The 130,726-nt window shown below is 40.1% G+C and overlaps 1 protein-coding gene across 1 annotated transcript; it reads right to left on the reverse strand.

Moving 5' to 3' along the window:
- Positions 1-44,847: 44,847 nt before the first annotated feature.
- On the reverse strand, positions 44,848-121,452 carry MIB1 (MIB E3 ubiquitin protein ligase 1). The gene is made up of 21 exons (XM_074146128.1): positions 121,224-121,452; positions 110,980-111,151; positions 108,113-108,242; positions 106,260-106,364; positions 98,510-98,576; positions 96,389-96,593; positions 94,737-94,920; positions 94,279-94,423; positions 92,960-93,093; positions 91,787-91,894; positions 87,903-88,100; positions 85,309-85,460; positions 66,879-67,011; positions 66,409-66,495; positions 63,477-63,638; positions 58,298-58,479; positions 56,808-57,000; positions 54,686-54,764; positions 53,002-53,115; positions 51,771-51,871; positions 44,848-46,398 (listed from the first exon to the last, which is right to left on the reverse strand). The coding sequence occupies exons 1-21, from the start codon at positions 121,450-121,452 to the stop codon at positions 46,258-46,260; spliced, it is 3,021 nt and encodes a 1,006-aa protein (XP_074002229.1). The 3' UTR covers positions 44,848-46,257.
- Positions 121,453-130,726: the final 9,274 nt, after the last annotated feature.

Raw genomic sequence — 130,726 nt, forward strand, 5'->3', positions numbered from 1 at the left:
ACACAATTTTTCCTGATTTTCATCTTTCGCAATCATTTCTATTCCTGTAGGAAAAGCTTTGGAACCTCATGAGCATCTTTGTCCACTTACTTCAGTGCACATATAATTTTTCACAGCCCAGACCACCCCCATCCGCTTGCTACCCCCTTAGCTTTCCCAGACTGTTGCATTTCCAGATGCTAAACACTAATCACCAAGTGGGGAGGCGTGTACAACCATCAGAAACAGATCTTTTACATCCTACGTTATGTCATGACAAATGATTTGCCATTAACGAATTTCACCAGGACTAGAGGGGTGGTGGTTGCAGGTGTGGTTTTCAGAAGTCCCAGCAGCAGCTGCTTGAGGTATGGCCACCACAGTGCAATGGTCAGACCTGAGAAGCGACTGTCCAAAAGACAGAGACATGACCAGATGCAAGAGCCAGAAGGGTCTGAGGTAAACTTAGACAGGCATTGCTTGAGCAAATCCAAGCTGCATGTGAGACTTCTTGATTCAGGGTTCTTTTTTCCTCCTTTTCTGCTTTCTTTTTTAATACATCCTCAGCCATGAGGATGTATTAAAACATGCCTGATCCTTTGTTTTTCCACCATTTTCCTGGTCCATAGTTCCCCATCCCATCCTTGGCCTTTTATTTTTTCACTACTAGCAAAGTAAATCTCGAGCAGAGGCAGAACTGGTGGGGTCATTACAAACCAGTGCTCCTCAAAGTCTGTTCAGAGCTGGCTCTGCTTGTTGGGATGGGGTCCCATCCCAATGTTTTCAGTAGCAACGTCGATGGCACCACATTCCCCTGGCTGGATGTCCTGCAGCTTGTCAGCCCAAAGGACAGCGGAAGAGCCAAGGTTTCCCGCTGCCTTTGCGCAGAGCTGCTTATTCCTTCAGCCCCTTCACCCAGCCTCACCAAGAAACATCTTCCCTGGCCAGACATCCCATATTATGACTAAGGCAGAAGGCCACAGGTTTAGTCACTTTGTGTACAGTTTGCAATTATTCAGCTGTTTTAATGAGAAGAAAGACCTTGAGGCCCATGATGTCAGAGATAAGAAAGTGTGGAAAGCAGCAGATGTGTGACCTTGCTGCTCTCCTATTGCTTTCTCCTTTGTTCTGTGTGCTGCAGCACTTCAAGGTTTTAATACTGGGAAGGGGTGAGGGGAAGGTGAGATGCAGGTTTCACAGTAACTCAAACTCCCAGCTTGTGGAGCAACTCACTAGCTTTTAATACGTGCTGCTAATGGCCATTGAAATCCAGCAGCTGCTTGAGAGTTGGAATCTTGCTGGCTGCAGCCCTTTCCAGTATCTGGATATTTCTTCTCATCGGTAAGTTGCGATAAAAATACTCAGTATTCAGTATTTTCCTGGACAGTGAAGTTTTCAAAAAGAAAATCTTCATTTCATGGACACTGAAAGCTTTTTTATATACAGAACAGTTGACCGAAACATTTCAGTTTGACATGCGTTTGTGCCCTTTGGCCTTACTGGAAGGGTTGCACTGCGAGAGCTGGAGCCAGCAAACAGGCATGGGTACCTAAACCAAACCTTTACTGTCCCAGAGGCAGCTAAGTACAAAGGTTGAGTGCTCCACTTCTCTGCCCAGGTGCCACTATGCCCTTCAGACACCTGGGATATACCTGGCTTCTTAAGGCATGGCCAAGCTGAGTTGCAAAACACCTAGACCCTCTGGGTGTCTGTGCTAAGGTGTCCTCCCAGCTATCTCGCCAGCAGCATCTTCTCTGCTCAGCACAGCCTGGAAGTGGGGCTGGTGCTGTCTCACATGCTTCATAAAGCTGCCTTACATATCTTCAAGTGAAACACAGTTTTGATGCAAAACTGGTGGGATAAGCCAGTTCAAGGAGCAGCTGTTGGTTGACTGTTGTTAAAATGGGGAGAGACATGGAGAGGGACACAGGGCTGGTGTCTGGCTCTATCTGGCATCATTTGTCACAGCATGAGGGAACACAGACTGTGACCGCAAGCCTGGCAGATAAAGGTATTTAGGAAAGAGGACCAGAATTTTAAATTTAAAATAAGGGGGTAAAGGGGAAAAAATACATCATTTTGACGATTTAGAGAAATAGTGTGACAAAACTCAGTGGGGAAGAGTGCAAGGATCTACAATAATCCTTGTAGATTGTAGATCCTTAATATTGTAGATCCTTAATCTACAATATTCCTGCAGATCTACAATCTGCAGGAATAATCAGCTGGACAAATATCAAGCGGAAATGGCTGGTTAAGCAGCACTTCTGTAGAAAAGACTCTAAGTCACACTCTTACCAAACCCAAAACCAATAAAGCAAACCACATATTGGAAGGAACAATGATCAGCACTGCCTGTACGACGAAATCACCCTTTTGTTCAGTGCAGTCCTGGTATGCTGCTGCTGTTATAATAATGTGGCCGGTTTTGGGCAATGCATTTTAGGAAAGATGTGGACCCTTTAGAGAGAGCCCAGGGACAGCAGAGGTCTGGGAAACGCGACTTGCATGGGACAGCTGAAAGAACTGGGCGGCTTAGGTCAAGAAACAGACGACTGATGAGGATGGAGTAACAATTCTCAACGACATAAACCAGCTCATAGATGAAGAGGGGAACAAATCTGCTCCCTTGTTCATAAGGAACAGGGCGAAAAACCTTTCTCATGGTAAGAGAACTTCTTAGGAGAAATATAACACCTTTCACAACACAGCATGTGTATAATCGGTCATTTCTTGGGATGAGAGATGCTTTTGAAGACTTCTTCCAATCCTTCTGTCTATTTCTGTGCTCCAGGCACAGGATCCCCCCTCACATGCACGCAGACAAGCAGCCACCCTTATGAACCCAGCACCAAATGAGCATTCTCACCGCCTGCCTTCAGGCACCACTCCTTTTGAAATTATTCCACTTTGCACTGAAGGACGATGGAGCCATTTGTCCAGAGACAGAGATCACGCTTGACTGGCCCAGTCTTCGCAGGTCTGGTTGGAGCGGTGTGGATTGGAAAAGGTCGTCACAGCTGCCGGTCCCTGACGTGGCCAGCCAGCTACTCCCCCTGGGGTGTCGATAGGAAAGATAGGACTATTTGAAGAGTATTTAGAGCATCAGTGTTACCCCTGAAAATACTTCCTGAGAGAGTTTCTCTCCCTTCCTTGATTATGGAGGTAGCTAGGGTGATCAGGAGCAAGATAAACAAACTAAGTGCATTAGTTTATATGATCTCCCCCTTCCCCAAAATGCCCAAAAAGCAGCACTTTTTCATACACTGCCTGGGATGTTTAATTTTGTTGTCAATGTTTCTCTAAGTAAGATGTAGACTGTGTACTGTGAGGCGGAAATTAGATATTAAAAAACATTAGCCAGATGTGATATTTATTTTTCAAATTAAAATCCCGCAACAGCGCCGTATTGATTGTGGCTGGAAATCACCATGGCAGGCCATCCCCACTCACAAATATTTTGCCTGATACGTCAGCAGACAACAGCCCCAAGCAAGCCGTGACAGCCACTACACTGGGGCAAGCGGTGCTGGCTGCCAGCACTCACTCCGTGCCTGTGAGGGGGCCACCACCTCACCCCCGACCCCACCACCACCGAAGGGAAGAAGCAGTGGGAAAGGAGCCACCTTCAGGCTGTGATATTGGAACCTGCGCTCGTCCCCATCTTTACTCAGTTGCTACGCTCGTCAAGGCAACTTTTTAGGACAAGATACTACATTCACATCTCCTGCAGCACAATTGCCCCCAGCAAATCCCCTTATTCTAGTTGTGTGACAGCATTCTTCCACTTAACTCCCATGGTTTCCCCAGTAACTCCTCCTGCTATACCTTTAAACGTATACAAGAGGCCGGGGACTGGTGCGTTAAGCCATCCTGCGTGGTAGGGCACAGGATGGGGGGCAAACGCGGGTTGGGGACAGCCCTGAGGCCACCCTCTCTTGCCCAATGGAGCAGGTAGGCAGCCGGCAGGGCGCTCCCTGCTTGTGGCCCCCCCAAGCACCCCATTGTAATTCTTATCGGGCCGATGCACATTTTTCGCTCAAGGTGGCAAAACGCCCAGGGGCTGCCAAGCTGCCAAGCTTTCTGCTAAAAATACCCTTCAGACACATTTCAGCCTGGGTCCATTAAAGAAAAGAAAGAGCGAGCGTATTCTGGCTGCAATGGAAATGACGTGGACTAAGGCAGGGGAAGAGAGAAAGGGGAATGAGATGGGATGAAGGCTGGAGAGCTGCCCACAGCAAGTCAAAGCCAGGCTGAGCCTGAGGGAGGTGTTGGCTGTCCCTGGGGGCAATCAGCAATGCCACTGGTGTGCCATCTTGTTCCCCTTTCTCATGCTGTAGAAAACGGTTGTTCTTATCAAGCTTGCTACATGTGGTGCCACCACCATGGCAGTGGAAGAAGGAGCACCCACTGGGCTGTCCCCCAGGAGTGGCATGGACAGGCAGGGACCCTGCGTGAGGGAAAGGGGGACCGGGGTGAATGCAGGAGAGAGTCCCAGAGACCGAAGGGAGCCTGGACAGGGTCAGGACAAAGGTAGTCTGGTACAGAGACAGAGGAGGCTCAATGAAAGAGGCTGGGAGAGGGCCTGAAACCCATGCACAGCAGGAGGAACAGTGCACAGGAGAGGTCTGAAAGCAAAGAGAGGGTGATGCCAAATGGGTGGCAGGAGAAAGGGAGAAGGAAAGGATAAAAAAGAAAAAGAGGAAAAAAAGAACAAAGGATGATATAACACGTAGCATGAAAATCCTCTGGCCTCATTCTCTCTCAAGCAGGCTGTCATTAGCTCAGAGACCCCCAGAAAGATCCTCACTTAGACGGAGCCCCACAAAGTGGCAGGCTGTTCACTGACTTTCCCAGCCTTCATCAAAGCTAACCACCATTAAACATAGCTGATGATGTTTTATCAATATTGCAAATGGAAGGAGCAATTTTGGGAGGCAAGTTAGGAAGGGCTTTAGGTTTGTCAGGAGACAGACTAACAGATTTTGTTTTTCTTATTATTTTTAATGTACTCCTCTGTTTAAACTTCATGAGAAGCGAAGAACCTTCACTAACACAGGCTGTACTTCTCTCTGACCTTGCAGATAACCAAGAACCAAAACGTGCAGCTCTCTAATTGCTGTTCCTGATGGCGCTTTACAAGCTCGTGCTAAATTTAACAAGGAGGAGGAGGAGGATCAGGCTGAAAACTTTTTCAAACGTTTCCTTCCTGAGGCAGGGGAAAGGATTGGAGCTGCAGGAGGAGTCGCTGTGTGCCTCCTGTGGAGGGCAACAAAAGCGCAAGAGACACAGAAGTATCCAGAGGACCTGACTTTACTGCATGGAGCTAATCCAACCTGAGCCTGGAGTCTGCACATACATAGATATCGGCATTGATGTTCCCGTAACAGACATAATCCCAGGTTTCCATGTTGCCAGTCACAGTCCCCATGCTTCAGGTCCTGCCACACATGCCCATGAGGTTGGTACGACAGGGGAGGACCTGAGGCACAAGGAGCTGCTCCTTGGCCGGGGGTCCTCCTGCCCCGCCAGCCCCAGGGGGTCCCCGCATGGTGGCAAGAATGTGAGGTATCGGCCGGGTCCACAGGGACCACATGTGGCTCCCAGGGCTGAGTACTGGCCCAGCCCGGTGTTCCTGGCATGGAGGTCCATGCTGGGCCAGCCTCGGTGCCAGGATGTACCACTGACACGCTGTAGCTGCTGAAGGGGTTGTTGTTTGTTGGGTTTTTTTTAATTTCAGAGGATTTTTTTCTTCTTTTCCAATTCTGTCCCTTCTGGCCTGGTATGTTCCACTCTTGTGATACTTCAGAGGAAACAGATGTTGCTCTGACCACAGCAATTGTCACAGTGTTTAATTTTATTAGGCTCTTAGGCAAACGACTCTCAGCACCTTTCACAAGCTGCATACACCAGCCTGAGAGTTTCAGATGGTGCTGGAGCAAAACCATCCCTCAGGTGGATCACAGCATGACCAAAGAAAGACTTTACAACCGGAAGACATCAGATCAGCTTGAAATTATCTGTTTATTGAGTTGGTGCTGCAGCAAAAAAAAACCTTGCCAGAAATACACAGAATAAAATAAAAGTAGGGATGTCAAAATATGGTTTTAAACATTCACTGATCAAGTAAAAGAGGTTATAAAAATCACTGTAGAGTCAATGTCTGGTTCAGTGGGCAACTTAGAGCCCTGGACAGCCCTTCATGAGCAGGAACCTGGATTTAATTACTCCTCACTCTGGCGCCGATCTCTCCGTGCCTCCTCTCGCTGCCTCCATCTGTCTTGTCTAACAGGACTGCAAGTTCCTCAGGCCAGGGACTGTTTCTCACTTGAGTTTTGCACATTCCCAGGGCAGTGAAGCTGTCTTGGCTGTCTCCCCAATCAGAGCAGCGGCAGCAGCAGCGAACCAAACCTTTGGGCACACTCGATGTTGACAAGTACCACCGCTGACTGTGTTGACGGAGCGGAGACTTTGTACTGCATCGGAGCCCAGGCTGTTGTGTCTTTTCCAATTGTATTGTATTGTTTGGCTTCGGAAAAGAGGAAAAACACATGACTTACAGGGACATGGGAGATTCTCCCATGTCCCCACTGCATATTTCAGTCAACCAAAATTAACCTCTTCACAGGAGACAAAGATTTAGTGTGGGCAGAATTATGGTGAGCATAGTGGATGTGGCAAGGAGGAGCAGAGCAGAAACAAATCAATTCATGAACAGAGGAAACATAAAAAGCTGCTGCAGATAATTCTGTACAAAAAAACCCAACAAACCATGGACCAGCTGCAGAGAACTACCTGAGCTGGAAAAAAGACTCATCGGCCTGTGCAGTTTGTGACAGATGAAAATCAAAGCAGGTCTGAAGGATTAGAGAGCCACATACTTGGCAGGTACATACAGCCAGATGTGACTGTGGTAGCGACAGAAGTCACTTCAGCCTCTCAGGAAATATTTAAAGGAGGCCAGTATTTTCCAGAGTGTGACAGGTGAGGGCATGGAAGACATACTGAGGGAAAGGGCTATGGATGAGCTGCACGTGGGAGAGAAGCATTTTATAATACTGCCTTGTGTTGCAAAGATTTTGTTAGCAATTTATTTTTCCTGAAAGAGCGTTCGACCTTAGAATAGTGTAGGAAGCAAACGCCCACATTCCTGCAATGCAAGGAAACAGGCTGTCAGTAGTTAGAGTACCTGCACCAAGTTTTCTCCCAAAGGCTGTTGTGTTAAACTATCCAGCTAAAAACCCAACCTCCTGCCCGACTGCGCCAGGCACTTGCCCACCTTCCCTTCCTGCCTGAGCATGCCTGGGTGCGCAGCTGCCATCCGGGTGCCACAGCATGGGGAGATAATGTCAGCAGGAGGCTCAGGATGCCCTAACGCACCGAGAATTCAGCAAACTATCTGAACCCATCATCAGTACTTTCGGGAATAAGCAACATAAGGACGCAGGTCTAAAAGGTCCCATAGGTCTTTCCTGTCTCTAGCCATACGTGGATGTGCTGGGATGTAGTACCTGACAGAGCCCGCGTGAACATCTGGTTTCCTTTCTGAGCAACAACCCCAGCCACCTCAGGCAGCAGGGAAACAGCAATATCATCAGAGTTTGACCAAAATTATGGCCTAAGAACCAAAACTACAGCTCTTTACATCTGCTCATATTCCCTCCCTTCCTTGCCAGCCCTGGGTCTGAAGCCAACTTCTGTGGAAAGCTGAAGAAATTCTAACTCTGATGCAAGCAACAGCAGGAATTCGCACCCAGAATTAACCAGTTAATAATAATCTTTACATTTTTCCTAACTGCCGTGTTCCAGGGCACTTGAATTAACAATTCACCAAGCATGTTCGTTTTGAATGACTGCATTGAAATCGGCACAAACTCAAACAGAAGCCCTATAAAAAGCCAAAGCTTTATCGTGTGCTTGGCGGTGGCAGCAAGAAGGCCGGTGGGAAGGAAACAATACCCGTCTGAGCGGAGCGAGGGTTTATCTGCTTGCCATCAGAACAGGCCAGTCATGTTGTTTTTCCGTCCGTTCACCATGTGAGCAGGCTCCGGTGTACAGTACCAGGCTGTGCAAAAGCCCGTGGCCAGGTCCTTCTGTTTGTAGGGCTTGCTGACATAAGGTGGAGTTGAGGTTATTGTGGTGTGGGACGTTTCCTGCCCCAGCCGCTGATAACCACAAATCCCAGCAGCTCTACAGGCTCCCTTTGTCTGCTGGTCCAGAACCCCAGCTGTGTATAGCCTATACCCGTCCAGCCCGGGGCAGGCACGCTCGCATCCCTGTGCCCGAGGATGCTTCACTGCACACCGTTTCCCCAGTGAGTTGGGGATGCTGAAAACCCTTCCGCAGGCAGAGCCCTTGCTGAACTTCTAACCTCCAGGAGCAAAGGAGGTGGCTGAGGATGGATCTGTGTGGGGCAGTCCCCGCTGGCGAGCACACATTCCTTCACACCAGCAGTAAAAGGATTAAATTGACTGCTAAACCCTGGCATCATTTATACCAGCTGAGGTGTAAATGAAGGCCTTGCCACGAAGAAAACAGCATTAAGCTGGCTTTACATTGTCCAGCTCAGTGTCAGTGTGGATGGCGGCGAGGGTGACACCTCTGTGTCCCCTGCCAGTCCCCCTGCCTAAGCAGTCAGCATGGCCGTGCCAGCCGGCGCGCGTGGCAACATGACTCTGTGTGTGGCTCCTGCGAGCAGAAAAGCAGTGCAGGGGATGTGTTTTCATAAAGAGGTGATACAAGAGTAGGTGTGGACAGTCGGTCAGGAGAAAGATGAAGCGTGGGGCTGAGGGAGAGGGGAGTGCAGGCGCAGGAAGGTTTGAGCACCAGCTCCTGGGACGTGGGCGGCACAGAGGGGATGCAGCAGGCAGCGTGGAGGGAGAAGGACGGCTCTGGGACAATGATGGAGCAGCAACACAGGGTAAAACCAAAGTGTGTGGAGCCCTGAAAGGTTCCCTGAAGCCAGGGCTCTCTTTCAAGCCATGCTGCCTCCTGCCTGCTGCAGGATCACTGCAGGAACCTAGCTCTGCCGAGTGCCAAGTGCGTGCTGCAGCAGGGAAATAAAGGATGGTTACATCTTTCTAAGTAAATAAAATGCTCCAGGTGCCTAGCCCTGAAGCCTGCTAGCCCAGCGCAGTTCAGAGCCTCTCAAAACAGCCCAGCCACAACCGATGTGCTCGGTGGGCACAGCTTTTGCAAACACCTGAAATACTCTCATCTCAGGGAGGTGATAACTAGCATGAGCCAAAACCATGCAGGTACAGTGCTAGCAATTCAGTGATACAGAACAGCTACATCCTGGCCTCATTTAATTTATGGGCATAGATATTGCTGATGATGTGGAAGCTTTACCTGCTAGCATGAAAAAATTTCCTCTTTTTTGATCCTTTTTGTGTGTGGGTGACAACCTAAACTGGATGGTCCCTGAGTTGCCCTGTACTGATACTTTCTATGTCCAGACCCACCAGGCAAAGCATCCTCTGCCACCAGGCAGACCATCACTCCCACTCAGGCAGGCTTTGCTGCCCTGACCCCTCATGCCAGATGCATTGTGCTAGCCATGAAAGCCAAGGCTGGTGCTAAAAGAGATCGGCTCGGTCTGGTTAACAGCTTTAGCACAAGGCAGGGGGTCAGAGTCCCTCCCACCAGCTGGACATCAGGACTGTGCTGTGGGGAGCACCAAGCTTGGAGCAAGCAGAGGGACAACCTTGAAGACAGGCAACTCCCTGCTCTCAGGGTTGGTGCCGATACTTGGCAGGAGGGTGTTAACAAGTACTTTACCCAGACCTGCATGAAGACCTGACAGGCTGTGCTCTGTGGCTACGCTGTGCTGCCGAGACAAATGGCAGCCTCCCCATGTGCCCAGGGGCTTACGAGGTGTCCCTGGTGCCATCCCTTCTCCCAGCCTGCAGAGCTTCTCCTGTCCACCCTGCTCAGTGAACACACCCACTCTGCAGAGAGGATGAGGCTTTCACATGGCACCTGCGGAGAGGGAGACAGAGATGCTGCTTGGCTCCCTGTCCCTCGCCCCAGCACTCCAGCTGCTTGCCAAAAATCTGGCCATGCAATGGCTTTGGTGTGGGCCTGTGCACGGCAGAGCAGAGAGCGCAGTGGGGGAAAAGTAACTAGAACACAACTTGAGAGGCTCTTGGTGGGTAGACCTCACTATTCATGAGATATGATTCACTTCTTGCCTCCACAAGGAGCTTGGTGGCTCAGGACAGAGCTATAAGCTGTGGGGTGTTACCTTCCTCCTGCAGCAAGCCAAATTGGTGTGCCCTCCAGGTAGGAAGCACTGAAGACTTTCACTTTTATACAGTCTTTGCTTTACTGTGTTCACACCAGCTTGGGAAAACAGCACTAATGGCATCAACTACCAACGTCTGTCTCCTGTAATCAAATATCCTGCTCCCTGTGAAGCTCAGATGCTGGGCACTGACACTGCTACCCCCACAGGGGTGCAAGGCAGGAAGATCCCCCATCTTCTGAGCAAATTCAAGTGAGAAAATAACCTGAATAATGCATCCTGCTTGTCTCTATCTGCAGCCACAATGCCTCACACTCACAAATTACCCAGCCATGGGAATCAGACCAGATGCCGTTTTAAGCAAATGTTAATTTATCAGATGTTTCATCTCTCTTAAATGTTCATTTCACTGCCATTTGATCAGGCAGCATTCACTTCTTCCACTTGGGTGGGTGTTTCCCCACTTTTTGAATGCTCAGGGCTCTCCTTCCTCTCCTTGCTCTTTGTTGGCCAAAGAGTTTGCCAGATCCAGGCACCACTGTCCTCTCCATGTCCTCTCCTTGCCCCCTGTGGGGACAGACCTCTCTGCCCAAGGGATGCTGCTTCACGCATGGCAGCAGAGGCTGGAAAACACCTCAGGAAAAGGATGTGGCAAACACAGCTATGGTGAAGCCACTCTTGTCTGAAATCTGTAACACTAATAGCATTGTGAGTCAGACCTTGGAGACTCCTCTTACCTGTGTGGCCATTCCCCGCACACACACAGCAACGGTGGTAGTGGCTGAGCTGTGGCACGAGCAGTGGTTTCTCTTCCCCTGTCTCCACTGCCCTTCCATCAGCCAGGAGGATCAGCCAGCTTTAGTAAGCATTTCGCATGGAGCAGAGACCCTTTGATCCCCACCTTGTTGGCAGTTTTGTGGGTGTTATCACACCAGTGAGGGGGATGCCTGCCAGCCACATTTCAGCTGGAGCTTCTGCCCTGGCTGTGCTAGAGCCCAGCAAGCTCCTCTGAGCAGCTGGCTGTGCTGGCCTGCACACCGGCTGCAGAAGGTATAAATCATCCTGGTGCAGGTCCCACAGAAAAAAAAAAGGGGGGGAAATAAACAGGCAGAACATACAGGACTGGGAGCATACGCGCTGAGACTGCAGCAGACCCCTTGGCTGTGCGTGGTTTGGCTACGCTGTGTCGGGAAGAGGGAGCACAGGTTAAATGCTGCAGAGCGAGGAAGGCTGGGAGGGAGGGAGAAGCCTCAGATTAAATCACATTGGAAGGCAGTGAGCTGGGTACAATAAGCATACCCGGGGTGACAGCTCAATCAAGGCCAAACGCTCCATCCATCTCGCTGTGCTAGTCACTGCCGGCAAATTTTGCTCTCTGTGAATATTCCTCCCGGCTCCCCTGACTCACCCGGGATAATGGCATTTCTATTCAAGTTATTTAAACTAACAGCAGCACAATTCGCAGCCAGCGGCTTCCCCGCTTTGTGCTCATTTGCTCAATCAACATTCACCCCCTGGTAAGCGACTTTCAGAGAAAACTGTCACTGGCAGACAATGGGCTGGCAGTTAACAGCAGCAGCTCTGTGTCTAAATGTTTGCAGACGCTGGGGTAAAATGTCTCAACCCAAATTTAAAAGGACAGTCGTCTCCCTTCGGTGCATGGGGCCGGAGAAGGGAGATGAGGGTGGCTTTCCTTCGGCCCGATCCCTGTGCCGGGAAGGTCGGAGGAAAGCTTCTCATGGCGGTGAAGCCCAGTGCCACCGCTGATGGATGGCCTCCCGCCTTGCCCGGGTGCCACCGATGGGGAGATCCCTCTCCGAAGGACGTGGCTCTGCTTTGAAATACTGCTGCGAACACCCGCGCTGCCCGGGCTCGACAGCCCCCCGCCACCAGCAGCTCCCTGGCATCGCCCCCAAACCTCAGAACTTCATGAGAATAATTTGCCTCCCTCTCTGTGGCTCACTTAAAACATTTATTTTGACAATGAAAGCGATCATTAATTCCACCCATTGATTTATTTTTCCTAAAAGCCCATTGTTACCCCCTAAATGTGCATGATAACTTGCTATTTGAGATACCAGAAAGTGGTTTATAGACTTGTCTACCAGAAAAAGCCCTGTCAGTTTATAAATGGGCTGGTTAATGTGGCTCCCTTGTGGCAGTGTCCTCATTTTGCTTTGAAAGAGAAGTTTGATATTGTTTAAACTTTAGATGAATTATTACCTACTTACATTGATACGATTTTCTTGTGGAGCTAAGACCTAACACCTCCTGGTTTTGATCACGCCATACAAGTATTACATACCAGCAGATCGTCCAGAAGCTACTGTTGGATGTCAGGCTCCTCCTCATCCTTCTAATGAGGATAAAACCTCGAAATATTGTCCTGTAACTGCGATGGAGAACGGATCAAAAATTATGTAGCAAGAAATGCTTTCAGTGTGTTTCAGACATTTGTGCGTGTGTCTGTAGAAGTTCCCCAACCCTTTCCCTTCAGGCTGTGACTCTACCAAAGCTGCAACACAGTTGTTCCTGTCCCCAGCACAGCTTTTTGTGTCACTCAGTTCACAGAATCACAGAATCACAGAATCACAGAATATTTTTGGTTCCCTCCCTCCTCTCATCTGAACTCCCATATTAAAGCTTTGAGGACTACTTATTTTCTGTAGACAGGTGTGTGGATGTGTGGTTCCTTTCTTTTTCATCTCACCCTGCCAGCTTTCCTCTGAATCTGTCCAGGGAACCACATGGGGTAGAGCAGGACCATCCCTGATGAATGGGTGAGCCAGGAGAACAAGCTGAACATCTAGACATTCACAGAACGTTCGCCATATATATCATGGGAACTGGCTTGTTTGTAGGCAGCATGCCCTGACCCAAGTCCCAAGAAGAACTGTTTCTGATGTACTGGGGTGAGGGTCAGTGCAGCTGAGCTTCTGCAGTGTTGCCAGTGATCAGCCTTTAGTGGACACTGGTATGGCTTCCCCACGGCTTTAATTTGAGTCTTTTCATCAAATATCTCTACTTCCACATCTTAGGAAAAATAAGAGGACATTTCTAGCCCTTCTGGTTGCACAGTAAAGCTTGAAAGCCTGATCTGCTAAAGATTCAAAAGTCAGAAAGAGAAAAATGACGAGTGTCTCAGACTTTTCTCTGTTTCTTTAGATTTTCAAGAGCCTCCAGCTCTTTAAGCCAGACCAGATCGCTGCATGTGTGAGGCTCTGGCAGTGTAATCTGGCAGCCTGGGCTCCTGTCAGGTGATGAAGCTCCAGGTTTGACATAGCTTGAGAAAACCACGCCTGTTTGCCAACATAAACCACCGCATGCACCTTCTGCCTGCTCCCAGATGCACGGAGACCTTGCCTACCCCGAGAGCTATCGCCCTTCAGAGGTCCTCTCACTCCCTCTCCCCAGTCGTGCCACCAAGACCCTGCTCTCCTGGGGGTCTTTCCCTGGGGAAGTCCCAGGGATGTCCACCCCCATGGGGACTGGCTAGCAGATTGATCCCGGCTCCGCGACCTGGAGCGAGGAGCCTTCCAGGGCACCGTGCATTTTGGGAAGGTAAATACACAACCAAAATATCCAAGCTGTGGGGCGGCTTGACCTTCGAGCGACCCTTAGCCTGACCTAACGCTGGTCACTCTCACCAGCAGATTTGTTTATCTTGGGACCTGGAGGCTCCCAACCCGAAAGCACCGGGTTGTCTCCCAGCTCCGAGGCCTGCCGCCGCTGGCTCCTGGCCCCCATTAGGAACGCCCAACGAGATGCAGGTTTTATTTTCAGTCCCATCCCCAAGCCCTCACGCTAGGTGGGCAGCCGTGATCCTGCCAAAAGAGCCCCGGTAAGTGAAATCGGGGGGTGAGCCCCTTCCCCAGCCTGCAGAGCAGCTGTGCAGACCCACTCAGGAAACGGCTCTGAGAGGGGCTTTTCCTTTCTTCAAAGCTCGGAGGAAATTTTGCCCAGGGGTTTCTCCTCTTTTGGCCAGAGAACTGCAGCACGGCCGGGGAGCAGTTGGGGCAGCGGATGCAGAAATGCTGGGGGAGACTTTTTCTTACCATAAGAGAGCATGACATGGGGGGGTGGGGGGCAGCAGTGGGGACGCATCATTTCGGGAATGTCTGCTATCCCAGAAGTGAGTGGAAACAACCCATCTAAAATATGCAGAGCCATTATCAGGCCGGGGCTTAAATAAACTTTACTGTCCATTCAGTGATCAACCTCCCTGGGAGCCGCCGGCTCCATTCATCACTGTCACCTTTTCAAAGTGACTGTGATGACAGTTCATGATCATTAACTAGTAATGGTGTGCTTTGCATTAACAGGAGGGCACATCAAACGGGCAGGCTCCGCAGCTCCAAAGTTAACTAAATTATATAATAAACATTCTCCAGCTAACCATGTACAGATGGTGACAAAAGGTGGGACGAAGTGGCAGGCAGGAGCAAGCAGGGACAGGGACCAGGACGAGCAGGGCACCGGGAGAAGCAGCGTTTCGGTACCATACCTACCATGCTGCTCTCCTGCCCCGCGACTTGCTATTAATTAGGAATAAGGAAACGTGGCTCTCTGGCCGGACAGAGCAGAGCTGCTTGCTGAAGTTGCAGAACTTTTACTGTCAGCGAAGTTGCCTTAAGATTTCACAGATCTGCCGTGGCTGGGGGCTTTTTGCTGCGTTTTGTCTTTTTCCCTCAAATGGCATTCATTGCGGGCAGAGCTGAGGCACTCTGGGCACAGTTTGGATGGGCAAGACTGAAAATTGAAAAGAAGAGGACGTGAGGAGGGAGATTTCAAACACGTCCTTCATCTCAGAGGGCTGGGATGGCTCGTCACCACTTCCTACTGGCACAAAGCACCAGCTGCGACCCCTGTGCATCCTCGGTGTGTGCTCGGAGCCAGAAGGGCCCATGCTCGAGTGGGCCCACCAGCTCAGCTGGCTCAGGGAAAACAGCCTTGTTTGGAGAATAGCTTGGGAGGCGAGAGCTCCTAGCACAATTCCCAGTGCAATCCCTACTGACTGAGAAACATTAAAAAAAAAAAAAAAATCTGATTTTTTCCATCTATTCACTAGCAAAAAAGGCAAAAAAGCCATAAATCTTTTTAGTACGATTTATTATATTATACTTGTAACAAGATCTTTCACATAGACAAAAACAGTGCCTAGAGTCGGGTTCTTAAATCCATAATTCAGCACTTTTGGGAAATGGAAAATTATTTTAACCAGGGCTTCAGCAGGAGCTGTCAGATGCTCAGGGCTTTTACTAAAGTCCAGCAAAAGTCCAGCAAACCCACTGCAGCAAAGGGGTCTCCTGCCACAGACATCAGCAGCCTCTCTGCTTAGACGTTTAACTATACATTTAAGGGGGTTAGATTTAGGCACCCACTTTTAACCGCTCATCTTAATGTTTTAAATTAGTGCACAGTCATAATCAGGCAGACTTTTATATTCCCCGTGATTTAGAAATAAGGAAAAAAAACCATCAGTCACTGACTGTCTTCCTTCACACCTCAGTCCCTTCAGCAATCTCTCAGATTACACACTTTTCCTTCATTTACCCAGCTTTTGTATCAAAGCCTTCCCAGAAAGAAGTCCCAGGAAAGGTAACCTGGACTCAGCTTTTATCCTAACCTAAATGGTCGCTGCAGGGGAGGACAAGAAAAGAAGCCATCCTGATTTTTACAGTTTCTCTCCCAACAGTGATTCCTTCAATCTGCTCTTGAAGAGCTGACACCTCTGAATGATGCGGGAAACATTTTTTGACACTTCTTTTCAAAGACCACCAATTTTTCAATGGTAAAATTCTCTGCAAGGGGCATTGACTTTTCCCCTGTGCATGTAACCGCCTGTCTCCATGCTCCATGGAGCAGGGTGACTTTCCCAACGGTTTGCTGCAGCTTTGGGGAAGTTGTTAGAACCCAGATTTTCAAAAGAATCTTTTAAATTCTGGTCATTCACTATTAGAGTACACAATTTTGAACACCCGTGGCTTGACTTTCTGAGTTGCCCAGAGCTCCCGCTTGTGTTAGGTACAATCCCAGTGTTACCAGATTGGTGGGAATGCCATGGAGACTAGGTCACTCATGCTCACAGGGAGCTGAGAGACTTGCAGGCAGAAGGTCCTATCAAAGTGCTTGAGCAGACAGACAGCAATTCAAAGCATGATCATCAGCCATTGCCACCTCCCCTGTCCTAGCAGTCACTGGGTCCCTGCACTGGGGTGGCAGCAGGAGGACGTGAACTCTCCCATCTCAGCAACAATCCTGTCTGTTCCGGCTGCTGATAAAAGGGGGGCTGCTCCAATACCACAATCTGTGAACTGCTTTGACTGAGATACACCTCTGCCTCTGCTGCTGCCCCTGCACAAGTAGGCACCTTGGGGAAATGGGTAGAGCAGACGCCATCAACCACTTTGGCCACCTGAGCTCTTTCCCTCCCAAGGCACAAGCCAGAGCCCTTTGTGCTCCCCTGCCATGGTGGTCATTTCATCCCCAGCCTTTCTGGTTCTGTCCCGTGCTATAAGCCTGGATGAAAGACTGTACCTGGTCTGGGTCTTTTATAGCACTGCCTATCTAAGCACCCACGTTCTCTATTCAAGGAGGACTGGAACAGGCTGCCGAGGGACGTGGTTGAGTCACCATCCTTGGATGAGTTTAAGAGTCATTTAGATGTGGTGTTTGGGGATATGGTGTAGGGAAAAACTTTGTAGAGTAGGGTAGATGGTTGGACTCGATGATCCCAAGGGTCTTTTCCAACATGAACGATTCTATGATTCTATGATTCTATGACAGAAGAGCACAATAAACAGGTGTCAGACACTGAGGCAAAACATCACATTAAGTCAACAATTTAAAGAAGGAGGCGCAGGCACGGCAACACCCCTGTTCGAGGCTGAGGAAATCAGAGAGAGACTTAATTTTCCATACCGCTGCCCTTGTCTCCTTTAAGCTGCAGGAAAAGAAGTGACAGTGTCCAAACACTAGCAGGCCAGCTGGGACACCCACTGCCTTTCATCCCTCCTCTCGTGTCCTGCCAGGATCACAGCTGGGCTCTGCCGCCTGCCCAGCACAACATTTCTCCTTGGGAACATGTTGGGACACCAAGCGAATACCATCCTACGAGGGACGAAAGCCTTTCAGGAATCAGATAGGATGAAGAAGCAGCATTATTTTCTCAGGAGATTTATATTGCTCGTGGGATGTTGCTTAACAGATCTTTCTGTCCTCCTTCCCTGCTCTTAAAACAATGTTTCTGACAGAACAGAAAGGCGGAAAACTGCAATTGGTTTATGATTTGGTCTTTTATACATGCAGATGTTTCACAAACATTTAAAATAAGAGTCCACCCTGGGAACATAGTGGGTGAGAGAGGCAACACGGGCGAGGACTTCTGGGTCCTATTCCTGGCCCCATCAGTCGTCGGCTGTGTCATCTCACCCGAGACACTGCAGGATTACTTTGTGCCTCCACCTCCTGCCCCTTTTTCTGCTGCATTTCTTTAGATGGTGAGCACGTCGTGGGGAAGGAACTGTTTCTTTTAAAATGTTTGTACAGCACCCAGAATAATGAGAACCCTATGTGCAACTGTCTTGCAAATGAGATGCTTTGTATTTTAGTATCAACATAGTCTTTCAGGCAGCCCTAAAGCTGATATTGAATGGGAGCTGATGGACTCAGATGTACTTAAAACCAAACAAAAAAAACCAAACAAAAAAAACCAAACAAACAAACAAACAAAAAAGAGCTAAGCCATAGTGTAATATTAACCATATGCCCCATACGGAATTGACAGAGATTTTGCACTTATTCCTGAAGGTTTGTGCTGGGCTAAAGGTTACCATAAGCTGTAGAAATTCTCTGCAAACACCAACAAGTGGCCATGAAAGTTGAAAACTTGAAGTTACTATACAGTCAAAGGTGGTTAATTGCAGCTTCTACAACCTGTTTGCCCAGGTATATAGAGCATTCAACTGCTTGGTTACAAGGGATGTTAGCTTTTCTCCTCACACATGACTGACTAATTTTCTACATACCATTTAAAAGAAAATGCAAATAAAAGTGGTTTTCAAACAGAACAGGATTTCTTCTCCAGTGTGGCCTCTACAAACCTTTATGAATTCTACAGTGACTGGCCAGGAAGAGAAGATCAAGAGCAGAGTGGCTTAGAAAGGAAAGGGAATGGAGTTTTAAGCAGGAAAAGCAAACTCTGATATTGCCAGGAACTGTTTTCTGGTTATGCTGTAAGGTCTCCATCTATTTTACAAGCTGTTAACTCCTTCCACACACCTCATGCATCAGGCAACTTCCCTTGGCCTCTGATGTGGGCAAAGGCATGTGATAAAAACTGTATTTTTCCAAAAGTGCTCAACCCTTTTAAGTGCTATGGACATTTCAACCTAAATAAAGAGCAAGAATACAGGTGGACATCAAGGAACATGGATCCATGGAGGCTGCAGTTATACTGACAAGTGGCAGCTGTATATCTTCAAGGACTGTGAAAGCGGGGTGAAGAAAAATGGGGCAGGCAAGCACATCAGAAGTATGAATGAGATCAGATTTATATCACCGTATTGTGGGACCCACCTATAATAAACAGAAATGGAAAGAAAATATCTGTGTTGGTCTGCCAATATCACTGGAATGGAGCTGTGTTCAAACTGAGTGATAGGTGTCGTTCTCCCAGGCATGGCTCAAACTGTGGGGGAAGATGTTCCTCTGTGGGAAAGTGTCTCGTCATTCATAGAAACTAAATTAAGGAACATGCTGAGGTGAGGAACACCAAGCTAGAACGCAATAGGAAAGTGCCCCCAAGGCACTTATGAGACTTCCCCTGCTACTGGGAAAAATCACTCGAAATCAATCTGACATGAAGGTGGAAGGCAAAGTGGGAATCAGGACTCCCGACAGTATCATCAAGCGATTCTCATAAGAAGTCTTGGTTCAAATGTTCAAAAGCGGGTGGTGATTTAGGTTTTTAATCGCACCAGAGTCCACCGAGGCACCTCGGTCCCCAACGTGTAAGAAACTAAATAATCTGTCACAAAATGCCTGCCCTGGTATCTCAGCAAAGAGCTACTTCAAACCATTGGCTTCTTCGGAAACATTTGTCCCCACCCACAATTTATTCCTTCTTCACAAACAAAAAGCCAAAAACCCAGGAAAAGAAAAAATGGCAAGGCCATTCTCACGTGGTAGAAGATGTGAGAAACATTGCCGGTAAAGTGACTTGAGGAGGAAAGCATGTCAAAAGTTAATTTGTTAATCCAGACATAGTAGAAGACAGTGTGCAGGATTCTGATGCTAAGCTTTGTCCTAAAGGCATGGGAAGCACAGGCTGCAACTGAGCAAAAGGGAAAACAGAAGAAATCCTGAATACTGAAGTCAGGAAGGAAAGCATTGTCCACCCTGCTCAGTTGCAGATCCGACCCTTGCAGCTGGATTCTCACTTCCCACTTTGAGGAAAAATGCTCGGAAAAGACAAAATGGCAAGCTCAGTGCTGACTAGGAAACAGGTCTGGTTAACATTATGAAAGGAACTAAATTTCCCTTCCCCCAGCCTCTTCAAGGGCCAGAGATTTGTGTGCAAAATAGCTTGAGTTTTTCCCTGTGGTCACGGACTGGTGTTTTATTTATTTGCAGTCAGTAATGTTGGACTTCTGTCATATTTTGCTGTGGTGCTCTATTATTTAATAAAGTCCCATGGACACTGGCCAATGCCTTTGCTTGACAGGGACTGCTTTCTGACATTGCACCTGGCCAACAGGATCATTTTTTATTGACAGAGGAGGGGAATTAAAGGTACAACAAGAAATTGGTTTATAGCCCAAAGGAAGGGGAGTTGTCAACCCTCGCAGCGTTTAGATGAATACAGCTGCTGATGCCACAGAGCACTTGTGTGTATATATCAAGCTGCTTTTATATCCTTCTAAATGGTGCACGCCTCGGCGATTTCCCCTCGCAACTAAAGCAATAACATGCCCAGCCGCTGCTTGAGAAAGCACTGGGTTTTATCCTTTCTAAAAGTCCTGAGTGAGACGCCTCGAACAGCTCCTTATTCCCCTGGAGACAGGAGACAACCCAGCCCTTGCACTCCCCTGTGCTGATAGACATCCACCCTAATCAGATTTTATAGCCTTTTCTCAGGGTGAGGACCCTTACCGCTGCTCACCACCTGCCCGGAGCCCTTGTTCCCGTCCTGCAGACCTGAATCTTGAACATTATTAGACTTTTAGGATGGAGGCGTAATGCAGCAACACTGTAATACCAGTCCTTTACTGCAGGGATGAAGACTGTGGAAACAGGGACCTCTCTGCCTTCTTAGTGAGAACATTTCAAGACAGCAGCTACTAGGCCTGGGAAAATAAACCAGGGGAATTAGACAAGAGAAAATTATAAACTGTTGAAGTTCTGGAGTACTTCCAGGTATTCAAACAGGTAATAGATTTGTTTAAATAAGTGGAAATAGTTTCAAAACGTCAACTTTGCCACATTGTCTAGCTTCTCTTTTCTGGTCCAGCTCCAGTCTGGGAGGTTTCTTCACGCGTGAGCTCAGAAGAAAGCACCTACCACAGAAACGTAGCAAAACCCCACAGCATTTCAGCGGGAGATTTTCAGCTGGCACATGTCTAACACTTTCATGATTTCCTGTTGGGCAGATAGCTTTGCGGAAATGCTTAGATGACCAAAACAGTGCCCAAACAGCATCAAGGAACTACCCACAGAACTGAAAAAGCAAGCTAGATAAATGCAACACTTCTTACCCTCCTCGTTGCCAGAGTTCTTAAGGCTGTTGCGTTCTTGATAACCCAAACACAAATTTCAGCCAAAACTTTACAACCAGTTTCAATTAAGTAGGTGGCAATTAAGTAGGTGGCACAAAACAGCAGTGGCCCTACTGACTCCAAGAACCCACCAACAGAAATCAATGGGTGTGTCAGAAATTAAAAAAAAACACATAATAGTATTTCCTCTAGGACACAGCACATAAGTATGTTTGCTTCTCACAGGAATGACGACATTTCGAATCTACGTGGATACCCCATTAAATGGGCCACACGCCATTTATTTTAAGATCTTCCTACCTTCTCGATACCCAACATTAAATCGGGGTAAAGGCTGCTATTTGAATCTCTCAAAAACTGTTATTTTTCTTTGAAGCCGTGGCGAGCACAATAATAATATATTAATGAAGTACAACTGTCTACCTGTAAATATTTTATAAATACAAATGGACTATAACTTCAGCACCTCTGAGGTTCTGCAGATATTATCCTTGATCCAGAGGTATGGGAAAACAAGGCAGATAGTGATTATTGTTTACTCACGAGAACAGTTGCTGGTTAAGAGATGACACAGATCTCCCAATTCTCATCAATGTTCACAGACTTCAAGATAATCCCCCTTATTTATGTTAATGATCACAAATCGGCTGTAAGATTTGCACCATTTTGTATTTAGCTCAACATCCTATGGAACTGAAACCCGGGCAAACCAAATTTGACCAACTGAACTCAAAGTTATGAAGTTCAAAGAAGCTTGAGAAAAGTATACAGCTGCATAAAAGGGAGGAACAAGGGGGAGAGGAGGGTAGAGACCAAGAGAGAGAGACCAGGAGAGACCGGCGTCGTTCATTCATGGAACAGCCAAAGCTCAGAGAATCCACTCTGGCGAAAGCTGATGAAAATCTGACTCAGTTCACTCCATTGCTCAGAGAGTGACTTGTTCCTCCACATGCTCCATAACAAAAGCACTCCTGATGTCAATAACATGTGGAGAGAGCAAATATTTCTCAATTGCAAATGATTCATTGACTCAATAAGCATCTGGCCTAAACATCTGATATATATTTAAAATTCCATCTATTTCCTAAAAAATATTCCTTATTTTTCGAGTGATCAAAAGCAAACGACAACAATAAAAAAAGTTATCAGGATAGTCTTTTTTGATGCCGTTTGTGATCAGAGGCAAAAGCTGTTTACCATTGGTGTGGACCAGATTGGGAGCAATTCTTCACTAAAGCCCTTCAGCTGCTCCTTTCTCAAGCAGAAGAAACTGAACGCAGGCACGTAACTCTGGGCAGTCAGTGGCCAGCGATGCTACCAGGGTCTGCGGGGAACAGTTTGGGCAGGGGAGGTGCTGATAACATTCCTGTGCAGAGGGCTATTCCCAAAGGCAATTAGTGACTCACGCTGCCGCCGTGCACCCACCCAGGAGGACATGGCTCCAGCTCCAAGTCACACCCTTCACCGCTGGTCTCTATCAGATGACTTTTGCCATGCACGGGAACCGCCGTTAAGTTACAGATCAATTTATCACCACGGAGCTGGATCAAACGCCAGCCCTCCGGGTCACGGCGGCTCCAGCCACACATGAATCAACATTTAATATGGCATTAAAATTCTCACGCGATTGCTTTTAACTTTTGTGCAGCGCGTGCTCATGATTGCAGAGCAGGGGTCCTCCCGTGCAGCCAAAGGACTGCATTTTGAAGGCCAGCTTCAGCCACGTCTCTGGAGTTACATTCCTCCTCTCCTGGGTGATCCGGAGCAAGACACTTGAACTCCAAGCACCCATTTCCCCTCTCTTCTCTATCTAGAAACAAAGCAGCCTGGTCACAGGGATCACTGCGCACAGCATCCCTCTGTGGCCTGCAGCACGGTCGGGATGTGAAGGAGCGTGCCACAAGGGCAAATTGTTATCATGCACTCCTCCAGCATTTAAACTTCTTTTCTTTTTCTTCCCTATTTTTGCTGGATTAAGCTTTTCTAACATAACAGGGCTGACTCTGGGTGTCTGGGCTAGATTTAAAGTTCAATGAGGTTCTTTATTTTCCAGGAAACACTCTTCCTTCCTCTCCTTCCGTGATTGTTCCCACAGGTTTTAGAGTTTCTTGTTGTTGGGGCTTTTTTTCTCCCTTTCTGGGTTTGACCTTTGTTCAGTTGCTCTTTTAGCAAGGCTCTTGTGGGTCTCACAGAAGGTTTCAACACGGTGGTTCTCCCGGACCAAAAGGGGACTTAGCTGGGCAGATTGCAAGTCTCAGAGCTTTCAGCATGGGCTCAACCAGTGCCTGGTTCTCACCTTACTCCTCATGGAGATTTACACCTCCCAACAGACTGCAGAAGGGCTATTGGTCTCATCAGCTCCAGAGCTCCTTCCTGCCCCTGCCTACTGCAAGCAAGGATGGCTACAAGAAAGGCAAGGTGTTTCACCTTTGCTTTGCAAAATTTAAGGCAGCATTTCTGGGAACTGAAGCTCCCTATTGAAGCAGGAATATCTTCCTTGCCCAGACATATCAAGGCTTTTCATGATACCTATATGTATGTGTGCGTGTGTACAAAATAATATAGAAACAACACAGAAATAGAATCTGCCATCTTCCTCCATCACTTCCCACTCTTCTCCACTTGTCTCTTCTCCATCGCCAGGTAAGTAACTTACCATCTAGCAAACCTGACTATATTTATTCTCAGCTGCCTAATACCACTCTCCTGGCAGAGAAGACAAGACCTCAGACAAGCGTTATCTGACCTAAAGCCTCCACATCTTTTCTGTTCTTCTGGCACAGTTCATTTGGCCCATGGCTGCTCCTGCCCTTCTTTCCTAAGGATGCCTCAAACACAGGCCAGCGTTACAATGAATATTGCCCTGCCTGCCCCCAGCTTCACTGCCTGCTGTCTTTGCCGATCTGATAATCCGTGTACTAAACACTTTAAATGTTCATTGGGTTGTCAAAGCTGCTGATCTTGGATGCCTCATCCAAAACCTCACTGCTCAAATGGTGGGAATTTCCTTTTAAAACTACAGCCTGTACTCTTAAATCTACAGTTCATGGTTCTATACTAATTTATACTAATGTATATTTCTTATACTCATTTATACTAATTTTTTCTTTTACTCACTGTCCTTCAGTTCCAGTTATTCTTCTTTGCACCTTTCCCCTTCTGTTGTTACTGAGCGTGAGCGAAGCTGGTTTAGCCTCTCACAAGACAGGTTTTCCAGCCTCCTGGTTATTCTGTTAGCCCTGTGCTGCACCTACTTTCAGCACAGACTGTTTCTTTTTTTTTTTAATTCTTCCTATGAAGGCAGCTGCCCAGAGCCGTATGCAGCATTTCACATGGGGTCTCTCTCACCAGCACCTGGCTCGGCAGTGCAACTACAATGCTCCCCTCTTCCCTGGAAAGGGTTGCACTGATACTGCATCCAACTCCAACTTCCTGTGACTCACAACAGCACCCCAGCTTTCACCTCCTCCGAACCCTTCAGTTCATTGCCAAAATGTTTATTATTTCTCCCTAAATGCTGCAAGATCTTATCTTCTGCAGTATTACATTTCACGTCACTTCTGCTACTGTGATTATTTTGTTGTCCTTGTGGAGATCCAAATCCCGCTCTTTTTGGATAATGTTTCCCAGCTCCAGGTCATCAGCATACCCCTACATTGACACTTGGTGAAAATATTAATGCAACTTGGTCACCAGATTTATTTCATGAAACTCTGCCAAGAAGAGTCCCTCAAGTCTATTTTTTCTTTTTCCCACATAAGTCACTGTTGTTGCATTATTAGCCAGTTCCTTACACATGTTAAATAATAATTTTAGCATAATTCAAACATGATGAGAATAGAAATTAAAATATTATAAATGCTTAATAAAGTTGTGAAAGATGAAAAAAATGTGTATTTTCTACCTATAAATATGGTTAGATTACAAAAGGAAACAACCCTGCTAGTCTGTCATGAGTAGTTTTTGCTCTCTCTTTTTTTTTTTTTCCTCTTGGTCACTTGCCTGCGGGCATTTAATAATTCTTTCCCTCAGAAACAGTACTGAATATTTTTTAGCATTTGAGGCTGGATTGACAAGGGGATAGGTATTAAAATCCCATAACATTGCCTTCTTAAATATAGGTACTTACATTTGCTGTTCATTAACCACACATTGAACTCTCAAATGCAATAGTTTGAATCAATGTTCTAATAAAAATCGTGATCAATAATTTAATGTCTGAGTTTTTCTTAGTTTTGTGAGACAGAAATGAAGATGAAACAACTTCTTTCTATAATTATTCTATTGGTGTTACATGTGCCAGCTCTGCCTTCATCAACCAAAGCAAAAGGAACAGGCACTCTTAATTTGAGCTAGCTGAGGTAAAAATCTGTGTTTAAAAAATGATCAAACTTGTAGGTCTTTATGAGCCAGTAGGTTTTAAATTCTAATAACCAATTTCCCAGTCTTTAACTCCTCCTAATCTACTAACAGATACAAAAACTACAGTGTCCTTTCCTCGGCTAGACTTGACTTTGAGCTGATGCTGCACTAATACTCCTGGTAATGAGGAGAAGACCTCAGCCCGGCAACATCTAACCAAGACCCTCCAAGTCTTCCAACACAGTCTTTCTGGCACTTTTGGCCCACGACTCCTCCTGCCTCCCTCTCCAAAGAATCCCTTAAATACAAGTTGCATGAATTGCTTTGCCAGATGCCAGTTGCAATTTCTCCTGGGAAACACACAGGTTGAGGTTAATCTCCCACGACACTGGGAGATTACAGATATAATCCCTGCAGGGATGAAAAAAAGAGAGAACATCCTGATTTTCTGTTTCTGTCCTCATATAAATACGGTTACATGGAAGAGACAGACCCATAGGTCTGTTGCCTACTGAGATACGTCTGTTCAATCCTCCTTCTGCATCAAATTGCCTTAAATTTGTGAGTCTACAGCTATGGATTGTCCTTGTTTCCTTCATTCCCAAACAGGCTTATGGGTTTGGAGACATCTTACTGACCGAACACAGCAAGAAAAGTATTATCTCCATCTCTTTGGATAAGACCTAATGCTGGAGACTAAATTAAAAGAAAAGTGGAAAAAAAGCAGGTAGGAAAGAAAGAGAAGCTGCAGCAGCTGAGGACAAAACTCCGAGCCAGGACTTATCCAATATTACCACAAGTTTAACAATTCTGTTAAACTAATAAAATCTGCATCAATGTTAGGCAAGGCAAGGACTCGCACAACCTATCCATCAAGTTGTTGGCACCGATCCACCTTTCTGGTAACCCACCACACAGCCTCTGTTTCAAGCTCCTGGTCCCCAGTGAGGGCAACGTGATGGACAAGGGCCCTTCTCCATTCCTGCTGGTTTTCCACCATGGCCTCGTCACCCAGGGGCAGGCCGTTTAAGATGGGCACACGCATGCTCTGCCGCCGATATTCACTAGCAAAGACTCGACACGCTTGCAAAGGGAGGAAAACCGAGGTGGCCGAAAGCCAGCGAGCTCAGCACCCTTTCTTGGGGGGGTGCCCAGTGCCTCTGAAGATCAGGCCCGCAGGTACTCACGCCGTGAAGACATGAATAGACCTTTCTCTCTGCCCTTCCCGGAGACACTGGCAGCATTGTTAAAGCACGAGCGCAACCGAGTCTAACGTGGCTGAAAATTTGGCAGCGCCGCGCTGGCCTTTTTGCTCCAGTGTGATCAAATGGCAGCGTTGCTCCCCGAGAGTGCAGGGCATGAAAGGATTAGCCGCCCTCCCCCACCAAGCAGGTGAGCCCAAGCCCTTTCCAATTCACTACATGTCAGTTTACAAGTAAAACATAAGGTATAAATGCAGCTATTGTTAAGGTGAAGCAGCCATCCTGGCTGGGGAGTTAGATTAGCAATTTACCCTTTGTAACAGGATTAGCGGAGCCCTATTGTTTCAGTGTTTATTTATCAATTTGCATTTTTAAAAGAGGGCCTGTATCTGACAAGGGCCCATGTTCTCCACGTACCCTGGGCCACACCATTTTCTTCCAACTCCCCATTGCCAGAACCTACCCTTTTATAGACCAGAAATTGTGGAGAAAACGAATCTTTGGCACCGCTACTACTCACAGAACAACATTTTGTTGGGCTGGCCGGCGTTCATGAGTCTTTCAGCTGAGAGCAACTGCTGGGTTGGTTGCTGCTAGCCACGGAGATCAAACACCAGAACTGGTTTCCCACTTTTCCTCAGATAGCCGAGCTGACCACGTAGATATTTACAGCCCATTCACCATAGTTTCTAAGCACACGGGCTGCAGCACCCGGTTTGTGGCAGGTCTCTCCCTTACATGGATCACATACCAAAGCAATGAAGCCTTCAGATGAAGCATCTCCGTAATTAGCACTGATTTCACACTTGCAGTCTTCAAAGCCCCTCAAATAATTCATACAGCTTTCACTGGGATCACAAAAGCCTGGGTTTTTTTCACTGGTGAGGGTGGTGGTGAAGAAATTACTTGGCCCATTAAGCACAGAGGTTAGCACCAACGCAGCAGCTCCTGGCATCCCAACATCTCCAGCTGGTCCTCAGCCTAGGTCATGCGTTGGGCGCTTACATGGTCTTTGGGGGCCATGTAAATGAGTTTGGGGTTTTTTTTGCTGCAACGACTAGTTGAGTCTCGGCTCGCCGCAGGGACTCCTCAGCGGAGTTCAAGTGGAGGGAAGAGGTTTCACACAGAGCCGTTCACAGCCCGGGAGAGGGAGAGCGCCCCTCGCCCCGGTGGACTCGGCCAGCAGCCCAGGCTGGCCATTTGGCAGACAACAGCTGCTCGCTTGGATTAGGTAAAAATTCCTTCAGTAGAGGGAACGGGGATGTTTCGTAAGGTAAGTGGGAGAGCAGATTTTTTAATTAAAGTGACGCCAGTGCATTTGCGCTCTGCTGCAGCCCCACACCCCGCGTTTTCGTAAGACGGCAATTTAGGAAGTTATTCTTTTAAACCATAAAACCAGTTTAGAAGATGAACAAGCATCCAGCTGTGCTAAATTACTTTCCTGCTCCCCCAGGACCCAGCAGTAAACCATAGCATGTATTTTACAGGCATATGATTTATTTACATAGAGTAACATACAGGTATTGGTTTTGACCCATAAAACCCCTCTACGGCCAGGAGCCTACACATCCACAAGCCTTCTCCCAGCCCAGGCTCCACCGCCACAGCTGCGCCAGAGCAGGACCTCCATTCACGAGAGGGGGAGAAACAACTACAGGGTGTTCGCTGGCTTTTTGTAACTCCCTCCGCCCACCCATCTCTTTTTCTTTTTCCCAAACAATTCTAGTTTGTTGATCGTCAGGCATTTCACACAGGCAATTCATTTTTCCTGGTCACGGGGGGAATGAGGAGGCTCTGGTGGGACGTGGTGTAAAGATCTTAAAATATGTTCTGTGCTGCTGGCTTATTGCAGATACTCTGATTCATGGTCGAAAAGGGAGGTCACGAGTGGTCTTGATTAAGGACATGAATTTAGGAATCATCAAGGAACACATAAGGGAAGCGGTAGGCTTTCTGCTCAGAGGATCATGTGAAAACATTTAATAATAAAAAAACCCAAACACACAAAAGGAAGGGAGAGCGATTGTTTCAAATGCAAGGGACAGACCCGGTCCCACAGAGCTTACAATTTACATTTAGATTAGCACATGTAGCAGTAACATTGCAGGAAAGGTGGATAAGGGTTACAACAACAAAATTTCGTGGCTGGCCCACATTGTAATTTCACTAATTAGAAAAAAAATGAAATTTTCTAGTTAATAAATCAATGCTATTGGCATTTCCATAAATTTGAGAGAGGTATACAAATACCTATGGGATAAACTCTGATTGGATTTAGGCATTCTGCTCTCCAGAGCAATGGTTTTCAATCAGCAGTCTTTAGATCTGTTTTAAAGATATGCAAAAGGTATCTTAAGAAGAAACAAGCCCTAAACTTACATTCACTGTATAAACCTTAATGTTTCTGTGGGCAGGAAAGAACAAATAATGAAATATTGTAAGCAACTGCTCTAGAATGACAGATGGGGAGAAGATTTCTTCCTCTTCTTTCTCAACAGAGAAAATTGATTACCACATCCTCATGGACAAGGGCTGGCAATCTCCCAGTGCGTGGGGCTACTAACATCTCTGTAGGAACTGGACTAACAAGGCTAGCCATTGGTGAGCCTTCAAAAACCTGTAAACTCCAACCTACATATGGATGTTGCAAACTTGTGAGCAAGTCTTCTCAACAGATCTGCAGAGTCCTCAGTCATCTTTTAGACTGGACCAGCGTGGCTGTTACCAATAAATATCTAATCACACCTCAACATAGCAACGGCCCACACACATTCATCTATCACCAGGTGCCATGGCTACAACACAACACACCGCAGCAAAGCAATGGCACCACCATGCTTTTATCAGTGCTGTACCCACCTCCCTTCATGAGGCAGCAGCGTGCTCTGGGAAGGCGGTGGTGTTGGCACACACAATTTATTCACAGCTTTTCCCATAACAGGGGCCCTCTTCTTTCTGGTTTGCCAACGTTCCTCTCTCTATATGTGAGGGCAGAAGTGACTGCAAGCCTCCGATACCTCTTGACGCTCCTCCAAAGGATGGCAATAGCAGCCTAAAATCCCCCTGTGAAGGCAACCACCAACGCCAAGAACTGCGGTGAAGCGTAGTTTCCATCCAGCTCAACATTCAAGGTTTGATACTGCAGGTGGAATGACTACCAGGCATGGCTAAAATGAGAGCTGTGTGAACACGACTAAGTATATTGCCTGATCGAAAGAGGAACAGAAGGAAAAAGTCTATTACTCAGCACTGAGAATGCCTTCCCATTACGCTAGAAACAGACTGGAAATCTCTTCACATTGTTAATATTGAAGTCAGTTCATTTTTCTGTGCAGGATTATCATCAGTTTTTTTAGCCTTATCAATACTCTGCTCTCATAAACTTTCTGGATTTACATGAGAAAATAGAAATCAATATACATTCAAAGCCAGATGAGCTTTTGGAAGTCAACCACGTTCTGGCAATTTAGCAGAATTTGTGTAAGCACGTGTCTGGGATGGGACTTCTGCACAGAAACTGGAAACGGCTCCAAAGGTATCTTTCATTGTCATCTTTCAGATTCCCCTTCCACACCCTGTCAAAATTGCTCACGGAGTGAATGAGGCTTCTTGAACTCAGCAACTGGCTGGAATCAAGACACTTTCTGTTGTAACTCCAAAAGTACCAAAAGGCAAATCAATGATGGTTTTAGAATGCCCACAGTCAACTTCTTTAAGAAAAACAAGAAGCTGAGAACCATTTCTTGTTTGTTTAATTTTAAGGCAAGCAGATGGAAGAGACGTTGTTAGAAGAAAAAAAAAATCACAGAAAAAAATATAGAAAATCTTAAATATTAATAAAGATTTTGTAGAGATATCCAAATGGAGTTGTCCAAATATGTTTCTTTCAGAGAAGCAGGCAGGTAGATGGCATTGCTGTGTACAGTCTTCAGCAAAACCTGTATTTTTCTTATTTGCCTGCACAACACACTAGCAAAGTGGACTCTTAATCTCCTTCTGGAGCCCACAGATGTTCTGCAGTGATAATAAAGAATGGAAAACACAGTGTTGTGTTCATGAATCACTAAGGTGCAAGACCTAATGGACACACTGGACTCCACTCTGCCATATGCCGGGGATCCTATAGCACAAAACTGCAATTCTGCTTCCAAAAAATACTGTATTACTGGATGACCAGAGAGTATTTCATGGTCAAGGCTAAATGGACACCAGTGCACCAGGTAAAATAACTTCATCCCAGGCAAATATTCTAGAGAGTACCAAGACTACTGTTTAAAGGCAAACAGATAGAGTGAATTGATAAGACACGGGTCAACAATTGGTTCTGATATAAAACATTTCACAAAAAGCAGACTAGATCATGCTACAGTAACTTTTATTGCAGAGACCAGTAGGCCGGCACAGCTATTCACAAGTGTTGTATATACAAGTGCCTCACGCTTAGGCCAGCCAGCGTAGAGCTAAAATGGAAGCATATAACAAATTAGCGTTAATAAGCAAACAATCATTAGAAGTGTTAACAAGTGATGGTGGAGAGGCTCTGGTTTTCATTTTATTACTGATCTCTAGTAAGTGTTATTATCCTCATAGAATAACATTTTATTATGAAATGCACATGCACAGCACTAAAGCCTTTGATAGTCTAATGCTTGCCAGCAGCAGCAAAATTGTAAACAAAGTGAAAGAATCATTTCTGAAATGCCAGCAGCCATCAGTACTCACAAAGTTTATAGGATGCAGAGAGGGCCAATATGCTGCAGCATAAATAACAGGAATTTACTGTGACCTGGGGATCTAAGGAATCTATCGAATATTCAGTTTCTTCCTATTTTTCAAAAGAGTCTAAACATCCATGCTTAATCTCAGTAGATTTGTGCCTGAACTACGGTCTTGAGTCTGTTAGATATTTTCAGTTCTTTTCAGCCAATAGATTCCTTCGACATTGCCTTGTTTTATAATACAGCAAACAGCTGCAACTAATCATTTTTCATGATGGTTTTGTATATCTGTTTTGTTTTACAACAATTTTTACTTAAAACAACAAAAATGCAACTGAGGAACTTCTGCTTACTGTAGAAATGAGATTTTTCTGAAGATTGGCAGATACAGTTATGACAATGTGTTTATTTTAAAATATAGCTAGGAAAAGTACAGGGGTTGAGAAAAAAAAATAATTTTGAAATGAAGGAGCTTACAAGAAAAGAGAGAGAAAGACTTAATCTTTGCCTACTTTCTATTACTGTTCACTGTAACCTGAAAATTATTGACACATTTTACATGACTACCCATTTACCGCAGTCGTTTCTTCAGCTTTGACATCATACAATCAAAACAATAAGACAATGGGGTTTACATTTCTGTGTTGCAAATATGCAGCCTTCATCTATCGGGAAAAATGGCAACGGGAGCTGGATCTACAACACCCTACGCCATGACCGAGTAGGGGCACACAAGCCGCTTTACTGCCATGTGCAAAGGAAAGTTTACTGAATTATTAAATAAGCAATTACGATAACATAAGATATTAAATACAGATAGGGTTGTATCAACCCAGCTGTGAATTTTGGTTGTTTTTTTTTTTTTTTAATTTCCCACAGAAATATTAAAGTGCGATGCCTTCCCTTCCGACACGTACCTCTCTCTTCAGGAGATGGCTAAAAATCAGTAAAGAAAAGAAAAAAAAAAGAGCATAATACAGCAAAGTCCTACTGGGGAATAGGGTTTTTATGAACACACAAAGCAAGTAGGTGACATCTTTATCAGCCCTCATAAACCTTGATTGAATACACAGCGATAAGGCCTGTTTAAACTGTCATCCTCACGATAACATGGGCAGAGGCAACGCGGGCCTTAGCAACGACCTGTGTAAGAGAGGTCCTTCCAAAAGAGCAGGCACCGTTAGGTAATGTATATCATGTAAACAGTTCAAAGCCTGGGCGGCTGGCTTGTTTGTGCGGCGGGGGGGAGGCAGAGGGGAGGGCTGGCCCGGAGGGTCTGTGCTCATCTTCTCGCAGCACCAGCTCGGAAGGGCTAATCTGGTTTTGGGGATGGCGAGGTCTCTGGGGAAGATGGGCGTTTTGAGTCAGAGTGACCTTTAGCACTTAGATCTGCGAACACCAAGATTTTCATATAAGGGGTTTTAAAGTATTTCAGGAAAGCCTGCTCTGTTGGGTTGGGGTTTTTTTTGGGGTTTTTTTGTTTTGTTTTGTTTTTTAACCCAACATCATACTTGATAACAGCATAACGTTCTGCATTGGGAAGCAAGTGGGAGTTCGGGGCCGGCATGACTATAGAAGTCGTGTCACTGCCAACTTCCATCAGAGGATCTAGCCTTGGCCATCAGGGATCCTCATTTTAAAAAAAAATTTTTAAGCATTTCAAACCCTTTTAAGCACCTCCAAGAAACATCTTGGCAACTGCACAGTTAGTAAGCAAGGATTTAATTTATCTAGTTTTCTGTATTTACTTCTAGATTAAAAAACAAAACAAAAAAAAACAACACCCCAAAACCACTTGAACTTTTATTCTTCTTTCCCAAAATTGTTCTTCCCTCACTCCAATGCTTGCAGTGACACCCACTGGCTGTGGCAGGTCGAGTCGTTACTAAAATGCTTCAGCACACTGACAAGATCACCAAGACACTCCGAAAAATGTTGCCACCCAAAAGCTGGCATTTTGTTAACTCAATATAACTCAGTAGCTGCACTCAATACAGTTTTATTCCATTAATAGCTTTAATAAGTAAACAATGATCAAGGGTCACCTGTTATGTATAATAAAACATACATTTGTACCTAATTACTAGTAAATTAATAATTCCCACTGCTTGGGCAGTGGAAGATATTAGTTCATTTTAAGCCTATTTGGTCTCTGGCAGGACTGTGAAGTAGCACTAGTGCTTAGGTTTTAGTTTTTCATCAGGAAAACACTAAACTGACTGGTACACCATCGCGTGCCTGGCAGGGGAGGCATTTTAGCCACCCAGGAACTCATTTATGCTTTTGTGGGCTTCTTTGCATACACCAGCAGATTTCTTTTACTACCCCTATGCAGTATTTTTCTCATCTCACACGTAGGAAAGAGGCAAAACACAGAACTAAGTGACTTGAGGAAAGACTCACAGGAAACCCACGGAAACCAAATCTAAGAAATCCCAGTCTAACGGCCTCAATTAGAAGACGACCTGTGTCTTCAACTCTATTAGAGCAATTTCTCTATAACACACGCAGGTTCTAATGTTTAAACAAAATTATCCAAGTTTAAGCTGGAACACAAACAAATAGCTCCTATTAACACAAAATGTTCACCAAAAGAAAAGGCTAGTTTTTAATTTAACTACAACCTGATGGGTTGGGAAAGGATCAAGGGAAACTTCAGAAATACTTGGAATAAAAAATTATAAAAAGAAGAGAACTAATTTTCATCTGCTCTATGGCATGAACCAAGAGCAAATGGCTCCTGGCTGTGAGCACGCAAGGTGTGTTTACTGACTTACTCAGATTAAAGCGTTTTAGTCAACTTCACGATATTTCCCACATCTACGGCCACAAACGTTCTCTCCAGAGAAGGGTCAGAAGCAGAACTATCATATTCATGGAAAACACATTTATACAGGACTTCCCACAGAGCTGAAAAAAAACCAAACCACGTTATCCAATACCTTCCCAGCCAAACTTCCTCCTGAAGTGAAAAAATCCTTCCCTTTGATAAGCAAGCTGTGTCAGACCACATTTCTGTCCCTGACAAAAGAACCACTCTCCCTTGGCTTGCTCCAGCTCCGGCAGCTGTGCTCAGAAGAACCACGCTGCTCTTCCCAGCTACTCACCACACTTAACAGAGCCACCAGCTTATCTTTGACCCGAACAATAAAATAAAAATGAAGTATGCGCAAGCAAGCAGTTACCGTGGATAACACTACCCACCTCAGCTCCGAGGCAGGCAGTTCTCCTCAGGCTTAGAAATTCCATCAATAACCTAACACGTCGTTAAAGACCTCTCTCTCCTCCCCCCTCTCCCTCTTTTTTTTTTTTTTGCCTGTCCAGACTCACAGCTATCTACATAGGTCTGCAACGCTGCCTACACACTGTTCGCAGCAAAATAAGCTAGGCTTGTTAGCTTCCCTTCTTCCATCAGATGTTCTTTACCTACCAGCGGGAAATAAATTAATAAAGCGTGGGGAGGGACACTTTCACTCGCACATTGAAAGCTGGTGCCTTTTAGGTGCCCCTGTTTCTAATCCGCTGACAAGCGATCCAAAGATACAGACAGCTGCTTAGCAAAGTTTTTCTAGAGTTTTGGGATAAGGTACCAAGCACCATGGGGTGGTCTATGTCCAGGTTCTCTCTGGTATTCCTGACCTCCTCTCAGGCTAGATACCCTTCAAAAAAAAGCCAGATGTACTAACTCATGAAGAATGTTATCATGGATGTTACCATGGATGCACTGCACTTCTGCTCTCACCGCTAGCTACTACTGGCAGGGTACTGTGCCACGAAGATGTCTTAAGCTATATCTACCCTTCAAGAAAAGGTGTAGCACTACAGCTCGCGTACCATTGCCCAAGTCAGCATTTGGCCATGACAGGGAAGAGCTTAAGCTAGGACATGCTAAGGCCCTTACCTATCTTCCCTAGGAAAAAAGTGCCAGCCTCAGGCCACATCTATTAATATTCCTACGAGCATTCAAGCTGGCTAGCTTAATGGTTAAACACCTGTACCCAATAAAACAATCAGGCCTAATTGTGTAGGAAAGAATGGGCAAAATCCAAGAATTCCAGGCACAGCAGCGATGCCCCCATTGATTTCCTCTCAAAACTACATGCCATTTGAAAAAAAGTAAGGCAGCCCTACATCTGAGAGTTGAAGATGGACAGAAAGAAAAAGTTCAGGCCAAATCAACACGGGAGAATAAAGTCCTTTCCTTGTCTTAGGAAGTTACAGAGGATAACACTAGGTCTCCTATAACCCCACAACCTCACACCCTGTGGTGATGTTCTTGGGAGAGGTGGAGTGGTGGCAGGGAACACATGGGACAGACACATGGGATACATGCTTGATTTCAGCCAATCCAGACAGCAAGTAGCAATTACAGCAGCATTTTTGGCGAAATGAAAATTGGCAAAAGAAATGAAAACTAGGCACAGTTCCCATCCAGAAGAGGGGGAGAAAAAAAAAAAAATTTCCCTTGCTAAATCCTCCTGTCTAGATGGCTTTTTTTCTTTTCTTAAGACTATTTGACTACCTCCTCAAAGTTGAGAAACTCCTGCAAAAGCAAAGCTATGAAATCAGCCAGTGACTAATTTTTCCTGGAGTGCTCAACAATGGCTTACCAAATCTTGGTGTCACCATTCTATTCTGCATAGCAGATAAAGCCTGGTATCCCAACCTTGTTAATGAAGATATGCTTTTCATATCTAATTCATTTCCATGTGACTTGTCCTGAGCTGACACTGCTTCATAGGTAAGTAGATGCCCAGAGGGCTTGGCCCACTCAACCCTACTTGGCTGCAACACTAAAAGTATAAGTAGCCTCCAACTACCGCCTGCTGCAGGGAAAGGACCTCACACAGCTCATTACTGACCAGCTCATCTGCAGCAGCTTTTTAGACAGCTGCCCATTCGCAAGCACACACAGTTCACAGCAAATCCAAGTCAAGACCACTTCCCCCTTTGCATCTTTTTTTTGTGTGTTCCATAGGGAAAGAGAGAACAGCCAGATCCATAACTTCTGCAACAGGGATTGGCTTGTAACTCCCACACCTTATTTCTCCACATGTGGAACAGTTCCAGTTTAACTCCAGCACATATTGTTCCAGGGAGATGCAGCGTGGAGGGACATATCCACAGCGGTGGGACGTGAAAGGCAAAGCAGATGGCAGGGTTACAGCAGGACTCAGTGTATCCATGATACAAGCTCTCAGGAGAGGGAACAGAAGAATTCAAAGCTCTTCAAGAGACCACTCTGCTCACAGTCAAATTCGCCATCCGAGTTTGTCACCCCACAAAATTCCTAAGAATTAGGCCTATGACTGCACTTTAGTTTTAGGTTTCCCTGTGCCCTTATTCTAACACACTTTTCTATCCGAACAAGAAAGTGTGAAGTGCTTCCAGACTCTACGCCCTCCACATGAAGTGGTGGGAGGTTCAGAGGACAACAGTTACATGAAAACTCCCTCAGCCTTAAATATAATCAGAATGACCTGACCGAAACCCAAGAATAATATCAATTAGGTGCTGTAAGTGCCCTACACTATAGATCAGACAAATACAGACAAAAATCTTGGGTTTGATGCTTTGAATTGTGAAGCTATGCTAGAAACAACCGAACTAAGCCCTTTGCATTAGGCAGAGCAGCCTTGCCTACATAGATCTGAAGCAGTCTTCATTTTACAGGTCTTGTTGCAAAGAAAGAAGAGAGGAAGAATAATAGTATTGTGTTTCAAAGCCAACAAATCATGTAACACGCTCATTGGGAAACAAATGCTGTACAATTGCTATTTATTTTACGTAGCTTTCATACAGAATACCACAAAACACATTATGATCATGTAAACAGTGGAGATTACGAAATCTTAGTAGGAAGATTATTACTTGGAACATGGTTTCAGATGTGCTTTATTCAAAGAGGCAGAACATCTTCATACTTCTCTGCGGAGGCAGCAAGAAGCACAACAGAAACTTTCTTTTTCCAAACAACCTGTGCTCTTGCAAGCAATCCTACTGAACTGAACAGACTTTCTCCAGGTAACTTCAGTGGGCAAGATAAACACGACTAGGAGACAGTAACTTCCAGCCACAGTGAGTTTCTCTGGGAAGTACCTTTCCTCCAAAAACTGAACCTGAGATATGGTAACAATGGAAATTTCAGGTAGGAAGTTTCCTAAGGAAAAAAAATAAAATAAAAATCAACCTAGCAACTCACCCTGAAACATTTACTTATTTCTGATTTTCCTCCGGTGGTCAAGAACAGCTGTAACTAGATGAAAGAAGAAGCTCTACCATGCCACTACCACAACCGCTTAAGTGGTAGCCACAAAGATTTTGTATACTGCCAATATAGAGAAATAAGGATTGCTGATAAATGAATGTGAAATTTTGCTAAGACTGACTTCAGGAATTCCCCCTGTCGGTATATGCAATTAAGAGTGGAGTCAGACACAAGGATAGGGCCCCACTCCGCTTAGTGAAGGCACTGTGCCAAAATCAGTGCAATGGAGATTAATTTTAACGAGTCAAGGAAAGCACTACATTGAGAAAGGCCACATTGAGAAAGACGGGATGCACAGTTCTGCTACCACAAAAACAGACAAAGAATTGAAACGGAGGACTTGTAGTAGTAGTGGGACCCTTGAGTAGTGAGGGTCAGAAGCACTGAAGATATGAAACATGAAAACTGGAACAGATACAACAGAGAATAACAAGAGTTGCAAAACATGAAGGTAAGGAAGGTCCCTTGTTAACTCAGCAAGCCTTAAGTGAGAACCTCTGCCAACTTGAATGACACTGACCATACTTAAGATTCCTATTCGTGAAATATGACTTTGGAACAAGGGTTGGAAATTTTTGTCTAAGGAATAGCTGTCTGGTCTGTTTGGCCTCTTGGTAGAAAGATAATGAGTTACTTCAAACTTCTGTCTCCAAGTAACTCGCATACTCAGGGAAGCCTTGAGAAGCTGGACATTCCTTCCACTGAGCAGACTGATAGGGTTCAAAGCATATTTCACTATAAGCTCTGTTACTATACGGTGGAAAATATTAATCAGCTCTAGCCATCTAGGGAGACTGTGGTTATCATTAAGAATATGCGGGACACTCATAGAAGAATTCTTTCCCCCTACCCACTGGACAAGCTCTCTCACATATAGTTTATCTGCTCCAACCGCATGCTTTTGAAAAAAAGCTAGACTAAATGAATACTTTCAACTAGAGCTAAAGGTAAACACTCCACTGGAACTTTGCCCTAATCAATAGTAACAATGTTCATGTCACATGAGAGTCAGAGGATAGAATATGGTGCTTACTGAAGTCAGCAAACACGCTAATTATACTTAGCCTGCTTGAAGAAGGGGACAAGTGAGGTCTGGTCCACCCACGTATTAATGCAATCATCATAACCCTTATCCCCTGTTTGCTTTGTGCTTATATTACAAAAAACTTTGTCACAAACGGAGAGTGCTACTGACCCCTTGTGGAAGAAATACTCACACATTTCAGGATGCACAAGCATCGCTGGGGAAATCAGCTCAGATTTGTCTACTTACCTCCCTCGGATTTATTTTTAAAGAAAATTCAGTGAAAAGCTGTTACAGTGTTGCAAGGGGTCAGTATATTCTCCCAAGTGTATTTTCCTGATTTTAGGCAACTTTGCAGAAATTAAGTTTTGTATTACGTTCTTCATGGCAGTCAAGTAAGCCCTAACAAATCCTAACTGCAAGTAGTTAAATTTTACACTAAATTTCCTACAACCTAGTATCTTGCATTGTAACAGCATAAAACTTTTACATTAGCTAGCACAGTTCTTAATTTCTAATGTAACTTAAATTAATTTCAATCCATTATAGCATTACTCTTTAAAAAAAAAAAAAAGTATCTTCTGGATAGCCTGGACATACTACTCTCTCATCACTGCAGAGAGAACAAAGCATTTAAATCTCTAATGTAACTTTCATCCAAAATATTGTCATAAGCATCAAGAACAGGGTTGATAGGAATGCTTTTTACTTTGAAAAATGAAGCCTATGTGTGCTGCTTCGTTGACTTGAATCTGGCTGCACAAAGCACAAGATCTTCAATGATGTTGGTTCTGTCTGAAATTACCTTTCCATCTTGTGGGATATCAAGTCTGAAAAGGCTTATCACTTTTTATTCTAATACTGCTGCTAATTTTTCTTCCCCAAATAAAACACAGTACACCGATGAAGAATCACCCTCTGCATTTAACTATATGTCAAATCTGAAGGAAGTCTCCAGAGTTTCATCATCCCTGTCACAAACAGATGGCTGTCACAAACTAAACTGGAATTAGTTAGAATAGGAAAGTGCATTATACAGAGATTAATTATATTACACAGTATTTATATTATGAAGTGTTATAGTAATTTTATTATTTAGCATGAAGCAGCCTTCTCAAAATCTTAAAAACATCGATACCAAACACCAGCAAAGACAGCAGCTTCCATTGTGACCATCACCAGGGGCTGAACCCCTAGAGACCAAGCCTTAAGCCAATGCCAATGCTGTTACCATGACTCTCAATGAACAGGTACAGAGAAATATGCGAACTACGTGTAAGTCCCAAAGCAAAGAACAATGTATTTTTAACAATTTGCATAAATCGTTTTCAAATAAAAAATTTTAAAAGAAAGATACCTGAAAATATTATGTTTTCATACAGACCTGTCACATAAACCAAAGCTGAAGAAATCTTGAAAAATGAAAAGAAACCAAGAAAGAGAGCAACAAACTTTTTATTCTGTCAATTCATTTTTCACCTGTACACTATGATAAATTAAAACACTAAGTCTGGTTGGTTTTGTTGCCTTTCATTACATATATATATATAATTTTTTTAATGCATCCATTAAATTGAATCCTAAAAGTAGAAACTATGATGCAGCAACTGTTGTCTCAGAATATGGGAGTTACCGTATCTGGCAGGAGATTTCTAAATGATCACATTCACGTAGCCAGATCTGTAAAGGCCATTCAATTATGAGTAAACCCGGAGTCTAATACAAACTTAACAGCAGCTCTAATCAGTGTTATGAACTGCACATTTACAGAAAAATTTGCACACGTCATAGATAAAAATTTAAAATCACCTTTTTTGTTGTTACATAATCCACCCTTCATCCTTGCGCTGTGCTGCTTAACCGATAGCCCAGTGTCTGGGAGATTCAAAGGCACATCGCATTTCTGACGTTGCTACAAACTCACTCTTCAGGGATACATTATAAAGAACCAGAATTTTTTGAAGTTTGGATTGCAAACTTTCTCAAGAAATGAAGTCTGGTGCATTTTAAACATTATGTGTCAACAACTAACAGAGTTACCAAGCATTTGTTCACCCATTTGTTCACCTATACAATCTTCTAATTCCGTGGTGACATCTAGAACTAAGGAGGAAGTAGTAAAATGAGCCACCAGTCCCTTCCCCATGATGCGTGCACAAAAATCACTATTAATTCAGTCCAATTACACTTTTAAATCAAAGCTTTTGAAAAAGTCAACATATATAATGTTTTATTAACCATACAGTACATTTGCATTTCCTTTGAAAAGCTTAGACCTTGCTAAGCAGTTTTAATGAAAGCAATGATATAATGCTATCTGCATACAGAAATCCACTACGTTCACACAGACAACCTTAAATTTATCCAATAAACAGTCATGTCAAAATCTACAATTTACTGAAAATACAAAGTTGGTTTTAACAAAAGCAAAAATGCTCCTGTGGGTCAGTAAAACCTGTTTTCTAATATGAACAGTTTGCATTCATAAAGACACTAAACTTGGGACAAAGAAAGTATTTCCTAGAAGGTCACAATGAGACTTAAATTTTTGTAACTATGAAATGGCATGCAAACATACAGATTTGTGGCCGATTATTTCGCGCTCTCTCTCTCTTACAAAAGACTTACTGGGCCAGAGTAAAGCAGGTATTTTTACATGTTTGTTTACACAATGACCTCTCCCCTCACACTAAAAATGTCACATACAGAACATTCTATCAGCTGTCTTGTCCCAAATGTTGCTTCTGTAAATTTGCATACTATGCCCTTCAGACCCCTGTGACTGGTGCAACAATCAAACAACTTTCAGAAAACTTAACAAAACCTACATTTGCAGATTTTCCTTTACAGAAGGTATATACAAGTTTATAAATCCATGGCAGGGGTATTACATTAACATCAACTCATCAACTGGATTCAAAAGATACTTGCATTCTGTAAGGACTCTATGGCTGCTGCCCATTCAATAGTTCTATCAAGGCACTGTACAGTCATTAAATCTCTAATATTCTCCAAGATGTGCTGAAGAATATTGTGAACGTGTTTAAAGTTGTTAAAAAGCCCTGAGTCAGAACTTTTGTATTTACCACAGGCTTAGCTATAAAAATGGCACACACTAAAACTTCTGCAGATAACAGGTTTGCTTTGTCAACACAAACAAGTTATGAAATGCATAAAAAGATAATAGTACAAATTCTAGCAACTTATGCAAGAATGATATACAAAGTACATTGTGGCAAATCACACACTTCTATTGTAGGTAATTTATACAGTCAGTGGAAAACCTCTGCAATGTATTCAGACATCAAAACTGATGAAGCAAAACAGAACTGATGTGTTTCCCATCCCTTTCCAAAGACAAAGAGCAACTAGAGAGGAAATCAGTACTTTGACAGAAAGGAGGTAGCACTGCTAAAAGTTAGCCTGTAGTGTTGTTGGGTTGTTTTTTTGTTTTTGTTTTTGTTTTTTTTAAGTGAAAACTTGACCCATGCAGCACAAAGAACAGGATAGGCTCTTCGGTTCACCAGCTGCTACTGGAAGAGTAAAATTAAGTTTCTGACATTTAGTTTTGTAAAGGAAGCTTAGATCACTAGCTCAAAGCAGCTTCTTCAAACAATTTAGTGTTTACACAAACTGCAATTCTGCAATTAATACTGCTAAAAATGATTAGGCATACATAAAACTTCATCTCTACAAAATATCTACACAGTAAGGACTTAAATCAGATTATTTTTAAAGACCATTTCATGTCTTCAAAAGAAGCTAAAATGTAAGACTACTAACAAGGCACAAGTACTTGTGCAAATCTGCTATATCCTCACCCAGTCCAAGTTAAGAACACCACCTCCTAATCAAGCTTTCGCATTTACAAAGTAACTTGTTTATTCTCTCGTCAGTCTAATTTTCAGTATCAACTTCAGCAAAAAGGGATTCCTCCAAACCCCAACATACAAGTGCACAGTATTGCAACAAATGGAAAGTAGGTAATAATAGCCCAAATTTTGAGAAGTGCCGTATGAGCTACGGGTATTGGAAGTGATAGTAGGTTTGGGGAAAGAAAAATAAAATAGTTATACAAAAGTTAACAAGCTACAACTATTCAGCATACTGTGTTAGCCCCTTAGGTTGTCTTCATACTTTAAATCACCGTGTACTGATGTGACCGTTTATGTGTTTTAGTAAACTGAAAAAAATTAAGCGCTTTACTTAAATATCTGAGCATACCTCACATCTGGACAATATATATTATTAGATGTCTTCTTGATTGTTCCAAAAAACAAACTGAGATATTTCATCCAGTTTAATTTTAAAATGGCAATTAAATACTGGGGGATACTCAAAAATGCTTTCAAATCTTACATTTTCTGATTTTACAGTATATTGGAGATAAATGCCTTACTGATTTTTTCTCTCATTTGCTCCCTAACAATAGTTATGATAATAATAATAATGAGATTCACACTTCCATCTTTCACTGAAGGCAGAGACACAATGACATAAGACTCTCCTACTGGTTATGATCCCCTTTGGCTTACAACTGAGCTTCTGGTTTCCATCCTTCGATTATTTAAGTGTGAGCCAATTAAACATTTGCACTCTGTGAACATTGCACAGATGATACCAGACTAAATTGAGTGAATGAATTTACTAGCTTCCTCAACATTACTTCACCTCCTACATCAGAATCCAAAGGCAGTGTGTGAATTTAAGTATCTATTTCCGTCAGTGATACTGGATTTGCAAACATTTTTTCTCATTAAGTTTTTCTGAAGGCAAACACTGTGTAGCCTTCCCAGTAAGCTCTTTCACAGCTCTTCCCAGTAAGCTCTTCCCCCAGCTCTTTCACCTGTTAACGAGGCCTATATTAATAATTTAAGCATGTTGATTAGCTTGCCTAGTTTCTCTAATTCAGCTGTTTCTCACAACACCATCAAGTTAAATCCCTGACATTGACATACTTTAATTTCAGCTGGCACACAACATTGCCCAGTGAGTCCAAAGGTGTACGCAGTCACATACATCCAGTGTGACTACAGTGTAGAAGACTACAGTTGCTCCTACAGCGATACCTTCAGTCATGGTCTCTGTTTCCATAGGACAGTGATGCCATCCAAGTATTACAAGTATTAGAAAGTAACTTGTAGCTTCTCCGTTGAAACGTACAAGCCTAACAGAGCACTTGCCTTTCTATACTACTACCTGTGCCTCCTGCACACAAGGAGTATTTAACATTCGACTCCAGTTTCCCACCCAGGATGCTTTACATCTGTTCTTACTTAGCTGAATTATTCAGCTGATGCACAGCTGAAACACTTTCAAGTAATTCTGGCTAGTTCCAGTGACAAAGAATTAGGAAAATGCCAATTGGATTATCAAGAAGAAATCCACCCCGCCTTTGTGCTGACAACAGTTTAGAGAGGTCCCCTTGAAGAATAAATAGGACAATATTCAAAACATGTCTACCGGAGCCAGAGGAAACTGAGGTACGGATGTGATGCACCACAGAATAAAACTCAGAATGGACTGTCAAATGGCATGTCCTACTACAAAATTATTTTTAGAGGAAGACTGACAGGAAACTGAAGCCTACTGCAGAAAGTTCAACTGTCAAACATGCTACACACAAAAAAAGTTTAAAAAAAACAGTGACATGCACATTGGCCAAATGAAAACTGCAACCAACACTGAGGTGCACTCAGAGCTTAAGAGGAGACAGTGAAATGCTGAGAAAAAAAAAGCCTTATATCAAAAACTTTCCAAAGCTCCTTGAAGTCTTGATATTCTAGAATAAGGACCCAAGAAGCAAGGAAAGGGTCTATTTCATTTGGCCAAAAAGACAGATACACAGATTATCTGGAAACGGATGACAACTAGTATACAAAATAAAACAGACTACTATATTGACTCCGGATTGAGATTGTGTCCAAGAAAAAAATCACTGGAAAGAATGATGAACATTTGCAATTCTGGGTCAGGATTAAAGATGGCTATAGAAAGGCTGTGTGTTACATCCCTTTGCTATGTTAAAAAACACTCTACATACATTTTTCCAATATATCACTGTAGTTGTTTCCTAGAAAACTCTATTCAGTGTTTAAAACTTACTGGTTAAAAGTACACCTATCTTTACAGTTTACTAGTAACATTCTTCCAAGACTTTTGCCATTGTTTGCACAATTCAGGCATATCAACAGAAGCTTCAAAAGACCAAGACTGATTTTGCCACACTTTTGACATATGCAGTGAGAATTAAATGAGAAATTAATCTTAGCTGCAAGTAAGGCACCTGAGTGACTCCAGTACGGATTTATTATTCTACAAGAGCACATCCAAATGAAGTCTGCACAATAGCGAAGAGCTACATGAACTACACACTCAGAAAAAATGCCGAAGCCCTTAGGAGTAAGCACACATTCCTTTTAGCTACAAGAGATCCTTAAATCAGCATACTTTCTTCCATCCAAAAAGATGGAAGCATGTACTTGTTATCATAAGCTTAATAGTTTGCAGTTCCTGACAGTAGCACTTTTGGGGTCAGGAACACTTCTTTGTGTCACATGAGTGACAGCCACCTCCCTTCAGCCAGCTGCAACTCACCCAGGCACAGCTCACAGAATTCACTGCTCTGTCAGCAGTATCACCCATTGATATTCACAGGTAAGTTCTGGTGTTAACACCCAACTTAAGATGAATAAGTAATATTAAAATCTTCTCTTTTGCTGTTAACAGTGTTTGCCTGGAGACAATAAAACTAATTTAAGAGAGGAAATCTTGCAAAATCTCTAGGTTTTCCTAATTCATAGACCCAGATTTTTTAATTGGCTCACTCGGTATATATATATATGTATGTTCCTCTACAACTGATCAAACTCACTCATCTGAAATGGATAACTGACTCATTGCTCCAATGTTTTCCTTCTCAGTCAAGTTAAAAGCAATTCCATACAAAATTATGTGGCTAGCAGAATTAAGGAGTTCACTATTTAATCTAGCTTGAACCTGGTAGACTAAAGTGCGGTTTTGGGAACATAATATTTCTAAACTAGATTTGTCTTTTTACTGTTTCCTTCCCAACTTATCCTTAGCAACAAATGGCACAATAAAGTTCGAATTACCTTAACATTGTATTTTGAGGCCTGATCTTATAGGAATAGTATTATATTTATTGGTACTGTGTATATGCTTTGTATTGATTTTGCATTACTGTATATTTCAAGACAGAAATTATTGTGAATCATAACGGTCACAGGAAATTTGAACATTCTCCAGAAAAGCACAAAAAAATCCTGAATATTTATATCTGATATTAACTGACAATATAAAAAAACCCCTTACATCACTTGACACCTGATACATACATTAAAATACATAAACAAAACCAAAGTACGATTGTCCCTTTACACTTTAAGGGGAAGAAGACAGAAAGAAAATGAAAAGAAAAAGACTGCTTTAAATTAGCTTCAGGCTTACATTTTTTTTAAGAGTAATGCTAAAAGCTGACTTTTCAAATACTGTTTTTGATGTATTCACAGTCTTTAAACAATTACCATGTAATAAACCTGTGCTAAACTATTAGAAATGTTTTCATTAGAACCCTTTACTGCCTTTCAAACTTAGAGAGATTCAAATCATCAAAATGTCCTTATTATTTCATAAGGTAATAAAAGACACTGGTTCCACTTCTTAATACAAAAGGATCCTTCGTTCAATTGCCTTGCGGCATATAGGGCATTCGCTCATTCGGTCTCCACAAAGCTGACACGTTCCGTGGCCACAGAGAAAGATCATATTCTTCAGACGGTCCAAACAGACAGGACACATAGTCTGTAAAAGATTTTGACACGTTACATAGTCAATGGCAATAGTGATAACAGTACCAAATATGCAATATATACATTACTGAAATTTAACAATATATCATATTAAGCATAACAGATCATTGCCATAGCATAACCTAGGCACTAAACTGAAAACTAAATTTTTTTTTCTTTAAAAAAAAAAATCACATTTAAACTTCACATTGACTTAGAATACTTGAGGTTTTTCTTACCCCATCATGACATAAAAACCATATAGCTTCTTTCCAAATATGATCCCTTTAAGTAAGGCTATCCAGTAGAAGGCTGACATCACATTTTTAGTATTATTACCCAAGTTTGAAACATTAAGACATTCTTCAGCAACATTCCCTGTTCTTACAGGGCACAGACAACCCAAACAGCTTTATGTGTGCAATGCTCAGGTAATGATTTACCTGATTCTTCTCAGGCTACCAAGCCGTTCATATACTTACCTTTAAACACCAAGCACTGGACATATGCAGAAGTAATAAAAATGCTGCATAATCAATATTACACATAAAGATTCAATATATTGGTAATTCCAGCCTTTGTTCATGGAAATTATCTATATTTTTCACCAAAAGAACACCTCAAGTTTCAAATTATGAATAATCTGATAAATCTGTGACCTTCAGTCATAACAGTAGCACAGCAAACTTTTAAAATCAGTTTTAATTGCTGAATATTAAAGTGACAGCCAATGCCCCAAAAAGATCCCCTGAAGTTCTTCAACAGCAAAGTTCATTTTGTACCAAGCCACTAAGGAGCACTGTTCTTCACCTTTTGTCACATGCAGAAATTGACGTTTTGATAAGGCATGTTCCTTCACCATAAACATACCGCTGCCATACTAGGATTTCATTTATAACAGTTTATCAAAGGTTAGTAAATGAATAGATGTTAAAACATGGTAATTGTTAAGACCATTCTACAGTCCAATAAATCAAATCTAAGACGTCCTCAGATGTGAGAGACACATCTGATATCTAACACTTATAAATGCTGATCTCATATATAATACAAAATCCTGACAGGGCTCGTGTTTCAAATGCAAATTCATTTTATCACCACCTTGCACCTGTGACTTGTTTCCATTCTAATCAATGGGGGTTTTACTTCAGTTTGCTCTTCTCATGAGATAGAGAATCCATAGCAGGAATCCTACTCACTATGACCTTAGAGCATACTTTCTATGGAATCAATAGGTATTACCTCCTAGGGTAGGTAGCTTAGTTGAAGGCCAAAAAAAAAAAAAAAAAAAAATATCAAAAAATCACCATCAGTCTGCTTAGATAAAAGTTTAAATTGGCACAGAATCCAGCCAAATGCCTATTTTAATCTCCAGAATACAAGTATAACAGACTAGCAGGAATGCAAAACTTCCCGATAAAACCTTATGTCAGTTTACATCTTAAAAAAAAGAAAATCCCTTCACTCTTCCCAAAAATCCTGTGCTCCAGCTTTGTCAGAATTTCCACAGTACTAATACAAAACACTCAAACTAAAAATTTGCAGAAGTCCAACTATCTATCAGTCCTGCTTATTTTTCCATTCACACCAAGTCATCACCTACACATCCCAAGAGGGCAATTAGAGCACTTTTCCTCCAGTAACCTACAGTCTTCAAATATCAATGAAACAGCTATTTCCAATGAATATATAGTTGTCCTCTGACAAATGTCTATAACCTGATAGTATTGACATGTTGTCCTTTGACAAAGGTCTGACAAAGCAAACCCAGATCTTATCTTTGGAGAAAAAACTTGTAGCCTTTGTTATATGTTTTTAGCTTAAATATTTGCTTTTGTGCCTAAACATGTCAGAATTACTGAAGTTACAAGGGTCTGCTCTTCTCCAGATATCACATCCTCATTTCAAAATGAAAATATCCAGCAAGAGACTCAGAATTAAAAAAAAAAATAAAAAAATCTGTTCAAACACCATTACTATATTTTCATTTTATAGATCTTTTCTGCAATTGCATGCAGTGTTAGCAAATTGCCCGCTTTCTCCAGCTTGATACAAATGCAGAGTATTAAAAAATAAATTAGCTGTTTAATTTCTTAATATGATACTATTTTAACATTTAAATTACTTCATACATTAGGAGAATTCAGTTGGCAGGAACAACCAAGCTTCCTGTTTGCTATGTGCAATTGTATTCTGACAAGGATTATCTCAATTAGCTCAGCAGTTTCCCAGTGGGATACAAGCCCAAATAACCGAGTTTTATCCAACTTTCAAAGAGCACTCATTACTAACCACCTGCTTATATGCACTTTTACAGTGGCAGAAAGTTCACTGCGTGCCTTATACCCAATTTGTGCCACAGCAACAGGAAATAAGCAGTTTATTCTGCTTATAATTAGAGCAATAATCTCTTTCTATTGTACTATTAGTTTATTAGAACGTTCTCTGTGTGAAAAATCACACTATTTTATCTGCATGAATCGTTTTGACTCCAATCTTTCAAAAGAAAACAAATGGTATAAAAAGGTACTATACCTGTTCTATGTGAGAATTATTTCTTTGGATAAGCAAAAGTAGCTTGAAAAAGCACTCATCGTTAACCTTAACTGGGTTTGCATTCAAATAAATTTTTACCCCTAATAAAGTGGTTTAATCTTCTTGAAATATCAATTCCTCATTACTAAAAATAGTTTTTCCAACAATATACAAGTGCACAGTGACAAAATAAATTTATTTTTAAGGAGAAAGAAAGCGATGTAAATATGGTGAAGGAACATACATAAGATATCAGACAGATGAGGGTGATTATGTATGAAATGGAGTGAAAGTATTGCAATTACAGTCAAAAGTGTTCACATTCAGGGAATCCCTGAAGAATGGTGTGGTCATCAGGTGTGGGAGATTCTGTTGACATCAGCATCACTTCTGCTTGGCACCAGAAATGGTTTTAAAAGCTTGCTGCACTAACATATTAGATTATCATTGAAGGTATGAGTTGAAACATACGATTATACCTGCTGAAAGAGAACAAATTAATTTTAAGTACAAAAATATCAGTGTAACATGAAGACTGAACTGTTCAAGCACAAATCAAAAGAATACACAGTTATAGTGGAATGCTGTGCATCATTTCAAGCACAAATTTAAAAGAGGAGATGACTAATTTTAATCAAGTCCAGCTTGCTAACTCATAAGTATGGCCCATCCCTGGAAGTGTTCAAGGCCAGCCTTTGAGCAACCTGGTCTAGTGGGAGGTGGCCCTGTCCATGGCAGGGGAGTTGGAACTCAACCTCAAACCATTCTATGATTCTAAGTATGATACACAACTTTCCCTGTCACAAGAATAAGCAGAAAAGACACTAAGGAAAATACGAATGAGTTTCAAGCCAAGATGCACACAAGAACAACCAGAACCACCTCCTTCTAGTCAGCAGCACTGAACAATCTCCAGTTTTATACTCATTTAAAATAATTTATCAGACAAAAGGGCATTCCAAAGCAAAAGAGTGCACTTAAACTCTCAAAGCATTCCCATATTACATCTTTCTTACTACGGCAAATGTGAAAATCAGAAAATACAACTAGAAAATGAGATGTATAAAGTAATTATTCTCTTCTCCCTAATACAGCATAACTTTCTGATATCAGAAAGCTTCCGGCTAGCAAATCCCAAAGGTAAGACAAAATAGTTATGTATAAAGGAGCACACTAGGAAAAACTGAAAAAAATGAAATCATATCTAATCAAGAAAGAAAAAACTGTAAAATGAAGTTTTCCTTTCATGTCCCTATACATAAGGCCATACCCAAAGCATACCCAAATAGAACTCCAATCTTTTATAAACTCCTAAAATAAAGTAACCAGAAAAGAAAAAAAAAAAAACATCTGAAGAAAATGGATTACTTGTATTTAAGCATTCACCTGCATGTTTTGCATATATCATTTTAAATGCCAAAGCAGTAACCTTATTCTTTTCATCCAATGTTTAAAAGTAAAACAGAAGGTATACAGTAGACATAAGGTATCAGAGATATCTAGAAACTGCAGATGTTATTGTCAAGACAGACATGCATTTTTCAAATGACAGTTTTTAATCCACATGTTCTTTTACAGACAAAAACTACAAAGGAATCCACTTTGAATTGGATAGCTGAATTTCTGTTACTGGGGTGTTGGCCAAGTCTCCGTACAACAGGAACAGCATTTCACAGACATGCCACTGAGGTTAAAACTTGACAGCATATCAGCTCTCAAAATTAAGGTACTGAGAGATAAGGGCCCTATAACTGGTGATCTAAACACTCTAGTCTTAGCTTTCACAGACATGAATAGCTGAGAGAACAACTACCAGGACTAGCTGTGATCCTGCCATCATTGAACTCTTACTGGCTGCTGTAAGCCTATAAGGAGAAAAGGCAAGTAATACACTAAGAACACTTCTCTGTTTCCTGTATCCATGAGAAGTTTTTTCCAATTGTGTTATACATAGGGAAGCCAAAATCACATTATCAGGGTTTTAAGCGAGTAAGTTCATACAATAGTCAGATACCCCAGGTCAATTACTGCTGAAAAATCACAAAATAAAGTTTTTCTTTGTTCAGATGGAAAAACAAGGAAACCATTTAGTAATTTAACCCAGGAAAGTTCTGCATATAGACAACTACTTAAGCACTTCTAATGGAACTAGACTTACTGACGTAACAAATTTAAATAGGTAACTGTCAGTTACCTGAAACATTAATTTTTGGTTTTCATTCAGTTTCTAAATTGCATGTAACTTAACCAATGAATAATCAACACAACCTATAGTCAATTTGTATAAATTTCCTCCTGCAAACACTCTCCATAATTACAAAAGACAAACCTTATAATTTGCATTCCAAATACTCATATTACACATACAGTACTTTCAAAGGTTTTAATTTTGCAGCCACACATTTTTTTGAAGAGTACATAAATTACAGCCTTCACACAACAGGTAAGTGCCAGCCATTGGTCATGAACAGACAAGTAAAGATGCAGAACAGTGAAGAATATCTGCTTGTATTACTGTTCTGTGAAAACAGTTTCTGCTGTACCTATACAGTCTGGTCAGCTCAACGGGCAGAGAACATACTGCCTGGGCAGTGTATCCTTTTTTTAGTCACACCAACACAGATGCTCTAATTGATGGATTATCAAACATGGACACTTGATTTTTTTTTTTTATTTTTTAACCTGTACATAGAAGACATATGAGCCACATCATACAAAAAAATATTGGATATATAACTAAAATTTAAGAACTGAGGCACTTCCACATGTCACTTTGTTTTAAATAACAAAAGATACCTGTCTTTTTCAATTATTCTAGCAGTCCACAAAATTTTTATCCAGCACTTTTACCTGTTCCTTGATGTCTTGTAACTGTTGCTGCAGCTTCTGTACATCCGCATTGACATTGGTGTTGTCTTTGTCCTTCTGCAAAACTGGAATGTTTCCACTTGCTGTGATTTAGAGAAAATAAAGACATGTGATTATGAAACGGGAATAATTATTTCCAGTGTACTAACTACAGTTCTTCAATTATCTGAAATAATGTTAGTCAAACATATTTGATAATCTAATTAAATTCACTGCAATGTCACTGCAGCTCAATTTATAAGGAACTTCGAGTTTAGTGGCAAAACTTCTTTGACAAATATTTCCTCAATAATGATGCTCAAAATGCCTGTAGCCCCTTAATGTTGTCAGAGGTCTTATTTGTCAGTGAAGTACCTGCAGTAAATTTTTTTTGCACATATAAAAAATAAAGTCAAATCCTTTCACACTGAAAAGACTTTATCTACACAGCTGATTCTATTTGGTGTTCAAAACTGCTCCAGCATCTTGGAAGAAGCTCGCTCAAAATTTGAACAAGTTCAGATTAATATTCCTGTATTTGACAGATACAGGAAGCAATGTTACTATAAGAAATAGAAAAATTAAGAAGTTATTTCAAATGACAAATTTTAAATTTCCCATGTGAATATTAAAAACTTGATTTTAAGGATTAGTCTTATATTTATCTACTTAGGAACAGTATTACTAGAATGACCTAATACTCCAATTCAGGTAAACTCAGTTCAAACACTGCATACCACACATACACACAAAAAGTAAATACAAATAATGCATAGAAATTATTCAGAGAAGTCACAAGGAGCTTAAAAAGTAGTCAAAGCAGGAAATGTAAAACTGAACAACCTGTCATGAAAGTTGCTAGTACCTAGATGCAAATTATTTACCATTCCTTTATCAGTCAGAGTGTTCCAGAAGTAAAAAAACCCAAACATTTATTTGCACAACTACAGACAGTCTTCAGCTTTTGCTTCACAGGACATTAGTGAGTGGCCAAGAAGCCATATATGCTTCAGCTTCTACTCTGGATGCTGAAAGTAATCCTGACTGCTACTGGAAGCATCACATCTGCTACTACCAATGTAGCAAGTACAAACGGCAAATGCATACCTGGCTTAATACTGTTTTTATTAAACTTTTCTTTAAAAAGGAGCTGAAAGATTTAGGTCATTTAAAAGAATGACGAATGAGAAGCTGATGGGGGAATGTGAAAGAGTATGGTATTGGAATCACTCACAAATATCATCAGTGGTATCTTCTGTACCTTTCCCTCCACAGCACATTATGAAAGGCACTCTTCGTTCAACCACTGCCCGACACTGTACACATTTCTTCATCAAGCTTGCACAATCTGAGAGAGGACAGAAAAATAAATTCTGAATCCTGCTATATCATTTTTCCTCTTCCTATCCATAAACCTGTTCACAGTAACTATATAGCAATACCATAATAGATGCTTAAAATACAAATAACTACTTGTGTTCATCTTCACATCATTTTCTGCAAATCACATCTATGAACAATGACTTGTTTGGGATTCACAGTAAATCTACTCTGTTTATGTTCTTTTAACATATTTCAAGTAAGCAGGTTCCTCTTCCTCCAAACAGATGTCTATTCCACAAGAAATACAGAAGTTACAAGAGTAAAATCACACACATTTGAGAGCAGAACTTCCAAGAATGTCTTGACTTCCTGCTTTTCCCCTTAGAAGAAAGGATCACACTTACTGTTCTAATACTCCAGGGGCAAACAGGTGTGGTTCCTTATCCTTAAAAGAGTAAACCTGTATTTTTTGATATAATCCCAGAAAAGAGGCTGTAATTTTTCTACAAAAGGCAAAGTATTATGTCTCAAATGCTGAAGGTTACTGTGAATCAGTAGAGCGGGTCCTGTATACTACACAAATTTGAAGATTCTCATCCTGCTTGAACAAGACTTCTTTCCAGATTATTTTCTGGACAGAAATCATCTACATCTGTTAAACCTTTTGGTGTCCTTGTTACAACTTAGACTTGGTGATGTGCACTGCACTGCTGAAATCCTTCACGACAGCTATCAATCTTTTTGCTGTCCTCTTCCTTGGAAACTAATCAAAAAAACTTCTCTCGTCATCTTCCAGCTGCAGACAGTGAAAGAGGCCAGATCAGGACAACTGTGAAGTCAGTGATTCAATGTCAGGTCTCTCAGCCAGAACAGAGGAAGAAACCAGAAAACTTTAGTGATGCCAAGTAAGCAGTTACGAATGGGGATGATTACCTTCCCTCTTATGAAGATCGTCAGCAACAAGGACAGCTCTTCTCTAGGCAAATGACCCTTCAATAAAGCCCTGAAATGTCTAGTGACAAGGTGATGGTTGCATTCCCATCCACATATTCTCAAACCCCCAAAAATTCTGGAGATCTCTTATGTCTTTTTTCGCTACATGAGATAAATTAAAGTGAATCGTAACTGGTGCTCTTTGCAAAGATACATTATGTGTCTTTTAGAGAAAAATACAGCCCTTGTGCAAATCTGTAGATAATTAATGAAGCATATTAAATATTTACAGTATTCTTTTAAAACACTATTTGCCCATCTGAAAGCCAAAAAAAGCTGCATCAAAGCAATAAAATTAATTCTAATTACTTCAGAAGTTTTAACACTATACAGCAGGCTTCTATAATCTAAGCAAGCCTATTTACAGTTAAATAATTCAGATGGAAGAGCACTTGCTTTCAGAATTTTTGAACATCTCCAGTTTGTCCTCCAATTATTTCATTACCAGCATGCCAAATAATGCCAAAATTCTGGCTATCACACCAGACTATCAAGTAAATGGGACCTGAAGTCAGATTACTAATAAGCTTTTAGCAATCTGATTAAAAATGTTCTGTTCCAAGATCACTTGAAAAAAATAAACTTTTGTCAAGTTTACTTACTCTCACAGGCACACATATGACCACAAGGCTGGAAAAGCACTGCTGCCTTTTTGTCTGAACATACTACACATTCTTCAATCTGTAAAGAACAATAAACACACATATGAGAAAAGTTTATCTCCTGCTCTCAACATTAATTTGTTTTCACACTCTTTGGCAAAGCACGTGGACTTTAAGCAGCTCTTTCTCGTGTTATTTTAACTAGTTCAGAACCTCAAAATGCAACTTAATGAGTTATCACACTGAATTCTAAGAACAGATATTTGCTGGCAGTATTTATATGTTCAGTACACTGAGAGTACAGTACACAAAGAGAAGCAGCTAAGACATTTTTTCTTTTTTTTTTTTCCCCTCCTTCTTTGTTCCACCATGTATACTTAAACTGGGGCTGCTCAGCCTGGGGGAGAGAAAGACCTTATTGCTGCCTTTCAGGACTTAAAGAGGACTTATATAAAAGCTGGGAATGAACTTTTTAGGAGGGCCTGTTGCAATAGGAGAAGGGGTAATGATTTTTAAATAAAAAAGGCTTGATTTGGACTAGATATAAGGAAAAAATATTTTACAATGAGGGCGGTGAAACACTGGTGCAGGTTGCCCAGAGGGGTGGTAGATGCCCCATCCCTGGAAACATTCAAGGTCAGGTTGGATGGGGCTCCGAGCAACATGATCTAGTTGAAGATGTCCCTGCTCATTGCAGGGGTGTTGGACTAGATGACTTTCTACGATTCTATGAAATTCACTTACAAGAGACTTTTATGGTAACTTGTTTTAATATTCTGGGTTAGGGTTTCTCAAGCCCTTTAATGTGATAAACTTCATATATAGTGTTACCAGAGACACCACATACCACTCCGTTCATACTGGCCTAGACCAAGTCTTCCACTTCACAGAACTGTCACCTAGGTTCATTCATTTCTTAGCCTTGCAGATATTACCGGAAGTTTTTATATAGAAGAGTATAAAAGAAGTATTGAACAGATACAATCTAATTTAGCAAAATAAATCAAAGGAAGGTTATCCACAAAGGTTAGCTTTCACTTAGGAAAGCTGATTTCCATAGATTAGCTTCTTTAGATGGATGAGTGGAAGTAGAAGCATTACTTTGCTGCTCTGAATCACCCAGTGGCAGAACATTTTCACTGGCTATAAATAAAGTTGAGAGAAAAAGAGCTCACATTATGTTAACATTTGGTCTTTGCAAATATGCATGGCAGAGTACTGAACAGTGTACGTAGTAAAAATAAGAGAGTGAACAGTAAAAACAGTAATCTACTCTGAGAGAGAAAAAAAAATACCACAGAAGAGGACTAGTCAAATCTGTTTGAAAAACATAAGAAGAATCAAGGGAGTTTTCTACAGATCAGGAAACCTGTGTGTGGAAAATGAGACTTTTTTTGGTTTTGTTTTTATACAGCCAAAAAGCAAGAAAAGGATAAAACTTGGTGATTCTGGGAAATTCAAACAGAAAAGCCACGGGGTTGCACCCATATAGTCACGAGTACTTGGGAGCAACCACTTGAGAAACTTACATCCCCAAAATAGGGCACAACCTGGTTGATACTCTGAAGGAGAAAGACAGCACAATGAAAGTCATGATGCCCAAGAAAGAGAAGGTGAAAGCTTAAAGTAATTATTAACTTCAAAAACAAGCACATATTAACTAACTCAGTTTACAAGAAAATCATCAGTCCAAGCAGCTATAAGGAATAAAAGAACTCAGAAGAACTGAATATTACTGAAGGAAATTATACTTTAGGAAAATCAGCAATTTACCTTAACACGGAAAAAAAAAAAAAATATAAGGGGCATGGTGGGATAAATCTATTTAAATTAAGCATCCTCAGGTGACTATTATGAACCCTGAGGACCTGAACAATAAAGACATTGCAAGGTGAGGCAAGAATGAAGGGCAGATAGGACATGAACACGGGCAAACAGAAAAGAGTAACATATAATGTAAGGACAAGATACCATTACAATGCAAAATTAATTCTATCCATTGAGACACCTGTAAGGCAAAATACCATTTAAAATACGCTACACTTCTCCTTGACCTCTTTTTTTTTTTCTTACTTTTCCACTGAAAACAGGAAGAGAATCAACAAACTTTGGAAGTTTTTACCTTTGTCCTAGACTGAACTTGTTCTTTACAGATGAGGCATTTTTTCACCCGTGGTGAGCACAGAGAACACGTGGCAATGTGTCCGCATGGGCCAAACAAAGTATCTCTCTTCATGTCCGAACACACCATACATTCCTCTAAGGTTTCAGAATCATTGTTGATCATAGATGGACTTCGGGAACCAACCTGACCACTACAAAGAAACCTTGCAGTCAAACTTAATTTTAAAAGATTTTAAAAATTATTAATTTAAAATACACATCAATTTGCTGTATCTATATATTCCTATGCATTCAGGCATCAGTGTATCATCATAAAGCAATCTGAACTGCATTTTCCCAAATGTATAGTTGACACCAGAGTGCAAGGTCACATGCTCAGATAAGACATTGTACAGAAACAAGCCACACAAGTTAGAATAGTGTCTCATGAAGGTAAAAAAAACCCACCTTCCCTCCCATCCTAAGAGCTGACATACCCTGTAGATTCAGAACTGCACAGCTTAACACCTTAATCTGGAATATACTTCCAATACTTGGCAAATGACAGGCCTGTAAAGGAACCCCCAAACTCCCGCAGCGAGTTCAGCTCGGATCTTCGTCCGACGCTGCGGCTCGCCCAGCAGAGGGAGCGCGTGTTGAACCTAACCAGCTCATCCCTACGGCCCTCGCAAGCCCATAAAAGGTGGCGAGAAAGAACCGCCGCAGTGATGAGGCCAAGACAGATGGACACAGGAACAGAAAGACTCTGAAGAAAATAAGCACCTTACACACCAGGGCAGCATCAACAAAACCAGTCTCTCTTCGTGACATTTTGAAAGTAATTTTGGACTTCCATATAGGAATTAAGGACGAGAATCATGTAAGCCACCGGCAGTAGCACTATTAGGACGAGTAGCATGCTGAAACTTCTTATACTGTGTGCACTTGATAACATGACATTTCACTGACATCATAATTCCTAGAGAAGTGCTTCTGAGCCATCAGACCTACCCCCTCCTCCTCTTTTTACAGAATGATACAATCATCAGGTTAACAGGTACTCAGGAAGTCACCTGCTCAAAGCAGTGTCAACACTGAATTCATACCAGGTTATACTGCGCTTTGTCCGTTCCAGTCTTCAAAATTTGCATGGACAAGGATTTGACAATCTCCCTGGCCAAACTGTCGCAATGCTTAGTTATTCTTTCAGTGATTTCTGCCCCCCACAGCTTTTCTGGGATGGTCTGGAATTCCACCTGCGCATTACCACCTTTCCCATTCTCCTCCCATATTTAACATGTATGAAAGTCCTGTAAGACCTGTGCGAGTTTCAACTAACATATTTGTAAATAGAACTCAATGTACCATAGAAAATAAAGTAGTAATTAAAAGTCAAGAAAAAGCTTGTATGTTTTAACACCATTACTCAAAAAGGCACACTGTTTTAAATACATCATTTAATCTATAAAAAGCAGAGATGTGGAAACTGCATTTTATGACTATACAAACCTGACTTTTTCTTTGTGACATTTAGCCAGTGCTTTGCAGAGACTGGGATCAGGGCAGAGATCGAGAGGAGACTGACCCTTCTTATTACGAATGCTGAGGTCAGCTCCGTTGGCTGCCAGGAAGCAGGCAATAGATGCTGCACTCTTCTTCTCTGCTCCCTGAGTGCCAAGTCCCATTATTAACTGAAAGAAAACAAATACGTAAGCAACTTGAGAGATTAAACAGTTAGGAATAGTCTGGCTAAAGAAAAACTACTTGACATGCACACATGCACATACACACAAACATATGTATAAATCTGTAAGCCCAAGAGAGCATCTCTAGAACTAAAATAGAAACAATCGTTGCTTAATTTTGAGTCAGCTATATTCAACTCTCCTTTAAGGAACTAAAATTCAGCAAGGAATAGTTCAGCTATTGAAGCATTCAATCTCCTGCACACCTACACTCACTTGTGAAGTGGCCATTCTTCTACATAAGCACTGTAAAGGGGGAAGTCCCACTGCGTATATTCAGAACACACTCAAAGTATACCGGAAGTGCCGAGTTCAGAAAAAGTGCTGAAACATTCGGTCTGAAAACATAGTTGGGCAGAGAAATGAAAACACACTTACTTTTAGTCTACTGAGAAAGCACCTGCCCAAGAAAGACTTGATTTCAGTTGCCTTCTCAGCCTGGAAGGATTTGAACTCACATACCTGTCCTCCTGCCCTAACCACATAATGCCCCTTTGCCCTTTTATAACTATTACTGTGTTTCTGTATTAGTACACCTATTGTGCACGATTCACAGGGCCAGCTAGAAAAATTAAGAGATAAGGCTCCCTTGCCATTGCCCAGCAAAGAGAGGATTCACCTACTTGGAGCATTCTGGGCCTGTTCCCAACATATTTTTGTATTAAAGCTTGATCAGTTAAAACGCCTAAGTATAATGCAGACTACATATAACGTGAAACTGCTGGCACCATTAAGAATCCTTCAGTAAACTACAGTAGCCTAAATTCAAAGGAACAGCTTTGGCACAGCTGGGACAGCTCCAATTCAAGGAGTTTTAAATGCTGAATTCCAGAAGTATAAAGACTTTGACACTAGGACAGAGGCAGGATTTTGTTTGTACCTCTTTCCCATTAATTGATCTAAGTGCCCAACTTGGCTAATGTACATCTTTTATGCCACTTCCAGTTTGTATAACCTATCCCTAGGGCTGGTCTTCCAAAAGCTGAGTGTCAAGTATGACTCCTCTAAATTAAGTCATTTTGGCTGGATTAAAAACTATTTTGTATTTGAAGAACTAGATGTGCTATTTCAGACCCAACAGCATACAGGAATAAATTTGAAATACCAGAAACTTGTCACCGCAGCCCTAAAGTTTGCGTATCTTGAAGTCTGAACTATGAAGAAAATGGTTTTCAAAACCCCTCTCTCTAGTTATTCCCCCCATCCCCCAGAGGTGACTTGCGAAAAAAAAAAAAAAAGGCTTGGGTTGGGTCCATGTCTTGCAGCACATGGAGTATGTATTAGAAACCTTTACACTGCCTTAATAACTGCAAGATTATCCTTTTCATCATCTAGTCAGTCAGTGTCCTAGGGAAGCATTTTTTTTAAACTTCAGTCTGTATGGGCTTTTTTTTGTAGTTAGGAGTTTTTATATCAGTAAATATTACTGAGGTGCTACAAGACTCTTGAAGGTCACCTCATGAATTCACAGATACAGTCCTGCAATTCTTCCTAATGAACAATAACAGTACAGCTTGAAAGACTTCATACCATGAAAGCCAGTAAGTTATGCAGAGAAATTGTTTTGTGGTGATCAGATCACAGAGTTTGACCATTTTTCTGCACCTCAATTACAGCATTGGCTGAAGTGAGGCGGAGTTATTATCTAGCTGCAGCCCAGGTACCTTAGACCATATCAGTAACCCAGCCAAGGTAGCACAACACCCAGTGAAAGCTGATTTGCTCTGGGGCTGGCAGAGTAGACATTTTTTGAAGGTACGTCTACACTGAACAATTTGCTGTAGTCCTTTCTTATTTGCTGGGACAAGAGTTCTCTTGCCATCCACACTTGCACCTTATGGGCTCTAAGCTGTTTCTGAACCAAACAGCTATTGTGTCTCCAAGAGGAAAATCAAACACAGATCATTTGCTTCACTTGGTGCAGATGATATACACTACACCAAGACTGGCTCCTCCACCTGGAAGAGTCATCAACATCATTCAAGAAAATCTTGAGTCCTAAAATGCCTCTGTGTGCATTGGGAATACAACACTTATTTAGAATAAAAAGCACCCTAGACCAAGGAACACTACATCTGTAAGAAAGCAACTGAAATTGACTTTTTTTGTGGTAGTGGGGACTGGACTTCAGAAAATTTCTCCTCCTCCCAGCAATGTGCTGGATGAAAAACTTCAAAATTATTTAAAAAAAATGGAGTTCATCGCTCACAGCACTTGAACATAGGAACATTTTTTAGATTGATACCTAAAACGTGTAGGGCTTCGTGTACTATTGAGGTTGTTCACTACATGTTTTAAATAGTCTATTAAAAAACACCTGAAGAAACCTGACAAAAATTGTTGTAGTTATGACAACTGCTTAATGTTGACATTCGGAAGGAACTACTAAAAATCAACGCTAAAGAACTCATTCCATATATTCCACTCATGAAATAAGTTCACAGTATCAGTAAAAAGTTTCATATTTTAAGCCGCACTCAAAGCAAAAAGCAACAAATGGTAAAATTTCAATGAGGGTGCTGTCTAACCAACTTCATCAAATATGAAAAACATCTAAAAGTCCTGCAAGTGAAATTTTTGCTCTTTTTTAGTTTATTCAACTGAAAAACAATAAAAATATCATTATTTGTTGAAGTACTATACTACAAAGATGCACTCTACAGAGCTCAGTAGGTTGGTGTCCTCAGGACAGTAGTCCAAAGTTAATTAAAATTTAGTCAAGAAAAAAAATTAGCTCCAAAATGCTAAAGATTTGTGTATCAGATTTGCTATCACATAGACTAAGGGAACCTGACATGTTTTCCCAATCTTTAAAGGAATTAATAAAAATTAATCCAAAAAATACAGATTCCATCAATTTAATCCATCATATTCATCAAAAGAAAGCCTTAATGTTTCCCAAAGTTATTAATCCTATTTATCTTCTATTATCCATCACCCTTATTTACAATCCTACACAAGACAAATTACAAATGTGTCCTTGGATAGCTTTAAAGGCCCAGACGCCTGCACATATTTTAGCAGCCTAGATCCTGCCTTTTTTTGGTATATGATTTTGGGCCAAAGGTGGCTTAGTATTAAAACTGTTTACTGGTAAAATTTGGTTTATAGCGTTTTTACATTACCTTTATTTAAATGAAGGTACCTAGGTACAAGTATGGTTCTCACTATTTTCCACAAAACAACATTTTCAAGATAGTCTGATCTGCCAATCATCAGAAAGAGTTTTCAGGTATATTTTAGCCAGGCTTTACTCCATCTTTTACATTTCAACCACGTCTTGTTGCTGCCACATAGAATTAAAATAAGCAAGTTCTCTTGCTTCTCTGAGGGCACATATCTTCTCCATACCACTTAAACCTCCCAAATTGGTTAGTTAGGCAAAAATTTTCTCTGCAGCTAAACTAAGCGCAAAAAAATGAGCAATAGTTTCATCAAACTAATATAGAAGGTACTTGTTGATTGTGATTTTTTTTTTTAAACATTAAAACATTTTTAGGTGATCAGAGATACAACCATGCAGGGATTTTGTTTGTTTGTTTGTTGTGGTATCTTCCCTTCTGCCCTTTCTTAAATTATTTTAATTGAAATAAACCAGAAGTGTAATTTTTTTTTTTTTAAACAGGGATAAATCTGAAATGAAAATAGAAGAAAAACTTAATTCTTTGAAACACAATCCCCCAAAACTAAAATTTAAAAAGGCAGGAGAAAAAAATCCCCCCTTCTTGTGTTAAAAAGCTCAAAACGCACAGCAACTCTACTTTCACTGTGAATGCCACTAATAAAGTGGGCAACAGAAAAACCTATTTATGAAACATTGAATCAAGGAAAGAGTATCTGCCATTCATTCATTTCACAATTAAATACATGCACACAAAGTATTTTAGCCACCTCTCACAGAGTCCATTTCAGATCATGGAAACAACTGCGCTGTAATTGCTTTCCTCCTCTCACTTGAGAGGACACAAGCATTTTCTTACATATGCCAGTCATATTTAAAATCTTTTTTCATAGCTTATTCCAGTGTATTTCAGTGAGACTAAGTAACCAGACTGAAAAACATTTGTTGTACAGTGGAATTACTGTTTTGAGCAAAGGCTTTTGAATGAAGTTGGTGGGGTTTATTTTGAATGAAACGCAAAAAAACTTACCGCTCACAGTTAAAATTAGAAAAAAAAAATATTACAACACTGGTAACTATATGATTCAGCAAATCTGACCCACTGTTATGTTGCGCATCTTTAATATTTAAAGAAAAAAAAATGGTTTTTGTTTTTCTCAGTCCAATCATTCCAGAATTTTATTTCTTTTTAGCCTATCAGCAAAACTATAAACCTCATCTTGTACATGGGGTTCACACAGCTTTTTGGGTGTGAGCATTTCTTTTTCAATAAAATATTTTGACCTTTATTACCTGGAGTTTCTTAGACTATTTCTTTACTAGACTATTTCTTTACTAGAGCACAATTCCTGAAATGAATTCTGTCAGAAACCTACATAACGATAAACATACAAAGCACAAGAATGCCTTGTTCTAACAGAATAAACTTTCAGAAGGTAATAGAAGCAGCTAAACAACTAAAGCTACAAAAAAACATGCAAGACGCTGAAGCACAGAAAACAATTTTAGTCTTATTCTGTACTGTAATACTGTTTATTTCTTAAAAAGCTACTTTTGATTTTTTTGGCAGCCATACACATTCACTAAGGAAAATAGATTTGTGAAAATATTTTGAACTAAATAAGCCTATTTTTCTTTAACAAAGATAATGACTACATGTGAAAAGTCCCATACAACAATATAATTTCTGCCTACTCTGCAGTTTAACGCAGGATGTCTACGTGAACTTATGCTGCCAAAAACCAGTTCAACAGTACAGAACTAGACAAAAAGACAAACGTACAAGAAAAAAAAAAGGAATAAATAAATGCATTTTATTTACTGTGTTCTTTGATGGCTCCCAAGCAGTATCTACCTTGCCCACATCTTGCATGTCTTGGAGTTGGCGGAGCTGTGACAGGGTGTGGTGTCTCAGGGCTTCATGCAGGGGAGTATCCCCATCTTTATCCTGAATATCCAGCTTAGCACCTGCACGGACTAAGAGCTGAAAAGAGAGAGAACCCAATTTAAAACTCATGAAAAGGCTATTTATGCCTTTTAACAAGAAATTTCAGGAAACTATGGTTTAGGATGCTTTAGGAGGTCCAAAAGGGTATCCTTTTATCTTGCTGCAATTCACATACTTGGAGTTAAACCCTCAACCAAAGCATTTATCTCTTTCAAATATCAAGCGTATTTCAGCAGAAGCCTAATGCTTGCCTGTGCTCTGAGGGAGCACTACAAGAGATGCTATTTTAGAGGACTCTTTCTACTGTCCAAAACCTTTAATTCTTACAAGATAGCCTACAAACAAACAATGTAACATATTACAGCAACATATCAGAAACAGAACAAGTGGGCAATACTTTAGATATGTATATAATCTTTACTATTAGGTTTCAATGACCTCAAAAATCACCACTTTCACACCATGCTAAACTTTACAACTTAATTTACAGTATCCTCCCATTAGCAAAGTAGTTAAGCATGTACTTCGGTTTACCCTTATTCAGCAGAAGACATAAAAAACCAATGACACTATTAAATACCATCTCAGAACGCTTCGGAAAGCAATGAACTGTAGGACTCATCTTTAAGGCTAATTTTAGACACACACTTTCCAGGTCACATGACATGAATACAAGGATAAGGCTGCACAGGCCCTCCGATTCATACTGCCTTTGCATACAGCCCTCCCATACTTTGATGCATGCACCAGAACTTTCATAAATATGCTGTTAAACAAAACAAAATCAACACGGGCTGGACAAATAACAATTGCCCCTAAAAATTAAACCCCGTCACTGTTGCTATTCAGAAACCTGTAGATAGCAGCTGAGGTTTTAACTTTAGTTTTGAGCTTCTGCCACTCTGCAAAATTTGGATTAGCAGCCATGACAAAAGGCACAGCCTGGAAACAGGAACACATGAAGGGGGATCTCCCTCTTCAGAACCTGCACGCTTGCAAGGATCTCAGCCTCTCAGAACCCAAGAATGTCAAGACTCTAGAAAAAGCTAAAAAGAAAATAGTTTAAAAGGAATTCAGAACTTGATTTTCAAGGAAATATCTCCCTGTAATCGGCTGCAGCTTACCATTTTCCCCAACCTTTCCTTCCACAAGCGAAACCAAGAAAACCAGCTAAGAGTTGCAACAGTCTCCCACCAACTTCTCACACTCTCTAAATGGATTTACTCTAGCCCAATTTTTTATTTCTCCTATTTGTATCTTGTGTCTGCCACTAGCTATTAACTGCTTAAGAGCTTCTCCTGAGAAGGAAAAAAAAAAAAAAACTATAAAAGAACTCTTTTCAGAGCAACCTGGAATCCCTAACACGGAAATTCAAAGCCTTTGCAGAAGTTTAAACGAAAAAAAAAAGGCAAACTACTACCCTTTGTCATGGCAGCAGGGCTTTTAAAAGAACCCTGCTACCTTTGACCACTATTCCAGAGATGCCTGAGGGTACAACCCAGCCCTGGAAGGTGCCCAATAGGAATTAATTTTGAAATACAGAGCCAACATGCTCTTTGCATGGCTGCATGAGTTATTTTAGGAGTTCTCAAAGTTAATCCAACTCTGAAGTACGGATACTCTACAGGGTCATTCACTTAAACTTTCTCAGATACTATCATGCAGTTCAATACACTTACTAGTTCTTCCACATGCCTACCTTCCTGCTCATCTGCTACATTAGCATTATATTCCCAGGTACCAGGTCTGTTCCAGAATGGCACAACAGCTCACCAAATATAGCTGCCAAATAGCTTGCAGGATGTGACACTGACTCTAGGAAACCATTCTTTTGGTAGCAAGCAGTTCCAGATATAGGGCCATATCACATGTTTCACTGTAATGGGATCACATCCATCAGCCCTTGGAGATGGAGAAACCTTACGGCAAAATAACGCCAAACAGAACTGCAGATATAGGTCTGCATAAGGGGGACAATTCTCTGTAAGCCTGAATAAGAGATAGGTTTTAATATGATTCTCAGTTTACAAAGACAAACTAAAAAAATTTGCGCTGAGGGCCAAGACCAGATCGATGTATTCACTCAGAGGGAACATCATCTACAGCACTGAGTGCTTACTCTGAGTGTCAACAGCCCACACCAGCAATCCAAACACAAAGTCACAGAGGTCCCGTACGGACAGTGCACACAGGCCAGAACAGGCAAGCTATGCCAGTAACATAGTTTTGTTAAACTGAAGTACTAACTTCTGCAACTGCGCAAGCAAAAAACAGAAATAGCATTACTTTCACTGCTAAGGTACTTCCGTTACTGCTTATAGCTCTCCCAAGCTAAAAACAGGGAAAATTACAGTCAGAAGACTGAAAAGTAGTTAAAAAACTCATGAAAAGATGTTTCACAACTACAATTTGCAAATCTATGAGGCAAGAGGCCTCATACAGCAAGCGGCATCAAAAATGCTGTTTGAAGGTCCCATCATAGGACAAGACTCCGACAAGTAACAGGGGAATACATTCTCCTTTACTCAACAAGGGCAGACACTGGAATTGGCAACCACATAGGGGAAACCATAATGTATGTGTACAAAGACTAAGCATTCCTGAAACATCCTTCATATTTCCTACTGACCTTCTGTGAAAGTTGGCAGGTTTCTGAATTTACCAAAATTAATCATACAAACATTCAATGGCTACATACCGTTAAATCATTTTTTAAATGTTCATGAAGTACCTATGTCTTAACAGCTACAACCAGCTTGAGTCAAGTACCATTAAGCACAAGGCTTACTGCAAATAAGGTACTTACCCTAACAATTTGTGTGTGCTGTCGTTCAACGGCAAGGTGCAGTGCAGTTTGCTGGTTAACATTCTGGATATCCAGGTTAGCATTGCCCTGAAAGACATTCAAAGCATTAGAGCATTATCATCCCAGCAATTCATCTACAGGCAAGGCAGTCAATTAGAGCACTGAATATGACCCTGAATATGATTCCTAGTTTGGAGATGTGAGAGGAGAAGTTATTAAATACTTTAATTATTTACAGTACAGATGTTGATCTGTTGAAACAAACTCGGTATCAAATTTTTCAGTCCCTCTGCACCATTAGGCCATTGTAATGATCTCAAAGGCGAGTTTGACCTTTAGAGCTCACCACATGTCCTTCCCTGCTCCATCGCCTCTGCATTGTGATTGCAGGCATCAAGAAGCAAACTATTTTCACATCAGATGGTCAACTGAAGTGTGACATTTAAATCCTTCCAAGAAAAGAACCCTACCTGATGCACCAAAAGTTCAGCCACTTCAACATGATTATTGAGAGCTGCCAGATGCAAGGCAGTGTAACCATCATCTTTTTTCTCATCAACAATCCATGGTCGTGGTAATTTGGACAACAACACACGCATTGCACTGAAATAAATATGCAGAGATGGCATAAATACATGTATAATGTATTTGCTGAATGACAACAGGACAACAGTAAAACAATATTCATTCTCAGAACTACACAGTAGTAGTAGCTAAAACAACATTAGTATTTTTTCAAAGAGAAAGTGGGTAAAAGCTATACCAACAATTCCAAAACATAATCATTTCATATTCAGTTCCTTCTAGTTAAAGCACACAACCAAGCCATACAATACCCAAAACAGTGCAAGAATTATATTTTTTTCAGAGGAAATGTTATCTAGCAGTAAAAATTACCTCTAAAAACTATTCATACAAATTCTGAAACACAAGCAACAGAAGTTGTTCTCACTGAAAATCCTTATAGTATTCCTTACTTAATTATTTAATAAGCAAGTTCCACTACATTAGATTTCTTTAAAATCTTCACTTCATAAACTGATGCCATTGGCTGTAACAGTTAAGACTTTCTGAGATAAAGTTAGAGTAAGACCTCTTAGGCACAGACAAAATAAATGCTGAAACTGTAAAACCAATATTAGTGGAATACAGGAATTTTCGTAACAGATAGTGGCTGTACATAACACGCCCTGGCAGGGTCTAGTACTCCACTCCTCTTTTGCACCCAAAGGAAGGGGATTTATTATCTTACACCTCAAATTCAAGGGTGGGGAAAACTAACATGATTATTAGAGTACTAAAGCAGACTAAAAGCCCTGAAGTCCAAAGACTGCAATACTAAGGTGTTAATAATACAACACTAGATAAACAAATTGGTCAATCTTGTATTCTCTCAGAAATACACTTTTTTTTTTTCCCAAGATCGTGTGTCTCCACTTAGTTTTTGGAATAGGTAAGGAACCAAACTTAATTCCCTTACTGTCTTATCTTTATAAGCAGCCCATGCAGCTCCCTTCTAACAGTTCCTCAGAGACAAACAGAAAACCAGAAACTGCTATAATCTCATGCCAGGAAACCTCTTCTATCATCTAATCTTTCCCTACCATTGAAGCAACATACTATTTACAAGACAAACACAGCTTCTTCACAAAATTCAAAATTTAAAATCCAAGCAATACTACCTAATGCAAGTGAAAGCACTCACTCACAGACTGCCTTGCAAGGCAGATACTATAATTGAATTGAACAGTTCTCCATTAACCACCTGATATTCAAAACATGGGATCCCAATAAGCTTCAGAAATATCCTCACAAAATAAGTTTCTCGGTTTTTAATTAAAAATATTCTCAACAGATAGCAATAAGCTGACTGCACTGCAAAGTGGTAACTGAGCTCCTAATTAATTCCAATAATCTGTTACCTTGAACATCCACACTGCTATTCACCTCCTAAGCTCTCTTTTAGAGTAAGCCAACAAGTTCCCTATTAAAAAAAAAAAACGACCACAAAACAAACAAAAAGTTGTGGTTCTGGGGGTAGCTAACTCCAATGAGCTCTCCTGAAAAGCAGAAGTAGGAAGCCATGAGGTAGACTACCAGTAAGAACATGAACTCCTTCCTACACATTGCTTGGGCACTATCCTAACTGACTTCTTCAGCATCTCCTCACATTCTCCTTCTACTGCACTGAGTGTGCAACATAAATCCTCAATTTCACACTTAATACACTATCCTGGCAGTGGCAGGATAGCAGTCACTTTTTTCCTCAGAGTGTCTGAAGAAACCACAACTAAGCAACTGTGTCTGCAGGCCACAGGGTCACAGAGGCCCACAGGAGACCCATGACCAACTGCTACGTGGAGCATCCGCACCAGGCTGCTCTGGAGGTTCATCACTTGGCCAGGAATCAAATGCATTTTGCAGTCTGTACGTTCTCTTAGTCTTTTCAGACTCCATCATAATCACAGCTTTCTCGAGGTAAGCAAATAAATAAGACCATTCTCAATCTCGAAGGATTTTTTGTTTTCCTGGCAGGACCAAGCTTCTCGCTTCCTCACAGTCCAAAAGCCTTATAACACAGCAAACTAAGACAACACCACTTGACAGATTGTACACTGCTCATTGTGAACCATTGCTCAGCTCCTATTCATAACGCCTTCTACAGCTTTGTCATGTGCTAGGAAAAAAGACTAGAATATTTAGAAAAAAAAAAAACAAAACAGAACCAAAAAACAACAAATCACCAACATCAATTCTTTGAGGGATTGACTTATGTGGGAATTTCCAAAATTAAGGATAATTTAGTAACACATAGGTTACAAAAGCTTCATGAAATGTAGCATAATATACAAATACTAGTTACATTGATAAACGTAATTTATTTTGTAATTAAATTATGTATTTTCAAATCTAGGATATAAATCTGTCTGTGGTTTGCAACACCAGAACTGTTTCTAGCTGCCTTCAAGAGGAACACATCCGGAGCACTGTGGTTCGCATCTTTAGGACTGTATCTGGGCACACCACCATCAGCTCTTTAGAAAGCTGGACTGATATGGAGCACACCCCAGGAGCACACGATACCAGCTACGCACCACTCTGGTCTACTTTGTAGAGTGACTTCCCACAGGGTATCATGTCATGTAAGCTCTTTATCTTCATCTGCCAGGCTCAGCGCTTCTAAAGACCCCATAAAGCTCTAGAGTATCTACCACGGATCATCTAAAAAGCACAACAAGAACTACCTGAAAATTCCTTATGACTAACAGAAGCAATATGACCACTGTAAGTCACCAGTAAAAGGTGGGGCAACAATGATCTAGGAAAAAATCCAAGGTCAAGAATTTTTTTTTTTTTTTTAAGCTGCAACTACAACTTGAGGAACACTATAGGAAGGCACCAACACTCAAATGTGCATTTCTCTAAATATAGCCAACTTGTCTCCAAAGTAGCTCTAGTTACTAAACAAGGAACCATCCTAACCAACTCAGATGATATTTTATATCCTTTTCTTCAGTAAGCAAATAAGGAAACTGCCAACTCCACAGATCTAAAATAAAATCATCTTTAAAAGTACATTCACGCACTTTAATAGATACATTGAGAAGTGAATACACTTCACAAACATTGCTGTTGCCATTTCTTTAACATCTCTCATCTTTGAAAGTAAAGTAAGAAATTAACTGACTTAATATTTTGCATGCTATAAAAAAATTCACTCATCCTAATATTTGCAAGAGCGCCAGCCTTACCAGATCCTCTTTCAAATCTTTTCCTATTTTGTTTGCTGTCAAATACCCGGAAGATTTTCATCTGAAGCTCAACTGTAAAATATTTGGGGCTAACACCGCAGCTTACTTTAATATGAGATGCCTGCTACATTTTTGGACGCTTTTAAAATGCATTAGTCCTACTAAAAGAACAGAAGAACCGATAAAAACCCAAACAGCTTCTATGTGTAACAGATTTTTTTATCTTGCTTTTTGCAGTGAAGAATCATGACTGTGCTAAGTTACTGGACAGCAGGATGGAAGGACAGCTCTATGGACATGACACCTTAAAATTCTGCAAGATATTAACATGCTACGAATGGCAAATTCTTTTAAGATGTTCAGTGGCTGCATCCTCCTCCTCATTAGCTGAGAGGTAGTTTCTCTCCGTGCATAAGATCCTGTCCCTTCATATCACAGCTTTCCTTCCTACAAGCTATTCTATTTTGCAGGATTTTCTAGAGCTGCTGCCAAAATTGTGACAATTTAGCTAAGTGGCTACCATTCAGAACAGTACTCACTGGAACAGTCATATTAATGGATTCATGTCACATGCCAATTACACAGTAATTCTTGATTTGCTTTTCCACACGAAACATTAAAGAAGCCAAGCGGTACTGCTCCATTTTCAGGACCACAACACTTGCTTTTATATTGTATACATTAAAACAAACCACAGACTACTTTCTCTTTAATTGTATTGAAAAAATTAAGAAATCAGCAAATCTAATGGTAACTATGACCATGAAATCAGCTGAAAAAAAACACCCTTCAGGCTGTCATCTTCAGTGCATTCAACTGTACAGATTACATGGCTAATTGAGTAGCTTGAAAGATTATTGATGATTAAAAGCCTTATGAAAACACTGATACTGTGTCATCGATATGCTATTTAAAGAGCATTACTAAACAGTTACTAATGAATAATAAAAATTGTAACAGGTAAATATCAGCATTTGCTGGTCTGCAGTATTTTCAGATTAGCAGAGGAAGTCCATAAAGATTTTGGGCCTCTTTCAGTTGGATGATCTTTTGCAAGTTCTGAAAATTTCTAGATGGGACAACAAAAGAAAAACTTCAGTGAAATTTTTTGAGGAAGTTGTAAAGTCTTTAAGGAGGTGGAGAAACTAGTTGTTCTTTCATATGAGCTAAACACCCGCTCAGTGAAAAAGGTAATAAGAAAGCACATGTATGTATAGGGGGCTGAGATCCAGGTATCTTCTGCTCTGCCAGGCCCAGCTTTTGAGGGTACAGCGATTTATAAAGCCCACCATAATTCATCCCCATAAAACAACAGTCCAGGCTCTAATAGGTAGAAGAGATTTGGCAGAAGGAACACTTATTTACATTGTGTTACATTTAATTTGAGATGTAGAAGAATAGCACCAAATGCTGCTGCTGAATGCACTTTCATTTGACCTTGCCATATGAGTTTTTTGGTTTGTTTGTTTTTGTTTTTTTTTTTTTAATTTGGGTTTTTAGACAGTCTGGAACCATGGCTTAACATATATATGATGTATTTAAATTATAAATAATAGCAGAATGCAAACAGCATGGATTTTACATTTGCAACATAAAATGCCTCACAGATCTGAAGAATACACTAATTCATTTTTAGCCACAGAGTAGCTGTTTCCACACCAGTTACCAACATTTGACTTACCACCCCCCCCCCAAAAAAAAAAGTTATGACAAGTTTTAACATATGGTATATCACTCATTATCAACCTACATATAATAACTCTTTCCTTACTCACAGAATTTTTACAGAGGCTCATCAGCATTACCTGAGAATGCAGCACTCAACAATGGATTTATACGAAAAATCTACAGGATAAAAAGCACTTGTAGCAAGATGACACTAGCATCTCACTGTACAGAAAAGATTCCAGATTTAGCATTCTTAGCTGCAAAGGCATCCTTCCACCCTGTTTAAAAATATATATATATAATGAAAATTGAGGCCCCTTCCCTTGAGATATTCAAGGTGAAGTTCAACGAGGCCCTGGGCAACCTCGTCTAGTTGGGGGTGTCCCTGCTGACTGTGGGAAGGTCGGACTAGATGACCTCTGGAGGTCCCTTCCGGCCTGGACCAATCTATGAATCTATGAAAAACTAGAGAAGATTCTCTGCTACCAACTGCAATTTGACTGCAGGGAAGGTTGGGGGTTTGTGGGATGGTGGTGAGGTGGGTTTGTTTGTTTTGCATTTTGGGGTTGTTTGAGTTTTTTTTTAAAGAACAGATATTTAGGCAAAAAAACAGGGAGGCTACTTCACAATTAGTATAAGCACATTGAACTTAAATGGCTACTGAAAGACAATCCTACTTTTGCCTGTTCTTCAATTCCTGCATTACGTTGGCTCTAGAGACACATCACTGCCTAGCAAGTGAAACAACCCACCAGATTCTTGATTTGGCAAGTTTGCTTTCAGACAGATCAATGAGATAACCCAAACTTCCCTGTGACTTCACAATCACTAGGAGTGATAGGAATAAGGAAATGATGAAACCAGAGTTGCAGGGAGGGCAGACTGCCCTTTCCAGAAGCAAAGTCTTAGGTCAGCATAAACTTATCAGGAATCATATCTCTAGGGCTTGTAATGATTTAGTGCACTTTTTACTAAAAGTTTCTCTACTCTCCTGCCACTCTCCTCCCTCAGGTCAGCTTTCCACTGTCTCAGTGTGACACAGAAGGTATTTTACAGCAATCCTGGCTTGAAGTATTCTCCCCAAAAACACACACACACACACACCCCCGCCTTGTCCACTTACTTCCACCCCTGGCTCAGCTAAACTGAGCTTATAAGAAATAGTTGAAGTAATAGATCAGGTTTAAAGATTTTCCATTGTAAAGTTTTCTTTTAAGGCTATATACTCTGATGTGCATTTTACAACACATTAGAAGCAAGACCACTTTTTACTAATCCCATTCTTGTCCTCTGATTGCCACCTCTGCTCAAAAAAACCCCAAAAAAGTGGTGCCAACACAGCATCAAAAAGGTCACCCCTTTTTGTTGGATTATTTCTCATACAGGATAGTACTCCGAGCCTGCTCACTGTGAAGCCAAAGAAATACTTGTACCAACATAGTGCAAGAAGTAACACAGGAGCAGGACAGTGCTATTTTTGGCAACGATATGATCTTAAGTGCACGTCAGCCCACAACTTCAAGCCAAATCAGTTCCCTGATCTGGTTCACACCGCACTGGCCATGCAGCATAGGGAGTTATGCTGGAAGAACGAAGAAGGAAGTATCCCTTGGGAACAAGTAACAAAGAACAGATTAATACCTTAAACCACCGAGTACACTGTATCTTGAAATTAGAGTTTAATATTTCATATCTGACTCGTGGCTCAGTTGGCACAAGTTTAAGCAGACAGGCCGTTTCCTTCTTTTTGTCTCTCAGATTTTCAAGTATCTCTTGGTAGTTGAAAAATCAATTTCAATATACATGAAACTAAAGAAACAATGAGATACCTAAATTTACATGGAATTCACAAAACCGTATTCTGTATTAGCTTATATCTTACACAACAATTTTGTCTTCAGCGTATGATTACGAAATTGAAGAAAGAAATGAAAAAGATGTGACTTTTACTAGAAAGCTGTACTGCAAAAGAAGTTATGGAGTAAGCAGCTGCCAAGCACAGGACAAAGTCAACACAAAAAGAAGAGGCAAGGAATTTGCAATAAATTCATTTATTTGCATAAATCCGTTCAGGATTTTGCAATTCACACCCTACCCTACAGTAATGAACTTTAATATATTAGTAACTAGTAATTACATCAATATTCGCTGAGATGACATTTCCATTTGATAAGTATGTTTAATTTTAGATTTGAATTATTTTTCAGCTTTTTCACTCTTCTTGCTCGTGAGCAACATACAGAATTTTGTCCGAAAAATATAGAGAAAGTCTTGAAGTATTTGGATTCCCAAGTGTTGCATTTAAATGGCTAAATTTCAGTAACTTTATTATTTTTCTGAAGAAAACGTTGCATATACTCCCTATGAATATGAAAATCCCCCTTTCATATTTTCAATGTGTAGTTATTGGTCTTGTTATAGGCCAATTTTGTGCACATAAAGTCAGATTAATGGACTGAGATGTTCACTTGATTTCTTCCTTTTATTCTTCTACAATATTTGATTTTTTTGAAAGAACAGTAGCACCTAATATACACATCCATTTATTTTTTTGAAAGTAATTTTATAGCTAAGCATTATAAACAATATACTATGGAATTATTAAACATGGTAACATGGAATTACATGAATTTACTAATGAAAGCAAAGGCATCTGTTTTTCAAATAATTTCTCACTTGATTTGAATATGAAATTGTGGGGCCACAAATCAAAACTGACTTCTTATTTCTAAAACAACAGTATGATTTGCAGTTGAAAACTTAAAACTAGATGTAGAACAAGGCCACTTAGACCTCAGGTTAAACAGCATGTTAAACTCATGGCATTTTTCACTGATCAAGAAACCAGGTTACACAACCTGCCGTGGCAGCGCAGGATATTTATTGTTCTATATCTGCATGAAGTCCTTGCCTTGCTACTAGCACGGCTGCCTTTTTTTTTTTTTTTTTTATCCTCTCTCTCTCTGCTACCCCCCCCTAATGTTACTAAGTATAGTGACAACCTCATCAGGGTTTACTAGTAGCAGCGCAAGCTCAGTGAAAACCTGGGAAATCTAACTGGAAACACGAGAGAGAGCGCTTTATTTGGCAGTGCTAAAAAAACCTGGGGACAAATGGCTGAGCGCAGTGGAAGTGCAGGCTGCACAATCAATAGGCAGAGAGCCGGATAGCGGCTCCCGCTGCCGCCGGATCGACAATCGACAGCTGAGAGACTATTTTTTGCAATGGTTGACTAAATATGGTCAGGGAAGAGAGAGGCACAAGAGAGCCCGTTTGCCTGGGAGTGCATGTTTCAAATGCTTAGCTGCCTATAAAGCTGTAACAGTTTTGCTCGTGCCCTCTGAGTGGGAAATACGGTTAGTGCCTTCTGTAGTGTGCGTGCGGGAGCCCTGACCTCGCGAGCAGACTTGACCTCTGAAGATGGAAAGTAGCTTCAACACAGACCTGCCTACAGTTAAGCCTGGAAACATAACCTCAAGCAAGAAAAGATGCAGTGCAATATCTAAGGAACTAGAAGAAACCAATATTTGCCGGGGGAGGGGGGAGACCATCGCGCTTTTTTTTTTGTGCCTTTTTTTTTTTTTTTGGAAGCAACTCCAACTTTTGGGGGCTTGGTTTTGGTTTTTTGTTGGGTTTTTATTTTTCTTTTTGCCTGTGATTATTTTCATCTGGCAGTGGGCTAAGTTCACCTTCCCTTGGCTTCCTAGCATCTATCCTTGGAGTCTTAACTCTCAGTCCAGCAGACATAAGGTATAATTTCTATACAACATCATCCATATTTTAGCATTCCAAGAAAGGCAGCAGGTGCCAATTAGGCACCGGTCTTTATGCCTTTTTTTTTTTTCCTTTTAAGTTTTATCTATTTAAGGTGGTGAGGTACTGTACGCACCGACATTTGCCCCCCCTTGCTTCCCCCTCCCATGTAACGAAGAGCTGATTCAGCGAATAGAGTGAGAGAGCACTCAGGATGAGATGGCTGCTGCTGATGTGTCTCTAGGTCATTACCTCTCTTCCAACTGCAAATGCTGCATGATACTAAGCTTACAGGTAATAGAACGTCAGGAGACCTGCATTATTCTGCACGTTTAAAGGATGCCTATGACTTTCTGCATGTATAACTTATTTACTAGAATGTTTTTTTATTGTTATATTAATCCCTCTACTCTGGGAACAGCTTAATTTTGAGTGTGTTAAAGTACCAAGCATTTGTAGTGTAAAGAGCAGGCTGAAAGAAAACAACATTAGTCCAAATTTCATAGGGAAAAAAAACTCCAACTTGCTTGGTAGGCAGAATTCTTTTTAAAGAAAAACTCAAAAATTGCAATGCCATTAATTGATTGTTCATTTCAGTGAAAGATATCATCTTCCTATGCACAACTAAAAAAAAAAATTACCAACTTTAAAAAGAAAATCTAATAAACAGTGTGGTAGTGCAACGCTGAGTTCTCAAGTAGATCTAAGGAAAATTTTCAAGGTGCTTTATCTAAGATGTACATGAAAACAACCTACTTAAAAACTAGAATGTGACTGCTGTGATTCTAATGCTGCATTGCTGTTTCTCCTTGTAGTACTGTGCTAGCTACTGCTACACTCTGATTTGCTCTCTATCAGCTGCACTAGGTTTTTGTCATGAGCTGCAGAAATTCTTACTTCCTCTGCTCTCAGCTTTCCTTACGACTATTACATCTACTAAATGTTAAGCTTATTTCAAATTTACCTTCTAATGCTGTAAAGACAAAGCATACTCTCTACTGTAACCCCAATCAAGTCCTGAAATGCAAATTAAGCAACCATAAGCTGTATCTGACAGCCCCTTAGAAGTCAAACCCGTACTGTACATCAAATATTTAACTACAATTCCAAATCACGGCGCACAGAGTCTCACAAAACAGGGCTAAACTTGGAGTTTGTTTCTTTGAGGGTTTGGGATTTTTTTTGGTTTGCTTTTTTTAGTTGTCATAAATATTTCAAGTGTGGACAAGATTTTGACTGAAGCAGGTGAGTGCCAATTTTACAAAATGAGAAGAGCTGCTTGCAGAAGTGTTGGAATAGGTATTAGCTTTCACATGTGACCTTCGGCCTAACAATCCAAATCCTGTCACAGCAGCTAGAGGTTGTTTTCTTAATTCAATGTCACCACCTTTATGATAAGCAGGATCACCAGTGGCATGTGCTTTTTTTTTTTTTTTAAACCACTCAACTACAGCGTAAATAAGTATAAACCTGCAAAGAGTTTGCAGAATACCGGATGGAATACAAAAAGCCTGAAAGTAGGATTGGGGAGGGCAGGAAAATAAAGTTTATAACTGCTATATTAGACAAGTCTATGCTTCCCTTCAGGACACTACATGCAAACTGTACACCAGCATGGAAATCTGCTAGAAGACCCGGGAGGAAGCGGAAGCTTTTACAGTGGAATACAACTCCTGATTCCAAGAAAACATGCTGCAAAGCTACCAGTGATTCAACTCTACACTCAAACGTGGTCACTCAGAATGAACAGCAAGAGGCTGCAAAAATCCGGAAAAGCACATCTAATGTCCTTGCCATCCCAGAACAATGAACTATAACTGGCTTTAAGCCACTGTGCAGGTAAATTGCATCACAAAGTTCAGTTAGCAAGTTTATGTTCTAACATCAGTTAATTGTAACATTATTCTTCCAAAGAGCTGTCAGCCTGAGTTTTACCAAATGACAGCAACAGAAAGCAGCAAAATACTTCGCAGTTTCATCTGACAGGTAGTCGAGCAACTCTATGTGTACCTGCTCAGAGTACATACTTCTTTATGTACCCATATGAACATACAATGCTATGGAATGTAAAGAAGTATGTATTTTTGGCAGGCACGGAACAACCAGTAAGAGGAAACTAAACAGCTGTTGGAAGAAACAGGTTTCCCTCTTGTTTGAATGACATTCATGTGACAAATTAACTTGCTGAGGGTCAGCTGGTATTGCCAAAATAACTCATACTTGTTAGCAACAAATCACAAAACATTGAATTAAGTGACTATAAAAGTGGGTAGGAAGAATTGTTAACAACTGATAAGCAGAACATTAATGATAAACAAAGAATTCAAAACAAGGCTGGAAATGAACCCTTGAAATGCACCAATTGCAGCATAAACTGAACAATTTATCATTACCACTACTTCTCACTTATTAGATCCTAAACTAATTTTAAAAGCCTGATCACCAAAACTTATCTCATTAAAAACAACCCATTGTTCTATTAATCACAGCCAGTTCTGTATACTTCAGATGTTAGTATTTAAATTTACAACTACCATAGAGTATTTAATCTACAGGTTGCAACTACAACACAAGTAGAAACAGCTAAGAAATTAAGGTTGTGATTTAAAGAAGAGGATAGCCCAAATAACTGAGTATGATAATTACTTCTGTAATTTGAGACTTAAGTTAGAATTTTCTCCATATCAGCACTTATTATGCTCACTGAGCTCTTCGATACAAAGTGCAGTGTCAGGTTTATGCACAGAAAGTGACAATACAGAGATTTCTAGGCCACAGTTGCTAGTCAGCGGATTAAAGCTATTGACAGACTCCTAAATGAAAACACAAATGACAACTACAACCTAAAAGGTAAGTTATCTTAAATACTATTTTCAAATAAGCTGAATTTATTTTAAATCCAAATTTAAGAAAATTGGCCATGAAAATATGACTTCACAGCATCCAGAAAATTTTAGAACTACATGAGAAATAGTCCTGCAACAGTTTCTATTTCTAAAAGTGGTATTAATTAAAATATAACAGTGCATGCAGTCCCTAAGTAAAGATACTCAACATCAAATTCAGGAACAAGGGAAAATATGAGGAAAGACCTCCTGGCTCATGAATCCAGCCATTCTTATTCATGACAGCAACCTTCTAAAAGCAGTTATTAAATAGGATATGTCCATGATAAGTAGGCACATTTGGCCCAGATTAAAGATTCTAACTGTACCCCTGTGCTTACTAGAATGTCTGGGGGGGAAAAAAAAAAAAAAGGAAATGAAGGAAATGCACCATTTTTAGATGGAGAATCTTATTTTTAAATACTCACAAAATTCTCACATAGCTAATACTATACCTAGCCTGGTATTTTTATTACCTGAAACTACAGAATAACATATATACAAGAATAAATATTATCTTATCGGAACCATTTTCTTAAGTAAAATATTAAAATTTGTTTTAAAGCTATTTCTCTTATGAGCAGATGAAGACTACAATATCTTAACATCTAAATTAAAACCTGGTTTATAGTGGGAAATCAACTTGTAGTAGCTTTTTTAAATGGAGCGAAGCTATTGAACTTGATCATGCTCACAGAAGCATTTGGTATTACTAACAGTTTTACAAAGGGGTTAATTGCTAAGCATTTACTTCTTTTCCTGTAGAGTTCCTGTCCCCACCACCAATTGATTTGGCTTCCACTATATCATGAGACCAAGTTTTTAAACAGCTGAAATTTATTTTGAAAGGTTTTTGGTAACAATTCCTCATGTTGTGTTCTTTCCTGTCTCCTTTGTATAACATTGCAATGCTATTCTGAAACAAAATGACAGTTCAGTGTGATACAAAAGTTAAAATTATACGTTGACATTGCTTCCTGCTAGTTCATGTTAGCATATCTCTAAGAATACATATCCAGTCACTCTAAAATGTCACATCCATCACTTAGATCAGCTGTTCAGTTTTAACTGAGCACACGCTGAACTTTGGGCATCTGCTGACACAGTTGTAACTCAAACATTTCAACTGTGTGAGTGACAGGGATAACAGATGCTGACATTATCAAATGCTACACGGCTTTTTTTCCACGGCCGTTTTTTGTCCCGATATGGCCAGTACATGAAACTGTATTGCCATCCAAAAGCGCACTTGAGCAGCTGTATCTGTAAAACAGTTCCTGTATAACTGGTAAAAATAGAAACTAATTTTATAGCCATCTTTAACGCTTAAGTCCAAGTGACACACCTGCTATGTTTCTATTAGGATACATGGTGTTGGGAATATATTTACATAAATCTTCTCACCAGCATCAGACTACGCAACAAACAGATGTAGACTACACTCGACATACTCATTACTAGTGAATGGCTTGAAAGAAGGTTGCCCCCTGCTTTCCTCTGCAGTCAAAGCTCAAAAAGGATTCAGCATACAACATAAAAAAAAAAAAAGCTACGGGAGCACACACAAATGTATTAAGGACCTTAATTTATAAGAAATCAGATGCAACCCCAGATAGTTCTTTAAAAGCTGTATTTTTCTAGCATTAAACGTTTTTACATATGCAATCAGGGTAAAAAAAAAAAAGAAATCTATCCTGGTATGTTATATAATCACTCCTAAAAAGTTAATACTAACCAGAGATATAGTAATGGAATTGAAAGCACTTGACATTTATACTTGTGCTAACCAACTACAGCATTAAAGCAGCTGCAAAAGGGAACGTGCCAAAAAGTAAACAGGGGGGAGAGGGAGGAGGGGAAACCGAAACCTTCTTCCCCAGTGAAGTCTAACATACAGAGGGAAGGGAGCTCTGTGTGAGTAGAAATTGTAAGACTACAGCTTCTGGTCACTACTCTAGAACTTTGTTATTGCAGACAGAGAAGTTAAAACTGTAATTATAATTCGATTTGAGACTCATCCAAAGAGCCTCAAGGAAATACTCAAGGAAGGAACAAATCTGTACAGGCCTTTCTGGTACACAGCTTTCCATTTTGCCGTCTCCAAATTAGTGAAGGAATTTAAATTTGCGCTGACTAGAAACAAAACATGTAACACAGAAGAAAGCCACATGTTCTTAGTGAACTGTTCGTGTACTTAAAAAATGTGTTACTGAATTATAACCTGCCTGCACTCCAATGCTTTGCTAAAGCTGGTAAAATGGAACCAAATCACCTCTTCAATGGATTTGGTCCCCTTCAACCAGCTGTAGCTATGCATTGATCACTACAGGATTTCTCATAGCTGTAAAACTGGACATTAAGTCTGCTCAGAGTAATCACGCAGTCCTCTCTGCAGGTGAGTTCAATTATTCTAGGCAGCTTGAAAACAGAAGGTAACAAGGAGCATAGCAAATTCTGTATTGAATTTCAAGGTTTTATTTGTAAATAAACAGCTACTGGTGTTTAATATTCTGTCCACGTTCAGCAAAAAATGATCTCTTACAACATTTATAAAGAAGATAGGTAAACAGTGAAATAAACACGTTTTCCAATGATTTATCGTCTCTTGTATTTTTCCTCAAGTCTGTTGCCCTTTGCAGTAGAACTGACAAAAAAAAGTGATCAAAAGGAAGCAATCGCGAACAGTACTGGTAATGCAGGGCCGGTCCACTTTTGGGCACCCCTCTTTTGCTTTACGCCCCCTCCCTTTTTTTTTTAATTGCACAGGGAGGAAACTCCACAGGGTAGGAACTGTATTTGCGATCTTGTACATCTTGGGCATATTATTTACTGTTTAAAAATAATAAATTTGTCACTGACCTCAACAGCTACACACTAATTTGCCGTCTAATTATATTGTTTTCTCCAAACCAACATGAACAAAAGTATTCTTTCAAAGTATTTTCTGACATAATACTTTAAAATAAGAGGTTTTAGGAGCATGTTTTTTTTTTTTTGCACTCGGCTTCAACCTACACTTACTGTCAAAACTGCAAATACAAAAGCAAAAAATCACTTTTACTGGTTTAGGAAATAATTGTACAACTTTGATTACCTCACAACTTGCTTCTGTGAGGACCTCCATGACAATACAGCACAGAACTCCCCGAGACACTCACTAAGTGAAAAACCCCACCTCCCAAATAAATCACTAAAACCAGTTAAAAATCCCACTGCCAATCAGTTCAAACCACCTGCGCGTCTGAAGGAGAGATCTACTGAAGACAATCATGGTGGAAAAACTTTAATTCTATTTTAAATCACAATTTCCTACTTGCTAGGTTATAAACATAAAGATGACATAGTCCTTGCTGTTGGACAGCCAGATATGAAATCTGCATCTTGCCCCAATATTTTAATTTTTTCATTTAAAGCCCAGCAGAATTTATTGCTCTGAAGAACTGGTCATATGCACATGTAAAGTCAGGTCAGCTCTAAAACCAGCCTTTATTTAAGATGCTAGCTACAGTGTAAATAAAGCTCTGTTAGCAAGATACAATGCAAATCTAAAACTAACTGGGGCAACGGATATAAAATACGCCTACACTTCACAGTCACGTCTTCAGCTTAAAAAAATCTGAAGTCACAGGTATGCGAATAGATCAAAGATAACCAAGAGCTGATAACATGGCAAAAATAACCAACCTGTACAGTATTTTCAAATTTTACTCTCCTTTTTTCTGTCTGAAAAACCTCATTAACACTGAAGCGGCAAAGTCTGCCAAGCTTTGAGGTTCCCAGTTCTTTGAAAGAAGTCCAAAATAAACGCACTTTCAATACGATTGACTCAGTTAAAAATTATGAACAATAAACCATGTATTAAATAAAATTTTAACTTCCCCACACTTCATTTAAAATTTCTTCTTAGGTCTATCTCCCATGCACAAGTTTAAAGCTGCCTACAGCATAAGCTGAAAAACATCCATTCTACATTTCAATACTACACATGAGCATGAAACCCCAAAGTTCTGTTTCTGTACCAACTCACAAGGTATGAAGAGAAGCAAATTATTAAAAAGAGAAATATTCCACTAACACCAGGATGCTCTCCAAAACACACTATACCTTGACTTCTGAAACACACTGCCAAACTGTTGTGGAAGATAAAGTGCTGAGAAAAAATCCAAGCTATTTGACATAAATCACTATCTTCTAATATTTATCTAATACTCAAATGTTTAAAATAGAATATATTTATTTTCATGTAAAAAAACGAGAACCTGTCAAATGTTCTTCTCAACATAGTTTGTGTGGGTTTTTTTTCTTGGAGATCAATCTCCCTACTGTTAGTAATGGTCTGAACTCAAGCAAGAAGCAGAATAGGGTTTGCACTGAAAATTAAATTAGTTCCAAATACCTATTTGGTATCAACTGTAAAAAATTCTTCTATAAAAACCTAGCTCACTTTATTGTGGTATCCATGCATTTAACACATGCATTTTTTTTTATCATCATTAACAAAGAAGATGGATGGAGACTTTATAAAAATAAAATACTTGCTATGTAAGTATTGGTAAGTATAGAATATGCACATGCATACCCGCTTGTATACATATATGAATGTTTAACTTCTATGAAATAACATTTATAAAATAACATAATATAATTATGTATTTGACCTGAAGGGGAATTTAGTGTACTGTATTCTCTATAATGCACGACAGCCTGAAGCCACAAAAGCTTCGGTTTAGGTGAAATAGGAAAGCTTAGATTAGGAAAGATAAGTCCTTAACTAAGGTTTGTAAGGTTTCAATCAGAATATATTATGTACTGCTTATGACCCATACCAGCTACAAGTTAAAGTTCAGGGGGTTATTTTTAACAGTGTTTTAAATAGATTGTGCTCAGTGCATTTAACAGATTAGTAATATCCATTGTTCTGTATCAGATTAGAAAAGCAAAGTGGCAAATATAAAACTTTGGTTTCATTCAGAAACAGGCCAGTGGCAGAACTACAGAATCAACAATGAAATAAACAATTATCAGTAAAGTCCTAAAGAAAATAAAACTTAACTCCTCAATGAATCAAACTATTATAATGATTTTTTGGCCAGGGAGAGGGAGGATTAAAAATTATTCAAAATAGTTTTCTTTTAGTTTTATTTTCTTTAATTTCTTCCCAGGCTAATGTGTAAAATATCTAATGCTGTGAACCAATGAAAATACTGCTTCTGTCACAGAGAAAACAATCTCTCTTTTTACTTGCTTCAGAAGTGCTCAAACATAACTGCAATCAAAAAAGCAGACATCTAATAGCTTTAGCTATCTGTTTTAGATGTGAGTATAGGGGAATCTACACAGGGTTCAAGTCATTAGTACTGGAAATATTTTCCTATTCTTCCAATAAAAACTTTTGTAAAGGAGAGAGGACTCTGAAAAATTGCACTGTGCCTCACATTTTACTAATTGTCAAACTGACCTAGTTTGAACTACAGTTTGGACCCCTCTATCAAAGAAAAAGCCTGCAACTCCTAAAACATTCACCCACAGTAAAATCTTCAGCATCCCTATGAAGAGCCTTTTTTCCCATACATTTTCCCTGCACCTCATACTGAGATCACAACCATGCAAACCAACTATCACAAGAGCCTAAGGAAAGCATCGCAGAACAAAAAAAAAATTAACAAAAAAATACCCTAAGTAACTGGAGACAGGAAACAGTACTCCCAGCTAATGGCGTTAAGTAAATATGGAGAATTCACACTAAGTGAAGAAACTATCAAGGCAGACTTGAAAGAATTGTCTTCTGAATGCCAAAAATAAACTCCCTTCGCTAGGTCCTTGACACGTTCTCTTACAGACCTTTTATGAGCACTGTAGAAAACTGTAAACACATTTATTCTTCCTATCAACACTTGCAACCTCTACTTTTACTTACTGCACTGAATTCACCACCATACGATTAAATACTATTGAAGTCTCACTATAAAGACAGCTCTGAAGAATGCCATCTATCCACAATGTAATAAGCAACTGGCAATGCAGCAAGTTTTCCATTAAGTTCTATCTATGCAATATAGTTTTTGAAAGCTATCTTAACTGAAGATTGAATGTAGATCTATAGTATGCAGCTAGCATAAAACAAATTATGCCTTAAAACTAACTTTTGCAGATGAGCTGCTATATAAGAGCTGAAATAAGAAATCGCTTCTATACATACTTCTAAGAAAACAGAATTAAATGTTTCTTATACTGACATACAATTTAATGCAACAATCCTAAGATTGTTTATATTTATATAAATTATATATAACACATATAATTTATATACATTAATGTATATTTATGTTATATATTATGTACCTTATGTATAATATTATATATCATTAAATTAATTTATATATTTATAAATATATATTTATTTTTATATATATATATAAATATATAAATTAAAATAACTGCATGGTATATTTAATCATTATTCACAAATAAGCTGTCCTTAAAACTCAAGTCCCTTTCCCAATTCCAATATTTGAGAAAGTAAACATTTTTACAAATCCTGTCTTAAGAGCTTACTTGGTAAGTTATCAAAACGTTTACTGGCAAAATTTTATAGCCACCACAGGTAATTTCCCAGGGATTTGGAGTTACCTGAATTCAGCATTAAACTGAGCAGACAAGTAGCTTCTTTCTATTAACGGCTTGCCAAGTATTAGAATGATGCATATCTAAGCAACATCAAAATTTAAGAAATATAATTACATGCAGGTTTAAGGATCTTTTGGAAGAATATTGTAATTCTGTCGTCCCACGCACTTGTTTTCCTTTGACAAATGATAAAATCTTTTAAAACAAATCTTTACCTAGGGTTTCCTCTTAGTGCGGCATGGTGAAGAGCATTAAACCCATTGTTGTTGGTGATTGTAACATCTGCTCCAGCTTCTAACAATACAGCAAGGATGTCATCACGCTTTTTACTTATCGCATCATGAAGTGGAGTGTCACCTTCAGAATCCTAAAACCAGAAACAGCTTACATCAGTTTTTGCATGCACCCACATTAAAGAAAAAAGATGCTCAAATATCACTAGGAAAACTGACTACACAAACACAAAACAGCTCTTCAGACTTTAAAGTGTTGCCATACTGCAAAGTTCAGAGCAAGCTGCTTCTGATCTTGCTCTGGTTTTGCAAATGCTTCGGGAGGTAATCCTACCCAGGGCTCCAGTATTCTATGATTACACTGCTACCAGAACTCAAACCCAGAGCTCAAATATGCCTTGCATTTGATGGTACTGAAGACACTGGTGTGGACATCAACTTCTCTACACCTATCTAGATGGACTTAATGCCCAAGTTAAAATTTATGAACAACAGAGGAACAGTAACAAAACCTAACACAACAGAGAGGAGACTAGTCAGGTTAGAAGGAGGCAGGGAGTCTTCAGTAACGAATGCTAAGATTGAGCCAGCAATTAACAATGTAAAAGACAATACCAAAAAGACAGTGTGAAATAAAAGCATAAGCAAATCAAAATAAAATGCAATCCAAGTAATAAACTTAGGCACATCTGTTGTTTTAACTGAAGCAGATCATTTTCCATGAAGCCAAGTGTAATGTCATAAGCACCATTAAGCTTTTAAACTTGTTATGGATAATACCAGATGACATTACATAAGGTACATGAAAATATTTCAGTGCACAATTGGACAAGCAAAGAATATGTACTTTTAGCTTGATGTTTTATTTTTCAAATATCCCAAAGAAGAGAAAAGTATTTCTTATACCTAGAAGCATTTTGTACATTACTTATTCAAGGACCCAATGGTTGGACTGAAAAGGAATGCCCTAGACTAATAGTGAGAAAACACATCCATTTAAGCTTATTTGCTGTTACATAGGCAAACTCTTTAGATTTATGCTTCTAGTAAAATTCTAACACCATATAAGTCAGGAAGTCTTTGTCACTGACACTGACTCAACTGCAAACTGACTAACACAGGAACCGAACATTTTATCAATACGCTAATATGAAAACAAATCTTTACAGTGAGCATCAAAACCTGCCAAACAAAAAGTGCCAGAAAATGGAAACACTTGAACCAGTTTGTCAAAACTAAATTAAGCAGCTTTTATTTGGTTTAATTGATCGTATTTCTTGAATTTACTGTTTACAGACTAATATATGTTTCTGTTTGCACAGTGAATTGGCTTGAGTAGTAGAGTGCTGGCCCGTTAAATTCCAGCCATGCCTCGGTCTGACTCCCCTATGCTCTCATCCACCAAATCAATCACCTGGTCACATTTGCACATCGGAGTTCCTCAGCACGCACGTAGGATCTGAATGTTCATTATTTTCAATGACAATTATATTTGCCAGATAGATTTTCATAGCACCATTCCACTGCATTTTTCAATCCAAACAGACAGTTAGACATGCCCACTTTGGCTACCCATATATCACACATCATTATATGATATACAGTCACCCTTTATTTGGCTCAACACATCAGACTCCTTATTGTATCTACTGTTCAACAAATACTAAGTAGGGTCTGGATGGATGTTAGTTGGCTAACAGCTCAACCCCAGCAAAAACAAGACATTACCTATAAAGCCAAGTGCAAGCAAATAATAAACAATCACTGTATTTCCTAATTTCCAGAAAGTTTGCTCATTGCTTGTTATGTGGATATACAGCTTCAAAAAAAATAAATCACTGATTATTGACATGGCAAAACAAGTACCTAAATGCATTATTACTCTGTATTTTGATTTGCCCAGGACATTACAGCTTTTTCTTTTTGTTGCAAACCTCTTCAAACGTACCCATTCTAATTGGGTAATGTGGGTGCCTGCTTATTTGATAGAAGGTTTCTACTCAGGCTTCTCAACAGGAGGTTGCACTCATATGTCACCGCTTCCGCAACATTCATTATTATTCAAAACTCCCTGTGAAATTATGGTACTTCATGCCCTATGCACAAGGACTTTTTAGATGAAAGGCTGAACATTTAAAAGAGAATCTGACTGAACAGTTTTACCAATGATAGGTCAATTCTGAAAAAAGGCTTCTTTTAATGAAACATTCCACAGTATCATCAGCCAAAAAAATGCAAAGCTGTAGCTTGCAGAAGGAGCAAACAGCTATGGATGCGACACAGGAGGAACTAATCTGGAGAGAAAGTTAACAATTACAGATAACTACAGTCTGTGAAAATACCAATTAACATAAATGGGCTAGAATAAATCAGGTGCCTATCTAGCTGTCAAGAAAAAAAAAATAGATTTAATAGCTTTTTTATTACCGCTGATCACATATTGGGTTAGAGGCTGGGACAAATAACTTTACAAGGTCCATTCCTTTCAATTCCGTTTTCCATAATTCTTCTATCGCTTACAGCAAATCATAAGATTCAGTAGCTAAAAAGTGAATCTACATTAATATTTACTTTACCTGGAGACTAGGATGGCAGCCAAAGTCCAGTAAAGTCTTCACAACTTGCAGATGACCTTTGTTGACAGCAATATGAAGTGGCGTCTGCCTGCGTTTGTTGCGAGCATTCAAATCTGCACTGCCTCGGTGCAAAACCTCAATCACAGCACCCTCATCACCAAAGGCTGCATGATGGACAGCTCTGTCTCCATCTTTGTCCTAAAGAAGAAACATTAATTTGACCCCATATATTCCACATTTCCTTTGCATTTAAACAAGAAGATTAACTTAAACTGGACAATTGTGCATATTTGATTTCTTTAAAGAGAAAGAAACAACCATGATAGGATTAAAATAATTGCTTAAGCCACAGCAATAGAGGATGAAGAGTCTGTTCATATATAAACAAACATGTTCTTGACATGTGATACCATATACAACTATTGCCCTGAATCTTTGTGTGATGCGTCCATCAGAAACTCAAATGGATTCATTTCATTTCTACTACAAGACAATCACTGTCAAATAAAACAACACACCACAAAAAGCCAAAAAACCCACAAAAAAAAAATCAAACTCCCAAATTCAAAAAAAGGTTACACTCAGTAACCCAGGGTAACCCTTTGTGTAATCCAGGAAGTGTAACAGATTCCAAATCACAGTGTAACATAAGAGAATTGCCTTGTTCATACAATTAAGCTAATATTTATTAGGGTTTATTCTGAAATTAGAAGTTCTGATTCTATGATGACGATTCACAGCATTAAAGCTCCGATTAAATTCAGTTTTGTTTCAGTTTCATCCAAATTTAGAATTAAGGTATGGAAGTCACAAATTTGTCAGTTTGGGTTATTTTAACATCCGTAAGAGTGGACTGTACTACATGAAACATTTTTTTAATATTAATCAAGTGATTTCAACATTAACGACAGTACACAAAAGCTAAAGGTAAAATGGAAGGTATATAACAGGTTTCAATGAAATAGTAACTTCCATAAGCTAGTTTCTACTATATTTCTGTGCACAGTATAATATTATTATGTATTTGTACAATTTAATTTTGACAATAGTGAAATTCTGAAAATTGTAAGAAAGAAAGAAAACCATGACTGATCAATGGTGCACCGAATGACTCTCTTGGGTAAGCTTAGTTTCTCTTATCACTTTGCTTCTCCTGCAGCAATATATTTTGAAAGTAATTTTTGTTATGTGTAACACATTTCTAATATATTTTACATCAATGGAAAAATTAATAGTTCTTAGCATAAATTGTATTTGCATAATTCCAAGATAATGAGACTAGTTACAGCATTAAAAAAAACTGATGGAAGGAGACTTCTCTGCTAATTATCAAATATATCTTTTTGGAAATATGAATACAGTTTCAAGATGGTCAGGGCACTAGACAGCAGCTTCAATAGCTTTTGAAAACAATGTATTTCTATGCCTTTGAAATCAATTCATGCTACGAAATTGTTTTCTAAGATGCAGGATTCCTTCTCAGTCTCATCTTACATTAACAGTCAAAATCAGCCAAAGCTTGCCCATTTGGAAGAGGAAAGGATCAGAAAGGGGAACTTCTGTGTATTTCTCACCTGGTTATAAAGATCATTATGAGGTGAAACTTATCAAAATATTTACAGAGCACTTTGTTTCACAGGTATGTGGCAATTTGTCTTTCAGTATACGCAGTCTGCAAAGCACACTGAGATACTTACTGATGAAACTCCATATAATTTATTAAACATTTCATAGATTTAACATATTCCAATTTTGGGACACAAACCCCCAATTTTATAAAGTCTTAATGTATAGAGCTCCTACTTTAATGAGTAGAGGTCCAAGAAAGCATGTGCCTTTTTTTTAGCTCAGCATCAAAACAAAAAAAACAATCTCAAGAGCTAAGTCCCACTGTGTACTTTCTACACATATTAATATATCTAGAAAAAGCTAGCAACTGATTAAGTATCTGTCCTAAGACTTATATTTAGGTATAAATCTAAATATTAAAAGCACCATATTTGTATACATGCCAACAGTATCACATTGTCAGTACTGTCAATACAATATCTGATACCCATTCATTTCTGCAGACTAGGAGGCTACATTTTTTTACTATGCAATACCTACATCAGCCTTTTTGAGCTGTGTCAGTAGCAAATTGTTTTCTGACTAAAGAGAGGCCACTTGTACTCTACATTAAGCTGTCAGAGACATAAGCACGGAGGAGACAATATGAGGGCATCCCCAGAAAATGTCATCATGAATGTACATACTCTGCAGCAGTGACTGTAAGTGTAAACATACCCAACTTAGCTACAAAGCAGGCAAAGGAAGGATTTTTATCCATTGCTTCCATGCCATACACCACAGCAGTGAAGTAAATGCACTAAATTTTTGCTCTCTGCTTAGTAAGATGACTCTATTGTGTCTTCACATCACTAATTTAGAGAGCTGACTTTTTTAAAGCCTGAAACATATAATCATGAATCTAATCACATTACATATATGATTACTATTATAATTAATGCAATTGCATAATTAAGTAGGAATATCATCTTCACTTAAACAACCCAAAGTTACATGAAAAAGGCTTGAAAATTCAAATAAAATCCCTGAAAATATTTTTAATGGTAGTGTTACAATACTTCTGAAGCCTGAGCAAATGTGAACTCTTAACAACTGTACTGCTAGCTGATTACCAGCTGTGTTACCTTGAAGCTGTGTAAGCTGTGCTTCAACTTCCCTCTCTAACACTTCTAATCCTTCCTTATACCAGAGAAGTATCAATTCACCACTTGATTAACACGGCAGCTTTGATCCCATAGTACAAATGAAAAGCAGCTTAGTCTAGTTTGTAACAGTATGCTATGTACTGCCCTTGAAAGCACTACTTCTAAAATAAAGCTACTTCACAGAAATCAGACCACAGCAAGTACGTACTGCATCAAATCTAAGCCATCTTTACCATTTAGCAGAAAACCTTTATAAAGTAAGGGTGTATCTGTGAATATAAAAATAATTTTAGTCCCAAGGATTACATCATCACTTCATTAATGTATTATAACTTCTGTATATCAAATACAATATAAAGCTAAATGCCTAAGCATATAAAGTTGTTTTTTTCTATTATGCAAACAATGACTGGGCACACTGTTAACTTTTAAGCATTCTACTAGGCTTTATTTTCCTAATAAGAGAAAATTGACAGATCCTTCTTGTGCCCCACAAAAGGAGCAAAGGCTGCAATATTAGTGTGTTCTGTGTATGTATACAAGGCAAAAATCAGCTCAAAATGCAAATATCACAGTATGCTGATAGATAATTTTCTCACCAACAATAATTCTAAAAAAACCTAAAGAAATCCTTTGATTTCAGCTGAAGTTAAAAAAAAAAAAGAAACAAACCACCAACCCTGAAAAACTGTTACTACTATCTGCTCAAACGTGCTTTAGTTAAGAACAGAAAAACTTTTTCCTAACTGAACACTGTATAGAAGAAGCATGGCAAGTATCTGTATTGGAGGTGCAGCATCCAACAACATCTTTTTCTCTGAATGCCAGAGGCAGCAGTGTGCTAGCCCATTTGCATACTACTGTTGAAATTAAATGAAGGAAATAAAAACGGGCTTCATCCACTACAATCACATACTAGCTTACATAGCTCTAATATATTAGAATTATATTTCACTTAGAGGTGCTAAAGAACCCGATATTGACCCTCGGTAATTGTTAGTATTTTACTGTTAGTAGGAGGCTAATTTGGGAACATAATCACAGTAAGAAAAGCAGTTTTTCACTCTCTCTGACATTTAAAAAGAAGGCAACTCCAATAGAATTCTTATTTTCTAAGTAGCAAAGTTTAAAACTTGAGACACAAATTGTATTTTGAAATATTTAGGTTACCTCTGCTTCTACATCCACATTCTGTTTCAGAAGCAACTTCAAAATGTCGACATGGCCATTCTGACTAGCAGCTTGCATAGCTGTGTGTCCAGCACATTGTCCATTCACCTGGAAGCACATCAATACTTTGAGATAAACTGCAAGATACACACACCCTCCCATGAGACACTTCAGCAGTACACAGGCAAGTGTGTTAGAAAACTTTAAGCAATAGCACACATACGGAAGTATCAAATGAACAAAATTTTTTAGACAGCTGCCTTCCTGGCAGATGTAGATGATCTCCCAGGTCTTCTCTATTTAATTTCTATAGCATTAGCTAGACTGAAGGAAAGAATCAAAAAACAGATTTATTTCTAACATTACAATCCTAACTACAGTTGGATTAAAAATTTTCATCTTTAGACTACTGTAAAGGCAAGATTTTGAGAACAGGTCTCAGAATGATACCAGTCCTCGGCTTTACAGTATATTTAACTTCTTTTTCTAATTTATGGCAACAACAGGAGTCAGTCTGAACAAAATACCGTGTTTTGTACAATCTTGAGCTACAAATCAGTCCTCAGAACTGACAGAGTTCAGTCTCTTATCTGCAAGAATGACTACTGCTGTAATGAGAAAAACATCTGACTGTGATTTTAAAATGTGCTCCCTGAACCAAGTCCTATAATTCTTAAGCATTTTCTTTTAGACTTCTCACTACTATGTGATGAGACAACTTGGTAAAAGGAATCTGACAGACAGCAGATTAGACCATCTACTCTACGAGTTAAAAGAACGAAATCAAAACAAAACCCACAACAGCAACAACAAATCCCCCAAAACTACCCCCCTTCACTCTATCCCCTTGAAACAAAAGAATTTGAAGACCCTTCACTAATAGTGAGTGTTTGGTTCTCTGCTCCAACTCTGGCAGACAGAGGCTGGAAGGTATTTTAATTCATGGCAGAAAACAGAGCACAAAATCTGTTCATCAAAAAAGGGTGTAAAGCACTATTTTCACACGTACCCCAACACATTTTATAGGACAACAAATGGGAGAAGAGACACTGGAACCAGCTGTACTACTTCTATGGAGACACGTTAGTGACTGGCAAGGACTATGCAAGACAGCTTCACTTCCTTTGGTATTACAGGTCCCCAGAACAGGTCCTCCCAAACCAGAACACTCACATCTACATCTGGTCTCTTTAGCAGGTCTTCCACTTTAGCAACATCTCCATTGGCAGCAGCTTTAACCAATTCTTCATTGAGGTCTCCAGATTCTTGGGTTTCAAATAGTTTCTTTAATAGCTGGGACAATCTCTCTATCATTATTAAACACAGGACAATTAAGATTACAGTTGTAATCACCCAAGAACAGAAAAATAACAGCTAAATTTGCTATGTGTCTAAAGGTACATACATAGTAACACACAAACCACCATAAAATGGCAGCTGTAAGTTATTATTCAGTTCTGAGTAAGTGCTTCACTCCCCTTTAGATAGTTGACACTGTTACATCAGGCACTACAAAACAAAATTGACTGAATCACAAATAGCTTGTCTAACGTGAAATATAGAAGGGTGGGGAGGAGGTAAAAACACAAATTTACAAATTGTTATAACAAGCTCTTTTAGTCTTCTAGCTTAACTAAGTCTAAGCTATATCCTGTCCTCGGCGATTTGAAACACTAAGTCATATTACTCTTCTAGCTAGTTTTACGGCTACAGGGGCTTTATCTATATTGCAGAAAACTCACTGGATCTATCCCTCCCCAGGAAAAAAATCTAGGAAACTATGTAGAAAGACTTCTTGGCATTAAAGCAAATATGTGAAGAGGAAAAAACAACCAGCTATGACCAAAAAGAGGAAAAACATTCTAGTTTAATTGGTCTGTGAAACAGCCAACAGAACGTAAAATACATTGGATAGTCTTTCTACCTCATTGTTAGATGAATGAGAGCAGGTTCAACAGAACTGAAATGTGATTACATAGACAAAAAAAAACCACCCCACTGTAATTATTCAAAGGATGTCCAACTAAATTTTAAAGACAGAAGTATTAAGGAAATAAATATTATCTTGAGTAACTGCTTGCAACAGATCCCTCACTTATGCTTGCTATTCCACACCGCCTATTATACAAGGGGTCTGCTTGCTACAGCCAGTGACACTCTCTTCGTGCCTTAGTCCCTATTCCAATCCAATGTCCCTTCCAACCATTTAAATTTGAAAGTCCTTAGAGCAGACCTCCAAAGACACAACTGCACTGTGGCCAAACAGAAACCCAAATTCAGTTTGGAATTTTCACACCTTATCAAGATAACAATGATCAACATCTCTATACCAACTGCAAGCTTTTTCTTTATCTAAGGTTTAACAGCAATTAGCAAAACCTCAAGACTAAGTATTATTAACCTTGCATACTAACTAGGTACTAGTATTTATTCATTTTTAATTAACATAAATACTTGCCATCCATACATTATTGGTTATTCTTCAAACTTACCACCAGATGCATTACTTATAGCAGATCCTGCTGATGCTACCTTCGACACAGCAGCTGGATTATATGTCCAAGATGTCCCACAAACCTCTACCTTTAAGTCGCTGTCTGAATAGATCTGCTGGACCCGACCAACTTTACCTAAAGTCTGTATTAAAGAAAATGTCAGATGTAAATAATGCTAAAAATAAAATATTTAGAAATCTGGATGTTATAAGAAGCCACAAATTTTATGAAGTCAGTTGTTTAATAATACAGTCACTAATACCTTTAGCTACGTTTCATCAGGCTAAGATTACTACATCTCAGCAAGTATTATACTGCATTTGATGAAATATACTTTCTCTAACTTAAAAGAAAATCCCCTTGACTCCCACAACCTTCAGGTATTATTACCAATCACAACTAGAAATATTACGCAAGTTTTACCATTCTATGAATCCAAACATACAGTTACTTACCGGAAGCATTGCTTCAGCCCACTCTCCATGACCTCTCTGAAGAAGCTTGATTCGCTCTAAGTCATAACATACTTGGACAAGGTCACCCACTTGAAATTGAGAGGTACCTCCTTCTGCACCTTGAGCAGCATCTCCACTTCGGACAACATTGGCTTTGGTGAGAACTGCTGGATTAAATGTCCACCTAAGCAATGAATCATTTAAAGTAGATTTTAAACATGCACAGTGAACTATATGTTTAAAAATTATCTGTTGGACAAGATTCTGCTTGGATGCCTACAAACTTTCTGCAATTGTATACTATGGCATATTTGTTGCTAACCATTTTTTGCCCATGCACTTGTCTGTGGCTCATTAATTGAGTATTTTCAGGGTAATCTTCAGAGACATAAATTTGTAAAGCAGTGAAGAAATATCCTGCCTAAGGGGAAGCAAGCTGACAAAAATACAGTAGTCCTGAAAGTAGCTATACAGTTTGTTTATTTTTCCAGTGAAAGGAGATGACTCTGGTTGAAAAGGGGAAGATCCAACCTGTCTCATAAGGGCTCAGACTGCCAGGAAACAACATGGGAAGAACACAGGATTTTGCCCCCTCCCTCCCAAGTCAAAAGCTGCAACATTCAGTTAGAAAAATACTCTTTAATCAAATGGTTATCTTAGATACACCTCAATTTTTAACCAAACTATCCTAATTTGTACTATAAGTTTTACTGTTTTAGAGGCACTTAGCTGGTTTTATGCTGAGTTATTTTCTAATATATAATATGGTGATCTCTCCTTTACATACCATTTAGTCTGGGGTTGACTTTTATTCAGCCATCTGATCTAGTTGAGAAGCATCAGCTAAACTCCAAAAAAGGGCAAGTCAGGGAGGAAACCACAAGATAAAGCAGCTCCACTGCTCACTGGCTCTGCAGCCTTGACTCTCAGAAAAGCCACTCGCATCCCTTAAGTTTGTGTTCACCAGGAAAAGCATTACATTCATTACCTGCTTTTTAAAGGTAAGCCAAATACTCGAGAGCAAGACAACACAAAATCATGTGGACCTATCAACTCAGATCCAGCTGTAGAGCTGGGTTTGAATTCTGTTAGCATGGATGCAGCTCAAACTTCAAACCTAAACTGCTTGCAGGGAGTGGTTTTGGCAACAGCGTCCTCAACACTGCCCATTCTCGGTCCACATTTATGTAAACTAACATCCTTTTGAATAAGAAAATGCTGGATATAGATCATTCCAAGTTCACTCTGTATTAGACAAGATCCCCAACATAAGTTTGTTACCTGTCCTCTTAAACCATTTTCCTGAAAAAACACAATGCATCCTACTACTATTCCCCTTGAAACCATGAGATACTTTGCAATTAAAAAAGAAATTGCTGCTTAAAACACGACATTTTGGATAAAGACAGTCCAGAACGTCACTCATTATTTTGGACTCAAATTCTCACCTAGTGAGAGAGGCAACAAACTTTCTTTTCCCACTGAAGCATCTTTAAAGGTTAAGTCCTCATTACACAACGTAAAATATAAAATTCTCAAGGAAATCCTAATAGACACAAAACGAGAACAGAAAGTTTCTAGCACCAAGTGATCACAACTGCTGAATGCAAAGGAAGTTTGTGAGAATCAATGATGAAGGCTATAAAACAAACCTGTTGCCACTTGGGTATTGTACTACAATGTCATGATCCTCATCAATGCCACAAACTGTTCCAGTTGTTGTTAATGTTTCAAACATGCCATCAGTCCATCCTCCATGACCATGCTGCAAAGACTGTACAATTTCCAAATCAAGGTCAATGTTTACAAGGTCACCAATTTGCAGCCCACCGGGGTTTCTGTTACCATTTTGCTCACCTGAAATGGAATAATAAGAAAATGTTCACATGATCACATTAATTTTCCAAGTAATCTGAAGAACAGAAATTAATTTCTGAGACATAACTTGCCATATCTCTGAAACTATAGGGGCTAAAAGGGAGTGAATAGAACAATGTCTGGCTATGGAATTGTGTATTTCTTGTTGAGTTTTCAAGGCAAATAAGAACGACACTGGGAAATACTAAATACTTGTGACAAGCTCCACTACGGCCTCTAACTGGGATGGTAACAGATATACGGCATATATAAAACCACACACCAAAAACCCCTACCATTTTTTGTGCAAAAAAACCTCTCTGCACAATGCCTGCTTTCAAAAGATGCCTCATAGCAAAAAATCATAATCTGGAGGGAAATGGCATACATGCACACACATCAAGGTGTGTTAACTGATGAGAGAAGACACTTGTGGACCTGCTCACTGCCAGATCCAGAGGATGGTATCTGGTGCTGTCCATGGAACAGTGAAGAGAGCAACTGTAGAACTCATAGGCTGAGTCCAGCAGCAACATTAGTGGCAAATGACAGGGTGAGCAGAGTTCCTTTAGTAATACTGCTATCTCTAAAGGGGTGTGGGGTCCTCTTCCAAGCAAGAGTCAATAATGGAGAAAGGGTCCTCGCACTTCAACAATAAGGAAGTACAAAAGTAGTATGATAACCAGACACAAAAGGATTTTTTCAGAGGTCATCTGGTCTGATATCCCACACAAAGCTGAACTAACAACCAGCTGAGGTCAGCCATGGATTTGTCTGAGTCCTGAAGCCCCCCAAGGACTAAGGTTCTACAATTCCTCCAAGTAACTTTTTCTAGTGCTACAATATGAAGCTGTAGGTGTAACTACGTTTCTTCAGATCCAAACCTCCTGAGTCACACCTTAAGGTCATTACCATTTGTTCTCACGCCATTTGTCACTACTGAAATTTTGGTGCCATCTTCTTCAATCACCCATCAAGTGGTTGTAGGTAGCTAGTAGATTACCTCTTCATCTCCTTCTTGCCAGACTAAACAAGCCCAGCTCCTCCTCCTTGCAAATCATGTTCTCTCAGTCTCTTAACTACTTTAGCAGGCCACCAAATACATACTAGTCCGTAGGTGTAATCAGGCCCCTGCTGGAGTATTATTTGCACTCTAATTCGAATACTGCGAAGTTGCAAAAATAACTGTCTAGTTTTTGATGCAAGCATAGATTTAAATTCATAGTATGAACATATCTGTGAACTAGGTTCAGAAGACAAATAAAAGAGACAGATGTTCTAACAAAGAGTAAGACTGAGAAGATGGGTGATAATGTCGTGAGAATGATGAACTGAGCTTATCCATTAAGAGCACCTTAATATAGTGGAAAGGGAAAAATTTAACAAAGAATAGTCTCCTACTATCTTCAGTGATTAATATTCATGTATTCAAATACAGTATCACCCTAAAAGTAAGCTACACGAAGAAAACAGACTTGTACTTTCGCAGCATGAACCAAAATGAGTAAAGGGCATGCATAAGAACCTAAGTTTACCTATGTAATAAAGAACCAGTAAGATCCTGTTACTACTTTTCTATTTTTACTCATGCCATATTAAAATGACAAAATTAATTTTAAGCACAGAAGCAAGATACAAAGAACAGAGCGCCTTGGCTTTTCACTTTCAAACATTGTATCTCCTTCAGAGTAAATACTTCAGTGACTTCTCGGACAACTGTTTTGGTTTTTTTGTTTGTTTGTTTAAACAAAACAGACCTTTACCCTTTTCACCAATGCTGCCAATAAAAGAAATGCTACCATTTCCATTTCACTAGTAAGGACAGTCCTTTTAGATGACATTTAAAAAGAAAAGCAAAATCCAGACTAAGTATAACTAACACATATCAAGATAAACTTACTTTATCTTCAACTCACCTAACACAGGACAATGGTCCCTGTAGAAAGAGCCTCCTTTTGCATCTTGGACACATTTCAGGTCAGACTATGGAAAGAGAGTGAAACAGCTTTATTCCTCACTGTGTCTCCAGGTTAACATAAGACAGCGAAAGTAGAACTTCAATATACTCAATTGAGAAAGACTGAAAATTACGTGTACAAAAAACATGCCCAATGAATTCGTTACTGATGCATATAATCCCAAATACTTTCCAATCTATCAACCTTGACATTCTCAAGATTTTAATAACCTTTACCAATATAAAAGGTTATAAAGGATAGACATTTTAAACTCAAAAGTATTAAAATAACCCAAAACTCCTCTGCATTGTTCTATAAAGTTCTCTTTCCTTTTAAAAATAGTGTGTGAACACAAGTAAAGAAAAAAAAGAAATATCTGCAGACAGTGCTCGAAGCCACAGCCTTTCCTTTACCAATCATTTAATGCCACCAGTGCTGCCCCCTCTTCCCAACCCTTTCTGACAGACACATGTTTAACTTGGAGGACACGTGTTTAACTTGGAGAAGAAAACCTGGCACACAAATTCTACAAAATGAAGAATTTCCAGTTAAGAATATAACAGAACACAAGGATATTACTAAAAAAACCCCACAAACAAACAACAAACAAACAATGCTGAGCTAAACACAATCTTTTTAAAAAGAAAAGTTCTAAAGCTCATCCTTTAGACGGACTGTTTCATATTATCTGAGAAACAGAAGTTTCAAATGTGATAACCAGCTCCTATGCATAAAGCCAGCAGAGTTCCTATAATTCTCCTCACCTCTAGTGTTTTCCCTGTGTAACCCTTAAGGCCAAATGGCTACCATCTGCCATTGCTCCTTATGGAAGAATTCTCACTAAACAAAGGGCATTTTGTCCACCTGATGAGTTGGGAAGGAGATGGGAAACTGTTTGCAAAATGTGTCAGGACATTCTATGAGATGGGGGAAGAAACAGAGGACAGGCGGTGGTTAAGATATAGTCAACTGGAACCACACAAATACTTTTAACAATTTTTTTTTTGACACACCCAAGATTTGACAGACTGTGCTCCTGAAAAAGGATTAAAATGAAAACTTTCAAGTCTTCCAAATCATCAAGGCATTGACAAACACAATACTACACTCAGCAACCTCTAACTACTAAGCAGCCAGAAAAAATACAAAATTCACCGTATATCCTGATCTATAAAGAACGTATCACCACTTTTTGAATAAGTGATGAAAACAGCCAGATGAAAATAATGAGATTTAGCCGCTCTTCAAACGCTATGAGAAATGAGAGGGCGAGTCTGTTCAGCCCAGCAGCAGCAGGCCTGCGACAGAGTGCTGCCACCCGGTGGGCAGGTGCTGGCTTTAACTCTGCCACAGACAAAAGGGGCTGCGGTGACCACCCCAGATGGCAAGCGGATCCATTCATTCACCCAGAGCAAGAGAGATTTAATGTGCCCCGGAGCACTTGGGCTCACCCACTGAATACAAACCCTTCCCGCCATGCAACAACCAGCTGTCTGTGCAGGAGTCAGGAAGGGGTGTATGTGCTAGAGCTGTTTTCACGTCCTTCCGAGCATTAAGAATAGAGCTTAGGGGGGGGTCCTGATCAGTTCTCCCAGCCAGGCAAAACCTGGGTGAAAGATCGCTTGCATTACAGCAGGTGTTAACATACAGAGCAGACTGATGGCTCAAAGATAGAAAAAGAGATAAAATATTCAGTAAAAGGCTAATTACTATCTTGCAGCAGAAATTGTTAGGCAGCAGGTTAAGACACCTTAAATTCTACAGGGGGGAAAAAAAAAAAAAAAAAAAATCAAAAAAAACCCCCACAAAACCCAGAAATCTACAAGCCTGCTCACTTTTTTTTTTTTCTGTTCTCCCTGCCTGTACTTTGCCCTACACATAGTTTATTTCTGGAATATAATGATATACTCAGTTGTAAAACTAAGTGGTAGCTCTGTGTTGAACCTCAGCTTCACATCTGTTTTCCTTTCACTTACATGGTGAAGTCAATGTCAGATCACTAAGGAGTAAAACAAGAGTCTGATCTAAGTATCACAGAAAAGCAAGGTAACGTCTATTTTATTTACCTATGCCTTCACCAAAAAAACTGAGGACTCAAAACGCACAGAAAGATGAGGCGCTTGACAGAGATTAAGGCAGTAAAAAACTAACTCGTATATACAGCAAAGAGTTCCTTCAGCAATTTTGCAAAGAGCATTCCTAAAAAAAATGTAACATAAACACGATAAATGCCTGCAAACGTCTTAAAAAACATAATCAAACCCAGAAAATATCCTGGAGTTTTAAGACAGGAAACTCTACTTAGTTGTACTTCAATACCATGACAGCTGGATAAGCAACTATAACACTATTTCTAGCACTCAGCTACTACATTCATCAGAAAAGGAAAACAAACTTTCTTCTGCCCAAGTAGTTTCAAAAAAATCAGGTGTGGTGTTACGCTCCTGGTCATCTTTCCCTGGGGACCACATGGCAAGAGACTCCTCTAGTGAGGGGGGAGCACAAACACCCCGAAAGCCCGGCCTCACCAGGCTGCCAACACATCCCTGCTGCCAGCTCTGCTGTACCTCATGTCTGAGCATCCCCACTGGGCTTTTCACAGGTCTTATGAATCTCCCCGAGTCTTGTAAATGGATTGAAATAGCAGATCGTTTGGAGCCGAGACGTACAAGCGCAAAAGGGAAAGTACCAAAACACAAGGGACTCACAGTGCAAGTTTTAGACTCAGGGTGACACTGGGCACAAAAGAAGGAACCGTGAGGTTGGCTGTTAATACGTGGTGGAGACAAAGGTGCAAAAATGAAAACAAAACGTTAAGCTTTTATGCACTAACTTGATGGAGAAATCATTCAATGAACTCTGAAAAGGATTCTTTCAAGAAAAACAAGCTATAGATTTCGTGGAATTTGTGTGTAGTTAGAGAAGAGATGGAAGCCCCAGTTAGGCTGAAAATTATTATTACGAAAATTCAAGGAGCAGCACAAGCACAAAACACTGAGATCAGTAGTAACAGCTGATGCTCATGAGCAGTAGGTAATAGTGGGTTTTGGCTACAGTGGAGAACTTTGGTCTTCTAGCATCTATCCTCTGACTTGCTGAAAAACTCTTTGCATTCCAGTTGTATGTGACTGCATTACATAAAGATCACGATCTGCTGAGCAAAATGGGAAATACAGAAAACGTAACAGCTTACTCTGACTTGCCATCCAATTATACCACTGAAAAACCAGCAGCAATTTCATCAGCACAAAAACTTCAGGGAATGAAAAAATGTACATTACAACAATGTCAGCAGTGTTGGCAGATGGCGTAAAAGTGCCATTATCCCTGACCTTGAAGCGGAAAACAATGCTCAAGGAGCAGCTGCTACTGGAATAACTATTAAGGTATTCCCATCAATATGGAAGGCCATCCATCAAAACCGGGGAGGGGATTCTACAGACTTGATAAGGAAACTAGGTGTGCTGCTAAGAAAAAGAATGTTTGATCCAGAGATGCACTGAAATAGCATCTAACACCAGCAGCAAATACCAAGAGATAAATTAATACTGATCTTACAGATATACCAACAGGAATGGTGTCACAGCTGCAGGTGTTTGAGGTAGCAATTAATACACCCTTTAAAGGTCATTTTAAGTCTTTAAACTCACAAGAGCTTTTGGCAAGGAAATAAGCCCTTACAAGGCAAAGGGAGGAAGCTCTGTGCATGCTGCTTTGTCACCTGATTAAGACAACAAAGGACTGGATAAATCCTTAAGTTTTAGCTAAAGGTTTAAAAGAAACACTGTATTTCAAATTTAATCAACTCAAATCACATTCAGTTCCAAGAAGCTGAGAAAAGTGCAAGCAATAAAAAGGAGAAAGTAGAAGATGGTAGAGGAAGTGACTGAAATGAGAAAGAGGGGTGAGGTATAAAAAACAATAACAAGTAGAGGTGTGAGGTATAAGAACAATAGCAACAGCTTCTTACAGAAAAAAAACAACCAGTCTTCAGGCAAATCCTGAGTGAACTGTTTATATAACCTTACTGTCTTTAATGAAAGGCTCATATAAAAACTTTGCATGTGTAACTTTTTTTTTTAAAGGAGGATCATTTTAAAAAGTCTTCCTTGTGAGTTAATACTGTAAATAACAAAATTGGAAAAGGATCAGTAAGTACATTTCTGCTTAACAGAAATATGTTTCTAAGCAACTCAGTTATGTAGATATGACAAACTTGGCTGAGATTACAGGAGAAACGTAGAGAAATGAGACTAAATAAACAAGAAGCAAAACCAAGTCTGCTGACAAATGCAAATAAACACACAAGGTATACATAAATATCTCCTTCCTCTCTGGATTCCAAAACAACTAACCACATAACTTTGGCCACACTGTGACTAATGTAATAAGAAACACCTGCTGCATGTGTAAAGGTGGCCAAAATTCATGTTTCTGCATTTTAAATCAGTTTTGGTCAGCACATAGAAGCAACAGAAGGACACTAAACAAACAAAATAATGAAAAATCTTGTTGCTCCTTCCTAAACCCATCAGTTTCATCACACTGGGGACAAGGTAAAGGACTAGAGAGCTGAAGATCTGACTTACATTACAGATCTGACAATTTTAACTGCACCAGAAAGCATAGTTCTATATATTTTGTAGAACTCCCCTGCAACGCCTAGTATGCTTAGACATTTACTTTGTTTTTATTTTTTTTTTAAAAAAGTGTTAATAAGTAATTCTTAAAACCCTCTAGAGTAATTTCAAGGATTATCTTTAAGGGTAACCCAAATAAATGTTGATGAACAGACATTAGGTATCAATCAGGATAAGAAAGTTTAAAGTAACATCAAAAACACACAGGCAAGGAATCTTCTCAGTTTCCCTTATGCACTCAACTATTCAGAATTTGTGGAAAAAAGTACACAAACATAGATGGCTTACAGATTACTGAGACAATGATGGATGATAACTACAGTTACTTCTTTCAGAGGCTACACAGGTGAAAGTAAAGTCCTCCATAATGAAAAACAAGAGGAGGTTAATCACAGCAAAAAAAAGGCAAGACCAAAGAAATGTGGTAGCACAAAACCGATTCCTAAATCATGAAACTGATCTAGGACACTTCTGCTGACAGAACTATTTTCTTAAATTTTCAAAGCAAAATCATTCCATTAATAAGTAGTGGAATATAATATTGAAAACCAACGGAAGTTACCAGCTTTACGTTCACACGTAAAGCAGCTAATACAGTTAACAGCTTGGTCTGGCTCTAGAATCTGAATACATATAGACAAAAATGCAAGCAGTGTCAATCATATTAGCCAACAGTACTTTATTTCTACTACAGATGTAGGAAATGTTATTCAACCTAACAATATCATAAAAACAGATTTTAGTTTGGGAATTTGTGGCAGCAGAAACTCCCGGATTTAAATGCCAGGCTCCACAAAGAAAGGCAAGATGCACCTCTCTCAACCACTTCATATGTAAACACAGTAACAGCAAACTCAAATAAAAACTCCAAGGATCTGACCACAAATAAATGCAAGTTTTCAGCCAGCACCTGCTGCCCTACCAGCCAATCCTCATCTCTCCCATGGAAAAGCTGGCAGGCCAGATAGATTAATTTTGAGGAGCAGATGCAGCCTGTCAGCTATCAAACAAGCAACCCTGACTTACAATAATAAGCTGTGTTTCTTTAATCAGATTCATTTGCGTCTGAGTCAAGTGTTATTCATTTGCAAGTGAGGGTCTCTTCCCAGCTGTATTTACACAGGCACACGCTCTGAGTATTGTTGATTCCACATACTCTGGACATTCTTATCCAGTTTCTAAGTCTCAAAACGAGTTTTCCCCAAATTTACATGAACTTTCTGACAGTCTATTAGTCAACTTTACATAATAGCACATAAACAGTAGCAAATAATCGTAATTAATTGTACACTTAGCAAGCAATTAATCAGTTATGAAAACTAGCTTTACATTCAAGTGACTATTTGTGACAGATATCCAAGAATCCATTCTGTCTGAAGTGAAAATTACATTTGATAAAAGTATCCAACAAAGATAAAATTATTGTAGGAATGGATTGCAATCAAGTACGCACTACATAAAAAGCCTCAAATTATCCTGTTTATATGTATGTATGTACATATATTATCCCATATACAAAATATACATATATGTAGCTTGACAAACATTAACAGTTTTTTGTTATTAATTAAATGAATGACCTAATATTTCTATCTGTATAAATCTTGTGGGAAAGGTCACCCTTATTCATTCAAATTTACAGTTGCAGTAGTTAATCAATTATTCTAGAAACATTTAACACTTCCTTATTTGGCAATAGTTTGGCCACAGAATATAGCTGAATTACAAGTAATAGATATATTTTTATTATAAAGGGAATAATTATTTCAGAAAACATAACTGAAGTTATTTTTTTCTGAGGCTGGAAGGAATCTTTAATGATTTCACAGCACTCATACAATGCAGTACACAAATTTTAACATAGTAACTGAAATCGCAACAAAAAATCAGTTGATCTATATCTCATTCTATCTAGATTTTGTATTTGTGCTCCTTTTTGATGCATCACAATCAAATATAAGGGGGAAGACACCAACCATTGGATCACTAATATTATATTACATAATACTATATGTAACTTTCTCTCCCTTTTGCCAGTATATAAAGAATTTTCTTTAGGACTGGGGGAGACCATGAAGGACATAATTCAATACCGACTTATATTTTATTCTTCGCATCTGCATGCATGAGAAAAGCTGACCTGCACTAAAGGTGTTTACTCTTTTTAAGCGTGACACTAAAATACATATTTAATGCAAAAGTGGTATTTAGTATTTATTTTTTATTATAGAAGTAAACTGTATTTCAAGTGAAGTTATAAAGCAATATATTTTACTTTCAAAAATACTAGTCATTGATTAACATTTTATTACTGATACACATCTGACAAGAAGACGCTACAATGTTAACGTGGTTTTCCCCTGCAGTACCAAGCAAAAAATCATGCAAAGAAAATGCTAATTAAGGTGTTATAAGCAGCTGATAATCAAAGTAACCCTTCCCTGACCCACATTAGGATAAGAAAACCCAGCAACAGAAGGCACTTTAGGCTAGAGTCTGACCCATTTTCTCTCTAAAGCTGTAGCAGTTGTAGAAGCTAGGAAGTGAAAAAGAAAAATTTAGTGCTAAAGCAAATTAAGGTTGTAACTTAATTCAACACCTTTCCATTGACAAAAAAAAATTGCTATCAAGAGGATTCTGAGTGTTGCCAGTTAATTTAAAAACCGGAAAATCTTGCAGTAATCACACCAAAATTAGAACTGGAGAGTGCAGGTGTTAAAGAAATAAGGTCTTTTAAAAGTTCATTATTAAGCTTCTTTTTCTTTTCTGAATTTTAATTTGAACACAATAGTAGCACTGCAAGATAATCATGTATGCGATGTAAATATTTACTATACTCTGGCAGGAACTAGCCCTTAACTTTACATTATTCATATGTTTTATAAATTCCCAGATCAGATTTTCTTACTGATACATATGCATGATCCATACAGCTGTATTCACAATGACCTGACTAATAGCATGCAAACTGACAAAGGATATTACAAAAGCAGGATAATAAAGCACAAGTTATTCTTACTACCCTTCCCCCACCATGCATTTTACCCTTTGTGTTCTTTTATACTTACCATGCCCTCAAAGCCAACTCTGTAAAGGTTTTTAGCACCATTGTCCCAAAGAACATATGCTGCGCTATGTGGACTCGACGCACTCCAATCTTGGATTTCAGTTACCTATTCAGTTTTAAAAATACGACAAGTTGTTTCTAGAACAAAGACTCAGAAACACAATTTGAATTTTAAACCCTATTCATCTCTTCAGAATAATTCAGGATGCAGCAGTTGTACTGAATTTAATAAAATTTATTCTGAAGCTGTGTTCTGTTTGATACAAGTGTTCCCTAGGTGTCTGATAAAATGGCAGCCTGAATATGTACTTTGTAGGCATATTTTTCTTTTCTATATTTGGCAGGTATTCTAACTACCCAAGTAGAGAACAAAATCTGAACTGTATAAATTTATTTTATGATGCTTTGTTCTTACTAGAAGCAGCATTTAACTAAGAAAAACAGCATGAAAACTATTTTATTTGCGTCAATTTGTTTGGTTTAACCTGCCTTAGCCTGGTGGCACTGCACTATGTAGGAGACAAAGTTTTATTTCCAGAGCCAATCTGTTTAACAACAGTACAAAAGGAGGAGAGTGAAAAGGACCTTCTGAAATCATGAGGCCATGAAACTGAAAACACTTACATTATTCAAAAAAATCAATTTCCAGAATTTGTCTTCATTCTTATTTGTATTTATATAAAGGCTGTTTCTGCTTTTCCTCCTTAAAAACATTTACATGCATTTACACATATTTTCAGCTTGCAAATATCCTACTAATTCAAGTTTAGTACATAAAGCAGACCATGCAGGATAAGACTCTAATTTTGCAAAGTCTCAGAGATTCCAAAATATCTTGCCAAATTCACAGCAAGGGGTAAATAATCAAGATGAAAAAAGCTGCATCTGAATATCCCTTGCTTTAAGAGATTTAAATTTATTATTTTCTCTCAATAAAAAGCAAAATGAAATCCCCAGAAGTCCTAAAGCTTCCATAAATGTCTAGGATATAAAATAGGATAAATATCTTCCTCAGGAACTTCTCACTTTCTTTTAAATACTGTGTACTAAAAATAAATGCAACAAAAACTACCAGTTCGCCAAGATAAGGGCATCCAATTTTCCTTCTACAACATCTTATATTTGGTAATGAAAACCATGGTATATTTTGCACTCTCTGCTGTTATGTTCATACTTATAACAAACCTTTGTTAGTTCTCAAGGTAAATGTAAGTCATAGACAGAAAATTTGCATAGGTTATGATTAGCAATATATCTTTCCACGCAATTTTCAATAAATCCAAATACTTTTTTTACACAACTGTATCAAAAATACTCATATAATGTCCTAAGCCGGTAATATAATATCCATATCCAACACTTGCAAAGTTTTTGATTTTAAACTCAAAAGGTTCCTATAATTATTAGGGTGCAAGCACTGAAAACAAGGAGCAAGAGAAATGCAAATGTGCCGACCCACAAAGAGAAGACTACAGAATGCAGTGATGACCAGAAAGTGCTATTCTTGAGAGCTCTGGTTTTATACCAGCTCTCTAGTAATGCTGAAATATGCCCCAAGATCTTAACGTTGTTACAAGCCCATCTTAAACAGAACAACCAAGACAAAAATTCAGTAGTTTTAAACACGTTGTCCCAGTATTGTAAAAGAAGTAAATTTAAATTTAAAAGAATTGGTCATAGTGTACATCCCCTCCTCTTTCTAAATGCTTAAGCATTACAGAATAAGAATAAAAAACTTCTAGCAAATAAAAATAGTAACTTTTATGATGATATTTTTACTCTGCAACTAGAAAGGCTATGGAGGCCATTACATGAGCATGCAGAAATGCATCTTCTTATTTAAACCAGTTTTACCTTTCCTCTACGCCCATTGCCACCATCTTGATCTTCCCATTGCCAGTCAACTCCTCGCACCACCCTGGCACCTGCAAAGATTCCTCTTGCTGTAATTTTCTTTGATTTACGGCGAGACTCCAACAATACCCTGAAGTTATCAAAAGAAGAACCCACAAACGTCAAGATAATAAAGAAAGTCCAAAATGAATCTTTGGGGACAGGAACGAAGAAGAGCATCTTGAAACAAAAATAACCCTACAAATGCAGATTTCAGTGCATGAATCGCATCTATTCAATTCTAAACTCAAACAGCAGCCCACAAGACAAAAAAAATGGGTCTTCCTAAACCTGATTTATTGTATGTTTATAATCAGTTTCTAATGATAATTTCTTCTCCAAACCTCCTACTACCAGCAATAATCTTGTAACCACTTAGATATAGATCTGTACTTATGTTATTAAAATCATTAAAGAAACATAGAGTCATATAAACAATACGTTTCTGTTTCTCTTAGAGGCACACTAGGCCAATATTACTGTCCCACAATTGCCCTGCCATTTTTTTCAGAATTATGCTGTTAAGTAAGAGCTACATCTCTTTCCCCTCCAGTCTCAGTTTATTCTCTACATGCTTATAGCATATGCTGGCAAATTTAATTAAATATATCAGCATCTATTTTTTCAGCCATAATATGTTATTTTTCTAAAGCAAACCTCTTCTTTCCCTCTGACCAACAAAACAGAAGTAGATAAGCTCAACAGGATACTTCATGACTATTTAACTTTCAAATAGAAGCAAAGAGACAAACATTTTCCTGCCTTTCCAGTAATCTCAAAAGCCACCAGTTTGCATGCAACCAGATTTCTTACTTCATGCCAGGAAAATATTGCCAGACACAGGTATTTTTCAGCTGAAATTCTGTTTCCTGACCTCTTCAGGAAACTTATCACCCTCCTGCTAAACTTTTAACATCCAGCAGATGGCAGACAAGGAAAAAGTTAAACTGTTAGAATCAATGCAAAGAGCACATGAAAATATTAGCTGGTTTTATCCAAGTTACATAAAAGAGTGATAAAAAAACAAAGACATGTTGTGTTTAGCATTTTAGAATGACCTCAACACCTACAAAACTGAGATGAAAACCAGCATACATTACTTTGGGAAATCATATGAGCAGCATACCAGACTTAAGAATAAAACAGGTAAAGCTTAATAATGCTTTCCTTCATTTAAACGTCCTTGGATGCCTCTTGCCATTTTTCCTATGAGATATGCCTCAAATTCAATAGCACTGCTTTGCCTTTTTCTCCTCCCTCAAACACTTAACTTGAATCAATTTTTCTCAGCCAAGCTTGATCCAGTAGAAACAGCTCCTTGGCAAATGAAGCTGCCTTCTAGATAAGAGTTGCAAAACAGAGCTCAATGGGAGTAAACAAAGATAGGGAGAAAGTGACAAGATGCACAAGATTTCTTGAAATTCTATCTCCAAAACTAAAAATTATGCGTTATACACCAGAACAGACCACTTAAAACTACAAAAGAAGCTCCAGCTAAAAAAGAAAAAAAAAAAAAAAGTCTGGCACACATTCCCAAAAGTAATGAGATTTTTCAAAAAAAGAAATAAATAGAAAACAGATTTGTATTTTGTTACCTATTTTTTATTAATTACACTAAGCCAGGACTTTCTGCTCTTGGATTCAACTTCTAAGTCTTTTTCTGCATTATAACATTAAAACTGAGACACTAAGCTTATGCTATCTACTTGGTACCTAGATCTACTGACATGAATCTCAAAAACAGAAGTTACTTCTTGATTAAGCCAGTGACCTGGCCTGAAGTTAAACTTCAAGACAAACATTTGAAAAAATAAACACAGACCCTACAAGCCACGATACAAGAACTCAGTTTGTGTGCTCCAGCCACTTGCCTTAACTAAAAAACCACTGATAAAAGCACATCACTGAATTACAACGTATTTGTAAACCTTACTTCTCCAAGAGGAGATAAATGTTGTCTTACCTAAGTCACATTTAACTATCATATCTAACAAAAAAGCTTCCAATGATTTAATGAAAGAAGATTCTGGAGGGTTAACACAGAGGTGATACAACAGCATGTAGCCTTCACACAGTGCTTTACCATAGCTCTCCAAGTATTCAGTAACAGGCAAACATCACTGTTCTCACTTAACCAGTAGATAAATCATGACAGGGAGGGGCTTTGGATTTAGACAAGTTATTTAAAGTCAAGAACACAAGAACAACTATGCAGGAACACACTAAATGCCAGGTTTGTTCAGAGTACTTCACTGGGAGACAATAATAGATGCTTAAGAAAAGAACATAAAAACCAAGGTGAGAGTAGAACAACCCTTCACAGCATCTTTTCTCTGCTTTCTGCAGTCAGCAGTTTAACCAGTTCAAGTCGGAAGCTTTGTCTCCAGATCATTCTGTTTTTCATAGCCCACAAAGAGGATATTTTCTCCTCAATCTGTCTACACCATTTTTGAACCTCATTAAACTTTCACATTCAGGAATTCATTGACAAATCATTTTGTGATTACACATTGCTTAAAGGTAATTGCCTTTGTTTTAAAGCTGCTATATAACACAACAACTAGGAAGACTGCCATGAGGCTAAAAGAAACTGAACAATCTTACCCTTTTTTCTCTACTTCATTCTCTCTAAAATTTCCATGTTTTCCAAGCTCCAAAAATCTGTCCTAGCTACCCTCCCTCACAAAGAGGCAGAGAACCACTAACAGAATCTACACCTCAAGCCACCATTTTACTCAATCCAAGTTTCAGTAACCAAATCTGCAGTTTAGAGTTAACCACAATTAACTGTTCCTATTTAACTTCATGGGGAAAAAATTACATTTTACCTTTCACTTCCTGGTGTGGTAATTCTATAAAAACGATGCCTCAAGTGATGTTTGTCCCCATGATAGCAAACTGTGCACAAGTCATAATTTGTGCATTCAGCACATTTCCATCGGATGCCAATGATGGGTTGCTGTCGACAAGTATCACACATAGTCCCATCATGCTTGATACCTGTAAGGAGAAAAGAAAAAAAAGACTAACAGCTTTGCTACATCACTACACAGATTTCTGTTGTGCACCATTATTATTTGAAACCACGTACAAAAAAGTTAACAATAAAGAAAGGCTGCTAGAGATACCCTATCGGCCTATATGACCAACAAAAAAAAAAAATAACAACTTAGCCTCATATGTCCAGCTGTCAGTCTATTCCGGACATGTTCTATTTTTTCCTCAGCTCAAAAAGCTGAGAAAGCTGCGTTTGGTTTTTTTCCATCTATACAAATCAGAGAAAGAAAATGAGAAATCCTTTAACTACAAGTTAAAGGGTGAGAAATGCATATATCAAGATATATAGGCAATCTGGAATTTTATCTCTGGATTAAAACTACCAACACACCTCATACCACAAAGGCTGTGTTCAACTGTGCATGCCATTTGAAAATCATTGGTTTCACTTACATGTTTAGTACACTGGAAGAGTGCTTAACTCTACTCTTTTTTTATATAGGAAAAAATTAATCTCTCTTGGATAGATGCCATTAGCTTCATGAAAATCTGTTACCATTTTTGAAGCGTTTTACTGCTTTCTATGTTGTTTTTTTCTAAAAGAATGTGCCAAAGACAGACCAGCTGTAACTCACCAGCATGTGCTCTGCCCAGCCTTCCACAAAAACTTAATTCTCAACACCACTTACTCCTACACCTTTGCCAAGCTACAGCAGATTGGAAGTGATCAGTCACAGACAGTTTCCATCCATGCATTCTGAATACAGTGAAGAGCCACAAGTTTATTAAAAAAAAAAATAAAAAATATCAAATTCTGCTGCTGTTCGGAAAAAAATGAGCAATAGAAGACAGAAGCACTGGCATTCAGTCTGTAGCACAAGATAAAAAATGAACACTAAAAGGTTGCAGTAACACAGAATTTTCCCAGTCACTCACCCTTAAAAAAACAAAAACAGCAAAAAAAAAAAACACAGATCACTTTGAAATTAGGGAGGAAAAAGAATGGGTTTTGTCCCCTCCAGAAGGGATGCTTTTGGAAATGACTGCCAAATTCACTATAAATCTATTAGTCACTTGTGTCCAGCAGCTGAGCCACCTGCAGTGAAGAAAAATCAACAGTTGGAGATGCAAAACTGAAGGAAATGCCTTCTTGCCTGATCATTTCATAGAATCACATAATAGCTGAGGTTGGAAGTAACCTCTGGAAATTGTCTAGTCCAACCACCACCACTTAAAGCAGGGTAAACTAGAGCTGGTTGCCAATATGCAGTCAACTTTTGAGCACCTCCAAGAATACAGGCTCCACAACCCCTGGGCAGCCTGTTCCAGTGTTCAATCATCCCTAGAGAAAATATGTTTCTTCTTAGGCTTAAATGGAAATTCCCGTATTTCAGTTTGTGCCCACTGCCTCTTGTCCTGTTACTTTACACCACTGAAAAGAGCCTGGCTCCATCCTCTTTATAACCCCCATGATGCATTTATATACACTGGTAAGATTCCCCTGAGCCTTCTCTTCTCCAGGCTAAAGACCACCAGATCCCTCAGCCTTTCCTCATATCAGATGCCTTAAGATTCCTTAAAACGCATCTGCAGCCCTTCGCTTGACACGCTCAGTACATCCATGTCTCTTTTGCACTGGAGAGTCCAGAACTGGACACAGCACTCCAGGTTTGGCCTCACCAGCGCCGAGTGGAGGGGAAGGATCACCTCCCTCAACCTGCTGGCAGCACTCGTCCTAATGTAGCCCAGGATACCACTGTCCTTCACTGCCACAAGGACATGTTGCTGGCTCATGGTCACCTGGTTGTCCACTGGGATCTCCAAGTCCTTTCCTGCAAATCTGCTTTCCAGCCAGTCAACCCCAGTTTGTACCAGTTATTCCCCCCAGGTGCAAGACTCAGCCTTTCCCTTTGTTGAATTACATGAGATTCCTGTTGACCCATTTCTTCAGCTTGTCAAGGGTCCCTCTGAATGCCAGCAAAATCATCTCGTGTATCATTTCTCCTAACCATGAAGGCCTCTCACTCTTCCAACCTTGATTATAAACATATTTAGGAAGATTTCTGGCCTCGTGACTAAAAATTGCACCAACATTGGAATAAATATTTAATTATGACTGGAAAAGGAAACACATTTGGAGCAAAGACTGCACATAGCACCACAGAGATTAGAGCCGTCTCTTCAGGACAGCCTTCAGTGACAACAAAAACCCTGAAACTGCTGACATTATACTAAATGATCACTGTAATTCCTGGAGCGGTTCGTGACTAAGGTGTCATCCACACCTTGACCACAAAGTCTGTGCTGAAATTTTGAAGGTCTGGCACAGTCAAGTCCTATAGCCCATAACGTTACTTGCCAACTCCAACTGCCAGACAACACACCTCATATACCATAATCCTAACTTTCTATATTTAAAAAGTATTTGCTGCTTGGCAACAACAACTAAAAATGCTATTTTTCTACAAAACAAGAACTTGAAATCACCCATACATTTCCTCCACACACACAACTCCATCAACGACCTTGTTCCCAACGTGGAGGGTTAACATCAAGGGGCAAGCTATCTTTCTTGTTATGTACACTGAGACTTTGATGTCTGGTATCTCTTGATTATCTGTAACACTCAAAAAGATAGTATTAGTTATGATCTTGTGGTGGCTGCCTCACTGCTATGAGCTGTATCAAACCATTTTACTACTTTTTTTGGTAGTCTTCAAGAGCAGGTGCATTAAAAGGACTCAGATAACCTGTTACTGTTTTGTTGCCTTGCTTAAAAAGACTAACTAGTTATAGCACTTGGGACTGAGGGCCGGTATTTGGTGGGTGTTTTTAAGAAATTGATTGCTAAATTGGTATTTCACATAGAAACAGAGAAGTTACACATCTCTGAAATTTTTTTAACAGTTGCTGAACTTCAGGGAAGACAGTTTGCCAAGTACCACATTTATTCTGGATGTAAAAGGACCAAGGAATTGGGTGCTGCAGGATTCTTCAATTTGTCCAAGCAGCAGGAGAGAGGGCAAAAGAGGTATAATCATGAGTCATGTAATACAGAACTAGGTCACCTCACAGTAAACTTAAATAAAAAAACTAAACATTTCTAGCCAGTGAGGCAAAAGCTGCTGTGGAAAAACTCAGAAAAACTTCCTTAGGAAAGAAGGAAAAAAAAAATATACAAAGATGTTTGACTCAAAAGTCATCTTACTGACCATAGCTTCCGGGACTTAGAAGAGAACACCACATGTCTGTATCTGGAGTCTCTGATGGAGAGAGTCACATCTCTATTTCACAGATCCTTAAACGCCACCCTGATAGTTATAGCCTTTCTGCATCTATTCCCTGACACATGATTCCAGCAGCAACACCCACTTCAGTGCATGCCTTACCTGACCATGCTGCTCCCTTCTTTCCATTATGCCAGCAAAAGATTTTTGCAGAGTTGAGCTGTAAAGTGGATCAAGAAACATACCCAGCTGAAAGACAGCCAGGAGGAAAACTATTCAGCTGGATTGGTTTCCCAATCCCATTCTTTGTGGTGCTGCACAACGCTGCTGGCTCGACAAACAAAGCATTGCAGGGCAGAAGCAGGCAAGTAATCCTGTTACAGAATGTTTAACCACTGCACTAGAGGTCTGGAGGGAGAAGTAGATTTGTACGCCCCTGCTGACAGTGGGCTAAGAGAGTTTTAACTTCATCTGCTAAAAAAAGATGCTAAAACAAGGTGCTACTACTGGATCACCAAATGCAATAGCTAAACTCTTCTTCATGTTTATAATACAAATAAAATGAACTATTTACATGAAGAGTATGTTTTAAAGAAGGTTGAAAGAATAATTTTTTTTTTTTTTAAGTTGAACTAGATATTATAGGTGCACCAGTGCGACAGGTTGACATTGGTCAGCTGCCAGACGCACACCCAGCTGCTCTCTCACTCCCCCTCCTCAACAGGACAGGGAGTGAAAATAAAATGAAAAGTGAGATCACTTACCAATTACCATCACTGGGAAAGCAGAGTTGACTTGGGGAAAATTAAATTTATTGCCAATTAAAAAAAAAGAAAAAAAGAAGATGGTGAGAAAGACAAAAACTAAAACACCTTCTCCCTATACTCCCTCTTCATTCCCAGACTCAACTTCACTCCTCCATTCCCAACTCCTCTATCTCCCTGCTTCTCACCAGGGGAGAAAGAATCATAGAATCATTTTGGTTGGAAAAAACCCCTAAGATCATCGAGCCCAACCATTAACCTGGCACTGCCAATTCCACTGCTAAATCATGTCCTTCAGTGCCACGTCTACACGCCTTTTAAATACCTGCAGGGATGGTGACTCAACTACTTCCCTGCGCAGCCCGCTCCATTGCTTGGTAACCCTTTTGGTGAAGAGGCTTTGGGTAATGATGGGGAATGGGGTATTATGGTTAGTCCACAACAGCTCCTCACACTGTTCCCCTGTTCCAGCATAGGTCCTCTCCATGGGCTGCAGTCCCTCGGGAAAACACTGCTCAAGCATGGGCTGTCCATGGGCTGCAGCCCCCTTCAAGGCACGTCCACCTGCTCCAGCATGGGTTCCTCCACTGGCTGCAGTACGGATTTCTTTTCCACTGTGGCCCTCCATGGGCTGCAAGGGGACAACCTGCATCACCATGGTCTCCATCTACTCACCAAAATTCATTACTGAGGACTTGATGCTGGCATTACACACATTCAGGGGGAAGGAAGGAGACATTACTTCTAACGTTTCAGACTAGCTTTGCTCTACCCCAGTGGGCTGAATGCTCATCGTAAGATCGTACCTTTCAACTGACTATAACCAAAAAGTAAACCAGTTTGTGCTCCAAAACAAGCCCTGGTGTAAATTGAAGCACAGTATACAGGAACAACCAGAAGACTGGGTCAAGAGTAGGCCGTGGAGCCAAACTTGAAATCCTGACCCAAATGCAACCTGTATCTGTCACGTAAACCACTTCTGCTCTTCGAAAGGAAGGCTGTTTAAGAAAGGTTGAGAAATACAAACTTTACAAAGTTTATATTAGGAAAGAATGCCTTAATTAAACTATTGGAATATGTTAAAGTGCCATAAAAACTTCAGAGTTCAAGCATCAGCCCTGCAGCTGGCCAGCTGTGAACCAGAAGAGCACTTTAGCTCTCTAAAATGAGATAATGCAAAAATTAAACCTCCAGATAATCACCAAAATTTCCTAGGAGCAGCCTATTTCAAAATGAAACAGGTTTCGTATCATCCTCCATACTGCACTGAAAAAAAAAACGAAAGAAACCAGGTAATGAGATGGGTACTTTCACCATGCCTAATTACTTTTAAATAGCTGCCATTTCCTCATGTCCCTCCAACCTTCGGATACCATAAAATCCAGTATTCCTGGTCTCCTCTTGCCATTAATGTTCTTAAGATTTGCATTTCATATTAGTTTCCTACGTTTATGTTCCCGCCACGGTTATTTTCACTTTTGTCATCTATCCCCAAATCTTCCCTGGATTACCTAACCCACCGTTCCTCTGTCACCACTCATTTAGACATCAATTTGACAGCCTTGGCATACAAGTTTTTAAAATCCATGCTCACTCTTAAAGCTGCGAAAGGAAATAAAGCCAGTGTTGCTCAAATTGCTGTATGAACTTGTTACAGGTATTTCTTCTGTATTAAAAATAATTTTCTAAGGTGGCAATATATAACTGTCCAATAAAAGAACATTTTAGCAGTAAAGTAAGACGTACAAGGGGTATCCACACCACTCATTGTTAATCACAGCGGAAGTCAATAGTGATTTCAATTACTTCTCAGAACCAACAAAATCTGGTTTCCAATGGACTCATTATTCTCTACAGAACTCTAAGAAGCCAAAATCTTTCCATATCATACTGACAATACTACCATCAGGCACAGGATACCACAGAAAACTGTTTCATTTACACCCCAATTTAAAAAGCAATAGCAATGTTTTGTTCTTCCCATTCTTCCACTCAAGATAATTCTGACACTATGGCCAGATTCCAGGCAAACTGAAAACAAAGAATTCTTAGAGATTACTCAAATTGTGACAAACTGTGTGAAAGCTCAAATCAGCAGCCCCACAAACACAACTCATCTATTAAAAACCCTGTCTTACAGCAGCCAGCTGACCAATGATTATATACAAGAGACACGCCAGACTTGCGAAAGCATGTGTCCTATCTGGTAAGGGTATCACAAGATACAGGAGAAAGGAGAGGATTATTGTGTAGGAGACATGGGGGAAGGGCAGGAAGAACAAAGAATATGTTTATTAAGAAGAAACACAACAGGCTTCCCAAGTACCACTGCTCATGAAGCTTTTTGATTTTTTTTTTCCCTTGTGAGGGGTTCTGCAAGTATTTAAAAGTAGTCACTAAAAAAAATCTTGACTAAGACAATTTTCCTTAAGTTACACTTGATGTGCTAAAAGCAAGAACAAATAAACAAATATATCTGATAAATCATCTGAGATGGTGTACCTTTTAAAATTTTCTGACATGTATGACTTCATGACAATTTATGCAATTCTTCAGGTTACAGAAAACTATTAATACAGGTACAAAAAGCTACTCAGAACTTCGTCAGATAATACCTAATTTTTCAGTGTTACCAAAATACAGCACAGAGAGCTTTCCACACTGCACAGATGCTCGCTTTAGCTGCGGGATAATTCCATGTCAAGGCTCCATTTCCTGACCCCAGCCCCTCCGCCCACTCCCCTTATTCAAACACAACTGGGTAAATTTATTTTAAGCAGGAAAATAACATTGTTACTTTGATCCAACCATATAAAAGGAAACGGATGACAACCAAATTTTTGCTTAAGCTTTGTAGAAAGAAAACCTTCAGAAAGAGAACAAACACAGAAAGTTTCTGCATTGTTCATAAGTATTACGTGAACATAGTCAGGAGTGCTCTCTACAAACCTGCTACTGTATGTCCTTTACCTTTGGCAAAAGGTTGCTTCCCCTTCTAAATATAAAGCTTGAGTTTATATACTTTTATACTCCATTCAGCAAATCAGTAGAAAACTACTCTTTTCTGTTTCTTTTCCACAACACTACCAGAAGAAAGGGGATTCTCAAGACTCCTAGATTCTGCCAAAAGGCTACTTTACAGATTAGTTACCAATTCCTCTTAATCGCCCTGTCTTGCTTAAAGAAATGCTGGTCAATGTAAAGATGTTCATCAATGATGTAAGTGAAAAACAGAACATATCAGAAATCAATCATTACCCAGATTACTACATCTGGACTAAATAGCTTACACGGGATACTTCATGTAAATCATCGATGACTTTTTATTTTAAAGAAGACCATCCTAAAATCTTAGTACTAAGGCTACTTGCGTTTTGTAAAAAGTTAACATAGTCTTGCTATGCTGGTCATAGCCTACAACCATTAAAATACAAGGACAGTACACAGTCTACAAAATGTATATATGCACATACATATATATGTACATACATGCATATACATGTATCAAACTCAGGTGTTTTTTTTGTTGTTTTTTTTTTTTTGTTTGTTTGTTTAAATAGAATGAGCTTCAAACATTACTTCTAGAACACAATGGGATCCTGATGCATCACTACTGTTTTCTGGCTACATGGGCCTCAAACTCATCAAAGCAGCAACTCTGGCTGCAAGCCAGAGATCGGTGAAGAACCAGACTAATAATCAAGTCTGGTTTTGAACACCTAATAAAAAGAACTCCCAAAACTAAATAATCTAGTTTTGCTGTATTTTTATATTTATTCTCAGTATAAACAGGCATGTTGTGATTGTAAATTTATGAATAATTTTTTTCCATTTTAAACTAAAAGAGCCATGATTTAACACTGTGCTAAGTACAATCAAACCAAAAACGACCCCATATTTTATAACATTTCCTTGCTCAACAGTATAATTATTAATACTACAGTTAAGAAATTTCTGCCACCTAATCCCCTTTTTCTTGTAACTACTTACATCAAAATTATCTAAATGCCCCTAGAGGTAGTATCAAACTGTCATCCAACGTCAGAGACCCTTATTCAAAACAATGCATGGTTAACTACCACAGAGAAAAGTAAGTAATTACAAAAAGGTGAAAAACTGAAGTGAAATTATTTGCCCAAGAATACAGAGTGAATCAGTGGTAAAACCAGTATTTCAGTCCAAATTGACAGCATCCTAATTCCATTAACTTTGCCCTTTTCCTGCTACTACTTTACAGATTTTTACTCATCCTATCTCCTGGGGATCATGACCTCAAAAGTAACTACCTCTAGCAAAAAGCAACCCTGAGTAGCTCCATGCAGCAGTTCCATCAGGATGATGCACACGTTGGCCAAAAACCTCAGGAAGAGAAATACCATTTCACAAAGCCTGGAAATAGCAATGTTTATGAGTTTTTCCAACAGTAATATACATAGTCCTACCTGAAACAGAAGTTAAAATTCTAATACAAAAGTATAAACACAACTGAAAATTAAAAGGAATAAAGCAGCAGAAAAGCAACAAAACCAGGGACTGAGTATTAAGTGTAGGCTTCCAGATGCAGTTAACAGGATGCCATTCAGCTTGCAAATACATCAAGCAGAACTAGAATAATATAATGAGCATTCAAGGCTCATATTCAACATTTATGCATACACTTCAATTTTAAGCAGAAGTAGTCCCACTGGTTTCTACAGAACATCAAATGCAGGCAAAGTTTCAAAGCACAAACATCTGCAAGACAAGGATCCACAACTTGAAAGACTACTCTTAACTTCTTGTTCCAAGGTCTATTTCAAAACGATTTTCAGCTCATTTTAATAGCACTTACCTCCCAAAACAACAACAAAAAAAAAAACAATCACGATGCCAGGGGAGAGGAAGGTACCCAGACACAAAAACATTTAAATCCATCTTAAAGGCTCACCATGCAACGTGGTGTGTTTTTTCTTTCTTAGCAATATTTTTGTTATTAATTAGAATGAATTCCATGATACTGTCTCTTCAAAAGCCTGTCAGCTTCAACCTACCGCTATAATTTTCCTTTCTGTAACACTACATTAGCTGGCTCAAAGATGGTGTCTCCTCTCCATCATATTTTAAATGAGAGACACATTACAAAAAGGGTACATCTAAGTACCCCAACAAATTGGCCCAATCACCTCATTATTGAGGCAGTCCCACCTGGCCCAAAATTCACCGCACTATACTTCTGACAAAACCAAACAAAGTATTTTTCTTCGAGAGTTTTCACTGTAAAAACAGGTGCTAAAATGAACATTTCTCTGCAGTGTTTGCAACACTAACACTGCCGCATAATGTCAGTGCAGATCTAAATCCATTGTCCGAACTGACTGAATTTAAAGCATAAATATCAAGCAGCCAAGTAGCTAAAAGAACGAACGAATGCATTTCTTCCCAGTACTTAAGCTGTTTTACAAGGAGTTTGGCAATACAGATAAAAGGCAACACGCAGATTACAAGACAAAACAGTATTTCAACCACTTAATGTAATCTTTAGCAAAGAGGTGCTACACCTCTGTTCTGCAATCCTCCCTACACTTGACTCAGGATGACTGTCACCATTTTACGACACAGCTCTGAAATATAAATTCAAGAATAAGCAGGGCAGAAGGGCGATAAAAACAAAACTAAACCCTGAGGTGCCATCCTCTCGGTTCCCTCCCTCTGTGTGTGTGTGTTTGTGTGTCCCCAGCATACCGGGAGTCTGAAAAGCAGATCACTTTTGCTTTGTCTACCCCAATTTACAAGTCCCAGGACAACTTCTCCTCCCTCCACGGCCACGCACTGTACATTTATTACAAGTTAGTGTATACATATACATATGCACTCACACATGTAGACACCCACGCCCAGCCGTGCGAAGGCGGGGGGGGGGGGAGGGAAGGTAACTGACTTTCCCCATCCCACAAAACCGAGAGGCAAAGGCAGGGAGCAACTCGCCCCCGGGATCGGGCCCCGACCCTCACCCCGCCGCGGGGGCCCCCGGGTGCTGCCCCCCGCACCTCCATGGGGGTGCTAGGGGGTCACCCCCTTCCCTCCCGCCCCCGGGCCGCCGCTCACCGGTGGGCGCGCTGTCGAGGATGCGGAGGTCGTAGGCCCCGGAGCAGCGGTAGTTGGCGGCGGTACCGTTGTCCCACACCACGACCACCTCCTCCGGGCTCTCGAAGCTGCGGACGGTGCCCACATGGCCCTCGCCGCCATCCTGCTTCCCCCACTTCCAGTCCGGGCCCCGGACCACCCGCGCCCCGACTCCCTCAACCATCACCCGGTTGTTCCGCGAGCTGCTCATCCCGCCGACGCCCCGCGGGCCCGGGCACCGGGGCGGCAGGAGGGGCCGCGCAGCCCGCAGGCGGCGGAGAGGGACCCCGATGGGGACGGCTGCAGGGGGCGCGGGCAGGGAGGACGCGGGCCGCGGCTGCCGGTGCGGCGAGGGAGGGAGAGGGGCGGGGGGAAGAGGGGCAATCCTGATGCGATGGTGAGCGGCGGGAAGGACCCTTCCGATGGGCCGGGGGACGCGACCGGAGCGGCGGGAGTCTCCGGCCGCCTCTCCTTCTCACTTCCTTCCCTCTTTCCTACCTATCTACGCGCCCATCCCCAGCGGTTCCCCCCGCCCCGGCCACCCCCGGCAAAGCCACCGCCAGCCCCGCGCTCCCGCCGCTACATCCGGGAACTGCGGCCGCGACGGCGGCGGCACCAGGGAGACCGGCGGCGGCGGCCCATCAGCGCAGCGCCCGCCTCCCCGCTCTGCGCATGCGCCCACCCCCGGCGCCTCTGCGCAGCCGCAGCGCGGCAGGGCCCGGAGGAGGCGGGGCGGCGCTCGAGCGCCGCCTGTCGAGCCGGGGTGGGAACCGACCGGCTCGGCCCCGGTACCACCGTCCGTAAACCGTAAACCCCTTCCGTAAACCGGCCGCGGGCCGGTGGAAATGGGAGGAAGCAGAGGAGGGAGCAGGGATTTATTTACCCTTGCCGGCAGAGCTGCCCGGCGCTACCCCGAGTCGCCCGCCGTGGCCGTTCCCTCTGGGGGCGCGGGCGCCCTTCAGCCCCCCGAGGGCAGCGGCCCCGCCCGGCGCTGAGGTGATTTTGGCGGCAGCCGCGGCGGTCCTGCGGGCAGGCTGCTCAAATCCCCCTCTTCCCTCTCCGTCCAGGAGAAGTTGCTCGTATCGCCTCTCTTTTAGTGACAGAGGGAATATCAATTAAATGGTATCAACTTAGTTTTGCGCGATCTGGGTTAGGTAAATCTGTACTGCCTTTTCCTTGTTTTTCAGCTACTTCTGTGCCCTGAAATCCCATTTTCTTTTAAAACTGTGGACATGCTCTGGTAAGACCCCACCTGAAGTACTGCATCCGGCTCTGGAATCCTCAGCACAAGAAGGATATGGACCTGTTGGAACGGGTTGGAACAGGTCCAGAGGAGGGCCATGAAGATGATCAGATCTCTCCTACAAAGACAGACAGACAGTTGGGGTTGGTCAGCCTGGAGAAAAGGCGGCTCTGGGCAGACCTTATATCAGCCTTCCAGTACCTGAAGGGGGCCTACAAGAAAGCTGGAAGGGGCCCTTTTACAAGGGCAGATAGTGATAGGACAAGGGTTAATGGCTTCAAAGTAGAAGAGAGCAGATTTAGATATCAGGAAGAAATTTTTCATTCTGAGGGTGGTGAGACACTGGAACAGGTTGCCCAGAGAAGCTGTGGATGCCCTGGAGGTGTTCAAGGCCAGGCTGGATGGGCCTTTGAGCAACCTGCTTTAGTGGGAAGTGTCCCTGCCCATGGTAAGGGGGTTGGAACTAGATGATCTTTAAGGTCCCTTCCAACCTAAACCATTCTATGAATCTTGCATGCTATTGAGGTGACTCTAGTGGGGCTGGACTTCTGGAGCCCAGGAGCTTTCAGGTGCTCCAGTCAGCAAAAGGGGGGGAATTTGTATCTCCACCCACCCTTCCCACCTTGGGGCATCCCTCGTGGAGGGTGTACCTACTGAAACTTTAAGCACATACCTGCAATGCAATTCTTCATAAACTACCCTCTTCATTTGCACTCCCATGACACTCAAGGATTTCCTTTAACTCCACGCATCCTGTCCTGGCTAATCTTATATAGAATATGATCCTTCATTTTAAAAATGGTCCTCCTATTGTTTTTGTCTCGCTCTAATCATGCTGTGTCACCTTTTTAACAGCACCCATTCTAAAGGACAGACAAGTCTGACCCAGACAAAAGAATACTGTTTCTTAGTCAAGAGGGAAATGGCTGATAAAAGGCAGCCCAGCTACCCTTGTGTCCTGGGTATTTTTACTGTTTCTGTGCTTCCTTCCACCTTTGTGGTTATTAATATGGCTAGAGGAGTCTATGAGATCATTTCCTGACTTCTTTTGTGTAGTTTTCTCACAATATGTTTAGCACAGCAGAATAATATGAGCAAGTAACCACCAGACTACCACCACATTCCTCACATAACTCGTTCCTCCCTAATCCATGCTAAAGCTAAAGAATGCTGCCTTAAACATGAAATTGTGTCCTGACAACAAGCACTCCCAAGAAGCATCTGATTTCTTCTTCAGCAGTGGAAACCTCAAAACGCTAACAGATACCACCCTAGGAAAGCATGCAATTGCCAGGCAGTTTGGGTTTTCTTGCAGATGCTTCTCCCCATACAAAAGCTACCTACAGCTTCTAGTAGCTTATTACATTTGGTGCATGTATTAAATATATAACACACGGCAGAATTTCCCAGAAAATCTGGAGACTTCTTGATCTATTGAAGGATCTAGCTAGGGTCTATTGATGGTCATAATGTTCCCATTTGCCTTATTCTACTTTGTCATGCTTTGGTGATTATGGGCAAGTATAAGGTTCATGCATATCTTAGAGTAACCTGGAGCATGTTTTTCTATTGCTCTTTGATAGGTTTGGATAAAAAAAGCTTTTTGCAACCAGGGTACGTGTGCCAGAAAAATCAACAAAGACTGAGATCAGGATTAATTCTCCTGTAGAGAATCAGAAGAGTTCATCCCTTACTTTTATTTTTCCAAGAAATTCTAAATTATAGACCTTCAGAGAATCTGCTGCTGCAGTTGAACAGCAGTGCATGTGGGCAGATACTGCCCTGGAGCTTCCTCTCTCCTGATAATTCTTCTCCTGACCACTCCTGCTCTGTATATCCCAGTAGCTCCTGCCTTTCCTACTCACCTGCTTTTCCTATCGGACAATTTACTTGCAACAACCAGAATCTCTAAAGAAGCCTGGATTATTTTAGAGGTGGCTTAGACACACAAGAATACAGGTAATAACTGGGAGCCAGCGGCTATTGGGCTGAATGTGAACGCTCCCCTAACAGCAAAGAGGGATTTCTTCATAGCTCAAAATACAGAAGCTTGTACCATTTTATTGGTGCGGTAGAAGACAAAGAGCGGAAAGACTGATCTGATGTATTCACTTGACTGTGACTACACGACTGATTTCTGAACTCTTATCTCCTGTCACTTCTAGTCCTACACGGCCACAAAGTTGTGGAAGTTGCAAAATTGTCATAGGCTACATTTCCAGAATCTCAGATATTTTATGATGTTATCTTTTTGAATCATACATTATATTATTTATTCTGGGCGCCTACTTGGTTTTTAACCAACCAGTAAGGAACAAAGGTCTTTAGCTCCTGAACCTTTTATCTGAATTAAGCTTCAAAACAACCAGTAAATACCAGTTTCAGATGCAGATGCAACAGAGAATGAGGAAGGATATAGCTTTGGGGAAAGATTTATTTTTCAAGTTATATTGGACATTAGTGGTCCTAACTGATATTTTTCTGCTATCAGCCACAGCAGTAAATATCAGCATGAGAATTAGTACTAGACTAATAAGCAAAAGAATCCATTTCTGAGTAAGGACCTCAAGACTCACAGGACGGAGGTAGAAGAATCAGAATGTGAGTAGCAAAAGGAAAAAGAGAGATTTGAGTTTTGAAAATAAGCTGAGTTAAAGTTAGAAATAAATTTAACACGCAACAGTATAAACAAGATGGGAGATTCCATAGGATGTTGAATCCAATTAATGTATTGTGACAATATAAGTGACAAATACAGCATTTTCAGGTATGTATCAGCATTTTGTTTTCAGTGGGAAACTGGACACAGTTATACCTTAAGGAAAAACTCATCTTCACTTTCCAACTGAAAAACCTCTTGTTGGCTTAGGGCCTTTTGCAGGCAGAGGGAGTTAGTTACTTTTACTCAGAATAAATGCATGTGGCATTTTCAGTTGTCTCTAACAAGTCTTTGGCGCCTTGACGGGACTCTTCTCTTCTCCGGATGAATGCTGAGAGTTTATCAAATCTAGTCCTAAACTTGCATTTGCCCCTCATTGCATGGAATGGCTACTTTACAGCCTTAGAGCCAACATGTGCTCACACTCCAGATAATTTAATTTATCAGGCCTCAAATTGTGGAGAAAAATACCATCTAAAAGCTTGCTACTGGAGTTAGCAAAAGATTTACTTCTTTGCTTTTGGGGTCTACAATCTAGAAATCATACTTAAAACTTAGCACTAGCAGAGAGGCATGGGACCTTTCTGCCATCCCTGTTCTGGGAGGAGACCACCTGGGCAGACTGGCAGAGCAGTACTGCCTGAAACTGCTGCAGCAGAAGCAACCAAAGCTCATCAGCCAAAGGCCTTATTTACCTGAACACTCCTGCTGTAATTAACCACTGCTGCCTGCCTTGTGAGGCAGTGCTGGCTTTGAATACCTCGGGTAGACATGACGGAGCAGTGAAATCACCGTTTGGAGGAAGGGAATCCCCAGTACTTTAGGCATACTTGCCTGTAATTGCAAAGACTCATTAATGCGCAGCCAGCGCAGGAATCTGGATGCACAAAAAGAACTACAGAACGGGTTCCCTTCTGGCTACCCAAAACTACGTACATTGCTGAGTCACACCATCCTCCAGCTGGTGATTATGGTTTTCCTCGCTATTTCCTGCCATATTAGAGCAATCCAGCAAGGGGCCATGAGAGAAGACCTCTGGTTTATGAGTAATTCAGTGCTGTGCATAACCTAATGACATCCCTTTAAACTCCTTGTTATTGTTGGAGAGCATATGGGCTTTTTGTAAGAGCAGCTGCTGCCCTCCTAGAGGGTAAGACAACCCTCAAGGCAACCCTCACAGGAAATAGGACTTTGGAGGTCGTCCAGCCTATGCCCCTGTTCTTCTGAGCCTTTTCAGAGAGCTGCTTGCCTAAACTCAACCTGGGTGCCTTTCAGTTCTGCAAAATGTAATAAAACACGTATAAGTATTTGCATGGATTGAAGAGAGACTTTGATAGAAGTTTTTCTGAACTGTCTTGTTTGATTAAAGCTGAACTTGCAATGTAGGATCTGGGACACGCAATGCAGAAAGGGGACTGTCCCTATTGCAGGAGAGAGCCCCATGTGAAAAGCCTGCTTTTATATGGTTTAGAAGAAAAAAAAATCCCAACTTCTTGGAAAGATAATTATTAACTCATACAGTTTTGAAGTTTTGTTTACTATCTTGCACAAATACTGACTTCTCAGAATTTGTCATACGAAGGATATATATAAATAACTTCTTAGGAGTTGAAAAAGAGCGTCTAGTTTACGTATAATGAGCTAATTGTAGTTTTCTTTTTAAAATACAAAGGTAGAGCTTATTCATTTATGCTAATCTGAGTCCAAAAATTGTGCCTCCTCAGTTCAAGTCTCTGTATTAGAACAGGCAGTTTTCTCAGTCCTCCTCTTAAAAATTGAAGGCAATCTAGATTTTAATTTTCTGGTTTTCCCCAAAAGGAGTTTTTATAATGCCATTTTTTTTCCTGTGGACAAAAGTATTAGGAAAACGAACTAGGAAAAAGTAAGCAACTGCCTTGGTTTTATCAAAATACACCTACTCTTCCGGGTGGAACTAACTCAACTAACTGGGGAAGAAAGATGGAAATATTGGCAAATGAAATGAAAACCACTCTTATACTGAAAAAAAATTGCCCCAAATGTAATTTTTTAAAAAAAACACAAAACATGTAATCACTCTCCACAGAAAGTTCTGGTCTGATGAACATGCCACATATTTTTAAGTGAAAATACAAATAATGTATAATTTCTAGAACCTGAAGTACCAGTTAGGAACTTTAGGCCATATATCCTGTTTTTTCACAGTTTAATGTATGAAAAAACCCAAATTCCTCAGACTCTGCTGCCATCACGTGGCCATCTACCATCTCTCATTAACGCTAAAACACACCTATCCTGTTAACTGTTGCATTGTATTTCCACTGATTTACCAGATTCATTATCCATAACACAATCCAATTTCTTTCTCAGTTTTCAGAGATGTCATGAATAATCGGCATTGATTTTTTTCCTAGTTTCTGCAGATTAAAATATTTTTTAATGCCAGACAAGGAGCACGCTGTCATGCAACACAGATTGAATTGCTTTGGTGGGTTTGGTTTTTACTGTGCTACTGGCATCCTCTACGAAACTGTTAATTAGAACACATATATTAACACACAGTGTCCACGCCGCTCTTTCTTTCCCTAAGGAAAGGAGTTCTATCTGCTACTTCTTTTCTAGGAAGGAAAAACAGCTGAGCAAAGAATAGATTATAAATATGTCGATTCATTTTCCTGATATGAAAGAGAACTAATCCCATGGAGATCTGCTAAAAAGAAGGAATTTTTTCTGTACCTGGCTAAAAACCCTCAACATGTTGAAAAAAGCATTTTAGGATAAAGAAGATTATCTTTCCCTAGCAGGAGCATCCTGGAATCTTCTCCCTTTGTTAAGGTTTTAAATTTTACTAGGCTGAACTATTTTGAGTGGAGAGAAAACAACATAGCCATGAAGTTATGCTTGAGGTTTAAGTATTCAAAGACAAAATAAATTAAGTAAAAATTCTGTAGCAATCTAGGGCATACACATCATAATACCAGGTACTCGTGTTTGCACATCTGTACAAATTCTCCTACTTCAGCATACCTCAGAGGATTAAAGAATGTATACTCACCTGATAATTCCAAATGTTTAGCCACATATTAATGTTTTATTCATAGATGACTTTTAAATTAGATGATGGATTGGAAGGAAGGATTCATTTCTTCCTGGTATTAAATTTCCTGATTGTAAAGATTGTAAAGGAACTACTTACTTGAAATTCTCAGATGTAGTCAGAACCAGCCGGTTCGTATTTTTAGACTGATAGGAAAATAAACTGTCTACATGGGTCATCAAGATATTTTAAGAATGTTCCTAATTTATGTGCATGATAATTTTTGTTGTGATCAATGGGACTAATCCTGTGCTTACAGTCAAGTACAGGTATTTCTTGTATTACAAAGGCATCCCATACAGGCTAAGTAATGCCTGAAAGATGATTTAAGCACTGAATAATACCTATGTCTAATTTTAATAATCTGTAGTAATCTGTTACTACTAATGAAGTAGTAACAAACATTTAATAACTCAAGCAGAATCTAAACGTTGTCTGTTTTGTCATAAGAAAACAGTCCCAGGCACAACATTATGTAATCCTGAATTCTAAGATTTCCAGTACATTCTGATAGACTGGTTGAAATCTGTATTTATTAAAAACACAGCTAGAAATTTTCAAAAATAACAAAAAGAATCTGTTGCTAAACTAGGCTATATGCTTAAAAATTAAAAATGTAAACATTTTTAATATACATCTCATTTAAGATTACGTCTAATGCTTACAAATATTTTTCACTATTAACATGCTAAAGAGAATCTAAGAAATTGCCTAAACAAAAGAGATTCATTGGACATATTTCTTACTCCACTGAATTCAGCCGGAGCCATACTGTTGATGTAAGTAGAACAGGAATTTACCAAACGTATATGGAAGTTGTTGGGTGGTGGGCTAAAGCATTCTAAAATGCTTTGGGTTTGTGTTTGAAATACAAGATGCAAATTTTTATTCACCTTTAAATGTTTATAAAGGAAATAACAATGAAAATGTTTCATGTTAAACCACAATAAAGATTCCTGGGAGCCAGGAGGAAGCTTAACCTAGATTCGACATTCATCTCTACTATACTCTTAACGAAAATTCTTCAAGTTCTGTAGCAGCCTCTGATAACATTTTAAATGAAAAAATTAATTTAAGAGAAGTGTCCTCAATGTATTTGCTTGCTTTCAATTTATTTTATACTTCACTCTCTCATATTTCCATACTGGAAAGAGTCCGGCGAAGGGCAATGAGGATGATTCAAGGATTGGAGCATCTCCCTTATGAAGAAAGGCTGAGAGAGCTGGGACTCTTTAGCCTGGAGAAGAGAAGGCTGAGGGGAGACCTTATCAATGCTTATAAGTATCTAAAGGGTGGGTTGAAGGAGGAGGGAGCCAGACTCTTTTCAGTGGTTGCCAGTGAGAGGACGAGGGGCAACCGGCACTAGCTGGAACATAGGAGGTTCCACTCAAATATGAGAAGAAACTTCTTCACAGTGAGGGTGACAGAGCACTGGAACAGGCTGCCCAGGGAGGTTGTGGAGTCCCCTTCTCTGGAGATTTTCAAGACCCGCCTGGATGCAGTCCTGAGTAACATGCTCTGACATGCTCTGGGCAATCCTGCTTCGGCAGGGGAGTTGGACTAGATGATCTTTATGGTCCCTTCCAACTCTAAAAAAAATTCAGTGAAATATTCTCTGCTTTCAGCATGCTGTGGATTGTCATCTTTAGTTTCTGAACAAAACAATCAATTTTAAGTTAATTCACGTCTGAGAATTATACTCAGCTATATATCACAGAGTCCTAACCTTTTTTTTTAACTCTTCTGTGACCATTTTAAATGACAGAAAACAAAGTTTCATCACCATTATTTAACATGATGATGAGTCAAATTGGTCTGATGCTCTACTAACCACGATTTTGTTTGCCAGCTGTATTCAAATGCAGGGAATTGGCTTCATGTAGACTAAATCCTGCAAGAGTCATTCCAAGGGAGACTAATGCTGGGCAGTCTCTGTGTTGCAGCAGCCGTTGAAGGCATCTTCAATTGAGGGAAACAATACTAGATGATGTGGTTGCATTTGTGATCAGGATACCTGCCACACGTGCTGAACTGAAATACATTTTAATTGAAGGAAACATAGTTAAAGAAAGATAAATCAAATTATACAAAACAGTCCTTGTGAATCGTATGTTCCTTCCAACTTTACCACTGGGAAGGGCTGAGAAATACTTCATGAGGGAGTGAAGAGAAGAAGCATGGAAGAGAAAGATGTGGATGCCTGGGAATATGGAGATAGCATTATCTATGATGGAGATGCTATTATGAGTAGCAAAGCTCAAGAAAGGGACAAACAGAAGCAGCTATTCCTGATGCCACAATCATTCATTTTTTCATGAGCACCAAGAGTACAACATAACACAGCCTGGCCTTTTCCTCTGAAATTTGAAGAGCCTCCAACACAGAACATTTACGTTGACTTCATTAACTCCCTACTTCATTCACACTTTAAGGAAAGAAAAATCTATAATATGCATGAGGAAGGCTTGAGAAATGCTGACTTGAATTTTTCAAATGCACTTTTTTCC

The sequence above is a fragment of the Numenius arquata genome, chromosome 4, assembly GCF_964106895.1.
Source record: "Numenius arquata chromosome 4, bNumArq3.hap1.1, whole genome shotgun sequence".
NCBI classification, from domain to species: domain Eukaryota; kingdom Metazoa; phylum Chordata; class Aves; order Charadriiformes; family Scolopacidae; genus Numenius; species Numenius arquata.

Excerpts from the sequence above, each read along its gene's own strand:
- MIB1 (XM_074146128.1), bottom strand. The coding sequence starts at position 121,452 with ATGAGCAGCTCGCGGAACAACCGGGTGATGGTTGAGGGAGTCGGGGCG. Across the intron at positions 106,365-108,112 it reads GCAATGGGCGTAGAGGAAAG|GTAACTGAAATCCAAGATTG; the intron begins GTAAAACTGGTT and ends AAAACTGAATAG. Across the intron at positions 63,639-66,408 it reads AGCACACACAAATTGTTAGG|CTCTTAGTCCGTGCAGGTGC; the intron begins GTAAGTACCTTA and ends CTCTCTTTTCAG.